Source organism: Erinaceus europaeus, chromosome 9 (genome assembly GCF_950295315.1).
Source record: "Erinaceus europaeus chromosome 9, mEriEur2.1, whole genome shotgun sequence".
NCBI classification, from domain to species: Eukaryota; Metazoa; Chordata; class Mammalia; order Eulipotyphla; family Erinaceidae; genus Erinaceus; species Erinaceus europaeus.
Window position 1 is genome coordinate 111,463,241 of NC_080170.1, and position 143,547 is coordinate 111,606,787.

The 143,547-nt window shown below is 43.1% G+C and overlaps 4 protein-coding genes, 1 long non-coding RNA gene, 1 other non-coding gene and 1 pseudogene across 11 annotated transcripts in view; 4 read left to right on the forward strand and 3 right to left on the reverse strand.

Moving 5' to 3' along the window:
• AHSG (alpha 2-HS glycoprotein) overlaps positions 1 to 4,526 on the reverse strand; it is a 10,688-nt gene extending 6,162 nt beyond the window's left edge. Inside the window, exons 1-2 of the mRNA XM_016186722.2 lie at positions 4,231 to 4,526; positions 1,092 to 1,202 (exon numbers count right to left, since the gene is read on the reverse strand). Of these exons, the coding sequence (XP_016042208.1) occupies positions 1,092 to 1,202; positions 4,231 to 4,443 (324 nt within the window). The 5' untranslated portion in view covers positions 4,444 to 4,526. The remainder of the gene's footprint in view (positions 1 to 1,091; positions 1,203 to 4,230) is intronic.
• Positions 4,527 to 16,281: 11,755 nt separating this feature from the next.
• Positions 16,282 to 24,309, forward strand: LOC132540485 (uncharacterized). The gene is made up of 3 exons (XR_009551690.1): positions 16,282 to 16,923; positions 19,374 to 20,756; positions 24,070 to 24,309. It is a non-coding gene; the product is annotated as an uncharacterized LOC132540485 (long non-coding RNA).
• Positions 24,310 to 30,648: 6,339 nt separating this feature from the next.
• Positions 30,649 to 72,848, forward strand: TBCCD1 (TBCC domain containing 1). Of its 6 annotated transcripts, none has more exons than XM_060198550.1 (9): positions 50,772 to 51,038; positions 51,975 to 52,557; positions 53,680 to 54,058; positions 59,454 to 59,609; positions 63,278 to 63,644; positions 64,385 to 64,571; positions 64,720 to 65,217; positions 67,425 to 67,574; positions 71,631 to 72,848. In XM_060198550.1, the coding sequence occupies exons 3-8, from the start codon at positions 53,723 to 53,725 to the stop codon at positions 67,552 to 67,554; spliced, it is 1,674 nt and encodes a 557-aa protein (XP_060054533.1). In that variant the 5' UTR covers positions 50,772 to 51,038; positions 51,975 to 52,557; positions 53,680 to 53,722; the 3' UTR covers positions 67,555 to 67,574; positions 71,631 to 72,848. The 6 variants fall into 6 exon arrangements, with proteins under 6 accessions (XP_016042209.2, XP_060054533.1, XP_060054532.1 ...); XM_060198549.1 differs by having other exon boundaries at positions 51,975 to 52,050; XM_016186723.2 differs by lacking the exons at positions 50,772 to 51,038; positions 51,975 to 52,557 and adding an exon at positions 30,649 to 30,667.
• Positions 31,733 to 50,581, reverse strand: DNAJB11 (DnaJ heat shock protein family (Hsp40) member B11). Its single transcript, XM_007519769.3, has 10 exons — positions 50,294 to 50,581; positions 47,263 to 47,419; positions 44,706 to 44,803; positions 41,965 to 42,097; positions 36,369 to 36,511; positions 35,515 to 35,597; positions 34,557 to 34,614; positions 34,064 to 34,175; positions 33,455 to 33,614; positions 31,733 to 32,200 (listed from the first exon to the last, which is right to left on the reverse strand). The coding sequence occupies exons 1-10, from the start codon at positions 50,359 to 50,361 to the stop codon at positions 32,136 to 32,138; spliced, it is 1,077 nt and encodes a 358-aa protein (XP_007519831.1). The 5' UTR covers positions 50,362 to 50,581; the 3' UTR covers positions 31,733 to 32,135.
• CRYGS (crystallin gamma S) lies at positions 53,922 to 83,692 on the forward strand. Its single transcript, XM_007519771.2, has 4 exons — positions 53,922 to 54,058; positions 77,128 to 77,311; positions 81,859 to 82,101; positions 83,321 to 83,692. The coding sequence occupies exons 2-4, from the start codon at positions 77,291 to 77,293 to the stop codon at positions 83,591 to 83,593; spliced, it is 537 nt and encodes a 178-aa protein (XP_007519833.1). The 5' UTR covers positions 53,922 to 54,058; positions 77,128 to 77,290; the 3' UTR covers positions 83,594 to 83,692.
• A 19,559-nt stretch (positions 83,693 to 103,251) lies between these two features.
• On the reverse strand, positions 103,252 to 103,415 carry LOC132540517 (U1 spliceosomal RNA). Its single transcript, XR_009551727.1, has one exon. It is a non-coding gene; the product is annotated as a U1 spliceosomal RNA (small nuclear RNA).
• Positions 103,416 to 137,950: 34,535 nt separating this feature from the next.
• LOC103110609 (U2 small nuclear ribonucleoprotein B''-like) lies at positions 137,951 to 142,058 on the forward strand (annotated as a pseudogene).
• The last annotated feature ends 1,489 nt before the right edge of the window (positions 142,059 to 143,547 follow it).

Below are 143,547 nucleotides of genomic sequence, written 5' to 3' on the forward strand. Positions count from 1 at the left end.
CCTTTCACTTCTTACTTAGCACACTCTGCTTATGAAAGTTAGAGCTCCCCAAACCATCTTCACTGAGTGATAATGAAATGTTACACACTTATGACTGGTGCTACACACTTGTGACCAGGAAAACAGCTGGACTGGTAGAGCATCAGACTTTCATGCCTGAGTTTCTGGGTTTGATTCTCAGCACCAAATATACTGGAATGGTACTTTGACCTCTCTCTCTCTCTCTCTCTCCTTGTGAAATTTCCTCTTATATGTTGCACATAAAATAAATCATTAAAAAATCTCTGTCAGGGATGAGTTGTGGCACACCTTTTTCAGCATACACATTGCAATGTGTAAGGACCTGGGTTCAAGCCCCCAGTTTCCACTTGTAAGGGGAAAGCTTCACAATTGGTGAAGCAATGCCACAGGTGTCTCTGTTTCTCTTTCCCTCTCTATCTTTATCTTTCTTCTTGATTTCTCTCTGTCACCAGCCAAAAAATAAATAAATAAATAAATAATATATTTTAAAAATAGAAACATCCATTACAAACATATCTACTTATGTGGTACAAAAGGTAGTGCAGTGGATAAAAGTGCTGGACTCTCAAGCGTGAGGTCCTGAGTTCGATCTCCGGCAGCACATGTATCAGATTGATGTCTGGTTTTTTTCTCTCTCTTCCTATCCTTCTCATTAATTAATAAATAAAATGCTTTAAATAAATAAATATATAGATAGATAGATATCACTGGAGTTGGTGTATTGTACCAAAGTAAAAGACTCTGTGGTGGGTGGGGGGAAGAGTTCAGGTCCTGGAACAGGATGGCAGAGGACCCAGTGGGGTTGTATTTTTATGTGGAAAACTGGGAAATGTTATGCATGTATAAACTATTGTATTTACTGTCAACTATAAAATATTAATCCCCCAGTAAAGAAATTATATATATTCTAACTTCAGGAAGAGTCATAAAAAGACATTGAATGGTCATAAAAATCTGCTTCAGGGAATGGGGAGTTTTAGAAGCTGGGTGGGGTAGCCATACAAGCAGGCTAGGAAGTGGGACAAATGAACCTACTATTTGCAAACACTGTGGGGGCCAGGTAGACTCACATGCTCTGCTAGCTGCCTCACGCTGCAGTTTGCCAAGGGGGTGGGGTCTAGTGCATAGCAGGTGGTTTCCAGCGTATCTATTTCAAGCTCATACACCTCTCCCATGGGTCTCTGTGAAGACATGAAAGAAAGAAGTAAGTTATTCCACTAACCTCACTGAATAAGTCAAAGTTTAACTCTCTTGCTGAGTAGCGCTGGCCTGGTTTGTGGACTGGACAAGAAGCTACTCAGCCAACTGCAGGGCTCCGAATATTTGTCAGGAGGAAGAAGGCATGGGCTTGGATAGATTTATGAGCTGCAGTCATTACTGTGAGCTCTACCTAGAAGCCAAACATGAATACAGAAGCTTATCTGATTTTTAAAAAATTTACTCTTGAAGCAATACTTTGAAAAAGTTGGCTTTTGCTTTCTTATTAAAATGGTGATATAAACGTACTGTCTCTGTCTTCTCTACCCTTCCCTCTACTCCTTTCTTCCTTCCCTCTCATCATCCTTTCTTTTTCTCTTTTTTTTTTTTAATCTGAAAAATTACTGCTCTCTACTGTCCCTGCTGGTGATGAAAGGCATAAGTGAGGCTCTGAAAAATGTGGATGTTTATCACTAAGATAGTGGACCAGCACAGTCACAGGGCAGCTAGTGTAACTCCTTCCAGTTGTTCTTACTAATTTTCCTGTTTCTATATCCTTTCTTCAAAGTCCAGACAATCCAAAAGGTACCATGTGCCTTTTTGCTTCAGCCCAGCTCTACCTGATTCACAAGTCCTTGAAGCGTGGGGATTTCCTCCCCAGAGGAAGCCATTGTGATGTGTAGAAGTGCCCAGGTTAACTCCCTGAAAACACTTAGGGACTTGCAGTGACTTGGAGTCGAGTAGTCCTGGATTTCTCAAGGAAAGTGTCTGTCCAGATCTGCCATGAGTGAAAGTCTCAATGTCCCTTCATTACCTGTCTCTCAAAGAGGCATGCCGTGATTTATTTCTTCTGAACCCTCAGTGTTTTCCCTGAACCACGGTGGCACTTTAGTCTAGTCACAGTACTTCTTTTTTTTTCTTTTTAATTTTTTATATTTATTTATTTTCCCTTTTGTTGTCCTTGTTTTTTATTATTGTTGTAGTTATTATTGTTTTTGTTACTGATGCCGTCATTGTTGGATAGGACAGAGAGAAATGGAGAGAGGAGGGGAAGACTGAGAGGGGGAAAGAAAGATAGACACCTGCAGACCTGCTTCACCACCTGTGAAGCGACTCCCCTGCAGATGGGGAGCCAGGTGCTCAAACCGTGATCCTGATGCTGGTCCTTGCACTTCACGCCGAGTGCGCTTAACCCTCTGTGCTACTGCCCAATTCCCGTTGCAGCTCTTCTTTTTTTTAAAAGATTTAATTAATTTGTTTGTTTGTTTGTTTGTTTATGAGAAATATAGGAGGAGAGAGAGAGAACCAGGCATCACCCTGGTACATGTGCTGCCGGGGATTGAACTCAGGACCTCATGCTTGAGAGTCCGGTGCTTTATCCACTGTGCTACCTCCCAGACCACGCACTTCTTAAATGTAGTTGGTGGAATCCTGGTTTCCAATATTTTATTCCATCGTGAGATCGGAGGTTAAAGAATCACTTCAGACATCCTGATGTTTACTTTATTTTACTTCCCAGGCTGTAAACTGCTCGTGAATACTATGCCTTTCTCAGCTTTGTATTCAGATGCTAATATTTGATGGCTTTTACTATACAAAATAGCAATTCCACATGTTTCAGCTCAATTTCCCTCACAGCATAAACCTGATATTAGTTCTTTCCCACAGAACTTTGTTGTTGTTGTTAGCTTTATATATTTAGTGGACGATGACAACCAAAAATCTAGAAGGAATGGGGAGATAGACAGGGAGGGAGAGAGAAAGAGGCACCTGTAGCATTGCTTCACCACTTGCAAAAATTTCCCCCTGCAGGTGGGGACCAGGGGATCAAACCTAGGTCCCTGCACATTGTAACATGTGCGTTCAACCAAGTGCGCCACCACCGGTCCCATTGTGGAATATTTGTCCTCCATGTTTGCTAAGAGAATTATACTATATAAGATATGAAATATCATTTCAGAATAGTCACTAAACAAATACCTTTTCACTGCCTCCCCAAATCTTAGAAAAAGACATATTTTCTAACTTGATCTTTATTACCCTTGGCTTTAGAACACACACTCTCCTGACTAGAATTCGGTAAAGTAAATCCTGTTGTTGCCAAGATTTCTCCCTCTGTCACTGTCTTTGGGAGACAGCTTGTATACAGGGAGGAAAAAAGCCACATCTAAAATAGAATTCCACTCAGTGCTTACAAAGTATGTGACCTGGGGACCAGGCGGTGGTGCACCTGGTTAAACACACACATTACAGTGCTCAAGGACCCAGGTTCAAGCCCTCCATCCCCACCTGCAGGGAGGAAAGCTTCATGAGTGGTGAAGCAGGCTTCAGGTATCTCTCTGTCTCTTTCCCTCCCTATCTTTCCCTCCCCTCTCAATTCCTCTCTATCTCTAACCAATAATGGATAAATAAATATTTTTTACAAAACCAAGTATATGACCTTAGGCTGAAAAACATTGCCTCAGATATATCAGAGCCTTGGTTTCCTCTTCCGTAACACAATGCAAATATCTATTGAACAGGACTTAGGGGTGAGAAGGGTGAAGGAAGTGATCTAGCACATAGCAGGGCATTCTCCAAAGCTGGTATCATTTATTCTTACTCTTCATCCAGAGAAAAAGGAGCCAGGAAACAGAAATGATTTTTAGTCTGAAGTAAATTGGCAACTAGAACCCAGTTCCTTGGGCTGTAGTTGTTCCATCAAGTCACCCTTTCTATCTGTGATCTTCAAAATAGTGTTCAGAGTCTTTTCTTCTATGATGTAGACCAGTCCCCCCCACACACACCCCCACCTGACAGCCTCCTGAAGACTCAGGAAGCATACAGCATGGAATGTCTTCTCTGTGCCCTGCACCTCCCTCCTTCTTCAACCCTGGAGGAAAAAAAAAATCAGAGCATTCATCCCACTACAGTTCCACTTGTGCTGGAAGATGTGATTTTTTTTTTTTTTAAGAGAGCTTGAGCTGTCTACATAGGTAGCTTTTTCAACACACACACAGCAGGTTCACTTACCCGAGGCCACACTTTCACTTTGTCGATCTGGTTCAAGGTGTGTTTGTAGCCCCAAAGAACATTGCTATTGAGGTAGTCAATGGCCACCTGGGCTACTTGCTCTGTTTCAGGGTCGTCACAGTTGGGTTGCCTATATCCCAGATCTGTGGCAAGAGGGACAGCCTGGCAGGTCCAGAGCTGCACAAGGCACAAGAGCAGGACTAGGAACTTCATGGCTGCTCCAGAGAGGTCCTAGCAGGCAGGCGGGTGGCCGGAGGCTTCTGGGCCAACCAGGTGCTCTGCTAGGAAAAGCAGAAGGATGGAAGGGTTGCAGGTTTTATTTATCTGCCAGATCCTGGCAGAGGAATTGCATAAGGATGTGGGATGGTTTTTGTTCTGGTTCCAAGAAACCCCTGCAAACATTGGCCTTGGAAAAGCAAACAGGTTGGGACATTGCTGGTCCCCAAGAAATCTGCCAAAGTCAATGGTGCTGGGGACAGGGACCTGGGAGACACTCCGGAGTCAGCTTGAACCATGCATCGCATATGTAGCCCAGGGAGGCAGCGGGGGTGGGATGAGGTGTGTGCAGAGGTGAGGAGACAGGGGCACCCAGCCACCAATGCTGTGGGGTTGGCAGCAGGGGGAGTGCTCTCTACTGTGCTCTGAGCATGCCATGGAACTGTGAGGAGAAATTAGGGCATTGGGGAGGGGGACAATTTGACAAAGTTGGGAGGAATATCTCCTCTAAGTGAGACTGGGGGGAGTAGGGGGAGGGGAGGACATGTCTCACTGACATAGCAAGCGTGCTATTCATCTAAAATGAGGAAGGAAAAAAAGGGGAAGCTATGGGAAAGGCCAGAATCTTGAGTAAAATCCATTTGGGGTGCAGGCAGTGGCACACTTGGTTAAGTGAACACACTACAGGTTCAAGCCCCTGGTCCCCACTTGCGGGGGGGGGGGGACTTCACAAGTGGTGAAACAGTGCCGCAGGGGTCTTTCTCTTCCTTCCTTTCTATCTCCCCCTTCCCTCTCAACCCCTCTCTGCCTCTATCCAAAATAAATAAATAAAAATATAAAGGAGTGATGATTCCCTCTCTTTCTCCATATATATACACACATATATATATGTGTATACATATATATATTCTCTTTTGCTTAGGTATCATTTTATTTTTTTAATTTTTATTTATAAAAAGGAAACACTGACAAAAACCATAGGATAAGAGGGGTACAACTCCACACAATTCCCACCACCAAAACTCTGTACCCCATCCCCTGTCCTGATAAATTTCCTACTCTTTATCCCTCTGGGACTATGGGCCCAGGGTCATTATGGGGTGCAGAAGGTGGAAGGTCTGGCTTCTGTAATTGCTTCCCCACTGAACATGGGTGTTACCAGGTCAATCCATACTCCCAGCCTGTCTCTCTCTTTCCCTAGAGGGGCAGGGCTCTGAGGAGGTGGGGCTCCAGGACACATTGGTGGGGTTGTTTGCCCAGGGAAGGCTGGTTGGCATCATGGTAGCATCTAGAACCTGATGGCTGAAAGGGAGTTAAGATATAAAGCAGAACAAATTGTTGACTAATCATGAACCTAAAGGCAAGAATATTGCAGATGAAGATTTGGGGTCTCCATTTTGGAAATAGCTAGTAGGCCTATTTTAGGTATATTCCAAGGGGTTCATAGCTTTACTATTTCTTGCCTGAGCCTGCCATCTGATATGCAGGTGGACCCCAGTTATTGTCTGGGGCGATGGTGTCATAGCTGGAAAAAAGACTAGAAAGCTGGTCAGGGAAGAGAATAGGTCTCATATATGGGAAAAGTGTATAAATATTGTTAACTGTAAACCCCCTCGATTTAATCTGGGGCCCATATTTAGCACAGGAGCCTATGTGACCTCTGCATCCCTGCAGGTCTGAGCTCACATTCTGTGGTCATGTCTAGGAACATTCCGAGTTGCACCTATTTCAGGACCCATCTTCCTCAGGTGGTAGGTAGACTATGTTATTCAACTGCCCTTCAGAGAATGGAACAGCCTCTACCATTGTTGATCCACACTGAGGGCAAGGTCCTATAGGGGCCCACAAGAGGTCCATTATGTTATTCCTGATGGAAATAACCAGTGACAGCTGAGAGAGGGATCTATTAGAGGACTGAGCCTATCATGTCTATCATGTGGGAATCCAGGACTCCCCAACTAGGGCCCCAGGAGATCAGGTGGCCTGGTAGTGACTAAAGAGTCATCATTAAAGTATGCCAGTCTCTTGGCCTTATTCAGCTTTTGTAATCCTTACTTTGCCTGACCAGATTAGCTTTGGAGTGATTGAGGAAAGTGTAATAGGAAGTAGGTGAGGAGGTTATCTATGTCTAAGTAGAAACTGTTTCATTAGGTACTTTAAGGTGTTTTTTTAGGTCTTTATACTTGCTGCATTTATTGACTCATAGCAAACTATTATGCACTTTTGCTTTATGGTATATATTTTATCCTAATTTATAGATAAATGTGTATATATGCCCTATCTTATGGGACCTGGTCTATATCTAGGTTTTGAGACTTTGTTAGGAAGTGTACCACCCAAAATGGAATTAAGGAGTCCTATGAGCTAGGAAAGGTCTCACCTGAGTATTGAAGCTGGAGGGGTTGACATCCCACACCTAACATCTCTGGACACAGTCCGAAGTGAAGCATGCTTAGGTGGTACTGGTTGCATTGATTAGGCTGGGATCAGCAGAAGCAGTATCAGTTGGTATGACTTGAGAGAAGCATGCAGGAAAGTAAGCCCCACCCTAGAGTTTCCAGGACTGGGAGAAACATGGGCTTTATAGAGAAAGGGGAAAGTTCCTGCTGTCTTAGGGTTTAAGAAGGCAATAAGTATTATTGCTATAACCAGATTATGGTAATTGAGTTGACTTTGAAAATCTCATTGTTAGGATTTGCTGTATCATACAACACCTTGCCTTCATTTATGTCCTTTAATGCTATTTATATATAGTTGTATCTTATAAAGTAACAGAACTGGTTGCTTCTGTTCTCCCCGGTCTAAACTTTTAGGAGATTTAACATTTCAAAGAACAAGTCAATATTAGAAATGTATTAACAATTTGAGCCCGCTGTTAAAATTCAATGATTACCAATCTGAAGTCATAAGTGCTTAGATTGAAGGGACACATACAGCTATGGTCTACGCATCAAAAAGTTTGAGACATTCAATCAATTTCCCCCACATATTAATTAAATAGTGATTTATGAGACTGCAAGTTAATAGGAGTGTACATCAATACTATTACCACCACCAAAAGTCTGCCCCCCGCCGCTGTGAGGCTGTGAGGCTGAACATCTACCCTCACCCTCCACCCAGAGATTTTTACTTTGGTACCATACTCCAGTCATGCACTGTTTTTGTTTGTTTGTTTTGTTTTGCCTCCAGGGTTATCAATGGGACTCAGTGTTTGCACCACAAATCCACTTCTCCTGGAGGCTATTTTTTCCCCTTTTCGTTGCCCTTGTTGTTTTATCATTGTGGTTATTATTGTTGTTATTGATCTCATCATTGTTGAATAGGACAGAGAGAAATTGAGAGAGATGGGGAAGACAGAGAGGGGGAGATAAAGACAGACACCTGCAGACCTGCTTCACCGCTTGTGAAGCAAAGACCCCCTCCTGCAGGTAGGGATCCAGGGGCTCGAGCTGGGATCTTTATGCCAGTCTTTGCGCTTTGCACCATGTGTGCTTAACCCACTGTGCTACCGCCCGAACCCTTCATGCACTGTTTTTAAAGTGGTCCTTGAAAGGCTCAGGTAATACTTGCAAAGAGCATGTGCAAGGTAGTGAGAGATTTGAAAAAATATCCTAAGAGGTTCTGCAGGACTTGGTTTAGCTGGAAAAGTAGAAATTCTGGCATGGAAATCAACATGTTCTTCAAATATTTAGAGGCTCTTAACTGTGTGTGGGTGGATTTGTTCTGTTGTTTAATGTTTCTTCAGAGACCCCTCAGAGAGGGAAGGAGCCATCTACAGAGAAGCTTAATATTATTGACTTGCTGGAGGGAATGAGGTAAAAGAGGGGGCATGTGGTGAGGTGAAGAAGGAGCTATAAGGACTGTCTTCACTATTGTTCCTAGCTGTTCATACCTGCATACAGTATCTCAGGGCCAGAGTCTCAGAAGATCTAGCCAGGAGCCCAGGGTCTCTGGGGATCCTCTTAACATACAAAGCCGGGAGTCGGGCTATCGCGCAGTGGGTTAAGCGCAGGTGGCTCAAAGCACAAGGACCGGCATAAGGATCCCGGTTCGAACCCCGGCTCCCCACCTGCAGGGGAGTCGCTTCACAGGTGGTGAAGCAGGTCTGCAGGTGTCTGTCTTTCTCTCCTCCTCTCTGTCTTCCCCTCCTCTCTCCATTTCTCTCTGTCCTATCCAACAATGACAACAACAATAATAATAACTACAACAACAAGGGCAACAAAAGGGAATAAATAAATAAAATAAATATTTTTAAAAAAAGATACAAAGCCATCTCTGGTCATTTGGCAAGAAGAACCTCAAAACCAAGACCCTCTTTCTTTCTTTCTCTCTCTCTTTCTTTCCTCCTTCCTTCCTTCCTTCCTTCCTTCCTTCCTTCCTTCCTTTCTTTCTTTCTTTCTTTACATTATTTTAAAATTTATTTTTATTTGTAAAAAGAAAACACTGGGGAGTCGGGCAGTAGCACAGCTGGTTAAGCACCCGTGGCGCAAAACACAAGGATTGGTGTAAGGATCCTGGTTTGAGCCCCCGGCTTCCCACCTGCAGGGGAGTCACTTCACAAGCAGTGAAGCAGGTCTGCAGGTGTCTGTCTTTCTCTCCCACTCTCTGTCTTTCCCTCCTCTCTCCCTTTCTCTCTGTCCATCCAACAACGACAGCATCAATAACAACAACAATAATAACTACAACAATAAAACAAGGGCAACAAAACAGAAGAAATAAAATATTTAAAAAAAAGAAGAAAACACTGACAAAAACCATAGGATAAGAGGGGTCCAACTTCACACAGTTCTCACCACCAGAGCTCTGTATCCCATCCCTCCCCTGACAGCTTTCCTGTTCTTTATCCCTCTGGGAGTATGGACCCAGGGCAAGACCCGCTTTCTACAAGCCTTGTTCTGTTCAGTATCTTGACCGAAAAGCAGCATTTTGTAGATACTACTCTCTTCTTTTAAACTTAGGTCTTTCAAACTACAAAATGCAATCAACCCTAAAAATTACCACCTCTGGGAGTCAGGTGGTAGCTCAATGGGTTAAGCGCATGGCGCAAAGCTCAAGGACCAGCGTAAGGATCCCGGTTCGAGCCCCCAGCTTCCCACCTGCACCGGGGTTGCTTCACAAGTGGTGAGGCAGGTCTCCAGGTGTCTATCTTTCTCTCCCCTTCTCTTTCTTTCCCATTTCTCTCCATTTCTCTCTGTCCTATACAACAACCATGACATCAAAACAACAATAATAATAACAACCTCAACAATGATAAAAAAAAATCACCACCTCTTAGCCACCAAAATGCAAGTGCTACTATGATTTCATCCTGACTTCTCTGAGCAGACGACCTCACCAATGGGTCCTGAAGAATAACCTCCCCAGAGCCCTACCCGACTAAGGAAAGATAGAAACAGGCTGGGGGTAGGAATCGACCTGCCAACATTCATGTTTGGTGGAGAAACAATTACAGAAGCCAGAACTCTCACCTTCTGCACCCCATAAGGAGTTTTTGGTCCATACTCCCAGAGGAATAAAGAGTAGGGAAGCTTCCAATGGAGGGGGTAGGACACAGAACTCTGTGGTGGGAACTATATGGAATTTTATCCCTGTTATCTCACAATCTTGTTAATAATTATTAAACCTCTAGTAAAAATGTGAAAAATAGAACAGGGGCTAGAGAGTGTAATAGTTATGCAAAGAGACTCTCAAGCCTGAAGCTCCAAGGTCCAGGTTCAGTCCCCTGCACCACCATAAGCCAGAGCTGAGCAGTGCTCTGGTAAACAAACAAACAAACAAAAAGGTGAAAAATCACAAAATATAAGGTAGTGAGCACCTATTTTATAGGTCACAGCTCAGGTGTGTACAATATAGCTTTACTGCCCACCATGAAATTGAATTTGGGTCTCTGAGTTCTCCTACATGGAAATTCAATCTCATCGTGACCAAGCACCCTTATTTCCTAGATATGTTTGTTGAAATCCAGTATTATTTAGGTACCCAAATTATGCTTCTTCACCTCTTTGGAATTAGAAGCAAACCTGAAGTAAGGGGAGGAAACTTATGCAAATTCTACTTCAGTAAAGGGGTAAGGGGTTCTCTGCTTACACCTTGACTGTCAGGTCCTGTACTGACACTGACCTGTCCCATGTGATCTTCAGGGACAGCACCTACCATGCCCACCTGAGCTCACATCCCACTGCTCCCCAGTACACCCACAGCAAGGCAGTCTTTGCTGCATCTCCTGAGATAAGGAACCCCCTGGTTTTTCTAGACCACAAGCCCTCTTCTCAGCTAAGAACCACCTCCACCTTTCATTATGGTGAACACAGCATACAAAAAATTTGGCTTGGGCAAGGACCTGAGTAAGGATCCCAGTTCAAGCCCCCGGCTCCCCACCTGCAGAGGAGTAGCTTCACAAGTGGTGAAGCAGGTCTGCAGGTGTCTAGCTTTCTCTACCCCCTCTCTGTTTCCCCTCCTCTCTTGATTTCTCTCTGTCCTATCCAACAGCGGCATCAACAACAATAATAATAACCAAGACTAAATAACAAGACTAATAACAAGACTAAAACAACAAGGGCAACAAAAGGGGGAAAAGGGAGTCCAGTGGTAGCACAGTGGGTTAAGCGCATGTGGCGCAAAGCACAAGGACCACTGTAATGATTCTGGCTGGAGCCCCGGGCTCCCCACCTGCAGGGAAGTTGATTCACAGGCAGTGAAGCAGGTCTGCAGGGGTCTTTCTCTCGCACTCTCTGTCTTCCCCTCCTCTCTCCATTTCTCTCTGTCCTATCCAACAACGACGACAACAATAACTATAACAATAAAAAACAAGGGCAACAAAAGGGAATAAATAGATAAGTGAATAAATAAGTAAATAAATAAGGGGAAAAATAGCCTCCAGGATCAGTGAATTCATGGTGCATATTTTAGTTATATTCCAAAGGGCCCGTGGCTATACTAGGTTTTTTTTTTTTTCCTGAGCCTGACCTCTGATATGCAGATGGACCCAAGTTATTGTCTGGGGAGATGATGTCATGGCTTGAAAAAGGACTAGAAAGCTGGATCAGGGGAGAGAGTAGCTCCCAAATTTGGGAAAGGTGTATAAATATTGTTGACTGTAAACCCCATTGATTTGATGTGATCTGGGGGCAAGGACACAGTTTTTTTCACATAATTAAAAAGCCTGCATTTAGTCGTATTACTTTACTAGTCTATTAAGTCCAAGCCATAAGATAGCACTGCATTAAAATGATACTGCTGCTGTACCCAAGAGGTGGTACAGTGGCTAAATTCTTGGACTCTCAAGCAAGAAGCCCCACGTGGAGTCCCTCACATTGAGTGTGCAAGAGTGATACACTAAAATGATTGAGTGATGGCACACCCAGTTGGGCACACATATTTCTGTGTGCAAGGACCCAGGTTTAAGCCCCTAGTTCTCCCACACGCAGGGGGACACTTTACGAGCAGTGAAACAAGGCTGCAGGCGTCTCTCTCCCTCGCTGCCTCCCTCCCCTCTCAACTTCTTCTGTCCTCTCAGATTAAAAAGTAATAAATAATATAAAAAGAATTTCTAAAAGATAATTTTGGTCCATACTCCCAGAGGGGTATATGTTTGGGGAAGATAACCAGAGGGTTCTGAACTCCAATTCCATCAAGGACTCAAGAGGCGGGGGGGGGGGGGGGGGGGAAGGACACTTGGAAGTAGTAATAGGTATAGGTGTGACTTAGAAAGGAAGAGAAGGCAAGACCATAGAAAAAAATTATATATATATTTAGTCAATCTGTATCTGTAATCTTGGAGAGAACTAAGGTAGTTTCCAGTAGAGGGAATGGGGCCACATAACTCTGGGAAAGATGTGGAATTATACCTCTGTTATCTCCTAATTTTGTAAACCAATATTAAATTATTAATAAAAATAAAAATAAATAAATCAGTTTTTAAAATACTGCTTCTTTTCACACTAGTGTTGTGTCAGGGAGAGACAGACGTGTTACAGGGACTGAGGAGAGCAGACCCAAAGGTTGAAGGAGCAGCAAGCGATCAAGAGCATTGAGGAAGCAACCAGAGGAACACTGGACAGTGCTTACTGGTGGAGCCCCCATGCGGGTGATGGTGGAGTTCTCAAGATGGCAACTGAGGGCAGCGCTAGAGCCTCTAAACTTGTCAGTAGAGCTCTCCACTATAGCAGTGATATATGCAGACATATCTGTTGTTCAGGATCCAGGACAAGAAGGATCATAGCAAATTCAGGGTGAGAGTTGTTGCCTTTAGGTCTTGTAAGTGGACACGGGTCTCCTAGAGGTAAGAGAGATCAGAAGCCAGGCGGTGGCTCACCTGGCTGAGCCCACATGGTACTACCACTTGTTCTTACTAAGTGCAAGGATTCACGTTAGGATCCAGGTTCAAGCTCCTCCTCCCCACCTGCAGGGGGCATGCGCCACCAGAATCAAAGCAGATCTGCAGGCATGTGTCTTTCCCTCTCCTTCTCTACCTCCCACTCCTCTCTCAGTTTCTCTCTGTCCTAGCCAATAAAATGGAAAAAATAAAAAATGATGGCATCAAGCCCCAGAGATAATCCTGGAGCGAGAGGGAGAGGGAAATGGAGAGGGGGAGGAAGAGAGAGAGAGAGAGAGAGAGAGAGAGAGATGATTTGTTCAATAGAATAGAAGTGGGTGAAATATTAAGTCAGGTAGCCAGAGCTAGAAACCCAGCCTCTCACAAAACAGAACGTGAATGAGAACATGTCAGCAAAAGCCAGACAAATAACTGGTTTTCTCAAGGAGGAAGTGGAAGTGGTTGGTGTTGGGTCAGATTCCCAACTTTGCCCTTCCTGATCTTCAAAGGGCCTAGGTTCTGAAAGAATGAGTATTATATTCTGATAAACCTGGTGTTTCTTCATTCATATTGACAGTGAACAGTGATATTCAGTGCTTGGGTACATAGTAATTAGGAACTAGTCTTCCCCTGAAGGAGCCTACTTTAACTCCTTCAATCCAGCAACACCTAATCAACCAAGAATTATGAGTTTTTATATGAAGTTATCATAATGTTTGTTCTATGGAGACAAATAGGAATTTCTCCAATGTAAAATGCCAGTCAGTAAAAAGCAAATTATCCTTGTCCGAGGATCTGCCAAGTTTCTTGTGAAGGTAATTTAGCTCTAGTCGCCATAACAGTGGCACATGAAATTGCATGTTGAAATATCCATATGTATCAACCAATCTCTAAGACTTTGGAAGAACTATGGTTGTAATCCTTGTTGAGGTGAGGGGACACAAGAACACTGGTGGTGGGAGTGGTGTGGAACCATCCTATTATTTATAGTCTTGTAAGTCACAGGTAAAAAAAATAATAATAATAACAATAATAATAAGGAAAATAGTCATTGAGAAGAGCACTTTGTACTCAGTCCCAATACACCAAAGTTGGTAGATAGGGGTCTGACACGGCATGGCAGTGTTTTAGACAGTACTAAAACACGGTGATGAGAGGAGATTTCATCCTTTCTTTGCTGGAGAATGTTTCTGCAAGCTTTCCCTTAACACTGTCCTCATAATTATGACCCGACTCTGCAAATCCAAACTCCGAAATGAAAAATGTTAGGGGAGATAATTAAGGAAGAGTAGGTCCTGGTCAAAAGCAGAGCAAGAAGGGGTGAAGATGCAAAAATTAAGGAAACTCTCCTTCTCATGGTTCTACCTCCTCAAATCAGGCCCCTTCTTTGGTGCATCCTAGGGCCATGGCATAATCTTAACCTTGAATAGATACCTTGATCAAATTTTTCTCTTCTTTCAGGAAAAGTTAATTTGTCATCTGGGCTGGTGATCCTCTGTATGAAACCCACCTCAAAAACACAGGGGTCCTGTTGTACATGTACTAGCCACTGTACTTTACTGTCAACTGTAAACCATTAATCTCCCCAATAAAGAAAAGGGGGGAAAACCCACAGGGATCCTTGCAATAGACTTTTCATTATCATAAAGGACACTTTATGAAAAAAAAAAGGTTTAGAGAAAACCTTCTGTTCTCTTTTAGAAGAAAACAGTTTACTATACTACTATTCAGTGTGACCTTGATACCTACACAGATGTTCTGTCTCACAAAAGTATCATTTTATGGCTAAAGAAAGGATGTGGAGATGTTGGTTTTATAGGCTAGAACAGCTGCACCTCAGGAATCTTAGTTAATGCTGTTAACTCATTATCCTGTGCCTGGAAACATGCTGTGTGTCTCATACCTCATGGGAGCTGTGCTGTTCTTATTATTCTTCCTTTACAAAGAAGAAAACAGAGCATCATCAAGGGTCTGGAACTTGATCATATCACACAATGGAAAAAGCCTGAATTTAGTTATGTCACTTTATTATTCTATTGACTCTAAGCCAAAAGCTATTACCCAAAAGAGAGCAGAGGAGATTGGCTGAAGAACTTTGCCTAAATGTGAGCAAATGTTGAATAGTTATTTTTAACATTAGGAAATAAAGTTACATGCTGTTGTTAAGGAAAAGCACAAGGAGCTTTTGATTTGCTGAGTTTGTCTAACAAAGAAAAGGACTTTAATTTTATTTTATGTGTATAGTTACAGTCAGTTTAAAAACAAACAAACAAAAAACCTCCTAGTGGTGTATTGCACCAAAGGGAAAGACTCAGGTTGGGGGGAGTGTTTAGGTCCTGGAATATGATGATGGGGGAGGACCTAGAGAGGGTTCTGTTGTTATGTAGAAAACTGAGGAATGTTACATTGTATTTTACTGTTGACTATAAACCATTAATCCCCAAATAAAGGGAAAAAATGAAAAAAAAAAGCCTCCTAGAAATCAATTTTGCAGAAGAGACTTTCACCTATTTAATGCTGACAGAGCTGATGTTGAAACTATTTGTACCTCAGATTTATAAGGCAAACAAAAGGTAAATGATTTTATTATTTCTGGTTAAATATTTCCTAAGGAATGCTAATCAATGCAGAAAATCACATCCATCTCTCCTGCTAGTTTCTGTAATCAACTTTGGATATCTTCAAAACAAGGTGAACTAACTGCCCACTTCATTCAGGAAGGAAAAGGAGAAATGAACTATCATTGTAATGAGGTCCTTGCACATGGAGATGTTTGGAAAAGCTGTGTTTGGGGGAGTCCTCCATCTAGTCTGAGGCCTCTTGAATCAAGTAATTTATTGCACCTCCATAAATTTAGAAACTATGTTACCTATCATGTAGATAACTGGAGTTGTGGTGGGTCCTTTTAGCAATGAGTCAATATTGTAGATTATGTAACTCTGTGTATTGACCCATATTCTCTGGGAATACCTTCATTTGCTTCAAGACTATTATTTAGACATTAATATTGTGCTGTGTGCTAAGGTATAGTTCTTGTCTTCAGAGGCTCCATGCTGGACCTGGTGACCAAACACTGTCAGTTACTGAGACCACACTAGAGACATGGGAGCTATGGTTTTTGTCTTCAGCCTTCATTCTAGAGGAACATAGTCCCTGAGTTGGAGTAATGACAAGAGGACAGCAATATACATGCCCTTTTCAATTTGGTAGCCCGGCATCCACTTCCTGTCCATCATAGACTGGTCTTTCACACATGATTATTCACCAAAAGGATCTAGGTCAGTCTCCCACTAAGCTCAGAGCCTCATTCTAACGTTGGTGTCTTTGCTGAGTACATGCAGACACAGGAACCTCTCCACTACATGGCTCTAGTAACCCATTTGATTACTGAATAATTTCTGTTACTATAAAGTCGTTCTTTCATATTGAGTCAACAACTATCTACTTGTAACCTTACCAGTGGACTGATATTCTGCTCTCACCGACTATCCAGACTCAGTCAGTCTCCTATTATAGATAGATGATAGATTAGGTAATTACAGATAAAGATATACCTAAGCTCTGGGTACATAGACACTAAGTTGTATTCTTTGACCTCTACCACACCTGTTCCTTTAATTACTTCTCTAGTTTTGAGACACAACTTCACCAGCTTATTGAATAAGCAAGATGGGCATCAATGGATCAATGGTTAAAAAAAAAACCAGCATGAATCACCTTGTGACAGCTGAGTGGGTGTGGACTTGCATGTGCGCATGTGCACAATCGAAGGGTTATTCAGCGATTACCGAGGATGGTGGTAGGCCGCTTGCATTTGTAAGGGAAGAGCTTATCTTCTGGTTTCTGGAAACTTAAGTAGACTCTTAAAAGGATGAAAAATGTCAACAGAGAAGTCATTCCACTATCTAGATGGCCTTGCTTCGACTTCTTGAATGTTGAGTGAGAAAATGTCTGAGGCTAGTGGAAGATCTGTAAGGAAGAACCGAGTCTTCATTCGTCTTGAAGTTGGCACGTCTGGGCCAATAGTATTTCTTCACTTCTTATTGTCTGATGTCCAGAAAACACTGACATGTGAGAGCACAGAGAGTCGTTGCTTCTGGTGTTCCTAGAGCTTTATGTGAAAGCAGCTGGAAAGCAAGAAGGTGCTAGTCGGGTAAGAGCAGGTAATATGGGTCATTTTCTCTTTCTGCATTGGATTATGCAAGAGGCAGCCAATTCTCTTGGTGGGTCAAGTAAGAACTGAACTTCCAGGACTCAGACTTTAATGCAGGCTAAGGCAATAAGCAGATGGCTAAGGAATACAAGGGTGAGTAAGATGGATAAGGCCCAGCGAGTGGGAGGCTAAGGCTTGGAAGCCACTTAGATCAATTAGAAGGACCTGCATTTCATTAGGGTAGATCTTTGTGCAGCTATTTACCTACTGTGTCACCTAACAGTTTTGCTAACCCTTATCTTCTTCATCTTTTATATAAGGGCAGGAAAGTCTAGCAAGCAGAGATGTTTTGAGGATTTAATGATAGAACATTTCAAAGTGTTCAGTGTAAGACCTGGCACAGAAGAATCTAACAATAAATGAGGGCAGAGAGCTACCAAGTGGAACCCAATGTAATTAAAGTAAGGTTTTCACCTTCAGTCAATAAAGAGACAATAAAGCCCAGTGGCTAAGAGGAAGAGCTCCTTGGGCTTATCATCTCTGGTACATTACTTGACTCCTCTGAATTGGTTTACATATCTGTAAAATACATAATAATATCAGTCAAACTTCAAGACTGGTGAGAGCATTAAATGAGACAATGCACTTTTTCTTAATTTCTACGTAATATTCCTGATATCGGGTAAGCTCTGATAGTGTCAGTAAGGGAAGAAATAGAGCAAGTAGGAAAAAAATGCTTTTCAAATGAATTATTTGCACTAACATGCTGGAAAAGAGAAGGCTGTATACCATTGGCAACTTCTAGCTCCAGAAAGGGACAGAAAAGGAAAGGCAGGTGGTGGTATAACAGAAAGTAACTGATCAGCTCTTCCCTGCCCTTTGTCATAGGGAGACTAATAAGGCTGGACTCAGGAGTAAGTGGCAGTGGGCACGGGTCATCGCAGCTGCAGGAGCTCTTGAGCAGAACTCTCAGCTAAATACCAGCAAGAGGGGAGAGCCAGGCATATAGATGAACACTGAGACAGGTTTAGGAAGGGGACATCACAGCGGAGTTCAAGTGGGCATTTAAGTTGTTTTGCCTTTACCAGAGCACTGCTCAGTTCTGGCTTATGGTGGTGCTGGGGATTGAACCTGGGACTTCGGAGCCTTAGGCAAGAGAGTCTCTTTGCAAAACCATTATGCTATCTATCCCCACCCCAAGTGGGCATTTAATAGATAACATCTGGGGCTTGGGGGACATCTCACTTGCCTTGCTATGTCTGTTGCTACATCTTAGTCATGGAAGTGTCACAGTACCTGAGACCATTCTTGTTTCTGTGATCTCTCTCTCTCCCTCTCTCTCCCTCTCTCTCTCTCTCTCTCTCTCTCTCTCTCTCACACACACACACACACACACACACACACACACACAGCAAAGACTGCATCTGTTTTGCTGGGGAGGTTATTCAGTCCATGGAGCACAAGACTTGTATGTATGGAGTTCCAGGTTCAGTCTCTAGCACTGCACATGCCAGAGTGGTGCTCTCATTCTTTGCCTTTCATAGAATAAACAAATAAATCTTAAAAAAAAAAAGAAAAGAAAAGATTGTACTTGCCCTGTGGGCCTCAAACCCTCCCCCCCCCCCCAAGGGTTCCAGTGAAATCCATTATCTGGTGACTGATGAGTGTGTGTCTTGTGCACTAAGGGTCTGCACTTAAAAGAGTCCTGTACTTGGTGGAATGCTTTGCTGCAACTGTCTTGGAATGTATGATCACTTTAAAAATAATTTTTATTAGTGATTTAATAAAGATTAAAAAGACTGTAAGATAACACGGGCACAATTACACACAGTTCCCACCACCAGAGTTCCGTGTCCCATCCTGCCCAAAATTCTTTATATGGAGCAGAAGGTAGAAGGTCTGCCCCTGTAATTGCTTCTCCGCTGAATATGAATATGGGCATTGGTGGGTTATGATCATTTTTCTCTTTTTCTTTTTCTTAAGCAGCACCTACTACTGCCTGGAGTTTCCTCTTGTGTCATAGCACCTCTCATGTGGTGCAGGGCTTTGAACCTGGATCTCACGCATGCACCTCTCTGGTCCACTATAAGGTTTATCATTCCTAGTATAAATATCACTTGGCTTCTATAAGTGTAATAAGCTCCTTCTCCCAAGTCAAACTTAGAAGAGTAGCATAGAAAACTTGTAGGCTTTATGTGAGTCTCAATCTCCTCCTGAGCTGTGTTGTCATCTGGAGACTGGGGGAACCCAGCACCAGGAACCATCTGCAAGAGGGGAGAGCGTGGGGCAGAACCCACCTCTTTGGAAGACAGAGCCAAGACCAACAGATAAGATCTGCCTGATGCTCTTTTGCAAAACAGAACAAGCAAATACTATTTGTTGATTAGATTTGTCTCTTGGCCTGATCCTGCTGTCAACCCATATCTGAATCTTTTCTTCATTCATGATACATAATTGAAGAGGACCTGCCCCTGGAAGGCTGCAGCTCCATTCCACTGTCTATAATGCAGACAGTAAAGAGAACGCCTCTCTGAGTCGGGCGGTAGCGCAGCGGGTTAAGCGCACATGGCACAAGAACTCCTCTCATACTCAGCACAGAACTGGGTCCTTGGTGTTTCTTGACCTCAGCTAGGGCAGGAGGAAGTGCCCAGAAGACAAGGTGGTGGAGGAGAAGGGCTAGCTGTGCCCAGGAGCAGATGGTGATTGTTTATTAGCACACTACTACTGAGACTTTGGAGCCTCAGGCATGAGAGTCTTTGCATAACCATTATGCTATCTCCTCCTGCCCTGATGGTGATATCTTGAGACAGGCATTGGTACCAGAGGAAAGGCAGCAGCATTCAGAGACAGACAGTGGTGCTCTTCAGAATACAGTGGTGTCCTCATAGTCTCTGCCAATCAATCATCACTAGAAAACAATGTCCTGGGGGACTAGGCTGGGGCTCCTCAGCTTGATTGTATTATTATGCACAAGGATCCAGATTCAAGCCCTGCAGTGGGGAAGCTTAATGAGTGTGAAGCAGTGCTAAAGGTGTCTCTTTTCTCCCCTTCCACCTCATTTTTTCTCTGTCTCTATCTAATAAAATAAAAAATAAAAAAATTAAATCATTTTATTGGGGAGTAATGGTTTACAGTACAATTGTTGACACATAGAAAAAAGAAAGAAAGAAAGAAAGAAAGAAAGAAAGAAAGAAAGAAAGAAAGAAACAGTGCCCAATCAGTGTAAATAGCAAAACTACAGTGTATTTTGAGAAGTGAAGACACTATGGTGGCAAAAGAAAAAGAAATGACACCTAAACAATATAACCAAAATAAGTGTAGCATCTTCATGTTTAAGAAGGCAATGGAAATGGTTACTAGGCACTTTTCCCCATTATTATTATTGGTGGTGGTGGTATTGTCATCGTAGTTGGGGCTTCACTGCTCCAGGCCAATTTTTTTTTTTCTTTTCGAGTCAACATTTTTTTTTTTTTTCAGCTAGAAAGTAAAAGACAGAAAGACAGAGGAAGAGAAGAGAATATAACACACCACTGAAACTTCCCCCAGTGCAGTGGTGCAGCGGTACAATGTGGGTGGCACACATGATAAAGCAGCCGCCCTCCCAGGTGAGCTATCTCTTCAGCCCTCAGCAAAGTTTCGACCAGCAGAGAGGCCTTATGTAATCAAGAGAGTGGAGGTTGCAGTGTTATCTCTCGGTAAAGAATCCAAAACTAACAGTTCAAAGTTGATATACTTTCTGATGAAATAAAAAGTCCAGAGTCAGCTTGTTTTTCATATATACCCTCTGCTTGTGACAAGTCTAGAGAAAAGTTATTGACCAGAGAAACTGATGCATGCTGGGAGGTGAGCAAAGGTAACATGGACGAGGGGAGGACATGATAAGGATAGTTCTGACATGAAGGAAGAGGAGGAGGGGGAGGAGGAGGGAGAAGATAAAGAGGAAGAGGAGCAAGAGAAGGAGGAAATAATGATGAAGACAGCAGTGGAAGGAGAAGAATAAAGAAAAGAAAAGGGGCCGGCAAAATAGCTCAGCTGAGTAGTGCTCGTGCTTTGCCATTCATGCCACCCAGTTTTGGGCCCAGCCCCCACCATAATGAAGGAAACTTCAGTGCTGTGGTGTTTTTCCCTCTGTCTATCTGAAAAGGAAAAGCTGGTCTGGAACAGTGAGGCCTGGTGGCAAAAAAAAAAGACAACTAACCAATGTGCTTGGGTTTTCCTACTAGATGGCATTTGCAAACTGTAAAGCCTGCAAGTCCGGACTGTAAGTGGGACACTGGCAGAAGCTAGTTAACTCGACCTGTCATTGTCTATGTGAGAAGGCAGGCTGGCATTCTGAAGCTGAGTAATACCACTATTCACAGAAACTACCAATGCATTTATTATGTAAAGTGAAAACCCTTCATACATGTCAGAGGACAATGCCTGACACAGAAAAACACAGATACCATATGATCATACTCATACATATACATATGAGAGAGAGAAACAGATGAGCTGAATAAAGCAATAATAAACTTTTAGACCATAAAAATGAATTAGTTAATATAATATTTCACCTGTTTATTTCCCTAGTACTTAAGAAATACAGAGGCAATACTAATGAATATTTTTTTTAAAAAAAACCTCTTATTGAGAAAAAAGAAAGGCTGGTTTGAGACCTGCAGAATTTCAGAGTTTACTGAGACAGTTTTGCCATGTCTTGCCTTTTTGTTGTTGTTGTTGTAGTTATTATTGTTGTTGTTATTGCTGTAGTCTTGCCTCTCTTCTCGGGGCTTTCTAAATGTATGTGTTTATAAAAGGTGGCTTATTTTAACACACACACACACACACACACACACACACAACAGGCATTTGACATTTTAAACTCTCTTCCTTTATACTCATACCAGTCAAGTTACTGAACAGATCAGACTGTCTGGTGCCAGCCCAGACCACCTTCCCTCCTTCCTGGTTGGCACTGAAACAGTAATAAACGTGACCAACCCTGACCAGTGAATTATGAATCCAACTGTATGTCTCTATTTTGTCTGCAAGTTTATCATGGGATTAATCACTTATACTTTGCTGAAAACCTTATATGTCACATTTCTGGCTCTCCCAGGCTAGTGACCTATTAGATGAAATCAAGGTTTTAGTTACATTATTTTTTCCTGATCATCTAGTTTACTGTCTCACAATAACTTCTTCAGCTATACTAGTCCTTAGAAATTGACTTTTTGGGAGTCGGTTGGTAGCTCAGCGGGTTAAGCTCGCGTGGCGCAAAGTGCAAGGACCAGCATAGGGATCCGGTTTGGAGCCCCTGGCTCCCCACCTGCAGGAGAATCGCTTCACAAGCGGTGAAGCAGGTTTGCAGGTGTCCATCTTTCTCTCCCGCTCTTTGTCTTCCCCTCCCCTCTCCATTTCTCTCTGTCCTATCCAACAACATCAACAACAATAATAACTACAACAAGGCTACAACAACAAGGGCAACAATGGGGGGAAAATGGCCTCTAGGAGCAGTGGATTCATGGTGCAGGCACTGAGCCCCAGAAATAACCCTGGAGGCAAAAAAAAAAAAAAAAAAAGAAAGAAAGAAAGAAAGAAAGAAAGAAAGAAAGGGAGAGAGACCTGCAGCACTGCTTCTTCTTCTAGCGTTTGCCCTTCTTCCGTAGCCAGTCAACAGCGTCAGGTTGAAAGCTGTCAGGAGCTGCTTGTTGCTGGCTTTGAAAATGACTGGGATCCATGTGGATTCAGTCGGCTAGGAAGGATCGTGAGTTTCCCCAATGAATGGGTACTCACGGGATGCACCACGAGAAGGTCGATCCAATGCATCCCAACTGCTTCACCACTCGTGAAGCTTTCCCCCTGCAGGTGGGTACTGGGGACTCGAACCTGGGTCCTTGCGCATTGAGACGTGCGCTCAACCAGGTGTGCCACCACCCGGCCCCTTATTATTATTATTTTTTAATTATTTATTGGGGGATTAATGGTCTATTTTTTCTATATATATATATTTGCCCATTTTTCCTACAGTCCTGCCTTTTCTTCCTTTCTAAGTCACACCTGATACTTCTGGGTGTCCTTCCTTTTTTTTTTTTTCCCCTCTTCTCTCTCTGGATCCTGATGGAATTGGAGTTCAGAGCCCATGGTTATCTTCCCCTAACATTTACCCCTCTGGGAGTATGGACCAAAATTCCATATAGGGTGCCGAAGGTGAAAAGTCTGTTATTCTGTAATTGCTTCTCCACTGGACATGGTAGGTCGATCCATATCCCCAGCCTGGAGAATAACTTTTTTTTTTTAACCAGAGCACTGCTCAGCTCTGGTTTATGATGTGGGGGGACTGGACCTGGGACTTCGGAGCTTCAGGCATGAAAGTCTCTTTGCAATAACCATTATGTTATCTACCCCATCCTCTATCACTTTTTTTTTTTTTTTTTTGCTTCCAGGGTTATCATTGGGGCACACTTCTGGCACCATGAATCCACTGCTCCTGGTGGGCCATCTTTTCTGTTTTATTGGATAGGACAGAGAGAAATTGAGAAGGAAAGAGAAGATGGGGGAAGAGAAAGACACCTGCAGACCTTCTTCACCGCTTGTGAAGCGACCCTCCTGCAGGTGAGGAACTGGGAGCTCTAACCAGGACCCTTGAGCTGCTCTTTGCGCTTCTTACTATGTGCGCTTAATCCAGTGCCACCACCGCACAACAACTCCCCCCCCATAAATTTTTTAAAAACGAGGTGTGCTCTGGCACTTTTTACAGCTGTCACAGAATTAATTTAGCGCCACCTAGAGACACGTGTCAGCATTGCAGAGAGGAGGAAATCGAAACAGTTAATCAAGAGAGAGAGTTAATTTGCTCTTTATTTTTTTCCTGTCAACCCCTAGGCTAGCCATTTCTGTTATAACTGTCCAATAATTCAACAACCCTATGAATTTGAGTGACATCAAGTGATAGGATTATAATTGATTCTAAGCAATGTGATTTGTAGAGCAGATATATTTTAACTACTATGGCATATAAATCCTCTCATTTTGCTTCTATATCATGTCAAAAAGAATGTCATTTGAAATATAAAGGATATAATGAACATCAATAAGAGAAAAATGGAATCCCAGGAAGGGAGAAGTGGTTAGACATTCACTTTCAGGAGGAACTGTCTTCTGCACTGGGGAGGAGAAATAAATAGCAGAGAAGAGTTGGTAAAATAGTCTTGCCATGTGCGTGACTCAGGTGAAAAGTCAGCTCCCTACCATACTGAAGGAAGCTTCAGTGCTGAGTGCTGTGGTTTCTTCCCACTCCCTTCCTCCTTATCCTCTCCCCCCGCCCCCCACACACACCTGTATTCCCCCAGGTCTTGCTGCTTCTATCGGAAAAAGCCAGCCCAGAGCTGTGAACCTCCTGGTGACAAGGAGAAGGAGGTGGGGTGGGGGAGCCGGGCGGTAGCGGACTGGGCTAAGTGCACGTAGTATAAAGCACAAGGACCTGCGCAAGGATACCCACCTGCAGGGGGGTCGCCTCACAAGCGGTGAAGCAGCTCTCTTCCCCTTCTCTGTTCTATCCTATATATATTTTTAAATGGAAAAAATGGCTTCCAGAAGCTGTGGATTTGTAGTGCCGGCACCAAGTTCCCAGCGATAACCCTGGAGGCAAAAGAAAGAAAAAAAAAAAAAGGAAAAGAAAGAGGAGGAAAGGAGAAGGAAAGAAAGAAAAAACAGTACTGACAAAATACAGAAGTTGCTAAACATGTCTATGACTTTCAAGGAGCTAAGGAAAGGCTGAAAACATTGGAGAAGGAATGTCAGTTGATGACAGTGTACTAAGGCATCAGCTATAAGCACTGAGATGTGACAGTGATGGTCCCTAGCACCCAGTGTGGGCCGCGAGTAAGTACTATTGGACACACCTCATTCCCCAACAGGTTGTGGTATTACTGGATTTCAAGGTGTCTCTGCATACCCTGTGGACGTGAATAAAGAAATATGGCTAGATGGAAAATTAGTTATTTCCATAGAGGTGGATAGGATTCTATCTACCCTGATGTTTTGAATGATAAATTGGAGAGAGGTTTTTAGTGGCAACCGTCTAAGAGATGGTCTTCAACTCTTTCTTCAGTGTCTTATTTACTCATTAGATAAAATTCTTGGCATCTCGGGCAATACAAGGGGCAGATAACATTAAAGGAAGAGGCACAGGAAAATAACTTGATGATTGGTGGGTGTTGGGCGGTGGCGCACCAGGTTAAGTGCACATAGTACAAAGCGCAAGGATCCTGGTTCAAGCCCCTAGCTCCCCAACTGTGGGGGAGGGGGGGCGTTGCTTCACATGCTGTGCAGTAGGTTTGCAGGTGTATCTTTCTCTTCCTCTTTATCTTCCCCTCCCCTCTCAATCTCTGTCCTATCTAATTTTAAAAAATGGAAAAAGTGGTCACCAGGAGCAGTGGATTTGTAGTGCAGGCACAGAGCCCCAGTGATAATGCTGGTGGAAAAAAATTAATAATAAAAAATTAAATTTTAAAAAAGAACTTGATGATTGCATCTTAAATCTGGATATTGGAGTGAGTTGAGTAAGAGACTGCTGAGTAGAAATGAGTATGAGCCCCTGGTGCCCAGTGTCAGTCAGCTTCTCGGTGTGGAGGAGAGATCCTGCAGCAGAGCTACTAGAGACAAATGTGAGATTATATATTTGAATTTTCTAGTAGCCGTTTTTAAACTTTTTTCTAAAAAAAAAAACCTTTAAGTAAATTTTAGAAGTGTTTTATTTATAATTAAAAATATTTTAGCAGGTATGCCCAAGTTACTCTGATTCGAATGTATGATAAATGTCTAAACATATGTATGTCTCTCTCTCTCCATATCTATCTATCTATCTATCTATCTAAAGTAGATGGATAGATAGATATATCTCCAGTGTGCACTGGAATCTCTCAGTTCACATCAGTCAGCCATGTTTCAAATGTGCTGTTGAATCTGCCAGTACAGCCACATAGGGTTTTCAGGGGCTCAGCTCTGTGGCCAGCATGCCCTCCAATAACGTTTTTCCCAGGATGGTGGCACTGAGAACAGCTATACTGCTCATAAGTACTTTTCTTTTCATCCTCTCTCTCTCTCTCTCTCTCTCTCTCTCTGGAAAGAGAAAGGTCTGGGTAATTTGACAAGTAAATCCCTATAGAAGCTGTGCTGACCTATATTTAATCCTGATCATGAGTACGAGCACAAATCCAGTGACTGAAAGATGAGAATTCTTAATAAAGTGGTTACCTGCCAAACTTTTTCTTCTCCATTTCACAGCACCCTTCTTTGTCTTTTTGTTTGGGATATGTGCTATCCCTAAGGCAACTAGTATATCTCTCACTTTTCTCTCCCACCCCAATTAAAAACCAGAAATTTTTTCTCCCCTCCCTCTCCCTCTCCCTTCCTCCCTTCCTTCCACCACAGCACTTCTCAACTCTGGTTTATGATGGTACAGGGGATTGATTCCTACAGGCGCTTCCGCCAAGCCATCTTCAAAGCAGCTTCCCAAGGTATTCCTCGTGGGAGACGTGCTAACTATACGCCTTGTCTTGATGCTGAACGCGAGCAACTACTAAAGCAGTATGATGAGTCGGGTGACCCAGATGTGGCTGACCATCTCATTGCCTCCCTGGATGCAGCACTCCAAGCCCGCTGGCAACAACTCACGGAAAGTCTGAACTTCACCCACTCAAGTAGGAAGGCCTGGAAGCTTCTTCATAGTCTGGGTGCCGATAGCCAACCCTCTCCCGTCTCCTATCCTCCCGTATCTCCAAACTCAGTGGCCAGTCACCTAACTCAAGTTGGACATGCTAAGATCGACCCAGTCTGGAAAAGAGAAATTTCCCATGAGTGGTCATCCCACTTCCGTCTATCTTGTCCATCTCCAAAACTCTCTCCCTTTACACTATCTGAACTGGAAGATGCTTTGAAGAGGGTTAAACCAGGAATGGCTGCTGGCTATGATAACATCACCCCAGAACTCATTTTTAACTTGGGCCCCGCAGCAAAGAAGTGGCTCACTACATTTCTGTCCCACATCTTGGAACCCGAATCTATGCCCAAAATTTGGCATCGTGCAAAGATAATAGCAGTTTTGAAACCAAAGAAAGACCCAACACTGGCCACCAGCTATAGACCAATTTCTCTCCTCTCCGTGTGTTACAAATTCCTTGAGAGGCTGCTTCTGTAACAAATTTCTCCTCTTACAGAGAAATTCCTATCACCCGCCCAAGCTGGCTTCCGCCCAGGAAGATCTACCTGCAAACAAGTCCTGGCCCTCTCAACTTACATTGAAAATGGATTCCAGAAGAATTTAAAGAGGGGTGCTGTCTTTGTTGATCTCACAGCAGCCTATGACACAGTCTAGCATCGTGGTCTCCTAGTCAAGATCTCAAGATGCCTGCCTCCATGGGTGGCCAACACTATATCGTTTCTTCTCCAAAACAGAAGATTCCGGGTGCATCTGGGTGACAAGTCTAGCAGATGGAGACTTGTCTCAAGTGGCCTCCCCCAGGGCTCTGTTCTGGCTCCTGCGCTATTTAATATTTACATCAATGACCTCCCAGAAACTTCCTCAAGGAAGTTCATCTACGCCGATGACATCTGCTATGCAACTCAGGCATCCAAGTTCGACATCCTTGAGGAAACACTCACGAAAGACATGTCTCTGATATCTGATTACTGTAAAAAATGGCGACTAATCCCTAGCACTGCAAAAATGGTATCATCTGTTTTCCATCTACACCATGCCTCGGCCTCGCGTGAGCTTAATGTGCAGCTTGGCGATACGAGAATCCGGCATGAAGCCCAGCCAGTCTTTCTTGGCGTTACTCTCGATCGCACTCTGTCATTTTACAAACATCTCATAAAAACTGCAGCAAAGGTGGGCGCGAGGAATAACATCATTGCAAGACTGGCCAGCTCCTCATGGGGTGCGAGCGCTTCCACACTATGATCATCATCTCTGGCATTATGCTATTCCACTGCAGAATACTGTGCCCCAGTATGGTTCCGTAGCCCCCATTTCCACTTGGTCGATTCCAAATTATATTCCTCCATGAGGATCATTTCTGGAACCATCCGTTCCACCCCGGTTCCATGGCTGCCAGTTCTTAGCAACATCGCCCCGCCAGATATTCGTCGGGATGCGGCATCATCTAAGTTCATTTCCCACGTCTACGCTCGACTGGACCTGCCAATATACGCGGATATCTTCGCCCACCCTGTCCAACGCTTGACGTCATCCAATCTGGTCCCCTACGCCTACACTGAACTTCTCTGTTCCAGACTCTTGGAAACAGAGTTGGCAGTCAGCTGAGGTAAAGAACAAACACCTCATCACAGACCCCTGCAAGCGTCAACCCGGCTTTGACCTAGCATGTTATGATTGGGCTCTCCTCAATCGCTATCGAACAGGCCATGGCCGGTGCGCCGCTATGTTCCATCGCTGGGGAGCCAGAGACGACCCGAACTGCCCCTGCGGCTCCAGACAGACTATGACCCACATAGTCAACGACTGCCACCTCTCCAGATTCAAAGGAGGTCTCGAAAATTTACATCAGGCTCAACCTGACGCTGTTGACTGGCTACGGAAGAACGGCAAACGCTAGAAGAAGAAGAAGAAGGGGATTGAACCTAGGAATTTGGAGCCCCAGGCATGATAGTCTCTTTGCATAATCATTATGCTATCTATCTCTGCCCTAAAGTGAAAATTTCCCATTCCTATTTCTTTTTTTTTTAATTTATTTTATTAATTACTGGACAGAGACAGAGAGAAATTGAGAGGGATGGGTGATAGAAAGGGAGAGAGATAGAGAGATACCTGCAGAACTGTCACCAGTCGTGAAGCTTTCCCCCTGCAGGTGGGGACCAGGGGCTTGAACCTGGGTCCTTGCACACTATAATGAGTGTGCTTAACCATGTGTGCTACCGCCTGGCCCCTCCCATTCCTATTTCTAAGAAAACCCCCACTTAACCCAACATTTTAAATTGCTTCTAAGTTTCCATTATCTGGTCCCTTCCCCCCCCCCCAAAAAAAAAAAACCTGATTTCTGAGCATTAACACTCACCTAGGAATCTGGCAACCTAACCGACAGTGAATACAAGTATTTATTCTTGTTTACTCCAGAGCAGCCTATATAGAGAGGTTTTAGAAATGCTTACAAATTAAAACTACTTCCCTTTATTCTATCTTTATGAAAGTAAGAAAACTTAGTCTTAGAAGCTAACTGGCTTCTTGCTTAGTGTGATGGAGATTAAGATTGATCCCAGGTCAGCATCCTTTCTACTTCATTATGTACTTCATTGGAATAACATTTTCCCTTGCAAGAATGAAGACACTATTGTTTGTTTTTCCACCATCAATAACAAGAATCCCTCCACAATGTTTCCCTACTCTCCAGATTCATGGCAGTTGAGAGCATCTTCTCTGGAGCAGACTACTTTAAGTGCTGTAAATTACTTGTAAACTGTGAGACATAATTAATTTTATTTTTTTAAATTTTTGTTATTTATTTTTTATTTGATAGAGACAGCCAGAAATCGAGGAGGGGCAGATCTCCTATCAAGGAGAGAGAGATACTCCTGCAGCACTGCTTTACCACTTGTGAAGCTTTCCTCCTACAGGTGGGGGACCAGGGGCTTGAATCTGGGTCCTTGCACATTAGAACATGTGTGCTCAACCAGGCAAACCACCACCAGGCCCCTATAATTTCCCTTATCTGTATATATAATGGTCCCTCTTCCATATAGAGAAGCTCATTAGTATAAAGCACTTGGATAAAACCTAGCCCATAGGAAGCACACGAGGACGTTCTCAGTAGAACAAATTTTCATTGTCTTTCACGTGAAAAATCTCTAGCACACAGACCGTGGCATGCTGGGAATACATAAACTCAGCACGACCTCTATTGGTCAGGAACCGCCTCTCCAAGTCACAGACAGATCTAGTCTATTTGGCAGCGCACCTACCACCTTGGGAAACTTCCTGTTCTAGACATTAACTTCCCTGGAAGCAATTACGCTATAGTGTAAAAAGTCCAGAACTTGGGAGTCTGCTTTTATGTTCTTCCAATCCATACTATTACCACCTTGTCACTACACTTTTATGTTGGGACTACTGTCTGACCATGAGCAAAAGGAATTGTGGGACATGAATAATTAGCATATGGATAATGTAAAGCACATAAACTCGCAAGGGATCAAGTTCAGCCCTTTTGGCTCTCTTCGCCTCGTTTGCACTGTTGTCATACCTGTCTGATCTTCTCCCCGACAAGTGATGCTGTTCTTCAGGGACCTGCACATGTAGCTGATTGCTGGTGAATTAAGTGTAAGGATTAATGGCTCCTGCCACATGTCTGGCTGACCTTTTTCTCCTGCTTCCTCATTGTGGTTTTTAGGTACCTAATAAGCCTGCCGTTTTGACAAACCCCGAACAGAAGCCCCTCAGAAGTTTCTAACTTTTGCTATACTCTTTATTTGTAGCAAGGTCATGCATTATCTCTATGGGGTCTTTCTAGGTAAGGCTGATAAGCACTCAGCAAGTAACTAATTTTCAAAAAACTTGGAAAGAGAACTATTAACAAAGGCAAATAATGACTAAAAGTACTCTTGGGCTAAGATCTATAAGGAGGATGGTGATGAAAATTTCTTTATTTTCTTTATTTATTTGATAGAGGTAGAGTCAAATCAAGAGGGAATGGGGAAAGATAGAGAGAAATCTGTAGCACTGATGTACTGGTCATGAAGCTTTCCCCCTACAGGTAGGGACCGGGACTTGAACTTGTGTCTCTGCATTTAACCAGGTATACTACTGCCTAGCCCCCTAATGATTATGTCTAAGAAATGTTCAATTAGGGCAACTCAATACATACTGAATGTCTCCAAAGTCCATTAAACTCACTTAAGATATTATATTTGACTTCTGAGAAAGGTTTTCCAGCATTAAAAGTCTTAATTTTATTCTTTTCCTTCACAAGGAGACACAACTGGACTACTTTGGTCCAAATAGTATCTAAGGTCAAAAGCTGTACTGCTTTTCACTTTATTCCTAACTGGTCTAAATGAACGCATCCCCCATCTTTTCTTTTTTTCGACACACTTTTGAAAAACGGGCAAAATATACTGAAAAGGCAAACAGTAGCTTTGGTTGTTGAATAGCCAAAGGTGGGACTGCTGTTGCCACTACACTTGATTGGAAGGCAGATCCACACATACTGCAAAAGAATCGTTGAACAGCACTGAAACATTCACGAGCGGACACAGTAAGTCTAATGGGAAACAGACTGTGATGTGATTACATAACGTAGAACAAGGAAGGCAGTTCAAAAGTCAAATCTACTCAGCTCACGTCCTATCTGAACTAGATGACAGTGGAACAGACAAATGTAATTGGTAACTCCGCTCGCTGTAAGTTCATGATTCTAGAATCAATGTTAATTCTAGGTCCTCAAACAACCTTTTCAATCATAAGGGTGATGAATATATGCAAAGTGCCTTCTCAGCAGTATTCCGATCAAGTTTCATGATTCCCCAAATAAATGAACTATCTTGTTCTGTGAATAATAAGAACTTTAAATAATCTGGATCCCCGTATCTCTAACCTATTTGATTTCTTCAAGATCCTTCCTAAAAGATGCCATGGACATGTGACTATGGAGACCAGATGTTCACCACTGCTTTGCAGGCTTGTGAGTCCATCTTTCTTGATAGGGGACAACCTAGCTAACCTACAGGTACTGAAGAGGCACAGGAAGTAGATCAATGGGAAATGACCAAACTCAAGATAGATGAGACAACAGTATAACATCACCAACAAGAAACAGGAGTCAAGAAAAAAATACGAACAAAATGTATTTAAAAACAGACTTCTCCAGTTGGCATTTTGAACAAAACAGCTAACAACAAACTCCAAGCCTTTTTGTTGTGTTTCTTTTGCTCCTGGAGTCCTCTTGCATCTTTAATTCTGGAAACTCAGATGGCAGCACCAGACTTTGAATCCCCAAAGGGAGAGGTATTATGAAACCTTTCGCACTGGTCTTTTTTTTTTCTGAATGAAAATGAACAGACTCTTAATCCCTCTTATTCATTGCATGACGATCATTAGAAGAAAAATTAAGCCAAACTTGCATATTGAAAACATAAACTAAACACACAAACAACAAAAAAACCCCTGCAGATAATAAATATCACCGATTCACTTATTTTAAACAAAAGTCCAATTTTATTCACTCAGTATCCTTGCAGTCCATTGTACACCTTTTGCACTGATCCCTGTTTCAGTAGCTGTTTGATACCTGAAGAAAGAAGGAACAAATGACCCCATTAGCAAAGTGTCACCTCCTTAAAGCTTAAGGAGCACATTTCACAGGGAGGTTCACAAAAGGCATGACCAAGCATGAATCCACATTAAACAAACAAGTACCAAAGCCCATCTTTATCCCACATGGCTACCCAACACACAGATGTGTGTGTCCAAGATGTGCACGTCCCTATCTCTTCTCTCCACCTCCCAGGAACACAAGCCATATACCTATCCTAGAAAATGCTATCACACGAGACATTATGAGGGACATTCAAAATGCAGAGAGAGCTGTATTTCATTCCTTATTCTCTGTGCCTTTTCTTCTGACCACTGTTACCACCCTCATTTCCCTTTTAACTAGGTTGTTGGAAAAGTCATGACATATTCTTCTACACAAAAATACATCATGACTTTTCTTTTTTAATTTCTTTATTGGGGAATTAATGTTTTACGTTTGATAGTAAATACAATAATTTGTACACATCATGACTTTTCTGATTACCTAATCAAACCTACCAACTGGACTTTCTTCTCAATCCACCATCACAAAAATTATCCCTGAGCCTCTCACCCTTCTAATGCATACTCCTTTCTCTTAATAGTTTTATTCAGGTAACTTAAGTCATTCTGTTTCACGCTCACACACCTACCCAGCCTATCACTTCCTATGTTTCCAGGCCCAAGCTAGAAGTCTTCTGGCATAGTGATATAAGGATTTTTATTTTTATTTTGTTTGGTTAATTAATTAATTTATTTTACTAGAGCATTGCTCAGCTCTGACTTATGATGGTGCCAGGGTCTGAACCCAGGGCCTCAAAAACTTGGGCATGGAAATTTTTTGTATAACTTCTGGGCTATCTCCTGAACCCTGGAGAGATGTATAATATTGTCTTTACAGAGAAAGGCAAGTTTATTTGTAGTTGTGTTCAGTAGTTTTAGTGGTTGGTACCTGATGTCACTACAAAGTTTTGCTTTTTATAATCTGTCCTTTTTAAAGACTGATTTATTTTCACAAGGTGGGAGGAACAGAGAAAGAGAAAGAGAGACTGCCTTAACAGAGCACTGCTCAGTTCTGATACACAGTGCTGCTGGGGATTAGTCCTGGGAAACTCTGGGTCCTCAGACATGGCTGATGTGCATCTGCCGGTCCCATCACTCCTGCCCTGCCTGTTCTCTTAATCACCCTGTTCTGACAGTACATACACTATGCATGTACACACACAAAGAGACTGATTGTGCCTCTTACCTTCTCTTGCTTCCTCTGTTAACTGTTCCTTTGGAAAATCCACATCAAAAGTAATTATCAAAGAACCCTTGATGTTGTTGTTGTCAAAGCTGGGGAGCCCTTCCCCTTTCTTCCAGAGCTTGGCTCCCGGTTTGGTGATCTTATCCCGGGATATATGTACCTGAAGAGCAAAAGGGAATGGACTGGAGCAGGACTGGCACTCCAGATGTACAATACACAGCTTGCACTGAGCACTGGTACCCAAAGTCATGTCACAGCTCAGCAAAGAAGCACAGATGAAGAGGTATGGCGGACCATCACCTAGAATGATGCTAGCTAAAGAAAAAAGGTTTTAAAAAAACTACATAAATACATTGAGAAGTAAAGCTTATGTCCATGGAGACTGTAAGGTCAAGACTATCAGAAGTTAAACAATCAGCCCTGGGTAGCTGGAAGGTCTGTGACTTTGTTACTGCTTGATGTTCAGTAGCAGAAGTAGAAAAGGCAAGATGAGAAAGAGTGGGAGAGGAGTCTCTGGGTGATTCTAAATGACTGAAATGGTTGAAATAATCTCAAAACAACTAACATGAAGGTTTTCAAAGATCAAAGGCAGAAATCAGACTTGCTCACCTTGTGACCATCCAAGTGAGTAATATCCATGTCAAAACCCACCAAAGACTCGACCAGTGAGATGGTCACATTTGTATATAAGTCATCTCCTCTCCTTTCAAATATTGGATGCCTAAAAGCAAAGTAAAAACATCAACATCTATCTTTAAATAAAAAACAAAAAAGATTTATTGTGAGAGTCGAGTGAGAGAGAGGGGAAGGAGGGGAGAGAGAGGAGATCAAAGCACTTCCAGCTCCAGCATAAGGTGCTGCCTGCCTGAGGCTTCAGGCACACTTAGATTTGTATGCTTTGACTAGATAAATAACTGGGTTTAGTTCTAGGCCCTGACCCATCATCAATACTGCTGAAGAGTTATAAAGAATCACTTAGGTAGGGCAATAGTAAAACAGAGGGAGAGGTCTCTAAGTGCTGGGGGGGGGGGGTAAGCCATCTATCTATAATTTGACTTATCTGGGAAATAGGGACTCAAGAAAGGTCTCCAAAATTACTTACTTGACAACTTTGATTCGGAACCGTAGGTCTCCTGGCTCCCCATCCACATGGGGCTCACCTGGCCCAAACACATTAAAAGCAAGCTTTAAGTGACACAGGTAGAACACAGCCAATTTATCTGGCAGAACCATGAAACTGTCTTCGGCTACTACATTAGGTGCTGGCTCTGCTAAATCAATCTGTGAGGGTCTGAGGGTTCTTTACCTAGCTGGTTACAGCAAGTTTCAGATTATCAGTGAAGTTCATTTATACCTCAGGCACAGAAAACAAGTGACTTGGCCTGTGTCCAGGAGGAGGTGCAGTGGGTAAAGCACTGGACCGTCAAACATGAGATTCCAGGTTCGATCCCTGGCTTCCTCCTCCTCCCACCCCCATTAATATGTAAATCTTTAAGATGAGTAACTTGGCTTATTTCCTGAACAAAGACATTCACTGGGGCAGAAGTAGCTCACTTGATGGTAATGCATGAGGCACAGGTAATGCATGAGGCACTGCACAGGAATGCACAGGCCAATGGGGAGCTCTGGTACTGTATTCTCTCACCCTCTTTCTCTCTTTGCAGGACAAAGTTGGCTTGGGATGTTAGGCCCAGCTTGTTAAAAAGAAATATATCATTGCTCTTGTGAGCCTGAAGTCCGAGTAACCATGAAGTTGAAGTCTGATATCATACCTTTACTAATGCCAGCTGGAACTATGTATTTCATCTCCTTGCCAAGCTAAAATTAACCCAGTAAGATCTGAACACTCTGAATTTTGATTAAACTCAGACTGGCTGACAGTAACATTTGGCATGATATCCATGACGGTCATTGCTGCATCCTCAAACTAACTGAAGAAGATTGGAAACTATATATGCAGATACATGCGGCCAGTATGCATGGGGTGAGGTGGGGAGTGCGGTGTGTTCTCAAGCAACCAGAGAGCAGAAAGCTCTGAGAAAAGAACATTGACATTTCACCTTCTCCAATAAAGGGGTACTCCATGCCATCTCTCACCCCAGGTTCTATTTCGACCTCCAATGTTCGTTCTTCATTCACTAACCTAAGAACAAAAAAAAAAAAGACGAAAATATGAAAACACAAACCAAACCCCAGATACAGATAAAGTTTCATCTATTTTTATCAGGTTTTCTTTGAAAGTTATCATGTACCCCCCTGGTTGAGAATTCTGAGATCCATTCACACTGTCTATATGCCAACAGCCAGGTCAGTGCTACTGGATGGTAAATAAATGTGTGTCTGCAAACTGATTTCTTCCAGCTGAGTGATCAGTAACAGGAGAAAACTATTCCTATTACACATGTTTGCACTGGGGACGACAAGGCCAATGCTGTCAGACATCTAGCAGGAAGAGTTATCCTATCTGATAGCTTTCCCAACCCCACTAAGGAAGGATCTAGTTTTGATGTATGTAACTTAAAGTTCAACTAAATAGTTGTGTTTGTAACATAAATTGTTTAATCCAAAATGTTACATAGTCATATAAGACTGTTTAATACTCCAAGAAGGAAAAATAAAACATCAAACATTTGTGAAGATTCAGACATAAAAGGCATTGCTTAGTAGATTCAGAAATATGAAAGGAGATAATTATTAAAAGGGGAAAGATTTATGTGACCTGAAGAGAAACCAGAGTATGATATTTAGAAGGAATATTTTTTGGAAAAGATAAAATGTAATGCCTTTGCTCTAATATCCTATAGATATGGGGTAGATATAGAAAGGGGGGCAGGAATCTAGACGTGACCACCAGCAACTTTTTGACAGATGATCAGAGTGTTTCTAACAGACGAAAGAAGGTGCTTTCACTTACTTGACATTAGGGCACTCATCACAGACCACTTCCTGGGTCATCTGGAAACGCCCCGGGCCAAGCTGGGTGGTCCGCATCTCTTGCCGACAGTTGCATTTTCGTTTGCCAGGAGCCTGCCTTGCCACAGGCTTGTTTCTGACTACCTAAAAAAATGCATAATTACCATCAGCTTCTCCCTCATGCCACACAGGCTTTGTTTTTCTTAATGGCTCAGGGCTCTGTGCAGGTGCCAGGACTGGACTCTCCCCTTCTCTGGCAAAACGGCCCTCAGGGAGACCTCCAGCTGACAAAACTCTTTTAACAAGTTACAAATTCCCAGTCAGGGACATAGCATAGATGAACTCTCACAGTAGAACGAAGCAAACAGATGTTAAAGTGACTCCATTTCTAAAGCTGGAGAAGAGAGGGGGAAGTGAGAAAACACAGAACAGAGAAAAAACACTGTGTGTGTCACCATTTCTAAACACTCCAGGTGAAGTAGTTCAGAGAATGAATTAACCACTTTCAAGAAACCTGAGCTGTGCGAAGAAGCATAACCCTACAGAACAGTCACAGCTTTTAAAAGCTGGCATGTGGCCTTTTGTTTCGAGTTGTTCTGTTACACCAGGGTTACTGTGAGGGCGAGTCCACTACCCCTGGCAGCCGTTTTCCTTTTTTTATTATTTCTTTAGTTGATAGGATCAAGAGAAATGGCGAGGCGAAGGGAGAGATAGAGAGGGAAAGAGACAGTGAGACACCTGCAAGTACTTGCTTCACTGTTTCTGACACTTCTCCCTTGCAGGTGGGGAGTAGGGAGCCCAAACTGGTCATGTGTGTGCTTGACCAGGTGTACCGCCGCTTGGCCTGGTGTGTGGTTTCTACCATAGGACTATCTATGATCATTTTCCTGAAAATGCCTTCCTGTCTCAGGCAACTCATTCTAGGACACTTTCCCAGTGTCATCTCAATCTGAATATATTAACACTTAAGAAGAGTCTTTATGTGGTCCAGGAGGTGGAGCAATGGATAAAGCTGAGGGCTTGAGTTCAATCCTCAGGAGTACATGTACCAGAGCGGTATCTGGTGTTTCCTCTCTCTCTCTCTCTACCCCTCTCATTAATAAATAAAATATTAAAAAGAAGTTATGATCACCTCTTTGTAGTTAACTGCAATCAAACCTTTGGATACTGATGTATTGGATATATAAAGAATGTATTCGTGATTTTTCCCCCTGCTTAGTCAAATGCCTAATTGCAAGGCATGCATTCATGCAGCAGGATGACACAAATGTTCAGGCAAAATTCTCTTAAAGGCTATATGAAAGTCCAGACCAACAGCATGAATAACAGTCAAGAGTCATTAAACATCTTAGAGCACTTACAATGTGCCAGGCAATGCTCTGACCACCTTTACTTAATTTTGACCTCATTTAGTCCTTACAACCTTTTTAAAAATTTTATTTATTTATTAATGAGAAGATAGGAGAGAGAAAGAACCAGACATCACTCTGGCATATGTGCTGCTGGGGATCAAACTCAGGACCTCATGCTTGAGAGTCCAAAGCTTTATCACTGCGCCACCACCCAGACCACAGTCCTCACAACCTTTTATGTCTTCTCTATAGAGAAGGTAACGAAAGCACAAAATGCTTTAGTAACATGACCAGGGTCACATAATTAATATGTGGCAGTGCCAGGATTCTGAACAAAGTAGGCTAGGTCCAAAGTCCAAACTTAAAAACTACTAGGCTCTCTCAAGGTAGTTTGTTCTTTAAAAGAAATCTGCTGTGAGGCCCTTTAAACAGGTCACGTTATGCCCCCACAACAGTTAGCTTAAGAAAGAATGCATTTAGGGACATACTGACTGCAAAAAGCAATGTACTGACTGTAGACAGGAGGTCTGGAAGAAATATGGGACTCAATTTGGCTCACCTGTTTTCTCTCACATAAACAACCTATTCCGTGTTTAAAGGAGAGATGGCCTAAATGTTTTTATAAAAAAGTTTTTAATTACCTTAATTTTATTTATTGGATAGAGACAGTCAGAAATCTAGAGGGAAGGGGGTGATAGAAAGGGAGAGACAGAGAGACACCTGCAGTCCTGTTTTACCACTGGCAAAACTTTCCCCCTTCAGGTGGGGACTGGGGGCTTGGACCCGGGTCCTTGCGCATTGTACCATGTGTGCTCAGCAAAGTGCGCCACCACCTGGCCCCTGGCCTAAATATTTTAATGCCCACTTTTCTCCTACTTTCCAGAATGAATAATATTACAAATCAGCTACAGTTTCTGTAATGGTCAGTCCTTTTCTTTCAACTTTTCAAAGCAAACGTCCTAAGAAGAAAATGCTTCCTCAAGAAAAGTTACTAGCTATCCCCTCCGAAATCCTGGACTCTCAGAAAACATGGATTCGGGACCAGGTGGTAGCACACCTGGTTGAGCGCACAGGTTACAGAAAACATAGATTCCAGAACATAATAATTATAACATGAACTTTGTGAGAAAATTCCAGGAAGCGCGCGCGCACGCGCGCGCGCACACACACACACACACACACACACACACACACACACACACACACACACAGTTGAACAGCAGGCAGGGGCTCACCCCGACATGCTTTAACGGGAAGAGAATTGCCAATATCCATGGGATTAGTGAGAATTCAATCAGACAGCTGAGCAGTCTAACTATCTGCACCTTTCCCCTCAAAGACAAAAATTTAACACTTTTGTATTTTCAGCAAATGTGCCAGAAGAAAAAGATCAAGAAATTAAAAAAGCTAGCATGCTAACTTAAGGAAGTAAGGGAAGACATCAGCAAGGAAAAAAAAAAAAATACAGGAACCAAGTAAAAACAAAATGTAATAAAACTGTTTTTTAAATTTATTAATTTATTTATTTAGTCCCTTTTGTTGTCCTTGTTGCTTTTTATTGTTGTAGTTATTATTGATGTCATCGTTGTTGGATAGGACAGAGAGAAATGGAAAGAGGAGGGGAAGACAGAGACGGGGAGAGGAAGATAGACACCTGCAGACCTGCTTCACCGCCTGTGAAGTGACTCCTCTGCAGGTGGGGAGCCGGGGGCTCAAACCGGGATCCTTATGCCGGTCCTTGCGCTTTGTGCCACGTGCGCTTAACCCGCTGTGCTACCGCCCGACTCCTTTTGTGTCTAGTTTTAAAATACCTTGCCTGCTTTCAAAATCAGAAAGCAGTTCATGTAAATTCTCTGCAAAAATACTGGGATCTTTTAATATGAGTTTATTTAGTTTTTTGCTTTTTAGATACAGAGAGAGTGTGTGTGTGTGAAAGAGCCAACAGTATCAAAGTTTCCTTCAGTGAGGTGGAAGCTGTGCTTGAACCTGTATCTTGCACATGGCCAAAGTAGCATACTATCCAAGTGAGCTATTTTGCCAACTCTCATCTTTTCTTCTCTTCTTTTTTTGATGTAATGCCGAGGGATCAAATACAGGGCCCCACACAGGCAAGACATGTGCTCTATCACTGAGTCATTCTTCAACCCAATTTTAGTTTCAAATTCATTAATTATTTTTACCAGAGCACTGCTCAGCTCTGGCTTATGGTGGTTCAAGGGACTGGATATGCAACCTCTTGTACCTCAGTTTCTTCTTCTTCTTCTTCTTCTTCTTCTTGCTTAGATGAGAGAAAGACTTAAACCAAAGCGCTGCTCCACAATCCATGTGGATCTCACATGTGGTGTTAGGGCTTTATGCGCGTAAGAGTGGTCTTCCACTGAAGCACCTCTTTAGTCCCTGGGGCAACTGTTTTATCATCTCCATCATTTTCCCAAATACCTAATCATCTTCACTGGCACTCCGAATTCTGTCTGCTCCCAACTCCCTTTGAGATGTTTTTGTTGGGCCAGAGATAGCTCACCTAGGAGCATGCCTGCTTTGCCATATACACAAGCCAGGCTTGAGCCTAGCCTCCGCCACATAGGGCAGCTTTGCTGCTGTGGTACTTCTCTCTGGAAAAGATGGGCTGGAGCAACGAAGTCCCAGAAGTATGTGGTGTGGTGTGGTGTGTGTGTGTGTGTGTGTGTGTGTGTGTGTGTGTGTGTGTTTGTGTGATTAAAAAAAATAAAAAAACACTTTTAACAGAGGACAGCTCAGCTTTGACTATGGTTGTACTGGGAATTAAACCTGGGCCTCAGGCATAAAAGTTTTTTGGGTTTTTTTTTTTTTTTTTTTTTTGCACATAACTATGCTATTTCCCTGGCTTATATTTCCAAACTCTACCCCCACTCACTCCTTCAATCTCTAGCTATATCCATTGTAATAATGTCCCAGTAGCTGTGTTTTTATTTCAACTGACAGTTTTTGGGAGTCGGGCGGCAGCACAGCGGGTTAAGCGCAGGTGGCGCAAAGCACAAGGACTGGTGTAAAGATCCTGGTTCGAGCCCCCAGCTCCCCACCTGCAGGAAAATCGCTTCACAAGTGGTGAAGCAGGTCTGCATCTTTCTCTCCCTGTCTCCCTCCATCCCCCGCATTTCTCTCTGTCCTATCCAACAAGGATGACATCAATAACTACAACAATAAAACAACAAGGGCAACAAAAGGGAATAAATATTTTTTAAAAAACTAGACACAAAAATAACTATGAAAGACCAATAAATTTGACCAAATTAGAATTAATTAAACTACTCATCTAAATAGTTAATGCCAACAAAAAGGAAGTTGAAAATACTAAAATCTATTTATACCAAAGTCAGCAAAGAATAGCAAAAATAAACTTTCCTTTGAAGACAACAAGGTAAAAAAAAAAAGTGAAAGAAATACATAAATGGGTGTTCCACAAGAGAAATATGGCCAGTAAACATATGAAGATGCTTATCTTAATTAATCAGGAAAAAGCAAATCAAGACTATAAAGAATTAACATACTGTACACATCCGACATATAAAAGCTGAGAAATCTAGGATGTCAGTGCATTTCAGGATCATGAATTGTGATGGATATTTTGTGCCAATCAGTTAAGAAAACAAAACTACATTATCTTCTACAAAGGAACACTGGCTTTGCCCACTACGCATTCTACTCTTAACTACAGACACTCACAGAAGAAAATTCCTGCTTGCATATACCTGGGTGTGTGTACAAGAGTGCTCATACATCACTGTCTAAGGCTTTTTTACAAAATGGAAACAACCTTTTTGCCTTTTTTTTTTTTTTTGCCTCCAGGTTACCACAGGCTCAGCGCCTACACTACGAATCCACTGCTCCTGGAGGCTATTTTTCTCATTTTGTTGTGCTTGTTGTGGTTGTTATTGTTGTTATAGCTGTTGTTATTGTTGGGTAGGACAGAGAGAAATGGAGAGAGGAGGGGAAGACAGAGAGTGCGAGAGAAAGACACCTGCAGACCTGCTTCACTGCCTGTGAAGCGACCCCTCTGCAGGTGGGGAGCCGGTGGCTCAAACCCGGATCCTTGTGCCAGTCCTGCTGCGCCACTGCCTGGTGCCCTAGAAGACTATATTTAAGGTATATGATATTTTCACACATTTTAAATCAAAACAAGTGAAAAGGTCCACAGAAACCTCTTGATTTTAAGTGAAGAGAACACATTCTAAAGTCACCATGAATAGCTGTCTTGTTTGAACTTACTTCCACAAAATTTCCTGCATACACTTCTTCTAAAGTGACTTCTAGATCCACAATGATATCGCTTCCTCGTGGAATATTTCTGTCTTGCTGGCGAGGAGTTCCTCCAAACATGAAACCAAAATCTCCAAAGAAGCTGTGGATAAGTGTAAAACCATCAAGAAAAGAAATCAGAATTCATATTTTATAATTATTTGGGTTTTTTTTTTTTTACCACCTTTACAAAATATCATGCCTTAACAATATTTTGTGCACAGCTAAAAGACATTTTTGATATACTGGTGTCATATGCCATATGCAGTTTTTCTTGAAAAGAGTTCATGTAAGATAGAGTTTACACAAGACAGTGCAAGAACCCAGAACATCACTGCATTACATGTGAACAACCCAGACCTATGGCCTGGGACGCAGTGGGACAGTGAACAAACTGCTGGGCTTTTAAACATGAAGTCCTGAGTTCAATCCCTGGCATCACATGTGCTCTAGTGCATGCTCTCTCTCCCACTCCCTCTCTCTTTCTCATTAACCAATCTGAACACACACACCAAAAACTCAGACCCTTAGCCTAAGAGTCCTATGCTTCAGAACTATTTCCTTGGCAACTATAATTCTTAATTTATATAATGCCAATTGCATTGTCTCCTACCATGAAAAGTCATTTCTAAACATTACGTTGGTCTAGACATACAGTGCAGAGTATACAGACAGTATGCCAGGAATTCAAAGTTTGCTTCAAATAAACAATTTACTTAAATACTTAAGGGTATTTGGATATTAGAGTTTTGTTGAGAAAGGCTATAGCATATGTAAACCCAGGTAACACTAAACTTAATGGTAATTTATTTTATATGGTTTTTAGACGCTAACCTTGGTGGAAAAAACTGTTGCTCTATGCAAAAAATCTTGGTTGTCTAATTAAATAAGCTATACAACTATCAGCCTTATTAGACCTTAAAGAAAAGAAAGCTTTGGTCTCTGTAAGACCAAAATTTAGCCAAGGAGGTAGAATAATGGTTATGCAAAGAGAATCTTATGCCTGAGTCTCAAAGTCCTAGGTTCAATCCCCTGCACTACCATAAGCCAGAGCTTAGCAGTGCTCTGGTTTAAAAAAAAAAATGTAAATAAAAGAGGAAGTACTTTGAGATTTATACAGTGACCTTTGATTGCATAAGTGCTCTAGCCTTAATTTTTGGTGTGATTATGAAGCATTAGATATTAGCACAATGGCAACTATCTAACTTCCCTTCCTTGCTACTGATCAACCCTAGTGCATGGGCTCTTAAGCAAAAAAAAAAAAAAAAAAAAAAGCAAAAGGACAACTCAGTAGGTGACACAATGAATAGAGTTGGGCATGAAGCCCCAAGTTCAAACTTTGGCATCACATGTATAGAATGATGCTTGGTTCGTTCTCTCTCTCTCTCTCTCTCAGCAAACAAACAATTGATAGCATATTTTTAAAAAAGGGGGGGAGGGTTAGGTGGTGGCACACCTGGTTGAGTGCACATATTACAGTGCACAAGGATCCAGGTTTGAGTCTCCACTCCCCATCTGCAGGGGGAAACCTTCACAAGTGGTGAAGCAGTGTTGCAGGTTCTTTCTGTCTCTCTCCCTCTCTATCATCATCCCCTTCACTCAATTTCTGGCTATCTCTAGCCTATAAATTAAAAAAAAAAAAAAAATCAAACAAACAAGGAGGGAGAATTTAGCTGGAGGTGGGTAGGGGGTGATAGCTTTCAATCTTTCTTTTTTTAATTTCTTTATTGGGGGATTAATGTTTTATATTCTACAGTAAATACAACAGTTTGTACATGCATAACACTGCTCAGTTTTCCACATAACAATACAATCCCCACTATCTTTTTTTCTTCTTATTTATCTTTATTGATTGGACAGAGACAGCTAGAAATTGAGAGGGAAGGGGGTGATAGGGAGGAGAGTGACAGAGAGACATCTGCAGCACTGCTTCACCACTCGCAGAGCTTTCCCTCTGCAGGCGGGGACCGGGGGCTCGAACCTGGGTCCTTGCGCATTGTAACACGTGTGCTCAACCAGGGGTTCCACCACCCGGCCTCATAGCTTTCAATCTTTCAGGCATCCCTGGGTAACTCTTCCAATAGTCAAAAAGAAGAGGACACTTACCTAGTGAGTTAAAACAGTCAGAAAGAAAAACATTTTAAGGAGCTCTTGGGGCATTATACCATCAGGGTATGTGGAAATTCAAATAATCAACATAGGTTTCAAAGAGTGAAAAAGGAACAGTGTTTATTATTCCAGTCATGTAACAGTCCCAGAAATCTGTGTACTAAAGGAGATAAAACAAAAGAAAATAAACAAACTCCAATTCCTCTCTCAGTTTCAGTTACCATAGTCATTCATCTCTTGCTGACAGGATATCAAAGAGGCAACTCTGAGCATGGACTCTATCATCCTACTTGCAAGAATAACTTTGTTCAGTAGATGGCTTGCAGATTCTTAAGACAATAGGAATCACAGGTGATTCCAACTTACACCTCCCCGCCTTTGTGAAAAGGCTGATTTGACTAATATGGTTGGCAACACAGACAGTTCTTTCAATATCACTGTCTTTTCTGGAACTGTGTGCAAACAAGATGAATACTTCCCCCTACAAGCCCAGAATCAGGTGGTTAAAAGCTTCTAAACAAGCAAGTAAGGATGATTCTTTAATAATCACTAAGTTTTCCACTCTCAGACACGAATATTTTACAGGTATTTAAATGACTTACTGTGAAAAAATGTCTCCATGGGAGCTCTGATGACCATCTTTTAATCCCTCTTCACCGTACGCATCATATTGTTTCCGTTTCTCGCTATCTGAGAGAACCTGGGGACAAGAGTCAAGAAAAAAAAAGATCGTTAATGCATATGTTTGGATTTTTTTTTTTTTTGTTAAGCTCTGATAATTTCTCTTAAGATTCTAATGGAATAGATTTTCATTAACTATGGCATTAAGGGATATTTAAAAAGTCATTTTCTCTAGAAACAAAAAAAAATTATCTTTATTTATTTATTGGATAGAGACAGCCAGAAATCAAGAGGGAAGGGGGGATAGAGAGGAAGAGAGACAGAGAGACACCTGCAGCGCTGCTTCACCACTTGTAAAGCTTTCCCACTGCAGGTGGGGACGGGGACTCAAACCTGGGTCCTTGCGCATTGTAACATGTGTGCTCAACCAGGTGTGCCAACACCTGGCCCCTAGAAGGTAAAATTCTTTCACACATTGTTTATTTGTAATTTCCACTGCACTCAGACACGTTCTTAAATTTAGTCAAAACTCACATTCACAAAGAAAACCATGCCTGTGATTCGCAAGGGGAATCTGAGGATGATGGTAAGGGTAATAACAGAAAAGAAATCAGAATTGTTTAAAGTTTATTTTTCATATAGTTGGAAACCAGTGCTTACGCTGTTGACTGTTATGCTATGCTATCTCTCTAGGAAATGACTCTGATAGATCGTCCTCAGTGACAGAAGCAGTACAGTAGGACCGCCTTAAACTCTGTAGCCCTAGCAGCCAGGGAGGTGGTTCGAGTCCCCTGCTAGACTCTCTCTCGTGAATACATAAATAAGTCTTTTTACAAAATAAAGTCTGCAGGCCTACATCATGTCATACACTTCCACATCTCTACCCATAAATGTTAGGAGGGGGTAGACAGCATATTGCTTATGCAAAGAGACTCTCATGCCTGAGGCTCTATAGTTTCAGGTTCAATCCCCCATACCACCATAAGCCAGAGGTGAGCAGTACTCAGGTAAAAATAAAAAAATTTTAAAAATTAAGAGATTCCAAGTCAAGGAAATCAAATGATTAGGCTTTCAAAAAGTACTATAGTTGCTATATTTTAAGGTTTTGGTTATGTAGAAATCTATTTGCAGAAGGACACACACACACATATATGCCACCTGTCATATTTAAGCTTTTAACTTCCTGAGTTCATAATTTTTAAAATTATCTTTATTTATTTATTGGATAGTGACAGCCAGAAATTGAGAGGGGAGGGGTTGATAGGCAGAGAGACAGAGAGACACTTGTAACACTGCTTCACCACTTGGAAAGCTTTCCCCCTGCAGGTAGGGACCAGGGGCTCACACCTAGGTCCTTGTGCATTGTAATGTTATACTCAGCCAGGTGTGCTACCATCCAGCTCCCCTTCCTGGGTTTATAGAGTAAAAACAAACAAAAATAATAAGCAATTATGTCAAACCTTGCTCAAGGTCAATTTCACAAGTTAAAAGGCCTTTCTGAAGTATTTTAAAATTTTCTATAATTTTTTTCTTTCTTAATTTCATTTTGTTCAGAGTACTGCTCAGTTCTGGTTTACGGTCATGCCACAGACTTGGACCTTCAGAGACTCAGGCATGGAACTCTTATTGCAATAGCTACTGAAATGAAGAAAGATCCTTTCAGGGGCCAGGCGGTGGTGCACCTGGTTAAGTGCACGCATTACAGTGTGCAAGGACCTGGGTTCAAGCCCCTGGTCCCCACCTACAGGGGGAAAGCTTCGCAAGTGGTGAAGCAATGCTGCAAGTGTCTCTCTGTCTCCTTCCATCTCTCTATCCCCATCTTTCTCAATTTCTCTCTGTCTCTATTCAATAAAAAATAAAAGATTAAAAAAAAAAAAGAAGAAACTTTTCAGTTTGCTATAGTCATTTTAATCCTTATTGATCAATCCTTATTTAATCCCAATACTGAGGGAGAATATTCATACTTCATGCCAACCGGACTTCCGTGGGCAGACAATCCCACCAATGTGTCCTGGAGCCCTGCTTCCCCAGAGCCCTGCCCCACTAGGGAAAGAGAGAGGCAGGCTGGGAATATGGATCCATCTGTCAACACCCATGTTCAGTGGGGAAGCAATTACAGAAGCCACACCTTCCACTTTCTGAACCCCATAATGACCCTGGGTCCATACTCCCAGAGGGATAAAGAATAGGAAAACTACCAGGGGAGGGGATGGGATACAGAGTTCTGGTGGTGGGAATTGTGTGGAGTTGTACCCCTCTTATCCTGTGTTTTTTTTTTTTTTGGTCGATGTTTCCTTTTTATACATAAAAATTAGAAAAAAAGAATGTTCATACTTTTTAAAATTACATTTTACTTATTTTGGATAGAGACAGAGAGAAATGGAGGTAGGCAGGAGGCCTGCGACACAGGTTCACCACTTCTAAGCGTCCCCCTGCATGTGGGGCGCAGGGGCTTGAATCTACGTCCTTGTGCATTGTGTGTGCCTGTCAGGTACAACACCATCTGATCCCCATACTTGACCGTTTTTCCTAATTTACCTCATAAGCAGCACCCAGATCCTGAAATTTCTCCTGAGCCCGTGGATCATCAGGGTTCCGGTCAGGATGGAGCTGAAGGGCTAGTTTCCTGTAGGCCTTTTTAATGTCTTTTATAGAGGCACTGCGAGGTACTCCCAAGATCTTATAGAAATCACGCCTGGGGAGAGAAGAATGGAGAGGGCTCATCTTTAAAAGTTTTTCTTTTCACCTTGGTTTGTGTCTAAGCAAAGTGGTAGGAAAGTGATGAGACATGTGACATATATACACAAAGAAGAATGACTGAAAAAAAGAACACACAGAACTTGTGAAGATTCTCTCGACTGAAGTCATCATAGGGAAAGACTAGTTAGCATTTTGTGAATAACTAATAGCATTCGAAACACCTGTTGCCACTCTCTTTGAACAACTTTCAGTTGAGAAAATGTTATTTTATGGTAGATATTTTCAACCTATAATCACATAGTCAAATTAACATCCTCTCTCCTCCCTAATTTCAAATGACTGTTTACAAAAGTCAAATAACCTCAACAGATGATTTTCTTTATTCAAGAAGATGTCATATAAATATCTTAACAGTAGCTTTGCCGGAATGTTAAAAGAGGAAGTGACCCAAGTTTACCTCAAACCCAAGTTTGCCTCCCAAAGATACTTAATCTGAAACATGGTTAGATAATTCAGAAAAATGCAGGAAAATGATGGCTGGCATAGTTTGGCAACATTACATTAATGCTATAGTATTAATATTTATACTGACATTTGTATGCTACTTTTTTTTTTTTTGCTTGAAGTGTAAAATGTACTAAAACATACTAAGAAAAACAAAGCACTGTCTAGGAATTAGTTTTTTTCTTTACTTTTTTAAAATTTAAAGATGTTGGGTGGGGAAGACAGGATTAATGGTTATTAAGTATAAAAAATAATACTTTCATACCTGAGGTTCCAAAGTCCCAGATGTAACCCCCCACACCATGAAAACCCAGAGCTAAGCACTGTTCAGATTTTTAAAAAGAAGGAAAAGAAATTTAAGGTGTTTTACAATAGAAAAATGACAACAACATTCTAAACATATGAACAGGGGAGAAAAAACTCCAGATAGGAAAGCAAGCACTTGGCCTGGCAGTGGTCCACCCGGCTGAGCGCACACACGACCAGGTACAATGGCCCAGGTACAAGCCCGCAGTCCCCACCTGCATGGAGGAAGCTTCCCGAGCTGCAGATGTCTCTCTGCCTCTCTATCTCTTCTTCCCCTCCCAATCTCTCTCTGTCCTATCAAATAAAATAAACAAATATTAAAGAACAAGAAGCACTCACACACTATGTCTTTCTTCATTTAGCACAATGCAGTTATTAGAAGCTAAGATTTTGAGTGCATTCTAAAACAATTTGATATAACACATCCTGGGGCCACTAAGATCATGGATAGAATCATATTTTGACCAGTGAGAAAATTATTTGAAACTCTTGTGGCACTTTTCTCTTAGAACTCCTTTCCATTGGAAAAAGACATACTTTATGATCACAAGTTATTTTCAATCAATAACTATAAAATTAACAGTCTCTATTCCCCCCTTTACTGGCTAGTTTTCAAAAGGTGATTTTCTTCATAATTTTTTCTTTTCCATAGCACTGCTCAGCTCTGGTTTATGGTGGTGTGTGGGATTGAACCTGGCACCTTACAGCCTCAGGCATTAAAAATCTGTTTGCATAACCATTATGCTACCGTCCCCCCAAAAAGGATTTTTTTTTTTTTATCAAAAAGGTTGTTACATAAATGTTTTGTTTGTTTTTTTGTCTCCAAGGTTATTGCTGGGGCTCCGTGCCTGCACTACAAATCCACTGCTCCTGGAGGCTATTTTTTCCCTTTTGTTGCCCTTGTTATTTATCGTTGCTGTTGTTGTATTATTATTGTTGTTGTCATTGCTGTCGTTGTTGTTGGAAAGAACAGAGAGAAATGGAGAGAGGAGGGGAAGACAGAGAGGGGGAGAGAAAGACAGACACCTGCAGACCTGCTTCACCGCCTGTGAAGGGACTCCCCTGCAGTTGGGGCGCCGGGGGCTCGAACCCGGATATTTCCGCTGGTTCTTGCGCTTCGTGCCCTGTGCGCTTGACCCACTGCGCTACTGCCCCCCCCCCCCCCCCCCCCCGTCACATAAATGTTTTAACAGAAGCGCTGTTGCAAAGCTTGACATGAATGCTAGACATAGACCATGGATCTTTAAGTCTGGAAGGAGTTCATATGATCCTATTCCCTTCTTCCAGCAGCACATTTTTATCCTCAAGTTATACAGTGATAATAGGTGAGAATTCTTTCAACGTCGCAAAAATTCCTAAATGGGAAACGCTGAGGCTATGGTGCAGCTGTAGTCCCAGAGGACTTGCATAGGAGAAGTCCCAGGTTCGACACCTGCCACCACCAACAGCCAGAGCTGAGTGGTGCTCTGATAAAAAAAAATAAAATACAGAAGAAATTGAAAAAGCGGAGGGTGTGCGTGTGTCGTCTAAAATCCGTCAGTTATCTTGTTGTCCCCAATGCTGCTCCTGTTCATATTCGGTTCCTCAAGAATGCACCGTCGAGACTGTGAAGCAGGAGGACGGCTCGGGCTCCATTATCCCAAGACACTGAGAAGTGCTTTCCAGTCTACAGGGTCCACCTTGCCTTCTCAGTCCAGTTCCTTCAGTCCCAGCGGGGCCTCCTTGGCGGTTCTCACTTCCTAGCCAGCTTGACTGCCACCCCCCACTCACGCCCCCACCCCACCGCCAGGGATTGTTGCGGGCTCAACATTTTCTCTAGCGCTGCACCCACCTCCCGCTTCTCTGGGCAAATGTAGCTCCATAAAGCCTCTGATCTGGGCTCCTCTCCTGCCATCCTCTGCTCTCCTCTCCGCCCACACCAAGCCATTCTTCTGCCCCCACCGCCTCACCACAGCAATTCCCCCCTCTTCGTGTCCTCAGTCGGGCAATGGCCCCTGCCACCCCCTCCGCCCCCAGCTTTCTCCTCAGCCAAATGTGACCGGCGATGCCCGCTCCTCACCCGGCGATCACAGCCCCGATGAGGTACAGCAGCAACAGGCAGAGGGTTCCTAGGTTCTGCGGGGTCATGGCTTCTGTGCCGACCCCTGCCCCACGCACTCCTCACAGCCCGCAGCCTCGCCGCATCGGCTGCTCAGCCCACCCGACCCTGAATGGCCGCCTCTCGCCGGGGGCCTCCGACTTGCTTTCGCAGCGACAGCTAGCGAGCCCCCTACTCTGAATGTCCACTTCCCGGGAGTCTCGAGTCCCGGTGAGAGAAGTGCCCGGGGGCGAGAGCCAATCGCCGCCCCGAACATCACACGCGGTCGGCGTGTCGCAGCCAATCAGAGCAGTACACTTCACCTCCGAGGCGGCGCAGACCACCAGTTAAGCTTCGGAACCGCAGCCTCCGCTCCTGACCAATCAGAACTGGAGACGTCAGAGAGTCGCGCCGCCACAGGAATCCGTCCCGCCCGTCGTAGAAAATTACGTAAAAGGCTGGCGACAGAAAAGATGGAACCAAGTGAAGGCGAGAAACTCATCCGCCCTTGTACTCGTCGCCAATCGGAAAGCTTCTCTTCCAGCACTAACCAATTACAGAAAGGAGGTTTTACCGACAGCTCAAGATTTCATTCTTAATGAGCTGCGCACTGGAAGTGGGTAGGAGGCAGAGGAGCGGGGGTGAAATCGAGGGACAGTCGCTCCAAGTTTGTGGTACAGGGCTCTTCGCCTACATATTATATTACCGTCTTCTAGCAAGTCCAATAGTAAGTTGTTTCATTTCCTGGAGAGAAAGAATCGTGGAGGTCAACTGACAGGCTTGCATTCAGCTTCCATCACTTAGCAGTGAGAATACTCTCCTCTTTTAACCCCGCATCCCTCAGTCTGAGCAGACTTCTTAAGTTGACACACCGCGGCAAAGCATTTATTGGCAGTGTTGTGAAAGTTTTAATGGAAGAAAATCTGTAAACCATCTAGCATAACGTCTGGCATAGTCGCGCAATGCATGAGCACTGTTACAGTTAAGATGTCGGATTTTGATCCTTCCCAACCCCCCCCCCGACACACACACACACACACACACACACACACACTTTTGCTCATCTCGGTAACCCCCATCCCCATTTAGTTGTTGATGACATAATTCTAGGTAACATACACGCTTTCTTTCCTTCTGTAAGATGATTCTGTCCTTTACATCTTCACTACTTCTCTGGGTCAAACCATATTATCTCTCACTTAGAAAGGACCTTATATCTGTTCTCCCTAACCGATTCTTAACATCTTTATTGTTTCTTGTTCACTCCTGCCCTTCCTTCAATGTGGTTGAGGCTGGACTGGAACTTAGGCCATTCATGCCCATGACAAAGCAAGGGCGCTATCCTCTCAGCCCAAGTATGCTAATGCCATTCATAAGAGCATGAATCTGGATCATTTTGTTTATAGCTATTAAAACAACAACAGTGCTTAGACATTCTGCCAGTGTAAAGCTTGCTTTGAATGATTTTACTAGGCTGACTTCTTATTTTTCAGGCCTCAACCCAAATTCTGCACAGATTCCCTCCTCCCCACTTCATCACGTTTGAGTATCTTAAGTTATTCTCCCAAGCCGCTGTCTCTGTCTGGGAAAATAATAAGTATTATTATAACTAATAATAATTATTATAACTTATTATTATTATTTTATTATCCTACCCAAACAGTGAAACAGCAAGGAGGTGGTGGTGAAAAAGAGCTTGTTGATGTTGCCAGCAGCCACCGGGAAGACCCTGGTCTGCGGTGCAGTAGAAAAACTTCCAGCTCTCCAGCGCTGAATTGAGTCCCTACATCAGAATGCCACCAGCTCTGGCTCCAGGTCCCAGTTGAGAAAGTGATGATTCTTGACCTCAGCGGTTTCTTTTTTTATTATAATTATTTTATTTATTGGCTAGAGGCAGATCCAAAGGAAGAGGAGATAAGAGATACCTGCAGTCCTGCTTCACCACTCGAAGCTTTCCCCCTGAAGGTGGGGACCGGCGGTTCGAACCTGGATCTTTGCACATTGTAACAGATATGCATGCACTCACCCAGGCGCGCCACCGCCTGGCCGTAACTCGGCGGTTTCTGTCTCTCGGCCAGAGGAGCGTTCATAGAGGAGCCGCTCTAGCAACACGGTCCTCCGGGTCTCGGTGGTGCGAGGTCTTGCACTTGCGCAGTGGGTGCTGCGACCAGTGTGGGCTGAGCAGCGTGAGCGGGGCTGGGCGCCGAGAGCTGAGAGCTGGTCGGGCTTGGTGCCTGCCTTCGCCGGTAACCCCGCCAGGGCTCCAGGAAGGGCGGGGTGGGCTTGTTCCGCTGCAGACGTGGGCTGCTTAGGCTTCCTTCGCACTCCGCTGGTCTCGGATCCGAGACGGCGGCCGCGCCCCTGGAGGACTGGCCAGGGCCTGATGCCCGGCTCCTTTTCTGAAGACCCGTGAACCCCAGTGCTTTCCCGGGAGAGATCTCCGGTTTGTTTGTGAATTGAATGAACCCTCTTGAGTCTCCAGGTTCATCCCCAGGGTCTGGCTTTTGCTTGAACTTGAGGGAACAGTGGCTGAGCAAAGCAGCCTTGTTCCATTGGGGAGCGAACTGGAAATGTATTCCCATATTTCCCATCATCTGATTTTAGTCTTTGTTTTCTTGACTTTTTTATATTGGTTTGCAATGTAAGGTTGTAGGAGTAGCATAGTTCACACCTATGTTTGTATGTAACTCACTGTTCCCGACGGATGAATTCCCATCGGTTCCCTTTCCCATCAGGAATTCACTGCCTTTTACCCCCTTCCCACCCTTCTCTTGGGCTCACCCGGTATGTGCTTTCAGTTGGTGCTTCCAGAACCTCAAGTTTAGGACCACTCATTCTGGTCATCCTCTTAGAACCACTGCCATTTTTTTTAGAGATCCCCCTGAAACTAGATTCCAAGAGAACCAACAGTTTTCAAAGTCTGACTTGAATTCTTACCTGGGGTATTTGTCAACTGAAGTATGTGAGTAGTACTCCTTCCCCAGGGTATATAAAGTTGTCCTAAGATAAGATGGTTTTCTTTTCTTTCTTCTTCTTTTTTTTTTTTTTTTAGAGAGAGACAGAAGGGTGGGAAAGTGAAAGAGACCATAGCACTGAAATTTTCTTTAATGCGGTGTGTGTTGGGCTTGAACCTTGAGGATGTACATGGCAAAGCAGCACACTATCCAAGTGAGCTATTTCACCGTCTTTTCTTCCTGTCCTGAGCAGGGTTCCAATTCAGACCACATGCAGCTGTAAACATAATAAAATACTTAGCAGAAGTAAGATCATATATATATGATCTTACCAAGGAGGGGACCACCTTATAAGAACACATATACATAAATGGCTTGTTTCAAATCAGTTAATGAAGACATTTTGTTTCCTAGGTATGCAAAGAAGCCTCTTCCCACAGATGTCCTTGGAGATAATATGGGCGAGTCCGGAGTTCTCCTCTGGGTGAAAGCCGAACCCTTTTTAGTGGGTGCTTTGCAGGTGCCCCCTCCATCCAAATTCAGTCTTCACTATCTCAGAAAGATATCTACCTATGTTCGAACCCGGGCCACAGAGGGAGCTTACCCACGCCTGTCCTGGTCTACGTGGAGGCACATTGCCTGTGGGAAGCTACAGCTGGCTAAGGATCTGGCATGGCTTTATTTTGAAGTATTCGATAGTCTTGTAGTGAAGACGCCAGAGGAGCGCCTAGAATGGTCTGAGATTGTGTCCAGCTGCATGTCTGAAGATGAAATTGAAAAGCAGAGGAATCAGGTAGGGATTGATACACATGTCTACATGTGTAATCGCTTTGGGAAATAAACTTCAAAAAGTCTGTTTTTGTGGCACCAGGATCTTGCACTTGTGTAATCCCACCATCCCAGACTGATTTTTTTTTATAGTATGTTTTTAGAGATGGAGAAGGAGTGAGAAATACCATAGCACTACTCCCCCCTCCATCGAAGACCCCCTCTGCAGTCAGGAAGGGAAGTACAGCAAAGCAAGAAGAGACTTGCTCAGATAAACTGACTGCTCTCATTCTACTGGCTAGCTTGCCAGAAGTCCATGTCTAAACGCCGGGAGTTGGGAAGGTGAATGGGGTTATAGGAGGTAGGGGAGATCCTTGAAGCATGGGGAAGTGAACAGTAAAAATAAAATGTGATCTACTACAACTATGCCCATGAAGGCCTCAGAGTCACTTTCATATCTTTTAGGAGAGGTTTTTGGAGACTTAAACTGATATATGCATCTGTGCATATTCTAGTGACTAGCCCAGTTAGACCGTAGCTAAGGATAAAATAGGCTGGGGAATAGCATTTGATGGGTGCCCAGGAAGAAAGGAAAATTAGCGGGTGGAGAGTAGACAGCATAATAGTTATGCAAACAGATTCTCATGCTTGAGGCTCCAAAGTCCCAGGTTCAATTCTTACCCCCCGCCACACACACACCACCATAAGCTTAACAATGCTCTGGTAAAAAAAATGACTAGCTAGCATCTAGTCATCCCCTGCCACATGAGGTAATCACTAAACAAGGTTTTGGAAATTGAAAAAAAAAGTATAGACAACTGAGTGGAGAAGCAAATAACAGTTATTTGTTGATTAAACAGTGAGTGAGGGCCATGTGCTGAGTACAGTAGTTAGTGCTATGAATACAGAGAAAAATAAAACCTTCAAGAATCTCTGAAAAAAAAACAACTGTGTAATGTGAGACACCAGGGCACGGCTCTAGCATATGCTTCCTTTATATAACATTCATGAAATGACAAGATTGCGGAGATATAGCTAGGAAAGGCTGTGAAAGAGAATGGGTGGCTGGAGTTGGTTGGGAGGAACGCGGTGTAGCTACACGAAAGATCCTTGTGTTCTTGCGGATGTTGTGCATCTTCACTGTATCATTATCCTAGTTGTGCCATTGTAGTTTTGCTAAACAGAAAACTGCTGGAGAAAGGGTACATGGAGTTCGTTTTGTCTTTTTTACACCATTGCATTGTTCAGCTCCAGTTTATGGTGGTGGTGGTGGGGGGATTGCACCTGGGACCTTGAAGCTGCAGGCTAGAAAGTATCTTTGCACAACCATTAGGCTATCTCCCCCACCCAGGAAGTTTTGTTTCTTTTCCCTTTCTTTCTTCCTTCCTTCCTTCCTTCCTTCCTTCCTTCCTTTCTTGCCAACAGTGTTACCATTGGGGTACCCAAAGTGCCTTCTCAACCATTCCACTGCCCTTTTTTTTCCTTTTACAATAGAGACAAAGAAATAATGGGGCTTGGCGCTGGGGGGAGCACTAGTAGCTTTGCTCCACTGTTGGTGAACCTCTGAACCTCCCGTCCACCCCTGCAGGTGGGGACGGAGAACTAGAACTCAGATCCTTGCATTGGGTGATGTGCCCACTGTGTAGGATGTACCACCACCCACCCCTACTGTGAATCTGCCATCCTCTCAAAGTTTATTTTATTTAAATTTAAGATGGATTTATTTATGCGAGAGAGAGCGTGAAGAAAGAGCCACAACTACTATGGCACATGCAATGCCAGGGATCAAACTCAAGACTTCATGCTTAAGAATCTAAAGCGTTGTCTACTGTACCACCTCCCAGGTTGCTATCTCAGAAAGTTTAGAAAGTAAAAAGTTATTTTAAATGTATAATTTGTGGGTCTCCACTTGGATGGTTGATTGATTAGGTCTAGGTGAGCCCAAGAATTCACGTTTTCCAGTTCCTTCGGTGTGTCAGTAATTATTAACCAGGTTGGGGATCAAGGAATATAGCTGAAATTCCAAGATATATTGGTTTTTTTAATACTTACTGTGTTGCATTTTTGTCTGTCTTGGATATGTCAGGGGATAGATGTGTGAATATAGTTGTGAACTTCAAATCATGATTTTTCAGGGGGCCAGATAGTGGCACACCCAATTGTTACCATGTGTAAGAACCCAGGTTCGAGTCCCCACTCCCCACCTGCAGGAGGGATGCTTCACAAGTGACAAAGCAGATTGCAGATGTTTATCTTTCTCTCTTCCTCTCTACCTTATCTCTCAATTTCTATCTGTTCTAGCAAATGAAACAGAAAAGGAGGAAAAATGGCTTCCGGGAGTAGTTGTTTCATAGTGCTTCTGCCGAGCCCCAGCAATAACCCCAGTGGCAATTAAAAAAAAAAAATCATGATTTTCAGCTAATATCTCCTCCCCCCCCTTTCTTTTTCTTTCTTTTTGTCACCAGGGTTATTGCTGGGACTTGGTATTTGGATGACTTTATATCCCTGGCAACCTTTTTTTTTTTTTTTTGTATTTATTTATTTTCCCTTTTGTTGCCCTTGTTGTTTTTATTGTTGTTGGATAGGACAGAGAGAAATGGAGAGAGGAGTGGAAGACAGAGAAGGGGACAGAAAGATAGACACCTGCAGACCTGCTTCACCGCCTGTGAAGAGACACCCCTGCAGGTGGGGAGCCAGCCGGAGGCTCGAACCAGGATCCTTACTCAGGTCCTTGCGCTTTGTACCACGTGTGCTTAACTGCTGTGCTACCACTCTACTCCCCCCCCCCTTTTTTTTTCTTGATAGAAGAGTGAGAGGTAGATAGTGACCTGCAGCACTGCCCTGTTGTTCCACAGGTTGGAACTGGGGCTTGAACCTGAGTCTCTCTCTTGATAACGGGGCTCTACTACTAGGTGACTCACCACCACCTGATCCCAGTACCACCCCCCCCAAGACTATACATGCTGCTTCAAATAAGAAATCACTTACAAACTTCAGGTGAATTGTATTTTTAAATCAAACACCTCTTTGAGAATTTGCAAACCTGAATCTTCCCCCCCCCCCAAAGTCTAGGTACACCAGAAACTTGTGTGCAGCTTCAGGTGTGGCACTGATATCTCCCATGTCCCAGATAAGTCTGGAGCTCTAAGTTAAACTATGTCCTACGAGGCAGGGCAGTGGCACACTCAGGCACACATTTCACCAGGAGCAAGAATCCAGGTTTCATCCCCCAGTCTCCACCTGCAGGGAGGATGCTTCCGGAGCAGTGAAGCAGGTCTACACGTCTCTTTTTCTCTGCCTCTCTACCTCCCCTTCCCTCTCAATTTTTTTCTGCCCCATCAAATAAAAATAAAATAGGAAAAAAAAAAAATCCAGAAGCTGTGGATTTGTAGTGTAGGCACCGAGCTCCAGCGATAACCCTGGTGGCAAATAAAAATTAAAAAAAAAATTGACTCTTAAGTAAATTTCCTTTTACCTCCAATTTATTTATTCAAATTACTAAGATTTTTCAACTGTAATTTTAAACTTATGAAATAAAATACTTTTAATTATTTTAATGTTTTATTTAAATGAAAAAGAAAGACCAGAACACTACTCAACTCTTGTTTATGGTGGTACCAGGGATTGAACCTAGGACCTCTGGAGCTTCATACATAAAAGTTTAGGAACAGAGATACCACTACATTCCTGTGAGAATGTCATACACCAGAAAAGGTAGCAGCAACAAATGCTGGAGAGGTTGTGGGGACAAAGGAACCCTCCTGCACTGCTGGTGGGAATGTAAATTGGTCCAACCTCAGTGGAAAACAGTCTGGAGAACTCTCAGAAGGCTAGAAATGGACCTACCCTATGATCCTGCAGTTCCTCTCTTGGGGATATATCCTAAGGAACCCAACACACCCACCCCAAAAGATTTGTGTCTACCTATGTTCATAGCAGCACAGTTTTAATAGCCAAAACCTGGAAGCAACCCAGGTGTCCAACAACAAATGAGTGGCTGAGCAAGTTGTGGTCTATATACACAATGGAATACTACTCAGCTGTAAAAAATGGTGACTTCACCTTCTCCACCCCATCTTGGATAGAGGTTGAAGAAATCATGTTAAATGAAAGAAGTCAGAAATGGATGAACATGGGATGATCTCACTCACAGACAGAAGTTGAAAAACAAGATCAGAAGAGGAAATACTAAGCAGAACTTGAACTGGAATTGGTGTATTGCACCAAAGTAATAGGTTCTGGGGTGGATGAGGGCAAGAGTTCAAGTCCTAGAACAGGATGACAGAGGACCTAGTGGGGGTTGTATTGTTATGTGGAAAACTGAGAAATGTTATGCATGTACAAACTGTTGTGTTTACTGTCGACTGTGAAACAGTCCCCCAATAAAGAAAAAAAGTTTTGGAACAGGCTGGGGGTATGGATCAACTTGTCAGTGCCCACAGCTGTTGGAGGAGCAATCAGAAGGCAGACCTCCCACCTTCTGCACCCCATAAAGGTCTTGGGTCCCTTCTCCCAGAGGGATAAAAGGGAAACTTCCAATGGAAGGGTTGGGATATAGAACTCTGTTGGTGGAAACTGTATAGTATTGTAAATTGTAACCCCTCTTATCCCACAATCTTGCCGATCATTATTAAGTCACTAAAAAAAAAAAAAGTCTGGGATGGGGGAGCTTTCAGGTCCTGGGGCATGATGGTAGAAGATGATCTTGGCTGGGAGTCAGAGTGTTTTTGTAGGAAATTGAGAAATTTAATACATGTATCAACTATATTTACTGTGAAGCCATTAAATTCCCCAATTAAGAGAGAAAGTGTAGTGCAGAGGGGACTGGGCTGTGGTGCACCTGTCTGAGCACACACGTTGCCAGGTTTGAGCTCCAGCCCCCACCCGCAGGGGGGCTTCAAGAGCAGGTCTGCAGGTGCCCGGGCGCCTCTCCTCCTCCTTCTCTAGCCCCTCCCCTTCAGCTTCTCTCTGTCATATCTTAAAAAAAAACACACAGAAAAGAAAAGAAAGAGGATTAACAGCAGTGGTGGGTTTGTCATGCAGGCATCAAGCCCCAGCAATGAAAAAATAAATTTTAAAAAAAATGTTTGGTGCACAAAACCACTCTGATATCCCAATAATATACTTTTTAAAAGTCTTGTATTTCAGCCTTTTCTCTTCATCGGTTTTAAAAGTAAATGTCTGGACACAAATGGCCAAAGATAATTTTGTGAAATGGGAAATGAATCCAGTTCAGTTGATCTTAGAGACCCTTCTGCCTGGGTTTTAGAAATACACATTTGATAAATGCTGGCAGTTTCTCCATTTCTCATCTCGGGACCAGCCATCTGTTGTGACTTGATTTTACTTTATCTTGTTAGGTGTAGACTAGCGGTGTGGTTTTAGAACACGTGTTCACCATTTATTTTCTTCTTGGACAGCTTTCAGTGGACACCCTACAGTTTCTGCTCTTCTTATACATACAACAGTTAAACAAGGTCTCTCTGAGGACATCTCTGATTGGAGAAGAGTGGCCTAGTCATAGAAACAGATCTCAGTCTCCTGACCTGACTGAAAAGTCCAGTTGTCATCGCAAGGTACTATTAAATAGTGGTCCCCTTTGTCTGCAAGTTTGTGAGTCAGATGGTGTGTCTTCATCAAAAATTCTGTTGAGATAAGCCAGTGTTTGCTTGCTTCCTTTGCTTCTTATCCCCTCCCATTAGAAAACAAAACCAATATATGCAAGCTTAATAAGAGAAGTCATTTTTTTTTTCTTTATTCCTTCTCAGATACAGAAAAATCATTTACAGTGGTTAGCATATGGCACAGTGGATAAAGCATTGGACTCTCAAGCATGAGGTCCCTAGTTCAATCCCTGGCAGCACATGGACCGGAGTGATCTCTGGTTCTTTCTCTCGCTCTCCTCCTATCTTTCTCATTAATTAATAAATAAAACATTTAAAAAAGAAAAAGAAAATTCAGTTACAGGAAAGGGTAGATAGCATAATGGTTACGCAAAGAGACTGTCATGCCTGAGGCTCCGAAGGCCCAGATAGCATAATGGTTACGCAAAGAGACTGTCATGCCTGAGGCTCCGAAGGCCCAGGTTCAATCCCCCACACCACCATAAACCAGAGCTGAGCAGTGCTCTGATAAAAATAAACAAACAAAAATCACTTGCATGATTTTTGGGCAAACCATTCACTGTTTTCTTAATAGCAGTTCCAATTTACTGCACATGCTAATGAATTTGAATCTATTTATTTGACTCAGTTAAAAATACATGAGAAAATAGTCACTATAAAATCTTCCATCTTTTAAAAAAATTTTTTTTATTTATAAAAAGGAAACATTGACTAAACCATAGGATAAGAGGGTTACAACTCCATACAATTCCCACCACCAGAACTCTATCCCATCGCCTCCCTTGATGGCTTTCCTATTCTTTGGCCCTCTGGGAATACGGACCCAAGATCATTGTGGGATGCAGAAGGTGGAAGGTCTGGCTTCTGTAATTGCTTCCCCACTGAAAATGGGCGTTGACAGGTCGATCCATACTCCCAGCCTGCCTCTCTTTCCCTAGCGGGGAAGGGCTCTGGGGAACCAGAGCTCCAGGACACATTGGTGGGGTTGTCTGTCCAGGGAAGTCTGGTCAGCATCATGCTAGTACCTGGAACCTGGTGGTTGAAAAGAGAGTTAACATACAAAGCCAAACAAATTTTTGACCAATCATGAACCTAAAGGCTGGAATAGTGCAGATGAAGAGTGGGGGGGGGGTGGGGGGGTGTCTCCATTTTGTAAAGAGCTAGTAGGTATATTTTAGTTATATTCCAAAGGGCCTGTGGCTATACTAGTTTTTGTTTTGTTTTTTCCTCTGAGCCTGAAATGTGATATGCAGGTGGATCCAAGTTATTGTCTGGGAAGATGGTGTCATGGCTGGGAAAAGGAACAGATAGCTGATCAGGGAAGAGAGTAGCTCCCTAATATGGGAAAGGTGTATAAATATTGTTGACTGTAAACCCTGTTGATTGGATGTGATCTTGAGCCCATATTCAACTTAGGAGCCTATCTTTGGGAAAAATAATTTAGAAATATCTTCTTATATGCTGTTCAGATAATTTGCTTGAGTATACTTTCATTCCGTATGTACAGAAAATGGCAGAGAAATCCTGCAGGAAGGTATTTTTTATTATGATAAGATAAAGGCAACAAGTTTACAAAACCTTTCATTACCCAGTCTGTTGATCAGTCCTGCTCAGCCAAGGGTCTTGGATCCTTATCAGTACAAAAATATTTGTGGCATTAAATTTAAATCCCATTATTGCCTGACTAGGCCATGACTGGAGGAGAGGAGCCATGCTGCCATTTTCTCTCTCTTTGTATCTCTATCTGAATGAAAAAGTTGACCGAAAAATGATAAAATCACACATGCTTGAGACTCCAGCTCTATGTTAAAAAAAAACAAAAAAACAAAGAATATAATGGTGGCTCCTGAGGAGGGGGTTGTCACTATAAGCCTTGACTAAGGTGTGGTTTTTTCCATCTTCGCCTTGTGCACTTAACCCACTGTGCTAGCACCCGCCCCCCCTAGTCTTTTCATTTCCTTAATTGTAGAAATTTCATTTCCTTAACTTTTCTGTTTTGACAAGAAAAAAAAAAAAAAGCGGGAGTCAGGCGGTAGTGCAGCAGGTTAAACGTACATGGCACAAAGCGCAAGGACTGGCGTAAGGATCCTGTTGCTTTTTTCTTTAATATTGATTAGTTAATTTATTAATGAGAGCAAAGAGGAGAGAAAAACAGCATCACTGACACTCACAGTGTTGGGGCTTGGGACATGAATGAACTCTGGACTCCATGCTTGAGAGTCTAGAGCTTTAGAGACTGGACCAGCTCCTGGGTCACATTTATAGTCTTTCTCTCTCTCTCTCTCTCTCTCTCTCTCTCTTTCTCTCTTTCTTTCTTTCTTTCTTTTTTTTTTTTTTTTGTAGTATCTGGGTTATTTGAGGACAGAAGCAGTGTCTCCAGTTTGTATAATTCATGACTTACTATCATTTATGCATGTGAGAGGTATTCAGAAAATATCTGTCAGACAAATGGACCAATCTTGGTACATCTGCCAGCAAGAAGCTTATTCCCAGCATTAAACCTAATGACTACAGTGATTAATTATATTATCTCATTCAGTGAAATTTGAAATTTCTTCTGTAATTTGAGAGGACAGATACACCAATGCTTCACATGGTGGTGTTTTCATGTTTGGTCTGAAACTTAGAGTATATATTGACTGTGTAGCCTTGAACATGCTCGCTTGCTTCTTTCTTTCTTCTTAAAGATTTATTTGTTTATGTGTAATAACCAAAACATCACTAGCACATGGTATATGCTAGGGTCTGAATTTAGGACCTCATGCTTTATCGATTATCTAGTGATGCTCTATCCACTGTACTACCTCCCAGGCCACTTCAGCAATTTTCTTTTACCTTTCTTTCCCCATTTCCTCGTATATAAAGTGAGTGTGGTTATTACAACAACAACAAAAAGATTGTTTTTAGGATCATCTATTTTTTTCTAAATATTTTTACTTATTTTAATGAGAAAGAGTAGATGTAGAGAGAAAGATACTGAGAAAGAGAGAGACCAGAACACTGCTCAGTTCTGGCTATGGGGTCTGGGGATTGAACTTGAGACCTCAGAGCCTCAGGCTTGAAAGGCTTTTGCATAACCATTATGCTGTCTCCCCAGCCGATTATTTATTTTTATACATATATATATGCATATACATATACATGTACATATACATATTTGTCCTTGTCTTTGGACAGTTTCACTATGATGTGTTGCTGTGTGGGCCATTTTAAATTAGGAACTTTGGTTGTGTTTTTAGGATTAAATATTAAAGCTTGCATAATAGTTTGACACATACTAAGGGTTAACTATTAATGTTAATTCTGAATTAACTAAGGTTGGAGATGGAATATGTTTATACCAATAAGATATAAAGAGGGCAAGAGACACAGCATAATGTCTATGCAAAGAGATTCTCATGCCTGAGGCTCCAAAATCCGAGGTTCAATCCACTACCCCACTATATGCCAGAGCTGAGCAGTGCTGAGGGAGGGATATGTATTTGTATATGTATCTCCACTTTAAATGTTTCACTGGAGATAAATCAAAGTAAAATACAAAATAAAGAAAAAGCTAGTATGCTTCAGGTCTTATCTCTTTATTCTGCTAAGAGTGCTTTCTCGATATTTTTTTTTTTTAGAATTGGAATGATTACAGTCACCAGGCTTTTGTCTGTGATCATCTGTCAAATCTTCTCGAGCTGCTTTTAGATCCAGAACAACTCACTGCATCATCTCACTCAATACGTAGTAGTTTAGTCTCCCGAGAAGCTGTTATGGCACTTAGCTTTCTTATTGAAGGTACAGTGAGGAAAGCCAAAAAGATATATCCGCTTCATGAACTTGCACTGTGGCAACCACTGCATGCAGAAAGCGGATTCTCAAAGAGCTCTAAGACCTTTGCTGTCTACAAGCTGGAAGCCTGGCTGAGAACCTGTTTGACTGATAATCCATTTGGTACATCTGCTTGCCTCAAGGCTGGAAAGAAATTAGCTTGGGCTCACCAAGGTATTTCTTACATGTATTTTAAACTATATTAAATTAAATGACAACTCAGTGAAATCTGGTGTTATAATCATCTATCTTCTATAGAATATCTACAAAATTGGTAATATAAAAGAGAAAAGGAGACTTACAAGTCACTCTTTCCTATGCTTTTTGGTTCTTGTTTGTATTTATCTAGGCAGCAACAATCTCAGTTGGCTTACTAGTTCTGCTCATTTTGGTTGCGTTTAACACACTTCAGCTTTCAGTAAGCCTTCTTTTTGTTTTACTTTTTCTGACTCTTCTCACTTTCTTTTTGTTTGTTTGTTTTTACTTTTATTTATAAAAGGGAAGCACTGGCAAAAACCATAGGATAAGAGGGGTACAACTCCACACAATTCCCACCACCAGAACTCCGTATCCCATCCCCTCCCTTGATAGCTTTCCCATTCTTTATCCCTCTGGGAGTATGGACCCAGGATCATTATGGGGTGCAGAAGGTGGAAGGTCTGGCTATTTCTATTTTATTCATTTTTAAAAAGTTCTTTACGGGGGCTATAATTTTAATAGTGAAAATTTACGAAATGGTCAACATACAGAAAAACAGTAGAAAACTTTGCCTAACACCTAGATCTAGCCTGGGTATCTCACATGTGCATCTATCCTTAGACATGTCCTGCATGCAGATCAGTCTAGCCGCACGTGGCTGTTGGCTTTCCTTTGACTTGACACTATCTTATTCAGTTGTATTTTGTCTTAAATAGTTGAAGGGGCAACCAAGAGAGCTAAGGTCGCATGCAATACTCACGTGGCCCCTAGGACGCACCGCATGGTGGTGATGAGCCAGGTGTACAAGCAGACATTGGCCAAGAGCTCTGACACTCTGGTGGGGGCACATGTAAAGATTCATCGCTGCAACGAATCTTTTATATATCTGCTCTCTCCCTTACGGTAAGTGGTTTCTGTACTGTTCTGACTTCCTGACATTTGCTCTGCACTGGGATTGCTCTTTCATTAACATTAGAAAATAATACTACAACTTTTTATTTCTATCTTATTCTCGCTGAGAGGAATTCACCTCACCTTTTCACTTTTTCAGATCTGTGACAATTGAGAAGTGCAGAAATAGCACCTTTGTCCTTGGGCCCGTACAGACTGCTCTTCACCTCCATAGCTGTGACAACGTTAAAGTCATCGCTGTTTGCCACCGTTTGTCCGTCTCCTCTACAACGGGTTGCACCTTTCACATTCTTACACCTACATGCCCGCTGATTCTCTCTGGCAACCAGACAGTAACTTTTGCCCCTTTCCACACTTATTACCCAATGTTGGAGGACCATATGGCCAGAACTGGACTCGCTACGGTACCTAATTATTGGGATAACCCAATGATTGTGTGCAGAGAAAACAGAGACACAACTGTCTTCCAGCTTTTACCACCCTGTGAGTTTTATGTATTTATTATTCCCTTTGAAATGGAAGGGGACACAGTGGAGATACCTGGGGGTCTTCCACCTGCATATCAGAAAGCATTGGATGAAAGAGAGCAGAAGATACAGATCTGGCAGCAAACTGTGAAAGAGGCCCGCTTGACAAAGTGAGTATTATCTAGCAGTCGCATGTCTTTTATCTAAGACTCAAGGTGAAAACAGATTGAGAGCTTGTTTGGAGGGTCTAGCAGGGGAGCGCAGTATACCCTCGACCGAAGACTGGTCCATCTCTATTCAGGGGAAGGCCGTCCTCTTCGACGCAGCTTCGGGAGTGACGCACATGGAGCGGTGAGGGAGGAAGGGGACACCCGCCTAGCCAGCCAGACCAACCGAATGAACCCTGGTGATCAGTGGGGTGACAGGTGTCGCAGCCAGATCGCCCTCACATCCGTGAAAACAGATTAAATATGGTTGTGTTTATAACTGTCTAAAGTAATCAGAAGGATAGAGTGTGTCTCTTGTGAAGGTTTGAGTTTTGGATCACCATTCTGGGCATTGTTTGGCTAGGGGTTGAGAGTGAGTGGATACTCAGGTATTAGATTCACTTCTTTTTTCTTTTTTATGTCTTTATTGGGGAGTTAATGTTTTACATTTGACAGTAAATACATTAGTTTGTACATGCATAACATTTCCCAATTTTCCGCATAACAATACAATCCCCACTAGGTCCTCTCATCCTTTTTGGACCTGTACTCTCCCCACCCCACCCCCACCGCAGAGTCTTTTTCTTTGGTGCGTACGCCAGATTCACTTCTTTTAAGAATCTTAAGCTTAGCTGGGAGATATAAGACATAATACATTGACAGAAGATCGGTATAAATGAAAGATATATAGAACATAGCACATAATCTACCACTTAAATGAATTGGGTTTTGTTTTAAATTCACTTCTATATTTGTGGTTCTCATACTTTAATTTTTTTTAATGAGAGGAGAGAACTAGAGCATCACGCTGGTACGTGTGATGCTGGGGATCACATTGGGGCATATTCTTGAGAGTCGAACGAACACCTTCTTCACTGTGCCACCTCCCAGGCCAGTTTTCAAGCTTAGTACGACATCCACATGAGGAAGATGTCTAAGGAGATTTTTGGACAAGTTGTTCAGTTTCCTTGAAGAGTGTAATGACACTCTTGTTCATGGGTTACCATGAACACTATGTTTAGCCTACAGTACTTATGACAGTCTTAAGTTGTCCTTGGTTCCTGTACACATTGGTTGTATTGCTCTGTCATTTTGCTCTCCCCTTTCCTATGTCTTTGTTTTATTCTACTGTTTATGTTCCTGGTCACTTCATTTAGAGTTTGAAATCCTTTGCTTCTTTTCATTTAAGACTCCTTCCAGTAATTCTTGCAAGACAGATTTGTTGGTAGTAAATTCCTTCAATTTCTATCTTTGGGAAGATTTATACTTCCCCCTAACATTTGAAGGATAATTCTGTCGGTAATTCTTATCTTTTAATACTTTGAATATATCATTCCACACCCTTCTTGCCTCTAGTGTTTGTGATGAGAAGTTTGATGATAGCCTGGTGACTACACCTTTTTTTTTTTTTAATATTTTTACTTATTATTGGGTAGAGGCACAAATTGAGAGGGGAGGGGAAGGTAGAGAAACAGAGACACCTGCAGCCCTGCTTCACTGTTTTTGAAGCTTTCCCCCTGAAGTTGGGGACCAGGGGCTTAAACCTTGGTCCTTGTGCACCGTAATGTGATGTATCATGGTGTGGGCCCCTTTGGACTCTGGAAGGAAGGTCTTGCTGCCTTGTTTCAGTCTGTACTCTGGCCTTTTGAAGTTGGCTACTGCAGCAGCTTTAGTTTTCAACCAGGTTTTCCTGACAGGTTCCCCACCTTCTTGGGGCGGAGCCTGTCTGTGTACCTTGGAGTAGCTACCAAAAATGTTGCCAGCTGCCAGCTCCTGTTTCAAGCTGTTTTTATCTTGAGACTTTCTCCTGCACCCCTTACCACACATGCCTGCACCCACCAGTGGCTCAGTGAGTTTTTTCAGAAGTCTCCCTTAGAATGTTGGGTGTCTTTTTGTTGCTTTATCTAGTTGATCATGAGAATGGTCTTTTGGCACCTCATTTCTGACCACACCCCCTTGAGCAGCGCCTCTGGCTTTTTTGTTTGTTTGCTTGCCTTTTTTTTTTTTTTTTTTATGATGATCCAAGAACTGAACAGAGCATTTATTTTTAGAGAGCCTGTGAATGTTTAGAAATTATCTAACAGTCACCATACTAAAGTATCCTGTAGTTGTGTGAAGTAAAATTGATATGAATTAATCTTACATTCTTTTACTTTCAATTTCAATTGTAGGGATCAAAGGAAGCAGTTTCAGGTGCTGGTGGAGAACAAGTTTTACGAGTGGTTGATTAACACAGGACACCACCAGCAGCTGGACAGCCTTGTGCCCCCTGCAGCGGGCTCCAAGCAGGCAGCAGGATAAGGTCCTACATCAGATCATGGGTAGGAGTTCATGATGTAGACTACTTAATAAACTATCGGGGGAAAATCTTACAAGCATACCAGTACACACACCAGAAAAACAAAACACCACCTGTGTAGAATATCATGTTACTGAGAGCTGCTGGATTACCCCCACCATGCCCACCAGCTTAAATAGACCTTTGCATGCCCCTGTTTATCAGTACTTATAGTGAGAAGACAAAATACTCAAATTGAGCATAGAACAGTGGGCAAATATAATGCTCAATTTTTTCCTTTTTTTTCCCCCTAATATTCATTCATTTTTTTCATAGAGACAGAAGGAAACGGCAGAGGGAGGTAGTGAGGAAAGAAACACCTGCAGCCTTGCTTCACTACTCGTGAAGCTCCCCCACAGGGAGAGATCGGGTCCTCGTGCATTGAGACGCGCACGCGGTAATGTGTGTGTCACCACCTGACCCTCCACATTTTGTCTTTTGGGCTTATTACTTGGCACAAATGGTACTATTCAAAGATACTCCAAACATACCTTTTAAGTGGTATCTCCCCTTACACTTTCCTCTGTTGCAACAGACTACTAACAAATTGGCTGATCTCACAATTAAGTTACCAGTTTTTTTTTTTTAACAAGTTACCAATAATTTGAGTACTGAGCTCTTGAAAGTCACAAATTCAAATAGAAAAGAACATAAATATAGACAAGTATGTGGGAAACTATTTAATCCTAATATACAGTGTTTCTCCTTGTTTTTTCTTGTAGTATTTTTACTTACTATAGGGTAGAGACAGAAAAATTGAGAGGGGAGGGGAAGATAGAGAGGGAGGGAGAGCCCTGCTTCACCATTTGTGAAGTTTTCCCCTTCAGGTGGGGACCAGGGCCTTGAACCCGGGTACTTGCATACTGTAATGTGTGTGCTTAACCAGGTGCACTACCACCTGGCTCCTTTCCTTTCCTTTTTTTTTTTTTAATATTTTATTTATTTCTTTATTTTCCTTTTTGTTGCCCTTGTTTTATTGTTGTGGTTATTATTGTTGTTATTGATGTCATCATTGTTGGATAGGACAGAGAGAAATGGAGAGAGGAGGGGAAGACAGAGATGGGAAGAGAAAGACAGACACCTGCAGACCTACTTCATGCTTGTGAAGAGACTTCCCTGCAGGTAGGAAGCCAGGGACTCAAACTGGATCCTTACACCCGTCCTTGCGCTTTGCACCACATGCGCTTAACCCACTGCGCTACTGCCAGAATCCCTTTTCCTTTGTTTTTTAAAGATACTTATTTACTTTTTTTTTTTTTTTGCCTGCAGGGTTATCTCTGGGGCTCAGTGCCCGCACTACAAATCCATTGCTCCTGAAGGATATTTTTCCCATTTTGTTGCTCATTGTTATTATTATTGTTGTCACAGTTATTGGATAGGACAGAGAGAAATGGAGAGAGGAGGGGAAGACGGGGAGAGAAAGATAGACACCTGCTTGACCACTTGTGAAGTGACCCCCTCTCCAGGTGGGGAGTTAGGGGCTCGAACTTGGATCCTTACACTTCGCACGGCCAGGCACCCAAAGATATTTATTTCTTGGTGGAGGGGGAAACCTAGGGCATCACTGACACACGCAGTACTGGGGTTTAAGCATGGGCCTCCTCATTCACTGAGCCAGCTCCCAGGCCACTACACAGCATTTTTGTCTTTGTTTTTAATAGAAATTAGTGTACTTTGCTATTTTAAAATATTTTTTAACCTGTCAGATTGTCAGAGGTCAAAAACTGGTATCATACGATATTGGTAAGACTTTTTTTTCCCCCCCATCCAAATGCACATATTCGTGGCAATTTCACTTCTTGGAATTTATCTTACAGTTAAGTCAAACTCATGTATGTATGTAGAGATTTGCCTTATTAAGATGTTAATATAGCACTTGAAATAGCCAGGGAATGGAGGGCAGCCCACCAACATGCTTCTGGGTAGAGGGCTGGTGCCTAGGAAACTGACTCACCCACTTTATACTATGCACCTTTAAAAGGAAGGAAGTACATTTGTGTGTGATGATGCATAATGACCTCAAATAAATGTGTGTGTTGGCGGGGGGTGGGGGGGAGCTGGGCTTGAAGGCACAGGAGTAAGGGGTAAAATGATGCCTATCTGTTTGAAAACCAAGATTGCCCTGTATATCCGTCTGCTGATTCTGTGCCTTGAAATTGTATGGAAGGATTTGGAGAAACTGTTCATGGTGTTTATCTTTGAGGAATGAGTAGAATAAAAGTTACTCTTAATTTTTATTGACATCATTCATAAGATTCACCTAATATCTCCTACCCCCCAAACACTAGCCTTTCTCCTTTGATTTATTGACCTTTTACATTTAGAATAGTGTTTTCACACTTCATTACAAGTATCACTAAGTCATTCCCCTTTTTTAAAAATATTTTTTTATTTATTTACCCTTTTGTTGCCCTTGTTGTTTTCATTGTTGTTGTAGTTATTATTGTTGTCGTTGTTGGATAGGACAGAGAGAAATGGAGAGAGGAGGGGAAGACAGAGAGGAAGAGAGAAAGGTAGACACCTGCTGACTTGCTTCACAGCCTATGAAGCGACTCCCCTGCAGGTAGGAAGCTGGGGACTCAAACCGGGATCCTTACGCAGGTCCTTGCACTTCACGCCACGTGTGCTTAAAGTCATTCCTTTTTATAATGATGCAATATTTCATTATATTGCTACGTGACATTTTAATTGTACATACATCGATGGCTATTACACTTTCCAACTATTGGAAATAATGCTATATACTTTTTAAATTAAAAATATTTATGTATTAGAAAAAGGGCAAGAGAGGAACTAGAGCCAGAGCACCATTATGGTGCGTGTGGTGCCAGAGATTGAACTCAGGACTCTCATACTTGAGAGTCCAGTGCTTTACCTACTTTGCTGCTTCCTGGGCCACCTTTTTTGCATGAGTTTGTGTGTAGACATATGTTTTCATTTTTCTTGGGCATGTAACTGAGTAAACTGCAAGGTTATATGTTTAACTTTTTGTTGAACTGTTGTTTTTTTTGAAAAAAATTATTTACTCTATTTACATTTGTGTGTGTTTTAAATTTTATAAACTAAGTAATGCTGAAATTGAGAATTAGAAATCTGATAATGATAATACAAAGGAAATAGAACTATACATGGTAGAATTTAACTTTAGACCAACCCCCATAACCTGCCCTATCTGTATGAGTTTGTTTGTTTGTTTGTTTGTTTGTTTTGCCACTAGGATAATCACTGAAGCTTGGTGCCAGCACTATGAATCCACCACTTCTGAGAACTATTTTTCTTTTTTTCTTTTTCCCTCTCATGATAAGCAGGAGAGAATTTGAGAGGGGAGGGGAAAATAAGGAAAGAGAAAGACACCATGGGGGTCGGGCGGTGGCACAGTGGGTAAAGCACACATGGCGCAAAGCGCAAGGACCGGCATAAGGATCCCAGTTCAAGCCCCCGGCTCCACACCTGCAGGGGAGTCACTTCACACGTGGTGAAGCAGGTCTGCAGGTGTCTTATCTTTCTCTCCCCCTCTCTGTCTTCCCCTCCTCTCTCCATTTCTCTCTGTCCTATCCAACAACGAACAACATCAACAATGGTAATAATAATAACCACAACGAGGCTACAACAACAAGGGCAACAAAAGGGGGAAAAATGGCCTCCAGGAGCGGTGGATTCATGGTGCTGGCACTGAGCCCAGCAATAACCCTGGAGGGAAAGAAAAAAAAAAAAAGATACCTGTAGACTTGCTTATGAAGCATCCCCTCCCCCTTGCAGGTCGGGAATAGGGACTTGAACCCTGGTCCTTGTGCTCTGTAATGTGTGTGCTCAACCAGATGTGCCACTACACAGCCCCCTAATTTCTTATATTCTGTTAGGAACTGATGTGACCCTCCATGAAAGGAATGCAGCTACTGCACATTTTATGTATTTTACCTCCATAAAATTATCTGACTTTGATTTATATAGGTCTATAAACATAAGATTTATTTTTTCTTATTTGCATGAAGGTACTAGAAAATTCAGTTACTAATAATTTTCTTTTGTTGTCTTCAAGGCACTGGAAACGTGAGGCTAATGAAAGATGCCGCATGTCTTGAAACAGAATTAGGATGGTGCTTACCTTTTAGTCTTGGATTTTAGGGCTTTTTCTTCTTATTTAAGATTTTTTTTCTTGATTTCTATAGTAATTTATTGCTATCTAGGTTATATTTTAACTAAGCTTTTGACTGTGAGATAAACATTGTTTATAGACCCTTAAAAGACTCATCTTTGTGATGTCAAATAGAAAAAGTTGATGAAGATGGTCTCATATATGTTAATATTAAAGTGACTGCAGATTTTGCATTTTTTATTTGTATGATAAAAGGACTTTATCCTTTCTAGAGTTTAAACAAGAGTTTTATAGTAGTTCTTTATAGCTATTTAAAAGGAAATTGCTACTCTTTCTAAAAAATAATTTGGAATAAAAGTGATTGGTTGGTATATAGTATGCAGAAATAGTTTTATACAAAGTTATCTTAGTCCTGAAAATATGAAAAATGAAATTGTGCAAAACCTTTTTCATTTTATGCTTTAAATTTCCAATAAATATTCTTAAAAGTAATTATCTCCTTTTGATTAAAAAGGTAAAGCTAAATTTTCTAGACAGTTCCCAGTGTCACTGTGATGTTATATCAAAATAAATTTTTCTTTAGGTTGGAGAACCTCTGTTATTTAAAAGAAAGCAGTTATCAACTTCTGATTACTGATAAATGTTTCGTGGTGTTCACTGACCTTTTAGTAACTATATTAAAAGGGACATACTCTTTTATTTCTGAAGTGAAAAATAAATATTAGAATGTGTGTTCATTCTAATTGAGGTTTTATGATGAACTTTAAGAAAGCAGAGTATTACCAAATGAAGAAACACTGGTACAGCTGTGTTCTAGAAATTGCTACTGGTTTTACGAAGTTGCTTGTATCAGATATTTTTTATGTTAATAAAATTCAGAAAAATAAACATACTTTGTTTCTCTGGCACTTTTGTCATTTTCTGATATGATCATAATATATCGTGGGGACACCCCATCTATGAATATCTTTGTTGGATTGTTTTGCTAGTGAAAACAGGAAGAAGTTGGACTTCTGGCAAAATATCTAACCAGGAAAACTAAAGTGGAATATAGCTGTAAGTTTGTTTCTTGGAACGTATCACAAATTTGCATGTCATCCGTGTGTAGAGGCCGTCTAGACTTCTCTGTATTCGAATTTAATAAATGTTCTGCCAAAACAAGCACTAGAGTTGGCTGTTGTTTATCTGAATTTCTATTCTCAGTCCTGAAGTCAGAGGCGTATGACCAGAAGTCATCCTCTCAGCAGCTCCCAATATGATACTAGCAGAGAAAGTCTACTTGGTCCATGGCAAGTTAGCAAGTTAGCAAGGTCCTAGGTTCACTCGCTAGCATCACCATAAGTCAGCTGAGCTATGTTCTGGTTAAAAGTAAATATAAATAAGTGAATTTGTGGAGACAAAACTTACACAAGACCGATAAACACATGTATGAATTCACTTGAGGTACTTTGGTTTACAGGGTGCATATGTTTTCATCCTTCTGTGAGATGTGTATTACCACACCACACCCCAAACCAATCTACCAGTATTCCTCCACCATAATCCATTTGACCCCATCCTCCCTTTGAACTCACTCCCTACTCCACAGTTTTGTAATCTCACTTCCTTGGTCAGAGTCTAGGTGTCTGTTTTCCTTTAACTTTGTTTCCTTGCTCTGTTTCTTTATATACTGTATGAGTCAGGTTGACTGACATCCTACCTCCTACTTTAAATCTGGGCTGGTTTTTTTCAGTTGTTGTTGTTGATCTTTTTGTCTGTTGATCTGCTCATTGAGTGGGGTGGTAGAGTTCACTATTGTGTTGCTGTTCTCTTCAGCTCTTAATAGCTTTATACATTTTGATGCCCTTTCATATGTAAATGATTGTGAATGTTGAGTCTCCTTGATGGGTTGATCTATCTATCCCTCAGTCATTATATGATACTCATTCCTGTCTCTCACTGATTTATTTTAGCTTAAAATACATGTTGTCTGATAAATGTTTGGCTGCCCTGCCTTCTTTAGCATTTGCCTGTATGTCTTCTAAGTTTTTTTTGTGTCTGTGTCTAGCGCTGAAGCTCATGTGGGTCTCATATTTACTTTTATACTGAAAGCTTACTTTACATTAAAAGCTAGTAAGTTGGGAGTCGGGCAGTAGCAAGCGGGTTAAGCGCATGTGGCGCAAAGCGCAAGGACCGGTTAGGATCCTGGTTCAAGCCCCCGGCTCCCCACCTGCAGGGAAGTTGCTTCACAGGCGGTGAAACAGGTCTGCAAGTGTCTCTCTGTCTCTCTTCCTCTCTATCTCCCCCTTCTCTCTCAATTTCTGTATCCAATAACAAATAAAAAAAATTAAAAAAAAAAGAATAAAAAAAAAAAGCTAGTAAGTCTTGAGTTCTTGCCAAGAGTTCCAGTATGGGAGCTGAGGGTGGTGCACCTGCTTGAGCACACACACCACTGCCCAGGCCCATTCAGAGATGGGCTCTTAGCTGTTGCCTTCCTGGAGAGCCAGTTACAATAAGAAGCACAGCTGCGGTCGCCCACAGAGCTGCACCGATACAGCACCTTGAAGAAAATTTCAAATTCAACAGATCTTGGAGTGTAAATTGCTTGTTAGCAGTCAGACATGGGATTAGGGAGACAGCATAATATTTACACAAAAAGACTGAAACTCTAGGCCCCAGGTTCAGTCCCCAGTACTGTCATAAGCCAGAGCTGAGAGTATTCTGACAAAAACTATGGGTTGGCAGTGACTGACTACTTGCTCAGAAGTACTGTTTACACTGAAGACATTATTTTAATAAGAAAGGGTAAAGAACTGGAGCATCACTAGAACATCTGTCTCAAGACCTCATACTTGACAGTCTATGCTTTATCCACTGTGCCACCTCCCGGACCACAGGATACACTTTTAATAAATGTCTTTCATACCATCTTAACTTCCCTGGGCAGATGACCTCACCAATGTGTCCTGGAACCCCACATCTCCAGAGCCCTGCCCCACTAGGGAAACATAGAAACAGGCTGGGGGTATGGATCAACCTTACCAACATCTATGTATAGCAGAGAAGCAATTAGAAAAGCCAGAGCTTCCACCTTCTGCACCCCATAAAGAATTTTGCTTGGAGACCAGTTGGTGACGCACCTGGTTAAGCACATATAATTCAGTGCTCAAGGACCCAGGTTCAAGTCCCTGGTTCAAGCCCCTGGTCCCCACTTACAGGGAGAAAGCTTCACAAGTGGTGAAGCAAGATTGCAGGTCACTGTCTTCTCCACTGTATCTCCCCCTCCCCTTTTAATTCCTCTGTCTCTATCCAATTATAAATAAAGACATACACAAAATTTTTTTTTTTGGTTCATGCTCCCAGTGGGATAAAGAATAGGGAAGTTTACAGTGGAGGGGATGGGACATGGAACACTGATGGTGTGAATTGTATGGAATTGTACCCCTATTATTTTACAATCTTGATAATCATTATGAAGTCACTAAAATGACATAGTGGGGGTTGTATTGTTAAATGGGAAACGGGAATGTTATGCATGTACAAACTATTATATTTGCTGTTGAATGTAAAACATTAATTCCCCAATAAAGAAATTAAAAAAAAAGAAAATAAACAAATGTCTTTCTGTCCCCCCCCCCCAAGTAATTCCACTTTTAACTAAGGATGAGCAGATTGTTCCTCAGGAATTTGCCCTCATAGCTTTTTACTGGAGAGTGAGCTCTAGTATGGAGTCAGTCCACTAACGCCACTATTGGCAAGAGGTCACCAGGATGGCTGTTGACTCCAACCTGGTTTGTACCCTACAGTTTCTTGTATCCATTTCCAGTAGTATATAATCATAAGACTGGGATTCCAGAGGGTTAGCATAATTCCCTCTACAGAGTGAGTAAAGCTCCACACAGAATCTTTTCCTCATTGCAACATTTGACCATGTTGACAAGTTTCCTGAAGAGGGAGTTGATCTCACCACTCTCCTAGATGATGACCTTTTTGCCCTTTTCTATTGAACTTGTTTGCCCAGATTCCAGGTCATTTTTCATATAGATTGCATAAACTTTTTAAAATTAGGATTAGTGGTTTACAGTCAATAAACCTGTTACATGTGTAGAATTTCTCAGTTTTCTGCAGAATATTCTCAACCCAACTCAGGTCTTCCTCCACCATCAAGCACCCGGACATCCGAGCACCTCTCCCCCCCCCCCACCACCTGCCCCCATCACCCAGTTCAAGTTCTACTTTGTGTTTTTTCTTTCTGCTTTTCTTTCTCAGCTTCTGCCTATGAGTGAGATCATCCTTTATTCATCCTTCTGTTTCTGGCTTATCTCCCTTAACATTCCTTCAAGGTCCATCCAAGATGAGATGAATTCATTATTCTTAATAGATGAGTAGTAGTTCATTGTGTATATAGACCACAATTCTCCTAGCCACATGTCTGTTGGTTGGACACCTAGGTTGCTTCTAGGTTTTGGCTATTACAAATTGTGCTGCTATGAACATAGGTATACACAGATCTTTTTTGGATGGGTGTATTTGATTCCTTAGGATAAATACCCAGGAGGGGAATTGCTGGGTCTTAGGGTAGATCCATTTCTAGCCTTCCGAGGGTTTGCCAGACTGCTCTCCATAGGGATTAGACCTACTGACATTCCCACCAGCAGTGCAGGAGGGTTCCTTTGTCCCCACAACCTCTCCAGCATTTGGCTATCCTTTCTGGTGTATGTGTGGTATTCTCAAAAAAGTGAAGTGGAATCTTATTCTTGTCTTTACTGTTTCAAGTTTTGTTGTTATTTGCAGGAGGAGATAAATATAGCTTCTCCCTAATCAGCCACATTGGCCCCACCCTCTATAGGAGTGTTTTTACTTAACAGTTTGATAGTAGGTTGCAAATAGATCCTTACTCCAAAATACATTAATGTTTTTCCCTAAAGACAAAGATGTTCTCTTATGATATTATAGTGTTCAAATGATTAAATTCAAAAAACTTAGCAATAGTACAGTGTATTACCTAATATACAAACCTAGAGCAAGAAAAAAAGTTATTGTATGCCTCCTGTTTTTTTTGAGATAATGTTGGTATAGAAGGCTGCAATCCCAGCTTTCTTCAGAGTGTGTCAAGCCTCCCCCAAATGTCCTTTGATGTAACTTTTCTCCCCAAACACAAGATAGATCATGCATTGCCTTCATTTGAAACATGTCATTCCTACTCAGAAATAGAGGGTGACCTTTTGACCCATCTCCTGTGAACATTGTTGAAGGGGAAAATGGGGGTGGGAGATTTCAAAGTAGCCGATTGCTAAAAAGCCAAACTGTCCAGGTAAGAGTTACATTTTTTGTTCTTTAACTTTGAAAGCTTTGTCTGGATTTATTGTCTTGACTCAGCAAAGTCGATAATGCAACTTATTAAGCACTAAAGGGGGTAGTGAAGCTTTCCTTTATTTCATAATCCCAATTGTTTTTCTAGAAACCATCAATAGCCTCTAACAGACTGACTCAAATTTTGGATCCAATTCTCATGACCAAGCAAATGTTTGATTTGAAACCAGCTCAGTATAAATGTCTCTGTGCCTCTAACTCTGCAGCTGTTCCTGGGTTTCAGCACTGGGAAACCAGTCTATGCACCAAAAATGTCTAAAACTGGAACCAAGGTAAGAAAATGCAGTGCTGATCTTTAACCGACTTAATGTCTCTTTGTCTAAACATATGCACTGAAAGGAATGTGGAGAAAAGCTTTTTCATTGGGGCTGGAGGTGAGTATGATAATGTTTCAAAGGCTGGAGAGGTGGAGGGAAGCTTATTCTATTTTCTACTCTAGCGAAGTTACTGAAGAGCTTTAATGCTTTATCTGTATGTGTGGAGTTGAATACTGTACAGGTATAAATGTGTAAATTTCACCATGATTTCTGCCTTCCAACAACTAGAGTCTTTGCATTTCTACAGGAAGAGAACATGCTAATGAGAGGATTATTTGGAACAGGAAAGGTTCAGTATTTAATTTAAAACTTGGGAAATTTCGATCATTAATAAAAAGATCAAGGTGAACAGACCAGCAAGCTTATTAATTCAACATGTCTTCCTCACCCAGTTACTCTTGCCTCCTAGCTCCAAAGTACTGACCAAAGTTAGGATAGTTGCCTTGAAAATACTGATTTGTGGAACTGGAAATCAACTTCTCAAACAGGACTTTAGGAATGAGGGAATATACTTTCTTCTTCTTTTTTTTTTTTTTTTTTTTTTTAGTTTTACTGATCAAAGGATCAAAATAAAGACACTAGTCCTCCCTGTCCCAATATTTTACTTTAAAAAGTTGGAAACCTACTGAATCTAATAAAAAGGAAATGTCAGACAAATACTTGTGTACCTGTCACTTACATTCTTCAAATTGTTAACATTTTGCCCTATTTTGTCTTACTCTGTCTCTCTCTGATAAATCATTTGAAAATGAATATCAACCTTGTTACACTTTCGCCTTAAGTATTTAGGCATGTATCCCCTGAACACAGGGCACTGCCATATATAAGCTTAATACTATCATGGCTTCCAATTTTATCATGAATATTTCTAATATTCACACTAAGTTCAAACCGCCTCCAGTTGCTCTCAGAAATGTGTCTCATAGCTGGTGTTGCCCTTGGTATAGAATCCAGTCAAGGACAATATTGTATTTGGTTGTCTTCTTTCTAATACCTATTCATTGAGAGAGAGAGAGAGAGAGAGAGAGAGAGAGAGAGAGAGGGACCAAAACAGCACTGTTATCTGTGATGCATGGGATTGAGCTCCAGGGTCTTTTATGTTTTCACAGGATATATGTTTTCTGCTGAGCCACCTCCCCTGCCACTTTCTCTTTTTTGGGTCCCCCTACCTTTATTGTTGTGTAGAAAGTTGGCATTTTTCCCAGTTCAGATTAGCAGTCTGGAGAAAGCCTGGAAATTTAAATTCATCTGATTTTTTTCCTCATGTTTAGATTTCACAAGAAAACTACACCAGCAAGGTCACCTACTTCCCAATGCATCATTTCCAAGGAAACCTGTTAAGTTGTTACATTTTGACTAGTTCCTGATTTTTTTTTCCCTTACATTTGGAAAGTCAAACTAGTAGGCATACTTGTCATCTAGAAAGTTTGGGTTAGTGTTCTGATGTTCTTGAACATATGTCATGAAAATCTCTGAAAAATAAAGTGAAGTCATTAGAAGTATATCCATATGCCTGGAGGGAAAACTGTTACCAAACCCTCTTATGTAAAAACATCATCTATTTTCAAAGATTTCCAGTTTGGTAAAAGTATCTTTCTTTCCTCCTCCTCCTCCTCCTCTTAGTCTTCCTGCTCTCTCTTCCTTTTTCATTCCTTCCTCCCTCCCTCCCTCCCTTCCTGCCTTCCTCCCTTTCTCCCTCCTTCCCTTTCCCTTTTCTTCCTTTTGCAGATAGACAGAAAGACAGACAGACAGACAGAGATGGAAGGAAACCACATCACCAAAGCTTCCTTCAGGGGCCAGACTCAAACCTGAGTTGCACACATAGCAAAGCAGTCCACTATCAAGTGAGCTACTTCACCAACTCAAGTGTACATTTGTTTGTTTGTTTGTGGCTGGGTTCTTCACTAACAACTTTGCTTGATGAACCAAGGAGATAGTAAATAAATAACCTCATGCTTGTTCTTTTATTGCTTCTCCTTTTCCCGTTGTTTGCAGTGGCTGTTAGACACTTTAACAAATAATCAGATGTGAGTTTAATGACAGGTCCAAGTCACAGGACTGGTAACTAGTGCTGCTAGTTTGTTTTCTTAATCTGTACCAGTGATCTCTAACTCTGTGCTATATTAAAGTGAGCAAGGGAATTGGATGGTATCAGTGTAGCAAAGAAGAAAGGAGATGTAGTAGATGATTGAGGGGCAGAGAAGCAGGTAAGGGAACTTTTAGGCAACAGTGAATAGAAGAGTTAAGAATGGAGAGGGGAAGGGAGGACTAAGGTGGAAAGAAATAATTTTTAGTAGGTTAGTATCTAGAAGACTCACCCAGGAAAGGAGTGAATGTGGCTTTTATGACCGTTTACAAGTCAGCCTTAGTTTCTTCCTCTCCTTTATTCTTGCATCTCTTTAGTTGCCAAATCCACTTATTTAATTTTTCTCATTATCATTCACATTACAGCTGCCTTTCCAACAGCCATCTTCATGTCCCACCTCAAATACTGCACGCATTTCCATTTCCAGCTGTGGACCGCATTATACCATTATGCTAGCCAGGCTCCGTGTCATTGTTTCTAACTCTACTTCCACATACTTCACCACATACTCCGTGTACACCAGACTTTTGTCCTTGTGGTGAGCCATGATATTCAGTGCCTTTATTCTTTTGAACAAGTTGTCCTCTCCTCCTTTCTTTGGGAAAACAACAACTTACTCTTCAAACTTCAGCCTAAACACACCCTGGACACTCCATCTGGCTTTATCTTTATCCTTTGAAATGACTGACAGGTTCCCCGCCCCCCATCAATAATGAAAACTAGCCACAAGGTGGCAACATAATGCCAGGGAATTAACTTTTAGAATCAATGACCTCTGATTTTAAGTTAAATTATAACCTTGTGCTGTTCTTAGATCATGGGATATAGAAGAAAGGACACATTCTGTAGTCTATTTGGTCCAGTGGTTTTCAGAAACTGTTCCCCAGAAGCCTGGAAGTTCCTGAGAACGCTTATCTCTTTCAAACAGAAAGTTCTTCAATTTTATTTTAGAACTGAAGCTTCCTAAGCCAAGCCCTTTCCTTTGACGACAATCTGAACATTGAAAAGATAGCTGGAATTAAGGTGGTAGGGACCGATTGTGAAACTTGTGGAGATGCAATCCAAAAGTCCAGGTTTATTATTTCCAGTTTTCAGGGTTTCATTTATTTTCAAATGACTTTGGAGCCCCCCAGATTATTATAGAAACTTTAAAAAGTGAAGAGTCTTGTCATTTTGCTATTTTGCAACTATTTTGTTGACAGCAAAATAATAGTAGAAATGATATATTTTATGTGCATGTGCTCAGAATAAATTTTAAATAAGCTTTTTTTAAAAAAAAAAAATAGAAGCAGAGAGAAAATTGAGAGGGCAAGAGGAGCTAGAGAGGGATAGCAGACAGCACAGCTGTACTGCTCATGAAGCACCCCCCCCCCTGGCAGGGGCAGGTGGAGTGGGTGCTTGTGTACTGCAATGTTTGTGCCACACTGGATGCACCCCCCCAAAAAAAAAGCTTTCTAAAGCTGAGGTTTGTGCTTTATTTTTCTTTTTATAAAACTTCCATATCACCTAAAATGAATATCTACATTCAGAAGTTCGTCTTTTTATTATTTTTTATTATTACCTTTGTTTGCTAGAGACAGCCAGAAATCAAGAGGGAAGTGGAGATAGGGCGAGAGACAGAGAGACACCTGCAACGCTGCTTCACCACTCTTGAAGCTTTCCCCCTGCAGGTGGAGACTGAATTTATGCCTCTTTATCAAACATTGTTTAAGGGTTTGTCCAGGTAATGAGCATAGGGGTCCCTACATCAGATATGGTTTGGACCCTGTCCTTGGAAGAAGTCTAGCAGGCATCTACTGGGGCAGACAGACATTTCAGTGGATAATTAATCATCTAATGTGGTAAGTACAGCAAGCTGTGGGGGGAAAAAATGAAGAGACAGTGAATTTAAGTTCAATGGTGCTGGCTTAGGGTCCCGGCAGTGGCAGCACACTGGGTTAAGTGCACATAGTACAAAGCACACAGATGCACTTGGGAATTCTGGTTTGAGCCCCTGGCTCCCCAACTGCAGGGGGGGGTCTCTTCACGTCAGGTCTGCACGTGTCTATCTTTCTCTCTCTCCCTATCTCCTCCTTCCTTTTCTCTCATACTTTCTCTGTCCTACCCAATAAAATGGGGGGGGGCATCCAGGAGCAGTGGATTTATAGTGTAGGCACTGAGCCCCAGAAATAACCCTAGAGACAAAATAAATTTTAAAAAAGCGCTGGCTTACAGCACTTGTGTTTTGCTCCATTTCAAGCCTTCATGAAGGAAGCTCTATTGTTTTTCCACCTGACAGCTCAAGCTAATAGAGGGTCAACATTGTGAGGTGAGCGAGAGCTATCTAGTTTCTTCCCAAAAGTGAGGAGAAAGGAGATTTTTCTATGAAGAAAGCTACCCAACTCCTCCATTATTCTCGGTCTACCCTGCCCTTCAGATTACATTCTACGAAGACAAAAACTTTCAAGGTCGCCACTATGACTGTGACTGCGACTGCGCAGATTTCCACATGTACCTGAGCCGCTGCAACTCCATTCGTGTGGAAGGAGGCACCTGGGCTGTGTATGAAAGGCCCAACTTTGCTGGGCACATGTACATCTTACCTCGGGGTGAGTACGCTGAATACCAGCACTGGATGGGCATGAACGACCGCGTGGGCTCCTGCAAAGCTGTTCATCTGGTGAGTTTGGAGTGGGGGTGCACTCTCTCCTTCCCCTACCTTGTTTTTTTCTTGGCATTTACATGACAATTTTCTTGATGCGTTCTCTTTTTCTTTTATTAGTTTTTAAAAATGTCTTTATTTGGGGATTAATGGTTTACAATGGACAATAAAATACAATAGTTTGTACATGCATAACATATCCCAGTTTTCCACATAACAGTACAACCCCCACTAGGTCCTCCTCAGTCATCAAGTTACAGAACCTGAACCCCCCCACCCACCCCCCACCACAGAGTCTTTGACTTTGGTGCAATATGTCAACTCCAGTCCAAGTTCTGCTTAGTATTTTCCCTTCTGATCTTGTTTTTCAACTTCTGTCTATGTCATCCCATATTCATCCTTATGTTTTTGACTTACCTCACTTAACTTAATTCCTTCGAGCTCCATCCAAGATGGGCTGAAAATGGTGAAATCACCATTTTTAATAGCTGAGTAGTATTCCCTTATGTACATATACCACAAGTTATTCAGCCACTCATCTGTTGTTGGACACCTGGGTTACTTCTGTGTTTTGGCTATTACAAATTGTGCTGCTATGAACATAGGTATACACAAATCTTTTTGGATGAGTGTTTGGTTCCTTAGGATTTATCCCCAGGAGTGGAATTGCAGGGTCATAGGGTAATTCCACTTCTAGTCTTCTGAGAGTTCTCCAGACTGCTCTGCACAGGGGTTTCTTGATATTTTCTTACATTTTACTGGGTTGATAGCTGAGGATTAAAATTCTTGACTTTATTAAAGTAATGTTATAGCAGTCATAGAGATTTCTGTGTATTTCAGTTGTCCATCATTATAAATCATCACCTGTATATGTCGATTTATGTCTACCACTAAAGTCTAATTTCATCTTTCACCATTCAGTTGACTTCTTTTAAACAATTTACTCACTCTAAAATCTTAGGCCAGTTCTACAAGAGTGAATACACTAACACTTTCTAGAGTGCCTTTTCTACTTTTTAAATATTTGAAGGTACTAGATTAATCTTATTGAAAGCTGGCTGTTTTTGGTCAATACACAGTGAGAATGGGAGCTGAAACCATCTAGCTTTCAAGATGGTAGGTTCTGCTCCTTTCTGTGCTCTGAGTGCTTGAACTTTTGGTAATTCTTTAATGATTCCTGTTCATTTCTTCCTTTTTTTTTTTTTTGTTATTTGTTCATTTTGGTTTTTGTTTTCAGTCTAGCGGAGGCCAGTATAAGATTCAGATTTTTGAGAAAGGGGATTTTAATGGTCAGATGAATGAAACCACTGAAGACTGCCCTTCTACCCTGGAGCAATTTCACTTTCGAGAGGTCCACTCCTGTAAGGTGCTGGAAGGTGTCTGGATTTTCTATGAGCTACCCAACTACCGTGGCCGGCAGTATCTCCTGGACAAGAAGGAGTACCGGAAACCCATCGATTGGGGTGCAGCTTCCCCAGCTGTTCAGTCTTTCCGCCGCATCGTGGAGTAATGATATGGGTGGGGCCATAGCTTCTTCCTGTGGGCCAAATGGTGACTGGCCTTCTGGCCCAAGTAGGCAACAGAAATAAAACAATCGGCATGCATTCCACTGTTGACTGAAAAGCCTCTTCTTGTACACTTTCAGGGATCAGTGAAGTTGTACCTACCATGATGGGCAGCTAGACACAGCAGCTCACCTTTTGAATAACTAGTCTATCTTTCTGTCCAAGAAAATACGACTGCACTAGTAGGTTAAAAAAAAAAATCATAGTATTGTGTAGGTTTTTTTTTTCTTGTTGTTTATTTTCCCCCATAGCACTGTCCAGCTCTGGCTTATGGCTTATGTTGGTGTGGGGGATTGAACCTGGCACTCTTTTTAAAACTAAAAATATATATATAGATAGATATTAGTTTAAAATATAAATATATTATATTTTATATATATAGCCACCAGGGTTATCACAGGGGCTCAGTGCCTGCAGGACAAATTTACCACTCCTGGTGGCCATTTTATTTTCTCCTTTCCTTCCTTCCTTCCTTTCTTCCTTCCTTCCTTCCTTCCTTCCTTCCTTCCTTCCTTCCTCTCTGCTTATCTTTATTTCCCCTCCCTCCCTCCCTCTCTTTCTTTCTTTCTTTCTTTCTTTCTTTCTTTCTTTCTGTTTCTCTCTCTTTTATTGAAGGTGGTAATTCTTGACAGTGCAGTCATTGACACATGCATACAATTTCATTAAGTGCCAGGCCCCCAAAGTTTTCTCCTCCCACTCTCCGTCCCCAGAGTCCTTTGCTTTGGTGTAAAACAAAGTGTCCAGTCCATCTTTCACTTTGTGTCTCCCTCCTTGTCCCTATTTATTAAATCTGTTAATAAGTGAGATCATTTGATCATTTGATCTTCTCTTTTTGGCTTATCTCACTCAACATAATGTCCTCAAGTTCCATCCAAGAGAATGCAAAGGAGACAACTGCATCATTTTTAACAGTGGAGTAGTATTGAACCTGAGGCTTTGGAGTCTCAGGCATTGAGAGACTCTTTACATAACCATTATGTTATCTCCCCACCCTGTGTGGGAGTTCTTGCTGCTCAAGTTTTGTAGGAATTCAGTAGGTACAATATTAGCAGCTGTCACTTATTGAATGCTTTCAATTTTCCATGTACTCTTCACAACAATCCCATAAAAGATTGCTTTTTACCAATAAGGTAACTGAGACTTAGAGAAATGAAAAATTTGCCCAAATTCAGCAACTGGTGATGGAGAAGCAGAATTTGGTCCAAACTATTTGCTTCTCAAACTCCTGCTCTTTCTTTCTATTTATAACTCATTCAATTCGGCACATGATGACTAGGATCTGTGTGAATCATGTTAATACAAGACCCTGAGAAAGAACATAGTCCTCCTGAAAGTATAATTGAAGAAAGAGAGAATAATCAGCCAAGAGTGACCTGTAAAAACACGGACATTACTTGAAAATAATAGTGTTGGGGGTCAGGCAGTAGTGCAGTGGGTTAAGCACACATGGCACAAAACACAAGGATTGGCATAAGGATCCCAGTTCGAGCCCTGGCTCCCCACCTGCAGGGCAGTTGCTTCACAGGCTTCTTCCCCTCCTCTCTCTGTCCTGTCCAACAATGACAACATCATGAACAAGAACAATAATAACTACAACAACAATAAAAAACAACTAGGACAACAAAAGGGAAAATAAATAATAAAAAAAATTAAAAGAAACTAATAATGTCATATGTCACTATTTGTTCCTAATTTTAAGTCCAGACAGTCCTCTACCAGTGATTTCTCAACCTTTAACTGGAGTTTTTCCCTAAGAAGAAAGGACACATTAAGCATGTTTTCCCAGTTTACAGTGTTGAAAGTCTCATTGACCTATCCTTATTTTGAGTAACTCCTGAGGTTTTCTCTATTTAATCTTGATGAAGAAGGGCACCCAGCAACTCTGGGAATTGTTAGTGAACACGTGATTGAACTGAGGGCATGTTGATCGCTACAATGTCTGAAGGAGATGGCAAAGTCTATATCTCCTAGGAGTTTTCCCTTGAAAGTATGAACTAGAGTTGCCAAGGATACTTTCTTTGTGTACACTAGCCTATTCTCTAGAATGTAGGCCTTAACTTGCCTGTAAATTTTTTTTCCCCCAAAGTCTGGGCCTCATACATGCACAGTTACACTGCTGCCAGCTGACTATTTCATTTCTTTAATTTCAGATAGAGAAACGGTCACCACTGTCCCACTCTGCAATCTGTGGAGTTTCCCTCTAGTACTGTCCATGCTGCTTCCGTCTTCACACATAGTAAACTATGGACTCTACCAAGCAAGTTATCTGTCACACACCCCCACCCCAAAAATATTTTCTTTCATTTTGTTAACATGCCCTGCACTTGGTCATTCTGTTTTTGGTGAATGACATTGAGAAAACTGAAAATTAAGGATGAAACACTAAGAGTCAGGGATTGAGGACTGGGAAGCCATTTTCTGAGTTACAAGAGTTCTGGATCTTATCACCTACCATGGAGCTAACTCTCCTTATTTACAACAGTGAAGGGCTTGACCCAGATGCTTGCACAAGGCCCATGAGAATGAACATTTTATTTCCCTGGAGGACAGGAGGAGCATACTGTAAGACTGAGTGATGGCCAAAGGCCATTAAGCAGCCATTATTAAAGGTACAGTGTCTGGAAGTGACCTCAGAGACCTTATACTCCCTCCTCCTTCTTCTTCTTTTTTTTTTTTTTTCAACTTTTATTTTTTATTGTTTACCAGAGCACTGCTCAGCACTGGCTTATAGTAGTATGGGAGGGTTAAATCTGAGACTATGGAGTCTCAGGCATGAGAGTCTCTTTGCAACATTATGCTGCCTACCACCACCCCTTACACTCCCTTCTTTACTGCCAGGGAAACCAAGGTTGTGGTAACAGTCTCTTCTCTCATATCAACAGCTGCTATGTTCTAGTTCCTGGTGAGTTGGTCACAGTATGTTCAAAATAACCAGAAAAGAAATTCTGACTGGCAACAGGATAGGAAAACAAGTGTCAGGATAACTAGCAACAATCTCAGAGAAGTGAAAGATGGCTTTTGACAGATAATGAAGAATTAACATTTAAGGATTTTATATGCCTTCTAGTTAATGCCCTGAACCACAAAGAGATTGCTACCATTCTCCCTAGCTATAGACAGCATCAGCCAGCATGCACATAGAAGGAATTTTGCTGGCAACTGATTTTAGAGGTCAAACACATTTCATGTCTTGATCAGTCTCTTGGTCTCACTTCTAGCAGAAATTTCTGCAGCTGGAGGAAAAGGTTAACATCCCTCCAATCCAGAACACTTAAGTAGCTACTCTGTTGCTTTTCTACCTTTTATTTTTTATTCTATTTGTATTTGTATTTATTTTATATTTTTTTCTACCTTTTATTGTTTTGTTGCTCTGAAACAAGGGATTGCAATAATCATAATAGTAATAATAACAGGGGAAGAGTATATTTAGACCATTTTACCCCTGTTTCCATCCTGAGCATTCCTCTGAGACAAATTCTTAGAATATTTCCTAAATATGGAACACACTTCCTCAAAATTTAGTGTCAGGTCCTCCTATTTAAAACCTCTTGGAGACAGACTGGGAGTATGGATCGCCCAGTCAACGCCCATGTTCAGCGGGGAAGTAATTACAGAAGCCAGACCTTCCACCCTCTGCAACCCACAATGACCCTGGATCCATACTCCCGGAGAGATAAAGAATGGGAAGGCTATCAGGGGAGGGGGTGGGATGTGGAGATCGGGTTATGGGAATTGTGCGAAATTGTACCCCTCTTATTCTATGGTTTTGTTAATGTCTCCTTTCTTAAATAAATAAATAAATAAAAATAAAATAAAACCTCTTGGGTAGGACTGTCAGGTTAAATACAGGACAATACTGGTAAATCCCAAATATTGGAGCATAAATATGAATGCAATCTAAGTATATCCCAAATTATCCTTGAAACATGAATAAATATGCTAAGAATTTGACATTTGTTTGAAATTCAAATTTAATTATGCAGCCTGTATATTCTGGATCTATTTATCTTACTTCAAAGGCAACTTATATGCCAAAAAACCAAACAAACAAACAGATACAAACAAAAAAGCAGAATGCAAAGTGTAAGACTTATGAAAACTATGGTGATTATCTTTGGGAGGAGGGAGAGTGGGGATACGGAACTTTGGTGGTGGGTGTGGTGTGGAGCTATACATTGTAATATTATGATCTTCTAACATACTATTAATAACAACCAATAAAAATAGAATAAAATTTAAACTGGTTATCTAATTTAAAATAAAAGCAAGTTATACTTGAGTGATATGAGGCACAGACTATGCACACGACAGTACATAACTCAGAGAAGGGTGCTTAAATACAAACTTAAAAAAAGAACAAAATAGCAAGTCAACAAAATATTTCTCCAGCAGGCCCCGGCTCCACACCTGCAGGGGAGTCGCTTCACAAGTGGTAAAGCAGGTCTGCAGGTATCTGTCTTTCTCTCCCCCTCTGTCTTCCCCTCCTCTCTCCATTTCTCTCTGTCCTATCCAACAATGATGATAGCAATTAACAACAACAACCACAGCAATACAACAAGGGCAGCAAAAGGGAATAAATAAATAAACTTAAAAAATGGTTATTTCACCTTAAAAAAAATTTCTCCAGCTAGATGTGGCCAGTGAACCTCCAATTTCCAATCCTGGCTCATTGGATAGCTCCGAATATCAGTAAAGATTCTTCACAATGGGCCAAAATCTGCTCCCTGTAACCTTCAATCTGCTATGCTGTTGGGCTGTCAGAAAAGTTATGATGTATTTTTTTCTATGTTCTTCTACACAAAAATGCACCGTGACTTTTCCCCACAAGCCAGTGGTTCTGCACAAGTTAGCTCTTCAGGCACATAAACTTCCTCCTGTTTGCCTCCATGCTGTCATTTCTAGGTGAGTAAATCCCAACGACTGTCATGGTTAGCTCCCAGCCTCTTTCCCATCTTGGCGCCTGTCTTCTGCAGTGACTGTGAATCATTCTTTTCCCACTCTCTTAGCTATCGTCTGGCCTTTGAAGATTTTATCTGAACTACCATGGACATTTATTACTTCTCTCACTCTCCTTTCTCAGATTGTTGTTAATGAGCTCATTTTGTGTAGCCTTCTGCTAGCCCTGATATGGCCTTACCACTCTCTCCTAGGGACTGGCACTCTTGTTCAAGACGAGAACATTCTGTTCTCTGGGGAGTTTGAGAAAGATGGACCCGAATTCTGCCACTTGCACATGTTAGGTCTAGGGCCCATATCCTCAACTTCCTTAACTAGAAAATGCAGATAGGGGGCCAGGCTGTGGCACACCCAGTTAAACACACACATTACAGTGCACAAGGACCCAGGTTCAGGCTCCTGGTCCCCACCTGCAGGGGGAAAGCTTCACGGATATGTTGGTATGCTTCTAGTTCAGCTTCTGGGATCCCTTCTGTTACACTGCTTGATGCTGTGGTCTATTTACATGGTCATTCTGTTACATTGGTTTGGTCTCACTACCCCTGCCTCCGGAAGATTTTGGTTTAGTCCTTGCCTTTTCGCGCTTCTTCCCTCTCCCGCCCCCTATCCTATGTACTTCCTTGGTTGCTGGCTCTTCTGCCTGAGCAGAGAGAGGCAGGACAGGATTGGGTTGTGATTAGATTAGATTAGATTAGTTTTTTGAACTGTTTGCTCGTGAATAAAGAAATACTGTTTCTCTGCTCAGCTATGTGCCCCTGGTCATCTGTCTCCCGCTGCGAAGGTAGCCCGGCATACTGGTGCCCTGAACTCTGACTGACACGGATAGTAAAGCAGGGCTGCAGGTGTCTCTGTTTTTTCTCTCTCTCTCTCTCTCTCTCTCTCTTTTAATTTTTAAATTATCTTTATTAGGGCAACAAAAAGGAAAATAAATAAATAAATAAAAACTTAATTTAAAAAAATTATCTTTATTTATTACTTAGATAGAGACAGCCAGAAATTGCGAGGGAAGGGGCAGTAGAGAAGGAGAGAGACAGAGAGACTCCTGCAGCCCTGCTTCACCACTCGCAAAGTTTTCCCCCGTAAGTGGGGACCAGAAACTTGAACTTGGGTCCTTGTGCATTATAGTATGTGCACTCAACCAGGTGTGCCACACCCAGCCCCTGTTTCTTTCCCTCTCTGCCTCCTCCTCCCCCCTCAACTTCTGTCTTTGTCAATAATAAATAAAAATATGTAATTAACAAAGAAGAAAATGGAGATAGTATTCTGAGAGCATTACAATGAGGTTGGGGGGTTGGGGGTGGCGTACCTGGTTGAGCGCACGTGTTCTAATGCTCAAAGACCTGGGTTTAAGCCCCTGGTCCCCGCCTTCAGGGGCAAAACTTTGCAAGTGGTGCAACAGGACTGCAGGTGTCTGTCTTTCTCTCCCAATCCCCCCCACCTACTTTCTCAATTTCTGGCTGTCTCTGTCCAATAAGCAAATAAACATTTTATAAAAATTTTTTAAAAATATATTAAAAATGAGATTAGGTATGAAAAATACATAGTATATTTAGCTGATTCTCATTATTTGTGGTAGTTACTTCCTGTAAATAATGTGAGTGAGGTCAGGTGGTGGTGCACCTGGTTAAGTGCACACATTACAGTGCATAAGGTCCCTGGTTCAAGTCCCTGGTCCCCACCTACAGGGGGAAAGTTTCAGGACTGGTGAAGCAAAACTACAGGCGTCTCTGTTTCTTTTCCTCTCTATCTCCCTGCCCCCTCTCAGTTTCTCTGTCTCTATGAAATAATAAATAAATAGATATGTTTTTAAAAAGAATGTGAACAGTGAGTAGTGGCAGAAGTGCAGATATCTCTGTCTCTTTCCTTCTCTATCTCCCTGGCCCCTCTCAGTTTTTCTGTCTCTATGAAATAATTAATTAATTAATTAATTAAATGTTTTAAAAAAGAATGTGGACAGTGAGAAGTGAATTCTGAACCATTAACTCCTAGAGGAAATACAGGAAGAGGGTCCTGTGAACCTGTCATCATCTTTGTGTCAGCTGATAATCATATAAGCATTTCATGTATGTTTTTACTTGAAGACATATTTTTTTTAATTTTTTATTTATAAAAAGGAAACATTGACTAAACCATAGGATAAGCGGGGTACAACTCCACACAGTTCCCACCCCCAGATCTCCGTATCCCATCCCCTCCCCTGATAGCTTTCCTAGTCTTTATCCCTCCGGGAGTATGGACCCAAGGTCACTGTGGGATGCAGAAGGTGGAAGGTCTGGCTTCTGTAATTGCTTCCCCGCTGAACATGGGCATTGACAGGTCGGCCCATACTCCCAGCCTGGAAGACACATTCTTTTTTTTTTATTATTTAAGAAAGGAGACATTAACAAAATCATAGGATGGGGGGGTACAACTCCACACAATTCCTGTCACCCAATCTCCATATCCCATCCCCTCCCCACTAGCTTTCCCATTCTCTATCCCTCTGGGAGCATGGACCCAGAGTCGTTGTGGGTTTAAATTTTATTATTTATTTATTTATTTAGACCAGAATTTATTTGTTCAGCTCTGGCTTATGATGGTGCAGAGGGGATTGAACCTGGGACTTTGGAGCCTCAGGCATGAGAGTCTTTTTGCATAACCATTATGCTATGTACCCCCCTGGAAGACACATTCTTATATGCATGTGTAGGTGGGTGATTCATTAACATTGTGCTTGTGGCCAACTTGTGCCAGAACGCAGATATTCTAACACACATATTTTCTCTGGAAAGCACATGATGACCTTTTTGTGTTTAGGAACACTGTACTATACTTTAACCAACATTTAAAGGTTATGTTATACAGCAAAAATCACCACACCAAAGAAAAACAATTAAAAAAAATAAATAGCACCAAGAAAAACCAACTTGTTTGTAGGAGAAGAACTGACACAAAAGAGGCCAGATATTTGACCTCAGCTAAGAACACAGGTATGGGAGGGAAAACGTCCTTTTTTTTGTTTTGTTTTCTCTTTTTTACCAGAGCACTGCTCAACTCTGGTTTATGGTGATGTGAGGGTTTGAACCTAGGACTTTTGAGCCTCCGGAAGGAGAGTATCTTTGCATAACCTGTATGCTACCCCCCTCTGCCCCCACCCTAAAAACTTGTATTTTTCACTGTTCTGCATATTCCCTTGAATTACATAGAAACCACTATGAGCAGTCATTTAGGGATTAAAAATGCATTTTGGTGAGTGGTGAAAATTTTAATAGGAGTACCTGCAAATAATGATCAGCTGTACTTGGCCCTTTTGACTAACACATTAGGACCATTTCCTAGTAATTAAGTACCTCTTTTACTGAGTTGTTGGGTCTTTTGTTTTAAGTTGTGCTCTTTATTTATTTGTTTATTTATTGCTTTTTTCTATCCCCCACTTCTTTTCAGAAGAGCATCTCTATTTTTGGCAGATGCTTCCTAGTTAGGAAGAAATACAGCAGAATCATCTGACCCATTCTACTGCCTTGAGAAAGAGCCTCATTTTTCTGGGAGTGCAGCCTTCTTAGCATATGAGGATAAGCCTCTCTCCTACTTCAAGATTCCACCAGTTCCCAAGATGAGTAGAGTTGTCTCTAGAGATCATACAGGTAGGGATAGTTCTGAGGGACAGGAGGCCTGCTACCTCAGTTAGCTGGGGCTGTGAGTCTATGATCATTTGATCCTGTGTTACTGTGTTTCCCCATAGGGATGGGGCAGAATTTAAGGAAGTGGAAGAGGACACCCAGAAGTTGTAATAGGAATTTGAAAGAAGTTGAGATAGAAGTGAAGGCAGGACCCTAAAGGTGCATAGAAGAACCAACTCTGTCGCCATTTCTCTCTCTCTCTCTCTCTTTCTCTCTCTCTCTTTTCTTTATCTCTCTCTCCCCCACAAGTAAGCATGCTCTCATTTTTCCTGAATAAAAGCTTATATTTATTTACTTATTTATTTTACCAGAGCCTCAGGCATGAGAGCTTGTTTGCATAACCATCATGCTGCCTACCCTCACCCACTAAAGCTTTAAAATGCCTGTAAATCATACTTTTCTCTCCAATTCTTTGTTTAAGTATGGCAAACCTGCAGCCATGGGGAGAGCTATCTGTCCATTCCCACCCCGCCATACCAGTTATCTTGTTCATCTTGTTTTCTGAACTGTACTTGATATCTCTCTCTCCCAAGATTTGTTTATTTATTAATACAAGGCATCATTCAGGTATATATATGATGCTAGGAAAAAAGTTCAGGTCCTCATGCTCTAGCCACTATGTTCCTTCCAGGGCCATTAGTCAGTCGCTCATCTGAAGACTTTTCCTTCCAGCCCCACCCCCTACCCCCGACACCTTCTTTTGTTTCCAGGGTTATTGTTGGGGTTCAATGCTGGCACTACAAATCCACTGCTTCTGGGGGCCATTTTTATCATTTTTATTGGATAGGACAGAGAGAAATTCAAAGAGGAGGGGGAGATAGAGATGGAGAGAAAAGGATAGAAAAAGATAGACACCTGCAAATCTGCATCACCATTTGGGAAGCGTGGGTCCTTGCACACAGTACTGTGTGCGTTTAACTGGGTGCACCGCCAACTGGACCCCTCCTTACAGCTATTTGTGTGACTGGTCTCTGGTATGTATAGCAGAGAAGAATCCCTTGTGGGTGTGGCCTCGGTACAAGGGGAGCCTCTCTGTTCACAGATGCTGCCCCACTTATGCATTTAAGCCTCGAACCCCGTAATCAAGGAAATTTAGAATTTGAGGAGGTAGGAGCTTTCACAACTTTGTGAGGTGGGGGCTTGCTAACCCTAGTTGACAAATATCTAACCAACTTGTCCAACTTGTCCAACTTCCAAAATTTATGTTTTGTACCAAGCAGCTTCTGGGTCTCAGCCTTCACAAGCTACAATCATGATCTTTTGTCCCTCGCAGAAGGAGCTACTTTTTAAGTGAAGTCACTGAAATACATTTCACACACTGTATACAGTTCAGCAGCTTTCAGTCTACTTGCTGAAATGCACACACACCACCACAGTTTCTTTTAGAACATTTTCATCACCTCAAAAAGAAATCCTGTGGCTGGTGGTCTCTCCAGCCCCTCCCTCTTGAAAGGCCCATGCATGACTTAGGCACCTGTGAGTGATGCCATGGCATCTTGTCTGGCAAGCAGGTAGAAGGGAGGCTGTGGGAGAGTGGCGGCCAGGCCATGATGCTAAGGGCCACAGGACAGCCCAGGAGTTGATCTGTTTCTTTAATCTACTCCCCTGATCTTATCTCTCCTAACTGAATTCATTTCCTCTCTCTCTGGTCCCATTGCCCCAGTACTGTGTGGTCCTTTGTGAGTCAGCCCCACAGGGGCTCAGCATTCCGGTTGAGCAGCTCTGGAATTGACTAGTTCAGGGAGAAACTCTGCCAGCATCCCCCACCCCACCCAGGGGCACAGCGCCCAGAGATCTGCTCCCATTGTTCACTCCCCACCGCCCCCAGCAGGACACATTAACCTGCTCGCTGAACCATGGGGCCAGACAATGGCTGTGGTGCTGACCTCAGCAGTTTCTCAGTATACACGGATCGCTTGACTGAGCTCACCGTAAACATGATGACCCTGGCTGAGCTGGTACTCTGGAATCCAGGGCTCAGGACAGAAAGACAAATCTTTGGACTGTGTTCCTCTTTAGGACTTACACACATAGTTCTTTGGGGGCCTCCTCTAAAGGGGTCCTTGCGGATGGGAGGAATTCCCATTTCGATCCCAGTTGGCTGTGACTTGCAGCCTCTCAGCCACAGCTCTCACTAGTAGGCAGCATTTCAGTGATGATAACACTCCGTCACATGTAACACCCCCACTAGTCCTCTCCATGGCTATGTCAGACAAGGAAGACGGGGGGGGGGGGCAGGTGGTAGCATACCCCGTTAAGCGCACATAGTACTAAACACACGGACCCACACAAAGATCTGAGTTCTAGCCCCAGCCCCCACCTGCGGTGGGGAGGATGCTTCACAAATGGTAAGACAGGTCTGCAGGTGTCTCTCATTCCCCTTTGATTTTTATTTTATTTGTTACCGGAGCACTGCTCAGCTCTGGCTTATGGTGGTGCAGGGGATTGAAACCCCGAGACTTTGGAGCCTCAGACATAACAGTCTCTTTGCATAATCATTAGGCTATCTACCCCTGCTCCTCTCTTTCTCTCTCCCTCCTCTCTCAAGTTCTCTCTGTCCTATCCAATAAAATGAAGGAAAAAATGGCTGCCAGGAGCAGTGAATTCAGAGCACCTGAGCCCTAGCAGTAGCCCTGGAGGTAAATAAATAAATAAATAAATAAATGTAAAGAAAGAAAAGGAGACTAACTGTTGAATAGACTGAGTTGCCGAAAGGCTGTGTGACTGGAAGGGGAATCACAGATTTCCTAGGCTTGCACATGAGCAGCCCTTTAGTGTAATATGTGGTCATGTCAGAAGTCTTATGATAGCGTATTTATGAAAAGTCCATTTCAGCTTCACTATAGAGGGTGGGGGTTGGGGGAGGGACACAGACCTTTGGTGGCAGGAATTGTGTTAATATATACTCCTATTAACAACAACAAAAAAAGTTCATTTCTCTCTCATCTTTATCACAAACTAAGTAAGTTTTGTTTTGTTTTCAATAGCCACTGGGGTTATTACTGGGACTCAGTGCCTGCAGTGAATTTACTGGTCTTGGTGACCTTCTATATATCTCTCTCTTTCTCTCTCTCTCTCTCTCTCTCTCTCTCTCTCTCACACACACACACACACACACACACACTTCCTTCCTTCCTTCCTTTCTTCCTTTTACCCTGATACAACTAAGAGAAGTTGAGAGGGGAGGGGAGATATAGGAAGGAGAGAGAGAGACACCTGCAGTACTGCTTCACCACTCACGAGGTGTTCCCCTTGCAGGTGAGCACTGTGAACTTGAACCTGGGTGCGTGCATGTGCTAACATATGTGCTCATCTAGGGGCACCACTGCCTGATCCCACTAAAAAGATATTTTCAGAGTAAGTGGCTCCTACAATTTTTGACACGAATAGGAGCTCGAGTGCTGGACTGGGGAGGAATGTGTACACATCTGTGAAAATGCATCAGAAAGACGACTAAACACATGACTTGTTTACTTACCCACGGCCACATACCATCCTCTACCTTGCTGCCCTTCGTTTCCCTGCTTTCCTGCTGACCTGCCATAATACAAAGATGCACCTGGCTGAACTTGAGGCAAAATGAAGGCTTGTTTTCAGTGGCTTACCTCTGAGGTATACGTTCCCTGTTAAGCAAATCCAATCCATGTAAATGTCTAAATTTGCAAAACAAATACATCTGGATGAAAATATTCACCTTAGAATCACCACATCAGGAACCCTTAAAAATGCATATTTAAAATTCCAACAAAACTTCAGTATTCATAGAAGTCCGGCTATTGAAAAGCTGTGTAGTAAGTAAGAGAGAATTTAGCGGGTGGGAGATTTTGAGGGCCACCTAGGTTCATCGAAAGAGTTTCTCTCCTCTGAAACATTCTCATGCTGTTCTTAGATCCTGGAAAGAAATACTTTTCTCTGTCATTTGTCTCTGCAAGACAGTTTCTGACCTTTCCGTCTAAATCTCTGTTTCTCTTATCTCTGTCTCTGTTCATTGTTTCTCTGCCTTTATTCCTGGCTTTGTAACCAAAGCCCAGCTACTCCTCAAAGCTGGAGACAGTGGGAGTGAACCAGGAAGGACCTTGCCTTGGTCAGTCTCTGGGGTCTAAGGAGTATGCCTGGGATGGCGTTGTGAGGCGAGCTGGGAACGCAGACCAGCATTGGGAACAGTTTAGTTTTCTGTTTCACAATTAAACATGGGGTGCCTCTTGCTGTGCTTTTGCTGCAGGCCTGTCAATTTCCCTGAGGGCTGCTCTTGTTTGTGACAGGGGAGGGCAGTCAGCCTGGAGCATCTTCCCAAGCTCTCACAAGCAAAGAGGCCCTCTAGTGGTGGTCCGGAGGACTCAGCTCTGTAGGGAAAAGTACCTGCTTTGTGCCCAATGTGTGTAGCTTCTGCGCTGGGGGAATCTTACCTCATGATTCCATCTGGCCCCCTGACTGACAGCAGCTGCCAGGCCAGGAGAAAACAATCTGTACTTGGCAGTCTTTCTTGTGTCCCCAGTCAACTCCCTCACCCACTCTCATAACAGCTGCTTCCTCCCGTTCTTTCGAGTTGCCACCCCCCACCCCTTACTCCCTCCCAGTGTCTGGTCTCTACAATGAGTTCCCCTCCAGTATTTGTTCAGCCTTCTGCCTGCACTGGGCACATTTTTTTTTCCTACCTTGAAAGTACCAAGATTATCCCAAGCTCACTTGACTCCTGCACGGCTTTAACTCCTCTGTCTCCATGTATTTGATTTCCAAATCTAGGTCTGTCATCAGAGTCACTTTGCTGAGCTTCAGTTCTGAGTCACTAGTTTGTCTTGGCCCTCTCTTCTCCCATGTCAGAGTGGTTATAAACTTCTATTCAGTCTACCCTCTATGAGTTCTCGAGGTTTTTCTTCTGCTGCTTCTCTGCCTCGTGCTTTTTTTTATATACTTCCCCTCCCAAGCCTTCTTCCACCACCAACCTACTCATCTCAGAGGCATCTAAGCCATTTTGATTATGTCTCTTCCTTGATTTGAGCCTTTCTAATTAACTTTCTAAGTTAATCTCCCTCTCCTCCACCTCTGCAGTGCTGGGGGCTCATGTATGTTTGATTCCATCATTCCCAGCTGACTAGTTTATTCTTTTTATTTCAGAAAGAGAGGGAGGGCCAAAAAGACAGCATAGTGGTCATGCAAAAGACTTTCATGCCTGAGACTCTGAGGTCCCAGGTTCAATCCCCAACAACCACCATAAGCCAGAACTGAGCAGTTCTCTCTTTCTTTCTCTCTCTCTCTCTCTCTCTCTCTATCTCTATCTCTCTCCCTCTCTCATTAAAATCTCTCTCTCAGTGGCCTTCATCAACAAAACAGGAAAGGTTAAGTGTTGGAGAGAAGTGCTGGTGGGAATGTAAATTGGTCTAACCCCTGTGGAGAGCAGTCTGGGGATGTGGAGAGAACTCTGTTACACTGCTGGTGGGAATGTGAACTGGTGCAACCACTATGGAGAACAGTGTGGAGAATATTTAGACAAATAAAATGGAAATACCTTATGATTCAGGAATTCTACTCATAGACGTTTATCCAGAATATATAATAGCACTGATTTGAAGGAATATATGCATGCTCATTTTTTTCTTTCTTTGACAAGTCGACCTCACCAATGAGTCCTGGAGCCTCACCTCTTCAGAGCCTACCCCACTAGGGAAAGACAGAAACAGGCTGGGGGTATGGATCAACCTGACAATGCCCATGTCCAGCAGAGAAGTAATTACAGAAACCAGAACTCCCACCTTCTGCACCCCAGATAATTTTGACCCATCCTCCTAGTGGGGGAGAAATGATAGGGGGAAGATGATCAGAGGACTCAACTCCAACTCCATCAAGACCTGAAGAGAGAAGAGGAAAAAAGGAGAGACATTTAGATGTAGTAGTTGTTGTATATGTGATTGGATAGGAAGATAAAATGGGGCCATGGAGGGGAAATAGGCAAATATGTACAAACATAGACAGGCAGTTGTAGAAATAATAGTTAACCCATATCTGTAACCTTAGGAGAGCTGCTGCAGCTTACAATGGAGGGAATGGGGACACAGAACTCTGGTAGTGGGAAGGGCACAGAATTGTACCCTTGTTATCTTGTAATTTTGTAAACCAACATTAAACCATTAATAAAATTAAAAGAAAAGTGGTCTGGGAGGTAGCATAGTGGATAAGGCATTGTACTCTCAAGCATGAGGTCCTAAATTCAGTCCCTGGCTGCACATGTACCAGAGTGATGTCTGGTTCTTTTTCTCTCTCTCTCCCCTACCATTTCTCATAAATCAATAAATAAAATATTTTTTAAAATTAAATTAAAAGAAAAAAAAAGAAACAAAAGCTGGGGGGGAGGTCAAAGGGACTGGGGGATGCAGCACGCTGGTGGATGAGGATGAGTTGGGGTGGTGACGCCCATCTTGGAAAGTCACAGAACTGCACCCTTGTGATGATAACCATGTAAAGCAATACTTTCCTCAATGAAATGTCTTATTTTTAAAAATTTTTTATATCTGTTTATTTATTTTCCCTTTTGTTGCCCTTGTTTCTTCTTGTTGTTGTAGTTATTATTGCTGTTGTCATTGATGCCATCATTGTTGGATAGGACAGAAAGAAATGGAGAGAGGAAGGGAAGACAGAGGGGGAGAGAAAGAGAGACACCTGCAGACCTGCTTCACGGCTTGTGAGGAGACTCCCCTGCAGGTGGGGAGCTGGGGGCACCGGTCCTTGCACTTTGCACCACTTGTGTTTAAACCGCTGCGCTACTGCCCAACTCCTACTTATTTATTTATTTATTTATTTTATTTCTTTATTTATAAAAAGGTGACATTGACAAAACCATAGGATAAGAGGGGTATAACTCCACACAATTCCCACCACCAGAACTCCGCATCTCATCCCCTCCCTTGATAGCTTTCCTATTCTTTAATCCTCTGGGAGTATGGACCCAAGGTCATTATGGGGTGCCGAAGATGGAAGGTCTGGCTTCTGTAATTGCTTCCCTGCTGAACATGGGCATTGACAGGTCGATCCATACTCCCAGCCTGTCTCTCTCTTTCCCTAGTGGGGCAGGGTTCTGGGGAATTGGAGCTCCAGGCCACATTGGTGGGGTCATCTGTCCAGGGAAGTCTGGTTGGCATCATGGTAGCATCTGGAACCTGGTGGCTGAAAAGAGAGTTAATGTACAAAGTCAAACAAGTTGTTGACCAATCATGAGCCTAACCCTAAGACAGCAGGAACCTCCCGCTTCCTCTGTAGAACCTATATTCCCTCAGTCCTGGAACCTCTAGAGTGGGGCTGACTTTCCCACATGCTTCTCTCAATTCACACCAAATTATATCGCATCTGTTGATCCCAACTTAATCAACCCAATGAGTGCCACCTAGGCATGCTTCACTTCAGACTGTGTCCTTTTTATTTTTATTTTTTAAAGTTCCATCCTGGCTATCATCATTTTCTGCGCACATCAAACCCATTCAGTAATCAAAGTGATCTTCATCTCAAAATGCTGAAGGTTATAGGTGAGCAAGTGAAAGCTTGGCAAGGTGGAGTCAGTGGCCCAGAGTTATAGGAGAACCAGGTTTGAGCCTTACTTGCTCATTCTCTTCCCACTTGACCCACTACTTAGTCATGTGCCATGCCATTGCTCCTCTGGCTTTGTATCGCAGATAGGAGCAGAGAGCCTCTATCTTGGTGGGTTCCAACTGCTGCCTGTCTCTGCTACTGGTTGCTCCCAACAGCAACGGAAAGTCTTCTCAAGGACCAGGGTTCTTCAGATGTTCCCATCAGTTCCATAGAGTTGTTACCCAAGTGAATTGGTATGTTCCCAATGGACAGGTGTGTGTGTGTGTGTGTGTGTTTCCTGCCCTCATTTAAACACTGGCAGAGACTTCCCTGTTCCTGAACAGGTGTCTAAAAAGGTTACTATTTTAATAAACTTAAACAGTTTAAAAATCATCTAAGGGGATGATAGCATGAGGTGCAAAGCCCCTGGGTGCTATTAGCAAACCTGGCATTCCCACTCCCAGAGGGAGTGTTTGTGGCATTCTAGAAGCAGTGTCATTATGATTAGAGCATTGCAACTGTAGCATAGTGCAAGTGTGAATGTCAGCCTGGGAACAAATGCAAATATGCCACCAGAGCCAAGCTTCTCCCTCTCTACATACACATGCACACACACACTCACACACACACACACACACACATGCACACACGCAGAGCAATGATTCGGTTTGGGGCAAGGTAAGTCTGAAATATCCGTCAGACATGTATCTCTCTCTCTCTTTCCTTCTTTGTAATGGCTGGTCTATTGTTGCTACAAGGAAGTTCAAGAGGTTTCCTAGCACCACAGATTACTTTTCAGGGGAGGAAACTGTGGGCCAGAGCAGACACACAACTTCTCCAGGGTCACAAAGTTCATAGGGCAAAGGCCCATCTTCCTATTCTCTCTCTCTCTCTGCCTCCAGGGTTACTGCTGGGGCTCCATGCCTGCACTATGAATCCACTGCCCCTGAAGACCATTTTTTCCCTTTTGTTGCCCTTGCTGTTTATAGTTGTTGTTATTATTGTTGTTATTGCATCATTGTTGGATAGGACAGAGGTAAATGGAGAAAGGAGGGGAAGACAGAGAGGAAGAGAGAAAGATAGACACCCGCAGACCTGCTTCATGGCTTGCGAAGCGACCCCCTGCAGGTGGGGAGCTAGGGGCTCAAACTGGGATCCTTACATTGGTCCTTGTGCTTTGTGCCATGTGCACTTAACCCATTGCTACTGCCCAGCCCCCTCCTGCTCTCTCTTGTACCATCCTGCCTCTCTGTGTCCACCTCTGTGTTTTATTTTATTTAATTATTGCCATCAGGGTTATTACTGGTGCTTGGTGCCTACATTAAGAATCCACCACTCCCGGTGACTTTTTGCTTTCTTCTTTTTAATTTATTTTTCTTTTTTGTTGGGTAAGGAGAGAAAACTTGAGCGTGGAGGGAGAGAGAAAGATACACACCTGCAGAACTGCTTCACTGCTTGTGAAGTGTCCCTGCTGTAGATGGGGAGTAGATCCTTGAGCATGATGATATGTGTGCTTAACCTAACCAGGTATGCCAGCACCCAGCCTCTCACCTCTGTTTTTAATTTGATTTATTTGTTTGTATGAGGGTGGGTGCAGAGCACTGCCCAGCTCTGGTTTAGAGTAGTGCTGAGTATTGAACCTGGGACTTCAGAGCCTCAGACATGAAAATCTTTTGCATAGTCATTATGCTATCTCCCCAGCCCTCTGTGTTCACCTCTGCACCTTTGTAAAATGGTGTCTTAGCCAGGTTGAGCTGCTGTGACCAGCTACTATAGATAAGGCCTGTTCAGCTGTCAGATCCTGGAGGGTGGGAAGCATAGGGTCCAGGCGCTGGCAAATCTGGTTTCTGGGGAAAGCCCAATGCGTAATTTGCAGATGGCTACCTTGTTGAAGCTTCACAAGACAAAGTGTTTGTGTGTGGGGGGGTTCTCACCTACTTCGGGACAGCTTCACCTTCACAACCTAGTCACTCCACTAAGACCTACCTCCAAATGACATCAGATCACAGTGGGCTGTTGGACATTCAGCATACAAATTTGGGAGGATACAAACATTCAGTCCATAAACAAACAGTAATTAAAAATAATTCCTAGAGGGGCCGGATGGTGGCTCACTTAGTAATACCAAGAGCAAGGACCTGGGTTTGAGCCCCCCCCACACCTGCACAAGAGGTGAAGCAGGTCTGCAGGTGTCTGTCTTTCTTTCCCGGTCTCTACCTCTCCATCCTCTCTTGATTTCTTTCCGTCCTATATAGTAAAAATTAGAAGGAAAAAAAAACACAGAAAAAAATGGCTGCCGGAAGTGGTGATTTCGTAGTGTCGGCACTGAACCTCAGCAATAACCCCGGTGGCAATAAATAATACCTATGATGATAATAATATATTGGTAATAATCAATAATAACTATTATATTTATTGTTATTATTCCTGGATGGTCAGAGCTAGGAGGATTGACTAGGACAGTTTATGTGGTTGATAGAAACACTGCAGGCATTACGTGAATTTGGGGGTTGGGGTGGAAGAGGATGAAAATGGATGTGTTTTAGAGAAAAGCCTGGTGTGACACTGTCTCCCACCTGCTATCCTAGGGCAAATTCCTTTAAACTAGAAGGCCCCTATTCCCAACTTAAAGTTTTTATGGAATTCAAATGAGAAATTTTATGTAGAATTCTATTTATCACAGAACCAAGTACAGAAACCTTTGCCAAAAATAACACTGCTTCTCTTCCTATGTTCCCCACCTTTTTAAGAGACCAGTGGAATTGGGCATGTGGGAATATTGCTAGAAATAGATGAATGCTAATTGCAAAAGGAATTGGCCCAAATTAAACGCATAGGGTCTCTTCTTTTCTGAGAGTGCCTACTATTTCTAAAGGTGTCAATGAAACCAGCTTAGCAGGGAACAGGCAAAATGACTTCCCATGAGGTTGATAAGATGTCAGGGGATTGACTGTCAAAATGAAAGCCTGTTGCTTCAGTACTTAAAGTCAGTGGGCTGTGCTGTTTCTGGGAGTCTTCTTTGCTTATGTAAGGAAAAGCTCAGGAGTGACCACATTTAGAACCAAGAGCACGTTTGCAACTAGAACAGACTAACTCCTGGGAAACTGAGGGGCAGAAAACTGTGTTTTGTTTTTCACCAGAGCACCATTCAGCTCTGGCTATTGGTGATGGGATTGTATACATAAATTCTGTGTACAATCCCTGTGTATTTCTACAACTATTAAACTTTTATCGCTAGAGATCTTAACTTTCTGTCATTTTTATTTCCTTCTTCCACTGATGGTTGCTGGTGTGTATGTGTGTGTGTGTGTGTGTGTGTGTGTGTGCGTGTTGTTGGGTTTTGTTTTAATCAGAGTACCTTTCAGCTCTGGGTATTGATGGTGATGAGGGTTATCCTCTTTTTTTTATTGTATTATTTTATTATTTTTTAACAGAGTAGAGCAAGAACGCAGTCCCCCACTACCACAAATTATGCAGTTGAGTTTCCCACATTTGGGGAAATCGCAGGGGTCAGCACATCCAGAGTGTGGTGGATATGCCTCAGCCTGGGAAAACCACCTTCATGATCATGCTATCTCCCCTGTCAGGTATGAGGACTGACCTCCTGAATGCAAGTCCCATGTGCTACAACTGTGCCATCTTCCTGGCACTGTAGAGATTTCCAATACCCAAATTAGACGTGTTTTTCTCTCTTTTAATGGTATGCTAGCAGTAAAGGGTGCTTTATTGGATGTCACATTTTTCCAACCTCTTTTTAGGCCCAGAGTGTCCTGTTTGCTTGTCCTTATTTTCGATTACTTTATTAGGCAGCATATATGCAAGATATGCAGCAGTTAGGGAAGAAACTCAGCCAGTAGATCATAGGACTTGCCTGGCTGAGGCTCCTGGTTCAACCCCCAACACCCTGTACTGGAGTCATGCTCTGGCTACTCTTTCTCTTGCTCAAGAAATATATATTTTTTCCTTTTGCTTTCAGGGTTATCACTGAGGCTGGGTGTTGGCTCTACGAATCCACTGCACCAGGAGGCCATTTTCTTTCCATTTTATTGGATAGGACTGAGAGAAATTGAGGGAGAAGGGGGAGGTAGAGAGGGGGAGAAAAAGACACCTGCAGACCTGCTTCACTGCTTGTGAAGCAACCCCCTTGTAGGTGGGGAATTGGGGGCTTGAACCGGGATCCTGTATGCTTTGTACTATGTGTGCCTAACCTAGTGCACCACTTCCTGGCCCCAGTAAAACAATTTCTTTCCTTTTTTGTTTTATTTATTTTATTAATGACAAAGATAGGAGGGAAGAGTGAAATAACCAGACATGACTCTGGTACACGTGCTGCCGGGGATTGAACTCAGGACCTCATGCTTGAGAGCCCAATGCTGTATTCACTGCACTACCTCCTGGACCACAATAAAATCGTTTTCTTTTAAAATCTCCAGGCAGTACTGAATAGTGTTTAGGCTTCTCTTATTCCTCTTCAGCCTCAACCCTCTTCCCCCTTCCCCAACAGGTAGCCATCAACTCCCATATTTCCTTAGAGACATCCTTTTATCTGGTTCTATTCGTTCCCTCCCTTTTTTTCTAATTAATATTAAAGCTAGGAGGTTGATTTAAAAAGCATTTAAACCAAGGATCTGGCGGTGGCACACTGGGTTAAGTGCACGTAGTACAAAGCGCAAGGACCCACACAGGGATCCCAGTTTGAGTCTCCTGCAAGGAGGTCGCTTCACAAACAATGAAGCAGGTCTTCAGGTGTTCGTCTTTCTTTCTGCTTCTCTATCTCCCCATCCTCTCTCATTTTATCTCTGTTCTATCCAATAAAATGGAATAAAGGATAGCTGCCAGGCGCAGTGGATTCGTAGTGCGGGTACCATGTCCCAGTGATAACCTAGCCTGGAGTTGGGAGAACCCAGGTTCAAGTCTTGATATACTCATGTCTATGTATCTGTCTTTCTTCAACCATGCCCTGCACCCCCTGACCAGCTTTCTCTCTCATCTGTGGTCCACTTGTAGGAGTGTGGTATGGAGGCAAAGAAGAGCTGGAGAGGTTTCTGAATGAGAGAGATGGAAAGGATATGGAGAATGAGGCAAAGGCTACTGGGGGAGCGCAGAGTTCCCAGCTGAGACTTCCTGCTCTCTGAACGTAAGCCCCCAGGTCAGGCTGGGCAAGTCTTCCCAGGAAGCAGAATGAGGCCAGTCGGCCACACTGATGGGGCTGCAGTGTGTTACATCAAAGGAGCAAACCAGCAAGTCTTGCTCAGCGTGAACTGCAAGACAAGAAAGAATTAGCGTTGGCAAAGTAGCTCACTTGGGTGCTGTGCTGCTTTGCCATGTGTGTGGTCAGCTTTGTACCTAACCCACCGCACTGAAGAAGCCCTCCGTGCTGTGGTTCCTTCCTCCCTTCCTCCCTCCCTCCCTCCCTTCCTTCCTTCCTTCCTTCCTTCCTTCCTTCCTTCCTTCCTTCTTTTCTTCCTTTCTTTCTTTTTCTCTCTCTCTCTCTTTCTCTCTCTCTCTTTCTCTTCCTTCCTTCCTTCTTTCTCTTTCTCATTCTCTTCCCCCCCCCCCCTCTCTCTCTCTCTCTTCCTTTCTTCTCTTCCAGAGCACTGTTAAGTGCTGGCTTATGTTGGTATAGGAGATTAAACCTTGGGCTTCGGAATATCAGGTATAAAAAAAAAATTTTTTTTTGCATATCCATTATGCTATCTTTTCTGCTTTTTCTCAGCCTTTTTGTGTTTGTATGTCTATCTGGAAAAAAATCACCCTTGAGTAGTGAAACCCCAGTGATCGATCTCTCTCTCTCTCTCTTTCTCTCACAGACATACACATGAAAAGAAAAAAGAAAGAAGGAAGGAAGGAAAAAGAAAAGGAGAAATCCTCCTAATCTAAGTTTGTACTCACATATCCTTCTTTTCCCACTAACCCAGGGGCTCTGGACTTAGTCAATGGTTTGACTTAGTCATTCCTCAGTGGTTCGTCAGATTTATCCACTGTGGAATGAACTTCCCATAGTCATGACCCCGGTGTCCAAGTGGCCACAAACTACTTCCACAGCAGTGCTCAGTGATAAAGAGCTTACCTTTCTCTGGATCCATTAATTCAGAGGCCTACAGAAGGACATAATGAAAGAAGGGACCTCTGAGGGTCCTTCCTAAGAGATGTCACCTATATTAATGTGTGGCCTAAACTCTAAAATCACTGCCACTATAACATAACACACACACACACACACACACACACACACACACACACACAAACACACTTTCTTGTTAAATGATTTGTCGTAAGTAGACAGAGCAAATCTTTATGCTATTACCCAAGTTAGAAATGTTCCCAGCAACCTCTACTGCTATCTATTTCTATCTAAGTATTGCTACCGGAAAAGTGATTATTGATTCTCTGCTATTCTGATGTATTCAAAAGTAGAGGGTCCACCTTTACTGCATTTTGTTTTATTGATGTACCACATGGTTCTGTATGCCTTTGCAAAAATAAATAAATAAATAAAATAAAGTGTTTTTCATCTCTCTCTGAAGGAAGAATTGAGTAGCATGGAACAGACATAGATGGGCATCAACTGCCTATTTCCAGAAGCTCTGAAACTATCCCACTTGTGTTTGGGGTATATTTCTGGGTGAATGGGCAAATTCATTTCTTCTGAGTATCCCATGCTTCTCCCACTCCACCTTATCTCTTTGGTGTTGGGAAACCTGATTTTTGATGCTTTAAGAAGAGGCAATACATCTGGGAGTGGACAGTGATCGGGGTGATGATCTTAGAAATGAGATGCATCTAGTGTGTGTTCAGTTATTCCCTCCTTCAAGCCTGGGCCTTTAGGGGGGCGGTGCTGGCCCTGAAGCCTGAAGTTCAAAGCTAAGCCAGGAGAGCCTTGAGTTGAGAGCAAGTCAACACTAATAGGTTGAGTTTGCTGAGCCCAGGGGAGGGGGTCTGCAGCAGGAAATTCAAGGAAGCAAGAGATGGTAACAATGGTCATGCTGTGCTTTGTAAAGAGCAAGCCCCCAGACCCACACTGCAGGTGTCCACTCACGGTTAGTGTTCCTCAGCACCCAGCTCCCTCCAGGTGTCGTGACTCCAGAACTGCCTTACATACTTTAACGATGACTCTTTCGTCACTATCAGGCCACCCCACCAGCTGGGGCCCCAGTCGGGGAGTCCTGAGATTCCCAAACAGACATGATGGGCCTAGACTTTGAATAAATCCCTCTCCCCAATATTACCAGTCATCTCTATCAGGAACAACACAATAGACCCCCATTGTGGCCCCCCATAGGACCTTGCCCTCAACTTGGATCAACAATGGTAGAGAATGTTCCATCCTCTGGAGGGAGGATGGACATATTCTTTTTTATTTTATTTATTTATTCCCTTTTGTTGCCCTTGTTTTATTGTTGGAGTTATTATTGTTGTTGTTATTGATGTTGTTGTTGTTGGATAGGACAGAGAGAAATGAAGAGCGGAGGGGGAAGACAGAGCGGGGGAGAGAAAGATAGACACCTGCAGACCTGCTTCACTGCTTGTGAAGTTATTCCCCTGCAGGTGGAGAACCAGGGCTCGAACCGGTATCCTTAAACTGGTCCCTGAGCTTTGCAGAATGGACATATTCCATGCTCCACATGAAGATGGGTCCTAAAATTGGGGCAGCTTGGAACATTCCTACTCATGACCATAGAATGTGAGCTCAGATCTACAGGGATGCAGAGGTCACATAGGCACCTAAGCTGAATATGGGACCCAGATTAGATCAAATCGATGGCGTTTATAGTCAACAATATTTATACACTTTTCCCATATTTGGGAGCTATTTTCTTCTCTGATCCAGTTTTCTGGTCCTTTTTCCATCCATGGCATTATCTCCCCAGACAATAGCTTGGATCCACCTGCATATCAGATTTCAGGCTCAATGAACAAAAGAAAAAAATAGTATAGTCACAGGCACTTTGGAATATAACTAAAATATGCCTACTAGCAATCTACAAAATGGAGACCCCCCAACTTTTCATCTGCACTACTCCAGCCTTTAGGTTCATGATTAGTCAACAACTTGTTTGGTTTTATATGTTAACTCTTGCTGTGTAGATGTCCCCTCAGGCTAGTGCCAGTTCCCACGAGAATTGGGACATTCTCGCAGTGCACTTTTCAACCAATCCTGTCCCGACACATCACTCCTGGTTGTTGCCCTATAAAGCCCTCCTACTTCCAACCCCCTTCTCTCTTGCCTGTTTTTTTTACCTCGGTGAAGGAAGGGTGGTGCGCCTAGCGGGATGGCCATTTTTGGCTAGCTCCATGGGCCCGAACTCTGAGGTGCCTGCACGAATAAAGAACTGTGTTCCCTCTCTGCCCGGATTCTCCTTTCTCTCTCCTCTGCATCCTGCCACTGCAAAGCGACAAACTCTCTTCAGCCACCAGGTTCCAGATGCTACCATGATGCCAACCAGACTTCCCTGGACAGATGACCCCACCAATGTGGCCTGGAGCTCCAATTCCCCAGAACCCTGCCCCACTAGGGAAAGAGAGAGACAGGCTGGGAGTATGGATCGACCTGTCAATGCCCTTGGTCAGTGGGGAAGCAATTACAGAAGCCAGACCTTCCATCTTCGGCACCCCATAATGACCATGGGTCCATACTCCCAGAGGGATAAAGAATAGGAAAGCTATTAAGGGATGGGATGGGATACAAAGTTCTGATGGTGGGAATTGTGAGGAGTTATACCCCTCTTATCCTATGGTTTTTTTTCTATGTTTCCTTTTTATAAATAATAATAATAATAATAAAAGTTTAGTGACAAGTTAAAAAAAAAAAAAAAGGAAAAACTCCCACAGTGTGGAGCCCTTTGCTTATCCTGGTGACTGAAGCTACTGTCTCTTGTTCCCTGAAACTAAGCTCTGCTGGGCCCAGAGACACAGCCTACCCAGAGCTGGGGACCCTCTCGGGACAGCCGGCATGCTGCCCACGGTGTGGGTGGAGGTAGCCCTTCTAGCTGAAAGGCTTCGAGAACAGATGAGGCTCTCCGAGCTGCTGGAAGGTGGCAGCTTGATTGTGTGTTTACTGGCAAACTGCTCATCCTGCAGGGGTGGCAGGAAGGAGGCCTGAGTTGTGAGTGGGCGAAAGGGACCACGGAGGGAAGCTGGCAAATGGAAAGGCGCGCTGGAGGCGGAGGAAGCTAGGGCAGAGCTGGGGGTGGGGTGTGCGCGGCTGGTGAGGAGGTGAAACACCTCCTCGCCTAGAGCTCTTCCCTTCATTCAGGAAGCCTATTAAGACGTGGATTGCTTAATCATTAGCTCTGAAACAGCATCACGTGAGTCTGAAATCAGAGGCACTCAGCAGTTTTTCCTGTGCCACCTGCAGCTAAGAAATAGAGGCTCAGAGAGGCCAAGCAACTTGTCCAGGTTACACAGCAACTTGTCTTCATCTAGGCTGACAGCAGCATCTAATAAATTAACCCAAATGTTCAGAATGTATTTTTGCTTCTTTGTTGTGTTTTGTTTAAGGATTATGGTAATTCATGCAAAAGGAGTTTTGAGAGAAAGGGTGAAAACATCAAATATCTGATTATGTTCTTTTTGTGTTTTCACCTTTTTTAAAGTTTTGGTTTTTAAAATATTGTTTAAAATTCTTTATTTATTTACTATTGGATAGAGACAGAAATTAAGAGGAGAGGAGAGAGACACACAGAGAGAGAGAGACACCTGCAGCCCTACTTCACCTTTCATGAAGCTTTCCCCCTGCAGGTGGGGACCAAGGGCTTGAACCTGCATCCTTGCACACTGTAATGTTTGTGTACTTAACCAGTGCACCACCACCTGGCCCCTTTTTTAAAGTTTCTAAAACTGTGTGGGTGAATAGACCCCTTTGTGGGCTCCCATAGGACCTTGCCCTCAACGTGGATCAACAACGGTAGAAAACGTTCCATCCTCTGAAGGGAGGCTGGATAACATACTCTATGCCACACCTGAGGAAGATGGGTCCTGAAACTGAGGCAGCTTGGAACATTCCTACTGATGACCACAGAATGTAAAGTCAGATCTATAGGGATGCAAAGGTTACATAGGCTCCTAAGCTGAATATGGGCCGAAATCAATGGGGTTTAAAGTCAACAATATTTATACACCTTTCCCATATTTGGGAGCTGCTCTCTTCCCTGGTCCAGCTTTCTAGCCCCTTTTCCAGTCATGACATCATCTCCCCAGACAATAACTTGGATCACCTGCATATCTGATTTCAGGCTCAGGAAAAAACTAGGATAGTCATGGGCCCTTTGGTATATAACTAAAATAGGCCTACTAGCTATCTTCAAAATAGAGACTCCCAAATCTTCACCTGCACTATTCCAGCCTTTAGGTTCATGATTAGTCATTAATTTGTTTGACTCTGTATGTTAACTCTTCTTCCAGCCACCAGGTTCCAGATGCCAGCATGATGTCAACCGGACTTTCCTGGACAGACGACCCCACCAATGTGTCCTGGAGCCCCGCTTCCCCAGAGCCCTGCCCCACTAAGGAAAGAGAGAGACAGGCTGGGAGTATGGATCGACCTGTCAATGCCCATGTTCAGTGGGAAAGCAATTACAGAAGTCAGACTTTCCACCTTTTGCACCCATAGTGACCCTGGGTCCATACTCCCAGAGGGTTAAAGAATAGGAAAGCTATTAAGGGATGGGATGGGATACAGAGTTCTGGTGGTGGGAATTATGTGGAATTGTACCACTCTTATCCTATGGTTTTGTCAATTTTTCCTTTTTATAAATAAAAAATTAAAAAGAAAGAAAAAAGAAAAAAGTGTTTGTGGTGAGAGGGTGGGAGGGGAACAAGTGGTGGCACACCTGGTTAAGTTGACACATTACAGCTTAAGGACCCAGGTTCAAGCCCTTGGTCCCGACTTGCAAGGGGGAAGTCTAACCTCACCTGCAAGTAAGGTAACAGTAAAACATGATTGTCTCTGCTTTCAATAGCAGTCAGAGGTGTGTGGGCTCCATCTTTTTATTTTTATTGTTACTATTTTATTTTTGTTTACCAGGGCATTGCTCAGCTCTGGCATATGGTAGTGTGAGGGATTGAATCTGGGACTTTGGAGCCTCAGGCATGAGATTCTCTTTGCATAACCATTATGCTATCTACCCCCATACTGGGCTTGATCTTTGCCCCCAGCAAACTTTGGAGTTAATTGCTAGACAAAGGGATGACAAGCAATTTCAAATATCTCTTAAAGGAGACACGTAGAAAAGTTGTGGTCAGGGAACCAAGGAATGGTGCATCTGAAAGAGTGTACACTTCGCCATGTGTGAGGGCCCAAGCTCAAGCCCCACTACTCATCTGCAGGGAGGAACTTCATGAACGGTGAAGCAGTGCTGCAGGTGTCTCTCTCTCTTTCTCCCTCTCTCCTCCTCCCCTCTCAATTTCTCTGTGTCCTATCAAATGAAATAGGAAGAAGAATAAAAATAAGAAGGAGAAGAGGATGTGTGTGTGTGGGGGGGGTAAAGGGCCACTGGGAGTGGTGTATTGACAGTACCAGCAATGAGCTATAATGGTGGCAATAAAGAGCGGGCTGGGCGGTAACACAGCAGGTTAAGCTCACTGGGTGCAAAACAGAAAGACTGGAGTAAGGATCCGGGTTTGAGCCCCCACCCCACCTTGCTCCCCACCTGCAGGGTGGGTCACTTCACAGGCGGTGAAGCAGGTTTGCAGGTGTCTATCTTTCTCTCCCTTGTCTTCCCCTCTTCTCTTGATTTCTCTCTGTTCTATCCAACAACAATAATGGCAAAATAACAACAACAACAAGGGCAATAAAATGGGAAAAATGGCATCCAGAAGTTGTGGATTTGTAGTGCAGGCACCAAGCCAAGCAAGCAATATCCATGGAGACAAAAATAAATTTAAAAAAAGGAAAGTGTGTGTGTGTGTGTGTGTGTGTGTGTGTATTGTGTGTGAATTTCTGCCTAATGTTATTTTTGTTGGGGCTTCATGACTGCACAATTCCACCATTCTAGAGCCAGACTCTCTTTTGCCCTAGACACAGGGTGAGAGGCCAACAGGGAAAGACAGAGGAGAGACAACCCAACACAGCTCCACTGCTACTGAAGCTTCCCGTTTGCACAGAGCTCCCATGTGGTGGCCGAGGGCCATCATCTGCCCCCCAAAGATGTATGTTTTCTGCAGTTACAAACATAGAACATTCTGCTTTCACCTGGAATCATGTAAGATTGTTCTCAGGCTAATTTTCAGAGCTGTCACAAAATAAAGACGCCCTGATCATGGACAGAGAATTTAACTTGTGAAGTCTAGCTCATCTGAATTTATTTAAGAATTCCTTGGGGGGGGGGCGTGGGTAGCTTCATGTCTGTCTGGTGTCCCTACTGCTTTAAAAAAAGTTTGCGGCCAAAATAAAAAACAGGACTGAGCAGGAATCTGCTTGGATTTGTATTGAAGCCCCAGATATCACCGATGTTTATATTCTGCTAGAACATTTTTCCTCATCTTTGGTGCATGTTAGACTCACATAGGATGCTTTTAAAAAGATATATATGTGTCTCTTTCAGCCGTCAAGTTGCAGATGCTCCCATGATGCCAGCCTGACTTCCCTGGGCAGATGACCTCCCCAGTGTGTCCTGGAACCCCACCTCTCCAGAGCCCTGCCCCATTAAGGAAAGATAGAAACAAGCTGGAAGTGTGGATCAAACCATCACCCACGTCCAGTGGAGAAGCAATTACAGATGCCAGGCGTTCCACTTTCTACACCCCATAATGATATGGGTCCATACTCCCTGAGGGATAAAGAATAGGAAAGCTTCCAGAGAAAAAATGTTCTGCTGAGGGAGTATACCATTGAAGGCTCAGGTTAGCAGGTGTTTCTCTGTTGCAAGTAATCTGTCTTCAGATCAGCATTATAACACTGTCTCTCGAGTTTTCTTTCCCTTTGGGTTAGAAAACTTTGCCATGTGCTCTGAGGCTTCCGTTTGGGGATTTTTGTTGTTGTTGTTGTTGTTAGAGACAGAAATCAAGGGGGAGGAACAGAGAGGGAGAAAGAGAACCCTTTGGGAGTCAGGTGGTAGCACAGCAGGTTAAGCTCAGGTGGCGCAAAGGCAAGAATCAACAGAAGGACTCCGGTTCGAGCCAGTGGCTCCCCACCTGCAGGGGAGTCACTTCACAGGCGGTGAAACAGGTCTGTAGGTGCCTGTCTTTCTCTCCTCCTCTCTGTCTTCTCCTCCTCTCTCCATTTCTCTCTGTCCTATCCAACAACGACGACATCAATAACAACAACAATAAAAAGGTCAACAAAAGGGAAAATAAATAAAAAATTTTTAAAAAAAGAAAAATCTTAAAAAAAAGAAAGAGAAACACCTGTGGTATTACTTTACCACTTGTGATGCTTTCTCCCTTCAGGTGGGAGACAGGGGCTTGAACCCAGGTCCTTGCGCATTGTAACATGTGCATTCAACCAGATGAGCCACCACCTGGTCCCAATTCTAGGTCTTCTGGAGGCTGCTTGTGTGCCTTGATGGACTAGAGAAAGGAAAGGAGAGGGGCCAGGTGGTGGTACACCTGGCTGAGCTCACATGTTACAATGCACAAGTATCCAGAGTTCAAGACCCTGATCTCCACCTGCAGGGGGAATGCTTTGCAAGTAGTGAAGTAATGTTGCAGATGTCTCTCTTTTTCTCACCCTCTTTCCCTCCCCCTTCTGCTCTACTTCTGGCCATCTCTATCCAATAAGTAAAGATAATGAAATATATATATATGAAAGGAAATGAGATGATTCAACTCAGAAAATGTGGTTTCAGTATTGACTGTGCGCCACGAACAGTGACTGATACTGGAGCCAACATCTCTGTCTCTCTCTACTGAGCAGTACAGCTGCCTGGGATACATCTCTGTTGGAACAGCAGGAACCTGGCAGTGGGTATTAGATCTGACCCAGGGCTCAGGCATCTTCATTCTAGGAGCAAGTATCTGAGCTGTGATTCGAGTGAAGTTCCATCATTATATACCAAACCATTTCAAAACAGTGGATTTAAAAAGTGACTGATCGGGAGTCGGGCGGTAATGCAGCGGGTTAAGTGCATGTGGAGTGAAGCACAAGGTCCCAGTGTTAGGATCCGGGTTTGAGCCCCTGGCTCCCCGCCTGCAGGGGAGTGGCTTCACAGGCGGTGAAGCAGGTCTGCAGGTGTCTATCTTTCTCTCCCCCTCTCTGTCTTCCCTTCTTCTCTCCATTTCTCTCTGTCTTATCCAACAATGACTACAACAATAAAATAATAATGGCACCAAAAGGGAATAAATAAATAAATATAAAAAAATTTTTTAAAAAGAAAACCAATGATCAATACATAATAAACACTACAAAATGTTTGCTATTATTATTTTTTCTTTATTGGGGGATTAATAGTTTACAGTCAACAGTAAAATGCAGTAGTTTGTACATGTGTGACATTTCTCAGTTTTCCACATAACAATTCAACCCCCTCTAGGTCTTCATCTGCCACGATGTTCCAGGACCTGAACCCCACCCCCACCCCAGAGTCTTTTACTTTGGTGCAATACATCAAACCCAGTCCAAGTTCACTTTGTGTTTTTCTTATTTTTCAACTTATTCAAAAAATTATTATTAGTTACTTAATAATGATAGACAAAATTGTGGGATAAGAGGGGTGCAATTCATATGATTCCCACCACCAGGGTGACATATCCCATCCCCTCCCTATTCTTTATCCCTCTGGGAGTATGGACCAAAGATCTCTATGGGGTGTGAGAGATTGCTCAGAAGGTTTTTTTAAAAAGTTGGCAAATGTTTTGACATTAGACTTAAAAAAAAAAAGAAAGTCAAAAAGATGTGTCTAGGGGTAGAGAAAGACCAGTGATGCTACTGAAAAGAAAAAAGACACTAGAAAGAAAGGCTGTTTTACCAACAAGCCATTTAGACTGCTTGTGGATGAACTTAAAGACATAAGCCGGGGAGTGCTGACCCAAAAAAAAAACTTGGGCCATGGCACAACATTGCTTATTTGTCAAATATTGGGCCCAGTAGCTGCTGGATGGACAAAATGCCTGAGGACAATAGCACCTGTGGCACAGCTGGTAAGGAAAGCAGACAAGCCATCACTGGGGCAAGTCCAATGCCCACCTAACCTGCTACCAAGTTCTGTTCCTAGACCAGCCTTGAGTGAAATTCAGTGCTGCCACCGGCCTGAACCCTGCCACCCTGATGTTGGAGACGGATCCTGAGGCTCCCCGCAAAAACATGACTACCAAGAGGTATGCCTTTGCTACATGGCGTGTGCATGGAGCACGTGGGGAGGGAAGATTCCTGACTCCCGCCAGGAAGATGACCCAGCACAAAAAAAACCTACTGGAGGTAGGACCCTGCAAGAAGTAGCCGTGACCCATTGTTCCGGACATCAGAAAAGAAACTAGAGGGCAGATGAAGCAGCTTGTGCAGCTACACAGCAAGCAGGGCCAGCCTTGGCATTGATTCCACTAGACTCCCTGCTTCCAAAGGACCCTGGATACAGTAAGGAGAAAGATAAGATGGGCGAGAGATTAGGACTAGAGACTAAACAGATTTTACAGAAGTAAAATCAGAGACTTTTAGGTATAAGTACTTGCTGATATTTATAGACACATTTTCAGGTTGGGTAGAGGTTTACCCAATAAAGTCCGAGGAGGCATAGATGGTGAGCAAGAAAATTTTAGATTAAAAACAGTGCCCAGGTGGAGAGTTCCCTCTCACCATTGGTTCTGGTAAACAGACTTTCACTGTTTTTGTGCGTCAGTTAGTGGCCCGAGAAATGGGAACAAATTGGAAATTTCATTGTGCTAATGAGCCCCATATTTCTGGGCAGGTAGAGAGGTAAATTAGATCCTAAAGGAGATTTTAACCAAATTAACCCTTGAAACTGGCAGGGGATGGGTATCGCTCCTGGCTCAGGCCCTTCTGAGAGTGCACTATTTCCCATTTGTAAACAAACTGTCTCCCTTTGAAATGGCTTTTTGCAGACTGCTGCTGTCATGATCTGTAATTCTCTTGTCTCTGATCCATTCCACAACTGTTATCAAGTTCTTACAGATCTCCAGCCTATATTGCAGGACAAAGTAGAATGTTGTGCTACGAGCCTTTGGGAAAGACCTTATATCGTGATCCTGAGTACACCAACTGCTGCAAAGGTTGCCGGAAAGTGCCACTAGATTCATCACACTCGTTTAAAGAGGACAGTTGCGGAGCCCACTGAAACAGAAGACTCTTAAGATAATGGTTCTTAGAACCGGGTATGCTGAGGCTTCAACAGAAAGAGAAGATGAAGATGAATCAAGGATTTGATTCCCAGTTAAGACGAGTGAGGAATGTGAGAGGCAGTAACTCTAGAATAGTTATAAGTATAGTTGCTTTTTGAGTTTGAGTTTTAAGAATAGTTTAAATATAGTTGCTTTTTGCCCTCCTGCCCAGTGAGGTGGAAAATTCCTTGCCCTTTTCCCCACGACAGAACCTAAGAGGCCATCAATTATTTTGACAGACCCTGCAGCGAGCAGGACTCATCGTGACCTCTGCAACAGAATACTGTTACCAGACAGTTAAAAATGGCCTGACAAATGATGACCTGATAGATTGCAAACAGATGGTTGGTGGTCCCAATAAAGAACAAAAAAAATGTGGTGACCCCCACTTTGGCTGGGACCTATTGGTCTGGTGTAATGTCTAAAACTAGCCCATGCTTTGCTCTGAATAGATCAGGCTTTTGCTAAGTTTGAAATGATTGGATATAGGCTGGTAAGGTGATGTGTTCCCCCTCCCTGAGTGTAGTCTGAATTCCTATAAATTGTATGGTTTGAGCTTTGTTCAGGGTCGAGCTTGGTAGACTAACACCAGTCACCATCTCGGCCCGGATTGCAATTCGTGAATAAACATCTTTTGCTTCCTTGCAGTGGATGGTGGTTTGATTTCGCTCTTTAACAGGGTGCAGAAGGTAGGAGTGCTGGCTTCTGTAACTGCTTCTCCACTGGACATGGGTGTTGACAGGTCAGTCCATACCCCAGCCTGTCTCTGTCTTTCCCTAGTGGGGCAGGGCTCTAAGGAGGTGGGGTTCCAGGGTACATCGGTGAGGTTATCTGCACAGAGATATCAGGTTGGCATCATTTAGTATTTTTTATCTTCTAACTATGAGTGAAATCATCCCATATTCATCCTTCTCTTTGAGAGATATACATATGAAGTGAGTGAAGCTCCAGGGGAGAAGAGAATGGAGTCAGAGGTGCAAGAGGAAGCAGAGAAGGCTCTCAGAATAGGGTCCTGGGGCCTGTGTGTGTGTGTGTGGGGGGGGGGTAGTGAGTTGATGTGGGACAAGGACTTCCATGCACTGGCTCACACCTGGGATGTGAGTTCAAAGGAAACTCAAATGTAACAGGATGTTACTGGCAGGAGCAGTGGAACTGGCTGGAAGCAGAGCACAGGTTTTAAACAAAGCCTCAGGGAGGTCTCCTGCTCCTGGGATCTGCCCAGGAAAGTGGCCACAGGATGGCTCCATGTCCCCAGATAAGTCAGGACTATCTGCAGACTGACTGAGACTTTTTTTTTTTAAGAAAGAGATACGATTTGCTGGTGCTGGAGAAGACATTAGTATTGTCACATGGACTGTGAGTCATCCAGGAGCAAAGCAAGAGCCCTGTCACACTCAGTGTTCTGTGTGCCACTTGCTGCCCAGCCAGGGCTGGGCCGATGAAGCAGCTCAGATCTCTCTACAGGGGAAGGTCCAGTGCTGGGCCCCTCAGACCTGGAATGACTGGGCCCCGTCTCCCTGTACCCACACTAAGCCTGAGCCACCAAAGGGGTGGGAAAAAACCACTTCCCATTCTGCCCTTTTTTGGAAACAGACAGTTGAGGGGTGGGTGACAGTGGCTTACCCAGTTAAGTGTAAATAGTACTAAGCACAAGGACCCACTTAAGGATCCGGGTTTGAGCCCCTGGCTTCCCACCTGCGGTGGTGGGGGGGGTACACTTCACAAGTGGTGAAGCAGGTCTGCAGGTGTCTTTCTTTCTCTGTTCCTCTCTACTTTCTCCTCCTCTCTGAATTTCTCTCTGTCCTATCCAATAAAAATAAATAAATAAATAAATAAATAAATAAATAAATAAATAAAAATGGCTGCCAGGAGCAGTGGATTTGTAGTGCCAGCACCAAGCTCCAGTGATAACCCTGGAGACAAAAAAATAAATAAATAAATAAAGAGAAGAGAAACAGACAGGCTAAGTTAACACCATGACTAAGTTTTCTCCTTTCCTTTCAAATGACCTTGGGCACAATCTGTGAATGCTCAACCTGGCAGATTGCCTGTGACGAGGATGAAATACAACAGCACTATATCCAGGACAGCTGCCTGCTGAGGTCTGCTCAGGAAATCTGACTTCTGCTTCTCTTGATGGTGAGGAGGATGGAAGCCCCAGGCTAGCCTCCGGCTCCCTTGAACCTCATGACAGTTGTGGAAAAACAGGCACTTAAATTGGCTAGGTCATTCTCTTCCAGCACCAATTGTTTCAAACTCAGTGACTAAGGCAAGAAAAAACTTGCCTGGAGGTAACACAAAGGACATTTTACTTAGCTAGTTAGAGAGATGAATGAGTTACTAATGGTGCATAACGGAGTAACAGCTCCTAGCAGATGCTAAGCCAGTCTGGGCTGTTGTTGGTTCCAGAGGCAGGCAGTGGTATTTAGATCAGGACTGTGGCTATTTATTTAGGGGTGACACAGGGGTGGAAGATGGGGAGAAGAGCTAGAACGCCCCTCCCTAAGGGCTGGGTGGTGGTGCCTCCACTTACCATGCACAAAGACCTCAGGGTTCAAGCCCCAGATGGGGACCTGGGCGGGGGGGGGGGGGGGGGGGGAGGGGGGGGACTTCATGAGTGGTGAAGCAGGTCTTCAGGTGTTTTTCTCCTTTCTTTCTACTCCTCTGCTGCTCCCCAAATTTCTCTCTGTCCAATGGAACAAAATAGGTAGAAAAAAGAAGGAAGAGAGAGGAAGAGAGAGGAAGGAAGGAAAGAAAGGAGAAAAAGAAAGAGAAATGAAGGGAGGGAGCGGAGGGAGGGGCTAGAGAAACAACATAATTGTTATGCAAAATGCTTTCATGCCTGAGGCTCCAAAGTCTCAGGCTTAATCCCTAGCACCACCGTAAACCAGAGCTAAACAAAGCTCTGGTAGTTCTCTGTTGTATCCTTTTGTATCTCTCTGTCATCCAAAATAAATTAAATATTAAAAAGGAAAGAAAGAAGGAAGGATTTGCAGTGTTGATACTGAGCCCCAGTGATCACCCTGGTGGTAATAGGGGGAAAAAGAGGGAGGGGCCTTCCATATGACTTCCTTAATCCCTGTGGGCAGAAAGAAGAGGACAAGGACAAGATCTTAGTTGTGTCTCCAGCAGGCAGTGTGTTCCCTGTCCCCAGGGAAGGGGCGAGCCGGGGGTGTCCTCCTGTCACAAAGCTGCCTCAAGCCTCAGCCTCTTCTCAAGCCTGATCACTTTCAGTTTGTTTGTTTGTTTGTTTTCTCTAAAACGTAGGCAGTATGGCTTCCTGGGGGAAGGGGGATAAAAGAAACCCACACATTTTTGGACTCAAAATCTTGTCCTGGTTTTCTCTTATATTAGCTATGTGACTCTAGGAAAGTTATCTCACTCTTTTAGACCCTCAATTTCTTCATCTGTAAAGTGGACTGACAGCAATCCCATTCTTTACTAAACTGTATAGATTAGACAGGATAGGGACAGTCCCTTGCACATAGTAGGTGCTCAATAACTGGCAATAATTTTGTTTTCCCAGGCCCTTGTGGGTGGAAAATCTCCTTCTTCTCTGTGCTTCTAATTTCTGTTGATGTTGTTACCAGGGTTTATCACTCTGAGCTGACATTTCAACCACTACGGGCTGACATTATCAGAGACCAAAAAAAAAAAAAAAAGAGGCAGAGACAGAGACAGAGGGAGAGAGAGAAAGGCATTTAAGCTTCTCAGCATGTGTGTTTGGAGGGGGGAGGGGGAGGGGCAGGCTCATTATCTAGGTGAGCTATTTCTCTGGCCCTTCTCAGCGCTTCTGTACCAGCTGCTTGGTGCCTGCCGTGCAATGCTAGAGGTTCAGAACTATTCATGCACCTGTTTTCATCCCCTGGAAAATGCTAAGTCCTTTGGGAGTGAGGACAGCTTCAACACTGCCGCCTCTGTCTCCTAACCGTGTCCGTGTCCGTACAGAGAAGGGAGGAGTTCAACTATGCAGTCTCATTGGAAGGAAGCTGGTCTCCAAGAGAACAGATAGAATTTGCCTCCTCACCACTCTAGCTTTGGACTCTCCCCGGCCAGCCAGCCAGGTGACAGTGTGTGTGTAGGTGTGTGTGGACTTGGGGACCCAAGTCAGGAGACAAAATGGGGGGGGGGGGAGTAGGACAGCGCCCTGTGCCTCAGGGCCCATCTGCTGTCTCTTTGGCAGAAAGTCAGGAGGTAAAACAATCCAGCCTGCCAGACCCTGTTTAGGCCAAAGTGGTTGTTCTTCCCTTATTTATAATGGAAGCCTCCAGCAGAACATCACAGCTAATTGCAAAGAAGGGTGAGTCACACAAAGCAAGCCGAAAGGAGAGAACAGTGGTCAAAGATAAAAAGACCTGCTAGCAGGCTGTTGTAGACCAGCTATTGTGTCCAGAGAACCACATGCCTTTGGGGAGCAAGGAAAGGAATATTAATCAGACCTACTCTGCCCTATAACGGGGTAGGGGTCACGTAGGTCATCATTGCTTATTTTTAAAGATTTTTAATATTTATTTATTTATTCCCTTTTGTTGCCCTTGTTTTATTGTTGTAGTTATTCTTATTGCAGTCGTTGTCGGATAGGACAGAGAAAAATGGAGAGAAGAGGGAAAGAAAGAGAGGGGGAGAGAAAGATAGACACCTGCAGACCTGCTTCACCGACTGTGAAGTGACTCTCCTGTAGGTGGGGAGCTGGGGCTTGAACCAGGATTCTTACAGCAGTCCTAGCGCTTTGCGCCATGTGCGCTTAGCCTACTGCGCTACCACCTGACTCCTATTTTTAAAGATTTTTAAGTGCCCAAATAATAAAACAGACATCTGCTTCATGATTACTTAATCTTGGTGATCATGCTGTGGAGTGAGCAACTTTTGCCTCCTTTACAGATATAAAAATTGAAGCGTGAGGATTTTGTGACATGCCCAAGGGTCAGAGTGTTCAACTTGTGACAAGAAGTCTGAGCCAACTGCCATGGAAGCCCAGACCTTCTTCTCTGTGTCATGGTCATGTCCAGTGTCCCTCAGGGCAGGAATGACCTCTAGCATCCATGACCCTTGTTTCTGGCCCATTGTTTCCAGAAATGAGGTTTCAACACCTGCCTATAACAATCCACGAGCCTCATGCATGTGTATGTGTCTATTCACTGATCAAAGACTGCAGAAAACATAGATTCCCAGACTGATAAGAAAGCTCCCCTAGACAATGGGCCTGCTTCACTGCTTGGGGGCTCATGAAGCTCACCCCTCCCTCAGCACCCCAGGTGGGGACCAGGGGCTTGAACCCAGGTCTTTGTGCATGGCAACACCTGCATTCAACTAGGTGCAGCACCTGACCCTCTTGTTTGTTGGCTTGAGTGTGAGAGAGAAGGAGTGAAAGTCAGAACATCACTCTGGTTCATGTGATGCTGGGAATTGAACTCAGGACCTCATACATCTCAGTTCAAAGCTCTAGATGCTGTGCTGCTACCCAGATAACCATATGTCCCCTTTTCTATATTCCTGGTTTCCAGAATGAAAAAAAAATATGTATGCATATATGTATAGATAATAAATATTTATATCTATAATCTTTGTGTAGGCAAGAGCTTTATGCATATCTCTTTGCAAGAAATAACATATAAACAGGTGGCTGAGGGCTGGGGAGCAGCACACCTGGCTGAGTATACACATTGCCATCCAGGTCCCTGCTGGGTTCAGGCCTCTGCTCCCCACCTGCGGGAGGAAGTTCCTGAGCGGTGAAACACAGCTGCAAGTTTGTCTTTTTCTCTCACACTCTAGCTCTTCCTCCCTCTCAATTTACTTCTGTCCTATTAAGTAAACAAACATTTTTTAAAAAGTGTTGCTGCTTTATCATACATGTAACTCAGGTTTTATTTTTATTTGTTTATATATCTTTATTTTAATGAGACAGAGAGCGACAGAGAGAGACCAGAGAACTGACCAGCTTTGGCTTATGATGATTTTTTCATAACCGCTATGCTGTCTCCCCAGCCCCACAATCTGGGTTTGAACCTGGCCAAACCACAGTGCACTGTGGGAAGCTTGGATGCTCTGGTATTTCTCTCACTCTGTCTCTGCCTCTCTCTCTCTCACGTTCTCTCTCTGTTTCTAGCTGAAGAATGTTGGCTTGGGACAGTAATTCCTAGGTGATGATGAAAGCAAGAACAAAAACCACAGACTCTAAACCTTCAAACAATAGTCTCAGGAGGTCAGTCCCATTTTTCCTCTTCACTTTTCACATGAAGGACAAAAGCACACAGTTAGGACTTGGCACAGGTAGCTGTCCCCATGGGTCACACATTTTGTCCACTTTCCTTAGAACCTCCTCCAGGGAGCCCATTGTGTGGTTGCAGTCAAAGTGGCTTTCCTCATTCTAATCAAAGTCCGGCACCCTAGCGCTCCTACCCACCAGCTCCCCTTTTATACTCTGACACAAATAAATCCCAACCCCTTCTGGAGGCAATGACACCCACTTCGCTCTTCCCACCTACCCGAGTCTTCTCTGACTTGGCTTCTGATTTCCCTCCAGCTTCTGCAGTTGATGTGCATCCCTGGATGGGGGCGGGGGGAGGGGTGATGATGGATGACATCATGCACAGAGCTGCCCAGCTTCCAAGAAGCTTCACTGAACGACTATCCAGATTGGGTGAGTCTACCTGGCATTGAGTCGCCCCATTGGCTTGGCCATTTTCTGCTGAAAACTTAGCACCAACCTGTGCTTGCGCACTAGGCTACGTGTCCAGAGCTCCACACACCTCCAGCTCAGCTCCTGCCTCCCCAGAAGCTCCATTCAGCTCTCTAGCCTGCTCAGCAGTGCTTCTAGAGCAGCCTTGGGGCCACATCCTTCATCATTCATGCTCTGCTCTTCCATGGCTGAGGGCTCTGAATTGTGGAAGGTTCTTTATGTCCATTCTACCCTCAGGTTCTAGTTCTGCCCTGAAATGTCCCCCAACCACACTAATCTCCCCCCACCACACCCCCATGCAGACACTCATATCTATACGCTTAAATGCTCCCAGAATTCTATCTAAAAGGCCTCAGTTACACCTGTCAAGAAACAAAGCAAGGGACAATATAGATTTAATCTTCAGTGCGATGACCTTTTTCCACCAAAGGGACTTAGGTCCCAACCTCCCCTTAGTAATTCTCCTTTCCTCCTTTTGAGTCCCTTGATCTGCTCAGATCAACTGTAGTCCACTGAAGATTAAGTCTATATTGTTCTTTGCTTTGTTTCTTGGAGTCCTTCTGTGAGTGAAAACATCTGGTATTCATCTTTGTTCTGGTTTATCTCGCTCAACATTATTCCTCTAACTCTTTCCATGCTGTAACAAAGGCGAATATATCATTTCTTAAAGCTGTGTAGTACTCCACTGTGTATCTATGCCACAACTTATTTAATCATCTATTTTTTTTCATATTTATTTATTCCCTTTTGTTGCCCTTGTTTTATTGTTGTAGTTATTCTTGTTGTCATCATTATTGGATAGGACAGAGAGAAATGGAGAGAGGAGGGCAAGACAGAGAAGGGGAGAGAAAGATAGACACCTGCAGACCTGCTTCACCACTTGTGAAGTGACTCCCCTGCAGGTGGGGAGCCGGGGGCTCGAACCAGGATTCTTTACAGTGGTCCTTGGGCTTTGCATCACCTGTGCTTAGCCCGCTGTGCTACCTCCTGACTTCCTAATTATCTATTTGTTGTTGGACACTAAGGTTGTTTCCAAATGTTGGCTATTACAGACAGCACCGACATGAATATAGTTACGCATGATTCTTTTTTAAAAATATATTTTTATATTTATTTATTTTTTGTCTTCAGCATTATAGCTGGGGCTCAATGCCGGCACTACGAATCCACTGCTCCTGCAGGCCATTTTCTCCATTTTGTTGTTGTTGTGGGAGAGAAAGATAAGCACCTGCAGACTTGCTTCACTACCTGTGAAGCAACGCCCCCTGCCCCTCCCCCGCAGGTGGGAAGCCAGGGCTCAGACCTGGATCCTTATGCTGGTCCTTGCGCTTCTTGCCATGTGTGTTTAACCCAGCACGCTACTGCTCATCCCCACTGCATAATTCTTCTACATAGGTATTTTTATGTTCTTTGAATAGATGTTGGTGGCCGAGTGGTGGCACATTCAGTTACGCCCACATAGTACTAAGTGCAAGGACCCACACAGGGATCCAAGTTTGAGCTCCTGGCTCCCCACATGCAGAATGAACATTTCACAGGCCGTGAAGCAGGTCTGTAGGTGCCTATCTTTCTCTTTCCCTTTATCTCTCCTCCTCCTCTCTCAGTTTTTCTCTGTCCTATCTAGTAAAATGGAAAAACTGGCTTTCAGGAGCAGAGAATTTATAGTGCCAGCACTGAGCCCCAGCAATAAACTTGGAGGCAAAAAAGAAAAAAAAACATGTCAAGGAGGGGAACTGTTAGGTCATATGATAGATTGATTTTTGATGTTTTCAAAAATTTCCATACCATCTTCCACAAGAGCTGCATTAATTTGCATTCCTACCAAGTTTGGGAGAATTCCCTTCCCTCTATATCCTGATCAACATGTGTTTCTGTCCTTTTTGATGTGGGCCATTTTCACAGGGTTATTTTGATTTATTTGTGTCTCTGATAATCAGTGATTTTTAATATTTTTTCATATACTTGTTGGCTGTCTGACTATCTTCTTTGGAGAACTGTTCAGTTTTTCTACTACATTTTTAGTAGAGTTTTTTTTTGTGTGTGTGTTGTTGTTGTTACCAAATTTTGTGAGTTCATTGCACATGTTGTCTATCAGCTCTTTGCTGGACACATTTTCTCATTCTGTAGGATGTCTGTCTGTCTTTGGTGATGGTAGCTTTGTTATGCAGAAGTTTTTCAGCTTGATGTAGTTCCAGTAGTTTATCTTTCCTTTTGGTTTCCTGGCTTTTGGATTTGAGACTCCAAATATATTTCCATACCAGATAACAGGTAGTGTTCTGTCAATATCTTATTCTTTATGGTTTCTGGTCTAATACCTACATCTTTAATCCATCTGAGTTTACTTTGTGTTTCTGTTTCATTCTTCTGCATGTGGTCACCCAGTTTCCCCAACATCATTTACAGAGGCTTTCCTTGCTCCATTTAATGTTCCAGGTCTCTGTATCGTTTCACTGTCTATAAATGTGAGGCTTATTTCTGGGCTTTCAATTATATTCCACTGATGATTGTCTATTTTTTGTTCTAGTACCACACAATTTTGAGTACTATAGACTTGTACTATGTTTGTAAATCAAGGAATGTGATGCCTTTATTCTAGTCCTCCCCCCTCGGGATTTCTGTGCATTTCTGTCTTGTAGTAATAGAGATGATTTAAAAGTTTTCTTCCAATCAATTAGAAGTTGGAAGAAGACTGGAAGAAAATATGTCAGCATTTTTTGCTTTTCAAACTACTTTTCAATAAGAGGCAAAGTGATGGACTTGAATTGTGTTAAAGATTCTTTCTTCAGGAAATAAAAAAATCACTTCATCCCAAAGAGGGTTCACTGATTTATTTACTCAGCTTCCTGGAGAAAAGTATGAGTTTCTAGTCATTCTAAGGAGCAGATCCTTAGCTTAGTGCTACTGTGCTAATAATGAGGACAATAATGATATTTTTATGTGCGAGCACATTGAGTTTTATGATTTAAAAGGCACTGACTCATGCCTGTAGGCACATTGCTTTTCCTCCCTGGAGTCCCCCCCACACACACACACACATGCACAAGGGTTCTGTCTGCATTCCCAGTGGGTGTGCTAAGAGAAGTAAGTGTCTGCCCCTTTGGGAGATGAGGGACAATATGTTCTTATTGATAAAAAGTATAGAATATGGTGTGTGTGTGTGTGTGTGTGTGTGTGTGTGTGTGTGTGTTTCAGAGCCCTGCTCAGTTCCAGCTCATGGTGGTGCTGGAGATTAAACCTGGGACCTTTAGTCTCAGGCATAAAAATATTTTTGCATATCCATTTTGCTATTTTCCCAGATTAAAAGTTCTAGAATGTAGGCGCCAGAAGAGTCCTCCAATCAACTCCTTGATTTTACAGACGAGAAAGTGGAGGCCTAGAGCTTCAGCTTGCCAGTACGTATTGACTGGGAACTGAACCTCCTGGCCTCTCCATCTCTTCAGTCTCGTCTTTCAGCACCGCTGTGGGCTGACAGAGGACCACACGCTCAGTCTCCAGAGGCAGGCAGTGAGCTCTATATAAAGGACCATGGATGTGTTTATTCTGCCCCCTCTGCTATCTTTGGCATGACTCTGCATGCCAGTCCTTAGCCATATGCAAAGCTCTGGGCAGTGGCTCCTTAGTGTGTTAAGGCAAGGGAAGGTGAAAGAGCAGAAAACATGAAAAAAATCCCTGTGAATACACAGAAGTAGACGCATGAGAGCAGAACTGGAAGAAGGTGTCAGAAAAGAACTAGGGGTATCCTACCAGTCCAATAGCACTTTTGACAATTTTTCCTTATTTGTCTCTGAAGGAGATTTCAGAGAACTCAAGATGGACTCAAGTGGTTGCCAAGGCAACCAGTGTTACCATCGTCACTGCCATGGAAACCCTTTCTGTGGCATAATATAAATATTTTCCTTTAAGAAGGAGACAGGGAACTGAGTGGGTGACAAGCTATTTTCTAATGATGATAGGCTGCGGTCAGAGTTTGCAATGGATGCAAGGAAGCAGAGGACCAAATTTTCCCAGACTCTATAATAGTTCACAGAACAGGTTGTTTTAATTATGACTATAAAGACCCCCCCAACACACACACCCAAACTGGGCAGGGGAGGGCAAAAATAGCAACAAAAATAATCCATAGTTCTCAAGTGGAGAGTGGTAAGAATTTCCCATTTCCTCTTACTTCTTGTCAGGATTGGTTTGTAAGGCTGGATGTTCCAAATAAGTGGTGAAAACATTTGAAAGAGGTTCTGAAGCCTCTTCTCCACTCTCAGATGGAGGATGAAGCTTGAAGAGAAAATAGAGTTCCAGAGTTCTTGAGGTGAGTGGGGGAAGAGTACAGGTCCTTCACTTAATTCTTCAGAATTTGAGCCACAGAAAAGGGTGCACACATTGGCCACTTTGAGCATTTCCTCACAGTCACAAAGTGTTGGGGCCATACCAGTGCTACTCTTGGATTCCACAGATGAAATTCCTGTCACCTAGATTGCAGTAATGGGCAAGCAATTACAGAAGCCAGACCTTCTACCTTCTGTACCCCATAACGACCCTGGACCATACTTCCAGAGGAATAAAGAATAGGAAAGCTATCAGGGGAGTGGAGGGGATGGGATACAGAGTTCTGGTGGTGGGAATTATGTGGAGTTGTACACCTCTTACCCTATGGTTTTTGTCAGCGTTTCCTTTTTATAAATAAAAATTTAAAAAAAAAAAGCTATCATAGTTGTGGGCCCCTAGACACATGCCTAACATGGATTTCCTAGCTTCCTTTCACCCTAAGATCCCTAATCTCATCTGTTCTGTTCCTACTTTTTAGTTCCTGTTCATTAGCCACTTTGTCTCACCTTATGTCCTGCCACCTTCCAGATACTAAGTTGCAGATGCTGATTCCACCCTGACTTCTCCAGGCAGATGACCTCACCAGTGTGTCCTGGAAACTCACCTCTCCAGAGCTCTAGCCCACTAGGGAAAGATAGAAATAGGCTGGGGGTATGGATTGACCTGCCAAAGCCCATATCTAACAGAGAAGCAATTACAGAAGCCAGAACCCCACCTTCTGAACCCCAAAAACAACTTTGATCCATACTCCCAGTGGGGGAGAAGTGATGGGAAGAAGAGGATAAGAGGGCTCCGAATTCCAGCTCCATCAGGACCCAGAGAGAGAAAGAGAAAGAGAGAGAGAGAGAGAGAGAGAGAGAAGGAAAAAGGGAGGGACATTTGGCTGTAGTACTAAGATCCTAAGTGGCTTGGAGGAGAAGTGAGGAATGGACCTGGAAGAAAAAGGGGACAATTTTGTACGAATGTAGACAGATAGTTGTAGAAATGACAGTTCACTCATGTCTTCAACCTTAGGAGAACTGTGGTGGTTTGTGGAGATATTGAGGATTCAGAACACTGGTGGTGGGAACAGTGTGGACTTATACCCCTGTTGACATGCAGTTTTGTAAATCAATATTAAACCACTAATAAAATTTTTAAAAAATAAGTAAAAAAGAAGAAAGAAAAAGAAATTCCTGTCACTTGGGGGAAAAGACAAGACAGGTAACTCTTGAGGGCCCTTCCAACACGAGACTGGAAATTTCCTCATTCCTGCACTCAAGAAGACAATGATTCTAGGAGCAGTGATTCTCTATTTAAGGATGCTCTGGCCTCAGCATTCTGAGAGCCCATTATTTTAATTGAATAGCAAATGAGCCCTGAGGGCAGCATTGTAGGCTGGCTAGAGGAATTGTAACCTCTTTGCCGTCACATTGACTGCTGTCTCACCCTGGTCTTCTTCTAGCATTTGCCCTTCTTCTGTAGCCAGTCAACAGCATCAGGTTGAGCCTGATGTAAAGTTTCGAGACCTCCTTTGAATCTGGAGAGGTGGCAGTCGTTGACTATGTGGGTCATAGTCTGTCTGGAGCCGCAGGGGCATTTCGGGTCGTCTCTGGCTCCCCAGCGATGGAACATAGCGGCGCACCGGCCATGGCCTGTTGGATAGCGATTGAGGAGGGCCCAATCATAACGTGCTAGGTCAAAGCCAGGTTGACGCTTGCAGGGGTCTGTGATGAGGTGTTTGTTCTTTACCTCAGCTGACTGCCAACTCTGTTTCCAAGAGTCTGGAACAGAGAAGTTCAGTGTAGGCGTAGGGGACCAGATTGGGTGACGAGACGTCAAGCGTTGGACAGGGTGGGCGAAGATATCCGCGTATATTGGCAGGTCCGGTAGAGCGTAGACGTGGGAAATGAACTTAGATGATGCCGCATCCTGACGAATATCTGGCGGGGAGATGTTGCTGAGAACTGGCAGCCATGGAACCGGGGTGGGACGGATGGTTCCAGAAATTATCCTCATGGAGGAATATAATTTGGAATCGACCGAGTGGACATGGGGGCTAAGGAACCATCCTGGGGCACAGTATTCTGCAGTGGAATAGCATAATGCCAGAGAGGATGATCGTAGTGTGGAAGCACTAGCGCCCCATGAGGAGCTGGCCAGTCTTGCAATGATGTTATTCCTCGCGCCCACCTTTGCTGCAGTTTTTATGAGATGTTTGTGAAATGACAGAGTGCGATAGAGAGTAACGCCAAGATAGACTGGCTGGGCTTCATGCCGGATTCTCGTATCGCCAAGCTGCACATTAAGCTCACGCGAGGCCGAGGCATGGTGTAGATGGAAAACAGATGATACCGTTTTTGCAGTGCTAGGGATTAGTCGCCATTTTTTACAGTAATCAGATATCAGAGACATGTCTTTCGTGAGTGTTTCCTTGAGGATGTCGAACTTGGATGCCTGAGTTGCACAGCAGATGTCACCGGCGTAGATGAACTTCCTTGAAGAAATTTCTGGTGAGGGACAGAAGTACCTGGAGGGTACCGCCCAAGAAATGGGAGTGGTGACAGGTGTGGCTTGGAAAGGCGGCAGGGGTGGGACTTGGGTGTTAAAAGCTAGACTTGTGGTGTGACTTGCTCTCTGCCCAGGTCGCCATGTGAGTACAAGCACTGTGTCCCCACCCCCCTCACACACCCCCATCTGGCTCCCAGCCCTAGGTGAGCACCCCATCAACATGCCAGTATGAGAGCTCTGGGGCATATGTATCTCTCTCTGCCTAACATGTGAGTGTTCTCAATTTTCCCAAATAAAGTTTAAAATTCCTGAAAATCATGCTCTCTCTCCTCAATTCTTTGTTGAGATAAGGAGTGACAGACTTTTTAAGTCTTGGGGAAACAAGCTCTAGTCCCTCTTCCCTCCCTTACAACCCCTCCAAAGGCCTGAAACATTGAAGTCTTGTCAAGGTGGTTCCTGTTGTGGACATTTTCATGACCTAAGACACAGATGGGGGAGCATTTGATGAGATGTGCTCAGGGGAGGCACGGCCCACCATCCACAAAGACAGGGATTGAAAGCGGCCACATCCTCATGCCACTGGCCTGCACTTCTTTTCCTGGGGCTTCCAGGAGAAGCATGCCAGTGTAGCTCTGACCAGGGAGCATCCCTGGTGGTGGGGAGGGAGCTTGTGCCTGTAGCCTGTCCTCGAAGCTCCTCTCTAGAGAAGAACAGAACAGGTACATGACTTTCTGAGAGGCTTAACTGTATGAAGGCGAGATGACCAGTTTAGGAGACAGAAACTTCACACTGTAGCTCTGACTTATGTCCAGCTCCTTCAGGCTGTATGGTAACCCTCTCAATTATATAATGCTGGCCAGGGATTCGCATCCTCTCAGTGCTGATCTCCTGGTCTGCAGCGGGAGAACAGCACAGTTAATAGGGCAGAGAATAGTCAAGTCTGTGAAATGATTCCAATTCAGATATAGGGCATTTTTCTATGAGAAGAATGGATACTGGCCGGCTGGTCTCACTCATAGGTGGAACTTATGAAACAAAAACAGAAAGGGAAAACACAAAGTAAAATTTGGACTGGGGTTGGAATATTGCAAAGAAAGGAAATCTGGAGAAGAAGAGGAAGGGAGGGGCCTGGGAGGAAGCTTTGACATTCTGGTTGGTGTACCTTGGTGGAAAGAACCCCAGTTGGGAGGAGACAGTGTTTTGCAGACATCTATCACAAGGACACGAGAAATTATGCACTTCTGTCAGGGACTGCACTGTAATCCATTAATTCTACACCCTCCCCAATAAAGTAACAAGAGGAAAAAGAAAGATAGGAAGAAAAGAAGGAAGGGAGTGAGGGAATAAGAGAAGAGAGAAATTGGGCATCTATATCTACGCACAGTCCTCAGAATGCTAAAGAAGGTGCTGGTAGTAAGAGAGGGATGCATTAGAATACAGAAAAGAAATGCCAGGTTCATCACATAGTGAAATAATAGAACTTGTCTGTTCAAGGACAGGGGTAGCTAGAGTTTTGTTTGAAAGGATTCACCAAATAGAGTTTTGCATGATGAGTCTTTGATAAATGTATTTTAAACAGAAGAGGGAGGGGGAGGGGGAGAGAGGAGAGAGGGAGGGAGGGAGAGAGGCAGGAAAGCATCATTCACATAGGGTATATGTCAGAGCTGAGATATGAATCTTGGAGTTCAGGCACGGAAGTCTCTTGTTCTAACAGGCTGGGATATCTCCCTGATCACTTTGGAAGGAATCCCAGGGCACTAGGTGCAGACTTTCAAACAGCAATTCTTGCTTTCAGACCAGTCTATCCCTTTTTCTCCGCAGAATCTCCAAATCTCCAGAGTCTCTTAGGATTCTTTGGGTTAATCTAAATGCCAGAATTTTCTAGGACAGACTTTTATGTTATAATTTGCTCTGCTCTGTTAATCTGATGACCACTTATTAACCTGATTTACATATTACAAAAAATCATTTTAAATATCATGTTTGCTATTGCTCTCTTGTCCTCTATATGCTTGTGTCCCTTTTTTACTTCTGTATTATCATTTTGGCAAAAATTTGGTAGGGCATAGAAATGAACACTTGTGGCCAACCAGGCTTTTAACAAGTGAAACACATCTGAAGGTCTAAAAACATTGCGTCTCAAAAAAGAAAGCAATTAGACTTGATTCCTTTCTACCAGAAAGCTCTTTACCACCTACACGCATTTTTCTATTTACTTCTCAAGGAAATAATTTCTCTAGACCAAAAGCTAAGAGTGGGTAGACTTGAGCAACCAAAAGACCTATCTTGTTATATCGACAAATCAAGAGGTGGCGAGGATGGGGGTGGGAGGGGTGTGGGTGGAAAACAATGTGTTGAAAGGCATTGGAAGGAAGCAATACAAGATTATATAGACTAAGAAGGGATGAGAGGAGGCGTTACATCCCATCTTTACTCCTGTACCTCTCCTACTTTCCAGTCTTACCATCACTGACTTAATTCACAACCGGACTATTCACCAATTACACCTGGACTATTATGATAAGTACCTCCTTTATTTATTTATTTTTTCAATGTTAGAAAGAGGGAAATATGGGAGAGGGAGAAGGGAGGGGAGAAAAAGAGAGACAGATACCTACAGCCCTGCTTCACAGTTCCTTAAACTGCCTCCACTCCCCCCCCCCCACAACACACACGCACACACGCACGCAAGCATGCACACATATACACAGACAGGTGGGGTCTGGGGTCTTGAACCACATCCCTATTCATGGTAATGTTTGGGCCCTACCAGGTGCACTCTTCCCCAACCTAAGTGTCCCCCTCTTACTTTTAGATTCCATTCTTCTTCTTCTAGCGTTTGCCCTTCTTCCATAGCCAGTCAACAGCGTCAGGTTGAGCCTGATGGAAAGTTTCGAGACCTCCTTTGAATCTGGAGAGGTGGCAGTCGTTGACTATGTGGGTCATAGTCTGTCTGTAGCCGCAGGGGCAGTTCGGTTCGTCTCTGGCTCCCCAGTGATGGAACATAGCGGCAAACCGGCCATGGCCTGTTGGATAGCGATTGAGGAGGGCCCGATCATAACGTGCTAGGTCAAAGCCAGGTTGACGCTTGCAGGGGTCTGTGATGATTCCATAATTCTGTTCTTCATAAGTTATAGCACTCCCTTGTTCCAAATTCTGTATTCAATCACATTGCCCTCAGGATGAGGTTTAAGATGCTTCTGTATCATATAAGACCTACTACTGGCTTCTTCAGTTTCATCTTCCTCGACTTCTTGTTGTGAGTTCCTTAAGAGTTCTTCCTTGCCCAATTCTGCTCATATTTCCCTTTCAACTTGGAATACCTTTCGACTGAGTATTGACTGCACCTAGTTATTGCTCACCACCCTCAGAAAGCTGCCCCCCACCTCTGTTTCCAGGATAGGTGGTGTTTATTAGACTCTCGTAACAACCAGCACTTCTCTAGTAATATTTAGTGTGTGTGTGTATGTACACACACACACACACACACACACACACACACACACGCATGCATGCACACATACACATCTATATTTAAACAGTTAACTGCTACTTAAAACATTGTAAATAAAAGTGGAAAAAAGACAAGCACACCAACTTGGGACTGCTAAGACAGTGCGACTTGTAGGATCCAGTTTCTCTTACTGATTTCAAGGCAGAATGATATAAGTGCAGGGGGTAAGAGAAAGACTTATCTGCTTATATGTGCTCTGTACTCTGTGGGATTCTCTGGGGGGGGGAACTGCATCTTGGTGCTTGAATTGTTATCATTTAACAAAGCACATTGCATGTAATAAGCAGCATCATACTGAATGAATGAACCAACAAATGAATGAATTTCAGGAGTCATCTGGAGTAGCTCGGAAAAAAAGCTTTCAGTGTGGGAACTTGCCTAGGAGCTGAGTTCAGTCTCAACTTAGTGCAAGGCCTGCCGAGCCAACCATGAAAGACCTTGCTAAATAAAATTTATTGTTATATCTTATTCCAAAATAAATTTCGGAAAGATCAAAGGCTTAACTTGAAAAGGGAGAGTCATAATAGTATTAGAAGAAAACATGCAAAATTTTGCATTTTAGCCTGGAGAATGTTTTCAAAGCATGAAGAAACATCTAGAGAAAGTAGAATTCTGATGGTTCATTTACATACTTGAACTACATGAGAAAGATGCAAAAAACAAAGTCAAAAGATGAACAGTAAAGACTATTTATAACACGCATAACAAAGGGCTAATTTCCTTAATGTATGCAGTCCCCACAGTGAGAAGTCTTACAATGCAACAGAAAAATCAGGAAAGGCTATCAACAGAGAGTTTACATAAAAGGAAACACAAAGGGCATTCAGAGGATTTGAACCCTGCTCCACTTCATTTATCACTAGGAACCTAGGAACACAACTCCTACCCTCTACCAGCTGATGAGCTATTTTCCTGGCCTCAGGGGCATATACTTCATCCAGCAGAATATCCATCTCAACCACCAACAAGTACTAAGTGCGTGGTATGTACCAAACACTGTGGCCAGCACTAAAAAAGCAAATGATGAAAGTTAAAAAAAAAAAAAAAAAATCAAAGCTCCTGCTCTCAGGAAACTTTCAGTCTACTGGGACACAGAGATGTCAGTTAAACAGTTGGTTTAATCTATGTGAAGAATAGGAGGGAATATATGAGAGAATGCCTGAAACGGGACTCATAGGCATTTCAAAGCCTTCCCTATATGAGGAACACGGCCACCTCGAGCAGCACTTAGAAGGTTCAAGTTTGGGGGTAGGAGAAACACAAAGCAAGCAACTATGGTACAAATGATCAGTTGTGGAGTTTTAACATAGCTGTGGTGTAGGGGGTTAATAACATGGGGTGGGCAGTTTAGGGCCTACCATTTCCTGTCATTTGTACCTTGTCTAAAATTCATGCAATTTAAGCAAGGGGGAGGTGTTTTGCATTTTGAGCTTCAATTTCCTTGTTTGTGAAATGAGAATAGTAATGCCCTGTGAAGATATCATGAAGATAAGTAAATTATGAGTGGATACCACAAAAAGGAGATCAAAAGATTGACTTGTTTCTCCAAATTATTTGAAAAATATTAACCGGTTTGAAAACTGGGATCTCATTCTGCCTTTAGACAAAATCACATTTAAATGATTCTGTGCACAGGAGGACTTTTCTTTAAGTAAAACCACCACTACCACCATCATCATCATCATTGTTTTGATAAATCAGTCAGGGTTAAACCATAGGCTAACTCTCAAAATGTTAGAATACAAGGATCTTAGCATTAAAAGTCTAAGAAGTAACAGATGAGAGGGAGCAAGTAGTCTAAAGACTTCCTCTAGATAAACCCATTGGTAAAATAATTTCTTTCTTTTTTTAAATTTGCTTTTTTTAAAATTTAATTTAATTTTATCTATAAAAAGGAAACACTAACAAAACCATAGGATAAGAGGGGTACAACTCCACACAATTCCCACCATCAGAACTCTGTATCCCATCCCTTCCCCTGATAGTTTTCCTATTCTTTAACCCTCTGGGAGTATGGACCCAAGGACATTGTGGGATGCAGAAGGTGGAAGGTCTGGCTTCTGTAATTGCTTCCCCGCTGAACATGGACATTGACAGGTCGATCTATACTCCCAGCCTGCATCTCTCTTTCCCTAGTAGGGCAGGGTTCTGGGGAATCGGAGCTCCAGGACACATTGGTGGGGTTGTCTGTCCAGAGAAGTCTGGTTAGCATCATGGTAGCATCTGGAACCTGGTGGCTGAAAAGAGAGTTAACATATAAAGCCAAACAAGTTGTTGACTAATCATGAACCTAAAGGCTGAAGAGTTGGGGGGGATCTCCCTTTTGTAGATAGCTAGTAGGCCTATTTTAGCTATATTCCAAAGGGCCTGTGGCTATACTAGTTTGTTTTTCCCTGAGTCTGAAATCTGATATGCAGGTGGATCCTAGTTATTGTCTGGGAAGATGATGCCATGGCTAGAAGACGATGCCATGGCTAGAAAAAGCTGGATCAGGGAAGAGAGTAGCTCCCAAATATGGAAAAGGTATGTAAATATTGTTCACTATAAACCCCATTGATTTGGTGTGATCTGGGACCCATATTCAGCTTAGGAGACTATGTGACCTCTGCATCCCTGTAGATCTGAGCTCACATTCTGTGGTCATGAGTAGGAATGTTCCAAGCTGCCCCAGTATCAGGACCCATCTTCCTCACATGTGGCATAGAGAGTATGTTGTCCAGCCTCCCTTTGGAGGCTGCAACATTCTCTGCTGTTGTTGATCCAAGTTGAGGGCAAGGTCCTATGGGGGCCCACAAAGGGGTCTGTTTTGTTTTTTCTGATAGAAATGACCAGTAACAGTGGAGAGAGGGATTTATTTGAGGTCTAGGCCCATCATGTCTGTTTGGGAATCTCAGGACTCCCCGAATAGGGCCCCAGCTGATAGGATTTACTTCTATATTGTTTGTTTGTTCTTCTTATAAGCAGCTTAAATTATTCTGCCTGACATTTTTCTATGTTAAGAATATTACTGTGACCTTCCATTTGCCTAGGCATGGGGGGGGGGGCTGTGTGTGTGCAGCTGAGGTCTGGAGTAAGATGAATATCTTCCCCTCAAAGGCTTTGAAATAGCAGGAACAAGATGCAGATGTGTGCACAATTGGGACTCAACTCAGCTCAGTGGGTGATAAAGTGTTTTATGTGGCGTGGGATTCACTGAATAAAAAAGGAAGCCTTTGGTTTTCCCTAGCTAGAAAGGCAATGCTTCATAATTTTGTTGCTTGGCTTCTGACACCAGTGTCAGGCCATTTCCTTGGAAATAGTCTCTGGCCACATTCTAAAATGCCAAGGACCAGAGGGCAAGCTCTGGGTATTTTTAAGGCATAATACACTAATAGACAGCAAGCTCACAATGGACATTTTACAGTTTGGGGTTGACTGGGTATAAAACCTTTTAGGATTTGCTGTCTTCAGTAGTGACTAAGACCTACAGAATACTTATAGCCCCATTTCTAAAATGTCTGCCAGTCACATTTACACCACAGTTTAGAAAGCTTCCAGTTCACAATTTCTTTCTTGAATAACAGGAGTGAAGGACAGACTGTAGGTGAGAGAGCACTGCTAAAAGCTGGAAGTCTGGAGGTCCAGGGTGGTAGAAATTTGTTTCACTGGTTCATTTCATCTTAGCGGAAAATACTACTTCAGAGGATGCATTGAAATCACCCAAGAAACTTTTTTTCCCCTCCGATTTCTGGATCTTAGCTCACATTAGTCAAATGAAAATCTCTAGGTAGAATTCTCAAGTAGCAGCTTGTCTCAAAAACTTCCCCCAAATAATTACAATGTGCAACCCATTGTTCTCAACCCAGGTTGAGAACCACGGGCCTTGTTTGTTCATTTACTTCTATTCATCAAGCAAATACTGAAAGCTTACCAAGCTTTCCCTTTCTTTAAAAAGAACATTTTAGTGGGAGGAATAGTGACTTCCAGAAAGACTGTGGGCACGGTTTCTTCATCTCCCTGTGATAGCTGTTTGCACACCACTGCCTCCACCAAGTCCCTATAGCACTTTGCACTGTGTATTCAAAACATCTCCCACTAGTCCAGAGTCCTTTGTTTTGCTGTAATACACCCCACCTGTTCAAGCTTCATTCTGTATTTCCCTTTTCGTGTCTTGCTTCTTAAGTACCATCTGTAAAATGAGATCACCTGGTATCTGTTGGTTGTAGTATAAGTACACACAGGGACTCAGCTGTAAGAAATGGTGAAATGTTCTCATTTTCCATATCTTGGATGAAATATGAAGGAACATTAGGAGAAGGACAAACACCTTATGACTGACTTTTTTTTTTTAAGAGGCTGAGGAGGCCAGGCAGTGGCAAATCTGGTAGACCATACATGCTACAGTGCATAAGGACTCTGGTTCAAGCCCCAAGGCCCCACTTGCAGGGAGGAAGCTTCACAAATGAAGCAGTGCTGCAGGTGTGTTTCTCTCTCCCTCTTTCTCTCTCTCTCTCTTCCCTCTCAATTTATCTGTCTTTACCCCAAACAAATAAAACACTTTTTTTTAAAAAAAAGAGGATGAGGGGGAGCACGCTTTAGCCGGCGCTCTGGACTTCTCTGGCTGCAGTTTGCACTCCGGCCAAACCTTCCCCTGTGAGATCTGAGAGTGGCCGAGGCGGGGTGGTGAGACAGAGAGGTGTCTAGCCCGGCTCTCCCAGGAACTGATCTAAGGGAGGTGGGGGCGGACATGCTGGTCTCATGGGACATTAGGGTCACTTGCTTGGGCTGTGGCCTTGTAGGGGGATCTGACTGGGGAGGACAGAGGGAGGCCCGCATATAGGGAATGAAGGGCTGTTTGAACAGGAATCCAAAAAAAATGGATATCAGATCTAATCATACAATTTATATATCAAAAATATGAATGATAAAATTTTAAAAAAGAGGTCCATATATGCCCTGTTTTCTGAGTTTGGCCATGTGGTGGATATTGTGGTTTTAAAGACCATGAAGCTGAGGGGACAAGCCTTTGCTATATTTAAGGAGTTGGGTTCATCTACAAATGCCTTGAGACAGTTACAAGGATTTCCATTTTGTGGTAAACCAATGTGAATCCAGTATGCAAAAACAGATTCTGATATAATATCCTGTTGTATGCTTTACATTGGGTTGTTCTAGCTCTCTCCCTGCCAAGAAAATTGGTTCAGTCCTGCTAGTTTCGCGGGCCCACTTGTCCCCACCCCAAGGAACCCTGAGAGAGTTCCAGAGTTCGAGAGTTCGAGAGTGCTTGGCACCGCTGCGGGGGAAGGAGGCAGGAGAGTTCTGTTTGGTGATTAGTTTGGGTTAGTTTATGAATCGTTGTTTCTGAATAAAGAAATACAGCTTCCCTGCCCAGCCGTGTGTCTTCGAGTCTCTGTTACCCGCCCGTGAAGCTAGCCCGGCCTGCTGGAGCCTCCAAATTTTAACAACAAATGGCGCCCACGTGGACCTGACCTGCGCATCTCTCAGATAAGTGAAGACAATTTGGCTACCTATGTACTATGGCCTTCTCTTCTGCTTGTGAAGAGGTCTCCAAAGGCCTCTGCTCTTTCTTCACGAGACTGTTTTGCTGTTTCTGGAACATTTATCTCTGGACCACTCTGTGGTTTCCACTCACTCGGGCACACTCAGAACAGCCAGCAGAGTCGGGAAGAGCCAGCGGGCAAGAGGCGAGGTGTGGAGCTGCCTTTTCCACCTGGTGGAGCAGCCAGCCAGCTGGCTGCGCCCAGACAACCCCGCGCACCACGCCCGCAGCCCCACAGCCACGTAGCACACAGGAGCCTGACGCCAGCACACAGGAGCCCGACGCCAGCACACAGGAGCCTGATGCCAACATGCTAGAGCCTGATGCCAACATGCAGGAGCCTGATGCAAACACGTAGGAGCCCGAGGCCAGCCCACAAGAGCCAGCTCTCCACCGCGTGGCACAGGGCACTGGACGCGAGATCCCTCCACGCTGCTCGGCCGCTGCGAGCAGGACAGCAGACATGGCAGGGCCATGGAACAGGGCAGCAGATATGACAGGGCCATGGGGCAGGGCCGCGGCGGCCTATCATGGCCGCCACCTCAGGGCACCTCGGCCCGCGCCTTCTACAAGGCTGGCCCGCCTGCCCTCAGGCTATGAATTCTATACAGATCCCGGACCTCCCAGACCCCCCGGGTTCCCTGCCGAAACTGGGCACCCTGGCCGATATCCTCAGCGCCGGTCTGAAGGCAGACAAGCTTGAGTATGCAGAGATTCATCCAGAGATCGCAACCTACAATTCCTAGAAGTGGAACTGCACGGGAGGCCACCTCCAGATGGTGACCCCCCCCCAACAACTAAGACAGTACACATCTAAATTTGTGTTTAAAATGACATGTCTTCGTAACAAAGGTTTCTCTCCTTGTGTATTAATGACCATGTTTATGTGTGTGTTTAAAGTCTGGTAAACAGTAACTTTAAGGCTAAATTCTTACTAGGCAAAGTTAAATGAAAAAGGTTTTCAACGTAATTCTCATAAAGATAAAATTAACTTACATTTAAAGTCTGAGGTAAAAATTAGTTAACAATCAATATATTTTAACTAAGTTGGTCTAAACAAGACCTGCGCACACCTAGGGTGTGTCTCCATCTTAAATGGGTGTAACAAAAGGTTAAATAGACTTGTTGATATTTAAAACTCTCGATTACCTTCTCTATTAGAAATGGTAGATTACACAATGGCTATGCTAATTATTCTCATGCCTGAGGTTTTCTTTCCTGCACACACCTAGGGTGTGTCTCCATCTTTAATGAGTGTAACAAAAGGTTAAAAAAACGTTGTTGATATGTAAAAGTCTCAAATTCCTTCTCTATTAGAAATGTTAGATTGCGCTATGGTTATGCTAATAACAAGTTTTGTTTCATAGTAAGTAAATTGCAGCCAGCTGCCTTTGGGACTCTAGGCCGTTCCCCGCCCCCATGCAAATGCCTGTTGAGGCAAGTACGCCCCCCAGAGGCAAGAAATGTTTTTCTTTTAAGCTAATAAAGTTTTGCCCACAGGGGCAAAAAATGGCCCCCTCAGGCCTTCCCTTGGCAGCACACTGGTTCTTGTTACTTGCTTACATGTTTCTCCATGTTTGTGCCAGTTTCTTTTTTAAAAATGCCTGTATGATATAGGTTTCTGTTCACCCCACACCCCTGATACTGTGGTCATTTAGTTAAAAAGAAAAGGGGGAATTGTTGTATGCCCTCCCCCTGCCAAGAAAATTGGTTCAGTCCTGCTAGTTTTCACCGGCCCACTTGTCCCCGCCCCAAGGAACCCCGCCAGAGTTCCAGAGTTCCAGAGTTGGAGAGTGCTTGGCGCCGCTGCGGGGGAAGGAGGCAGCTGAGTTGTGTTTGGTGATTAGTTTGGGTTAGTTTATGAATCCTTTTTCCTGAATAAAGAAATACAGCTTCCCTGCCCAGCCGTGTGTCCCTGAGTCTCTGTTACCCGCCCGTGAAGCTAGCCCAGCCAGCTGGAGCCTCTGAATTTAAACAACAATATCCAAAATTTGTGGCACTTTTGCTGACAAAGAAAAGAAAAAAGAAAATAAGAAAAGTCAAGACTGTGGAACAGACTGCAACTATTGCAAACTGTTGTTAAAATTTCGGAAGCTCTTGCTGGCCGGGCTGGCTTCACAGGTGGGTAACAGAGACGTGGAGACAATGGCTGGGCAGGGAAGCTGTATTTCTTTATTCAGGAACAACAATTCATAAACTAAGACAAACTAATCACCAAACAGAACTCTGCTGTCTCTTTGCGGCGGCACAAAGCACTCTCTCTTACTCTGGGACTCAGGAATAGAGCCTCTCCCTCTTACTCTGTCTCTGCCACTCTCGAACTCTGCAACTCAGGAACTCTACAACTCTGGCACTCTGAAACTCTCCAACTGTGTAACTCAGGAACCCTGGAACTCTGGTGGGGTTCCTAGGGGTGGGGCCAAGTGGGCCCGCGAAAACTAACTGGACTGATCTAATTCTCTTGGTGGGGGAGGGCTAGAACAAACCAATGTAAAGCATACGACAGCAAACAAGAAGCCTGTTCAGAGAACTCTAAATTCAGTCAGTACTCAAGGCAATTCAACACCAAATCCTCAGGTCCATGATTACCCTCCAAACTACATTTTATTTCTTTTAAAAAATATTTATTTATTTATTACCCTTTTGCTTCCCTTCTTTTATTGTTATAGTTGTTGTTGTTATTGTTGCCATTGTTGGATAGAACAGAGAGAAATGGAGAGAGGAGGGGAAGGCAGAGGGGGAGAGAAAGACAGACACCTGCAGACCTGCTTCACCGCCTGTGATATATTTTATTTCTAAATAATTTACCAGAAAAGACTAATGAGATGCAGTTATCGATGCTGTTCGATCAGTTTCCTGGTTGGAAGGAAGTACATTTGGTACCTGGAAGACATCACTTTTGTGATGTCTTTTTTGAATTTGAAAATGATGGACAGGCTGGAGCTCCCATGGATACATTACAAGGATTTAAGATCACTCCATCCCATGTCATGAAGATTACTTATGCCAAGAAATAACATCTGGGATAGTTACCTGTGAAGGATTTATTGTTATTTATAGTGTTTGTTTTGATAACATTTCATTAGGCAGATTAATCAGGGATAGAAGTTGGGGAGAGGGGTAAATAATGAAAATTTTGTGGATTTAAAAAGTCACCTAGTTTTTCTTAAGCCTTCACTAAGTTCTCAAGTTTCTTAAGCTGTAAAGTATCAAGAACTCAGTTTTGTGCAATAAAATTTCATTTGTATTCCAAAAAAAAAAAAAAAAAAAGGACTGAGTACTGAACCAAGCAGACAAAGAACGCCAACTTCATGATATTTCCTTCAACTACTGCCCCCATCCATGTGAGGGGTGCTGCACAGGTTTTAAGGAAAAGCTACATGACATCCAGGGAGTTCTGGGGACCTACTAGCCTCTCTGAGGTTCCTCCAGTATTTCCATACAGAAAACAGGGCTCAACACAACCCACCAAGCTGTCAGCAGCAAGAAGCGAGAGGTATTGAGCCCAGGTGATAGTGGCCCGGGGCCAGGCACACTGTAGATGCTGAGACATCTGTGCTTCTGATCCCAGGAAAGTCAGAGCATTGGGGATCTATTCCAGTGTGGGGGCTAATCCACCGATTTCTAGATAATATCTCCAAAAAATTATTTAGGAAGGAAACTGAAAGTGGTCTTTTGAGCTAAGTATAGAAGAAAGTGAGAGGGAGAAAACAAAGGTAGTAGATGCCGACCTTCTGCCATCTGCTTGATTTGGGGAAATTTTCGCCTTAAAGTAGGTGACTTCACGCCCTGTGGGGGCCAGGGACAGTAGCAGGTGAAGAGAAAGGCAGCGCCAAGCAAACAACAAATGGCACAGTTCTTTGATGAGGTGGGAATAGGAGAGGGAGGATGCAAAAATTCCCAATTGCTTTAAGTAATCTTTTTAAAAATTTTACTAGTTATTTAATATTGATTTAGAAAATTACATGTCAGTCAGCAGGGGTATAAATCCACTCCATTCCCACCACCAGGGTTCTGAATCTTCAGTTTCCCCACTGCAAGCCACCACAGTCCCCCTAAGGTTGTAGACATGGACCAACCATCATTCTAGAACTATCCATCTACATTTATACATAATTGCCCCCTTTTCCTTCTTGATTCAATCCTTTCTTCACCTCCAGGCCACTCATAACATTACTATCTCCGTATGTCCCTCTCCTTCTCCTCCTCTCTTTCTGGGTGCTGATGGAGCTGGAGTTCAGAGCCCTCATATCTTCTTCCTCCCATCACTTCTCACCCATTGGGAGTCTGGATAGTCATGTTTTTCTTGAAGAACCCAAGATCATGAGACTTGGGAGGCATCTCAGAGACTGGTAACTCAATACTTAGTGATGATCTGGGCCCTATAGCCAACTAGGACCCATTCAGGGAGCAAGGAGTGCCAGCGTTCCCCACGTCTCCTCAGCACATCTGAGTTTTCCCAAGGTGGCTCAGAAGCTAGCTGATTCCCTTTCAGAGGTGTGTGTGTGTGTGTGTGTGTGTGTGTGTGTGTGTGTGTGTGTGTGTGTGTGTGTGAGTGAAGTGGGGAGGGTTCAAGAGCCATGCCCTCATCTGAGTCCCTACTCAGCTCAGTGCATTTGGCCATATCTCATAGGATCCCTGAGAAAAACAGCCCTTTCAGCTTCTGCCTGCTGCCTTTCTCTGCAAAATGTGGACCCTGAGGCTGGGCCAGGTCCAGAAACTGCTCCATCTGATGCTCCCAGCCCCTGCCCTTCTAGAGAACGAGCTCCCCTATATTCAGCTCCCCTATATTCACATTTTATATTCAGAAACCTGAGTCAGTCAGCGTGCAAGGCCTGCCAGTTACTCAGCCATGCGTGGCCAGACCTGTCTATGCTCAGCACAGGACCTTTATCAAGTGTTTGACCTTGTCC

Excerpts from the sequence above, each read along its gene's own strand:
- DNAJB11 (XM_007519769.3), bottom strand. The coding sequence starts at position 50,361 with ATGACCCCGCAGAACCTAGGAACCCTCTGCCTGTTGCTGCTGTACCTC. Across the intron at positions 42,098-44,705 it reads CATGGAGACATTTTTTCACA|CTTCTTTGGAGATTTTGGTT; the intron begins GTAAGTCATTTA and ends ACTTATCCACAG. Across the intron at positions 32,201-33,454 it reads AACAGAGGAAGCAAGAGAAG|GTATCAAACAGCTACTGAAA; the intron begins GTAAGAGGCACA and ends TTCTTTCTTCAG.
- TBCCD1 (XM_060198549.1), top strand. Across the intron at positions 52,051-53,679 it reads CGGGAAGACCCTGGTCTGCG|GTATGCAAAGAAGCCTCTTC; the intron begins GTGCAGTAGAAA and ends TTTGTTTCCTAG. Across the intron at positions 65,218-67,424 it reads AAAGAGGCCCGCTTGACAAA|GGATCAAAGGAAGCAGTTTC; the intron begins GTGAGTATTATC and ends TTTCAATTGTAG.
- CRYGS (XM_007519771.2), top strand. The coding sequence starts at position 77,291 with ATGTCTAAAACTGGAACCAAG. Across the intron at positions 77,312-81,858 it reads TGTCTAAAACTGGAACCAAG|ATTACATTCTACGAAGACAA; the intron begins GTAAGAAAATGC and ends CCTGCCCTTCAG. Across the intron at positions 82,102-83,320 it reads CCTGCAAAGCTGTTCATCTG|TCTAGCGGAGGCCAGTATAA; the intron begins GTGAGTTTGGAG and ends TTTTGTTTTCAG.